General features: G+C 34.9%; 13 protein-coding genes across 24 annotated transcripts; 7 read left to right on the top strand and 6 right to left on the bottom strand.

Moving 5' to 3' along the window:
• Positions 1 to 10534: 10534 nt before the first annotated feature.
• Positions 10535 to 14675, bottom strand: LOC127262235 (FACT complex subunit SPT16-like). Of its 2 annotated transcripts, none has more exons than XM_051290828.1 (2): positions 14522 to 14675; positions 10535 to 14068 (listed from the first exon to the last, which is right to left on the bottom strand). In XM_051290828.1, exon 2 carries the CDS (start codon positions 13972 to 13974, stop codon positions 10762 to 10764), a length of 3213 nt encoding a protein of 1070 aa, XP_051146785.1. In that variant the 5' UTR covers positions 13975 to 14068; positions 14522 to 14675; the 3' UTR covers positions 10535 to 10761. The 2 variants fall into 2 exon arrangements, with proteins under 2 accessions (XP_051146785.1, XP_051146786.1); XM_051290829.1 differs by having other exon boundaries at positions 10535 to 14218.
• A 10153-nt stretch (positions 14676 to 24828) lies between these two features.
• On the top strand, positions 24829 to 48887 carry LOC127262268 (shaggy-related protein kinase alpha). 3 transcript variants are annotated; one of them, XM_051290885.1, is made up of 13 exons: positions 24829 to 24977; positions 44393 to 44552; positions 44678 to 44770; positions 45424 to 45483; positions 45576 to 45848; positions 46080 to 46154; positions 46718 to 46774; positions 46856 to 46996; positions 47121 to 47171; positions 47850 to 47945; positions 48025 to 48108; positions 48254 to 48356; positions 48448 to 48887. In XM_051290885.1, the coding sequence occupies exons 2-13, from the start codon at positions 44439 to 44441 to the stop codon at positions 48528 to 48530; spliced, it is 1230 nt and encodes a 409-aa protein (XP_051146842.1). In that variant the 5' UTR covers positions 24829 to 24977; positions 44393 to 44438; the 3' UTR covers positions 48531 to 48887. The 3 variants fall into 3 exon arrangements, with proteins under 3 accessions (XP_051146842.1, XP_051146841.1, XP_051146843.1); XM_051290884.1 differs by lacking the exon at positions 24829 to 24977 and adding an exon at positions 41717 to 41919; XM_051290886.1 differs by lacking the exon at positions 24829 to 24977 and adding an exon at positions 42130 to 42151.
• On the top strand, positions 24831 to 33893 carry LOC127262267 (putative RNA polymerase II subunit B1 CTD phosphatase RPAP2 homolog). 6 transcript variants are annotated; one of them, XR_007841105.1, is made up of 9 exons: positions 28154 to 28276; positions 28390 to 28548; positions 29505 to 30123; positions 30209 to 30898; positions 30991 to 31184; positions 31284 to 31547; positions 32300 to 32458; positions 33137 to 33260; positions 33544 to 33893. XR_007841105.1 is itself a non-coding variant. In XM_051290882.1 (8 exons), exons 2-8 carry the CDS (start codon positions 28435 to 28437, stop codon positions 33646 to 33648), a joined length of 2145 nt encoding a protein of 714 aa, XP_051146839.1. In that variant the 5' UTR covers positions 24831 to 24977; positions 28390 to 28434; the 3' UTR covers positions 33649 to 33893. The 6 variants fall into 6 exon arrangements, 3 of the variants coding, with proteins under 3 accessions (XP_051146839.1, XP_051146840.1, XP_051146837.1); XR_007841106.1 differs by having other exon boundaries at positions 33137 to 33214; XR_007841107.1 differs by lacking the exon at positions 33544 to 33893 and adding an exon at positions 33323 to 33537 and having other exon boundaries at positions 33137 to 33214.
• A 558-nt stretch (positions 48888 to 49445) lies between the features above and the next one.
• LOC127262269 (ADP-ribosylation factor-like) lies at positions 49446 to 53961 on the bottom strand. Its single transcript, XM_051290887.1, has 7 exons — positions 53827 to 53961; positions 52500 to 52652; positions 51872 to 51942; positions 50648 to 50767; positions 50031 to 50149; positions 49810 to 49891; positions 49446 to 49707 (listed from the first exon to the last, which is right to left on the bottom strand). The coding sequence occupies exons 2-7, from the start codon at positions 52645 to 52647 to the stop codon at positions 49702 to 49704; spliced, it is 546 nt and encodes a 181-aa protein (XP_051146844.1). The 5' UTR covers positions 52648 to 52652; positions 53827 to 53961; the 3' UTR covers positions 49446 to 49701.
• Positions 53962 to 60510: 6549 nt separating this feature from the next.
• LOC127262560 (cell division control protein 48 homolog C-like) lies at positions 60511 to 67044 on the top strand. The gene is made up of 10 exons (XM_051291293.1): positions 60511 to 61389; positions 61790 to 62394; positions 63607 to 63759; positions 64882 to 64998; positions 65084 to 65188; positions 65732 to 65797; positions 65899 to 65963; positions 66062 to 66263; positions 66513 to 66635; positions 66731 to 67044. Exons 1-10 carry the CDS (start codon positions 60549 to 60551, stop codon positions 66782 to 66784), a joined length of 2331 nt encoding a protein of 776 aa, XP_051147250.1. The 5' UTR covers positions 60511 to 60548; the 3' UTR covers positions 66785 to 67044.
• Positions 67045 to 73576: 6532 nt separating this feature from the next.
• Positions 73577 to 74827, top strand: LOC127262371 (cell division control protein 48 homolog C-like). The gene is made up of 2 exons (XM_051291023.1): positions 73577 to 73810; positions 74333 to 74827. The coding sequence occupies exons 1-2, from the start codon at positions 73577 to 73579 to the stop codon at positions 74825 to 74827; spliced, it is 729 nt and encodes a 242-aa protein (XP_051146980.1).
• Positions 74828 to 76786: 1959 nt separating this feature from the next.
• Positions 76787 to 79779, top strand: LOC127262169 (endo-1,3;1,4-beta-D-glucanase-like). The gene is made up of 7 exons (XM_051290711.1): positions 76787 to 77015; positions 77142 to 77163; positions 77445 to 77562; positions 77769 to 77859; positions 77934 to 78023; positions 79150 to 79247; positions 79348 to 79779. The coding sequence occupies exons 1-7, from the start codon at positions 76865 to 76867 to the stop codon at positions 79486 to 79488; spliced, it is 711 nt and encodes a 236-aa protein (XP_051146668.1). The 5' UTR covers positions 76787 to 76864; the 3' UTR covers positions 79489 to 79779.
• A 1809-nt stretch (positions 79780 to 81588) lies between these two features.
• LOC127262167 (AP-3 complex subunit mu) lies at positions 81589 to 85058 on the top strand. The gene is made up of 8 exons (XM_051290708.1): positions 81589 to 81757; positions 82232 to 82331; positions 82467 to 82577; positions 83379 to 83468; positions 83606 to 83853; positions 84115 to 84324; positions 84404 to 84611; positions 84712 to 85058. The coding sequence occupies exons 1-8, from the start codon at positions 81723 to 81725 to the stop codon at positions 84955 to 84957; spliced, it is 1248 nt and encodes a 415-aa protein (XP_051146665.1). The 5' UTR covers positions 81589 to 81722; the 3' UTR covers positions 84958 to 85058.
• Positions 85059 to 85093: 35 nt separating this feature from the next.
• LOC127262168 (psbP domain-containing protein 1, chloroplastic) lies at positions 85094 to 87632 on the bottom strand. Its single transcript, XM_051290710.1, has 3 exons — positions 87370 to 87632; positions 85591 to 86010; positions 85094 to 85490 (listed from the first exon to the last, which is right to left on the bottom strand). Exons 1-3 carry the CDS (start codon positions 87565 to 87567, stop codon positions 85269 to 85271), a joined length of 840 nt encoding a protein of 279 aa, XP_051146667.1. The 5' UTR covers positions 87568 to 87632; the 3' UTR covers positions 85094 to 85268.
• A 405-nt stretch (positions 87633 to 88037) lies between these two features.
• On the top strand, positions 88038 to 91219 carry LOC127262166 (alkaline/neutral invertase A, mitochondrial-like). The gene is made up of 5 exons (XM_051290707.1): positions 88038 to 89195; positions 89645 to 89804; positions 89943 to 90154; positions 90277 to 90770; positions 90844 to 91219. Exons 1-5 carry the CDS (start codon positions 88431 to 88433, stop codon positions 91217 to 91219), a joined length of 2007 nt encoding a protein of 668 aa, XP_051146664.1. The 5' UTR covers positions 88038 to 88430.
• Positions 90334 to 93983, bottom strand: LOC127262164 (pentatricopeptide repeat-containing protein At3g62890-like). 2 transcript variants are annotated; one of them, XM_051290705.1, is made up of 2 exons: positions 90490 to 93983; positions 90334 to 90411 (listed from the first exon to the last, which is right to left on the bottom strand). In XM_051290705.1, exon 1 carries the CDS (start codon positions 93831 to 93833, stop codon positions 91482 to 91484), a length of 2352 nt encoding a protein of 783 aa, XP_051146662.1. In that variant the 5' UTR covers positions 93834 to 93983; the 3' UTR covers positions 90334 to 90411; positions 90490 to 91481. The 2 variants fall into 2 exon arrangements, with proteins under 2 accessions (XP_051146662.1, XP_051146663.1); XM_051290706.1 differs by having other exon boundaries at positions 90334 to 93709; positions 93858 to 93977.
• Positions 93984 to 106680: 12697 nt separating this feature from the next.
• LOC127261982 (uncharacterized) lies at positions 106681 to 107427 on the bottom strand. The gene has a single exon (XM_051290432.1). It carries the CDS (start codon positions 107353 to 107355, stop codon positions 106801 to 106803), a length of 555 nt encoding a protein of 184 aa, XP_051146389.1. The 5' UTR covers positions 107356 to 107427; the 3' UTR covers positions 106681 to 106800.
• A 12539-nt stretch (positions 107428 to 119966) lies between these two features.
• LOC127262566 (uncharacterized) lies at positions 119967 to 122509 on the bottom strand. Of its 3 annotated transcripts, none has more exons than XM_051291303.1 (6): positions 122324 to 122509; positions 121759 to 121834; positions 121359 to 121542; positions 121189 to 121281; positions 120518 to 120744; positions 119967 to 120434 (listed from the first exon to the last, which is right to left on the bottom strand). In XM_051291303.1, the coding sequence occupies exons 1-6, from the start codon at positions 122479 to 122481 to the stop codon at positions 120147 to 120149; spliced, it is 1026 nt and encodes a 341-aa protein (XP_051147260.1). In that variant the 5' UTR covers positions 122482 to 122509; the 3' UTR covers positions 119967 to 120146. The 3 variants fall into 3 exon arrangements, with proteins under 3 accessions (XP_051147260.1, XP_051147259.1, XP_051147261.1); XM_051291302.1 differs by having other exon boundaries at positions 120518 to 120750; XM_051291304.1 differs by having other exon boundaries at positions 120200 to 120424; positions 120518 to 120750.
• Positions 122510 to 124074: the final 1565 nt, after the last annotated feature.

Consider the following 124074-nt stretch of genomic DNA (forward strand, 5'->3'; position numbering starts at 1 on the left):
TTCTTGCCTCCGTTGGATTGTTTCCAAGTTGAGCTGGACCTCCTTGAACGATGGGCTAGACGGGTCAGAAGGTCCGTCTGCTATTTTGGGCCGTATGTTGGGCCGCGAATGTCCTTGGACTACACTTACGATGAGCCGACCCCAATTAATTGTTTGGATGTGTACAAATATCCCCCACAAAATTATCTGGACAAAAGTTAACTTGTAATCTGGATAATTTTGTAAAAGTTACTCGGCTTGTCCATCTGCTTTTTGTCCTTCCGCAAGATCGCATTCGACGACCGGCTGACCATGCCTTCCTTTTAGCTCTTAAAGAGAAGGATAAAATCTTTAAGATGTTTTCCATTAATAAACGTCTTCAACTCCTCTCATTTGGGTTCCATCAACCTATACACGTCATTGGATTATTTGGCCGATACAATAAATGGTCCTTCCCATGTGGGAGACCATCTCCCTAACTTCGCATCTTTAGGGCCTTCCGGGATGACGGCCTTCCAGACCATGTCACATTCCTGAAAAATCTAGGACCTCACACGCTTCTGGAAGGTCGATTTGGCCTTCTTCTTTTGATGTCGAGTGCATTCAAGTGTCTGCAGTCTCTCTTCGGGCAAAGTGTCAAGCTCCTAGAGTAGGGTTTGATCCTGCTATCTCATCGACAGCTGGTTCATCTTCAAGATCCGGAGAGAAGACACTATAATCTCCAATAGAAGCACAACGTCATGGCCATAGGTCAGCCTGTAATGAGCGCTTCTGGTTATGGAGGATTTGGCATTCCGATATATCCATAAAGCCTCTTCCAAAGTATCATTCCAGCCCCTCGGGTTATCCTCCAGCGCTTTCTTGATAATGAAATTCAAGATTTTGTTCGTCGTCTCGGTTGCCCGTTAGCTTGAGGGTAGTACGAAGATAAATGGAGCAACTGAATTTTTTATTGAGCTGTAAAAGCCTTGACCTTCGTGCTCATAAACGCAGTCCCTTGGTCGGTAGTTATCGTCTTTGGAATGCCAAACCTGTTAATGATGTTATTCTTAATAAAGCGTATGACATTATTATGTTGTACCTTGGCCAATGGAACGGCTTCCGCCCACATCGTGAAGTATTCCGTAGCTACGAGAATAAAAGAATGTTCATTGGAAGATGGAGGATGAATCTTGCTGATGATATCCATCGCCCACCCATGGAAAGACCAAGGTTTGATAATCGAATGAAGTTATTCTATGGGGACTTGTCGAAGTGGTCCATGCGCTGACACGCTGGACATCCTCGAGCATAATCCATGCAATCTTATTATATTTGTGGCAAAAAATAGCCGTAACGGAGGATTGTCCACTTCATAGGGGGTCCAGCCCTATGGGCATCTTCAATACCTTCTTGGACCTCAGCAATGACCTTCATAGCATCTTCGTGACCCAAACAACGTGCTAAAGTCCGATAGGATCTCCGTCGATACAGCTCCCCATCGATTTGTGTATATTTTAGAAGCTGATTGTGCACTGCTTTTGAAGCGACCTTCCTGGGGCTTGTTAGACCATCTAGCAGCGGGGTTCGCCAATCTAGGTCCTGGTCAGCCTGAAAACATTCGTAATTTGGTTGTATTCTTTTTCTTTTAAACCCGGAAGCCCATTGCGCCAAGTCATTTGCCATTAAATTCTCTTCCGAGGTATGTCCTCAAATGTTACCTCCGTGAGTTGCTGACGAAGGTCGTGGGTTTCTCTTGAAGTCGTGGTTCATTGCACTTGAATTCTTTGAGGGCCTTTCGGATAACCAGCTGAGAATCCCCTCGAATAATAACCTTCTCGACATCCTTTGCGACCAAGAATCGCAACGCCAACAACGTTTCGTATTCAGCTTAATTATTCGTGGTTCCTTGCGGGAATTGGTGGGCGAAGCATCATAATTCTTCTTCTAGACTGAAGATCACCATGCCTGCTTCGACTGTTCCCGAGGTGCTGGAACCATCGAAAGTTACCAGCCAAGGTTTTCGAAAGTGTACTTTACCGGATTCGTCTTGAGGTCATGTTGTTTCATCCGCATAAAGGTCTTCCGAAGGTCCAGAAGGTGGTGATCGAATGCCCGGAACTTTAAAGACCACGTCATCTATGAATACCTCCATGCAAGCACCGATCAGATCATGAAAAATTGCGTTCATTGGCCTCTGGTAGGTCGCTCCGACGTTCTTGAGGTCGAAGGGCATTACTATACACTCAAAGATTTCAATTGCTCCGGGGCAGCGGAAAGCTATTTTATGGGCGTCTTTCTCGGCCAAATATATTTGATTATAGCTAGAGTAGCCGTCCATAAAAGAAAAGATCTCATATCTAGACATAGAATCCACGAGCATATCGGAAATGGGCATCACGCATTCGTCCTTCAACGGCGCTAAATTAAGATTCTTGAGTCAATGTAGATCCGAGTCTTTTCATTCTTCTTCACCACTGGAACAATGTTGGAAATCCACTCTAGGTCCCTACATGTTTGAATAAAGTTAGCTTTAAAGAGTTTTTCGACCTCCTCTTTCACTTTCGGCAATAATTCCAGGTTGAAAACGCCTAAGGGGCTGTTTGTACGGCTGAAATGATGTTTTAGTAGATAATCGATGCTCGACTAAGTTCCTTGATAACCCCGGTATCTCATGGTAATCCCATGCGAAACAATCTTTGAATTTCCGGATCAAAGCAATCATTCGCTCTTTCCTCTCGACATCTAGCAAGGCGCTGACCCATGTCATCCGAGGGGTTGCCTCATCCCCCAGGTTAATCTCCTCCAATGGGTCCTGCCCTTTGAACGGTGGAGCAGCTATTCGAATAGGTGAATGAACATCCTCTTCGTCTTGATCGTAATTAGGCGGCTGGGAGGATGTCCCTGTCTCCCCGTCAAGAGGTTAAGCGGCATAATTTCCAGCTTATATAAATGTACAGTCGGACCTATCTACTCTCGCCTCCAAATCTTGTAACATCAGGATGTCAAACATAATAAATACTGAGTTATTAGACCATGCGTTGGCCTCGAATTTGATTTTGAACCCCTTCATGGTTAGATTGTATTTTTTCCTCATTCCAGCGTCCTTCAGCATTATGTACAACGGGTATACATCGAGGGAAGAATAAACAGCCTATGCAAAATGCACCTCCATAGCTGGATCAACCTCGGCCTCTACTGTCTCGACTTGGTCTCCGTTCCAAAACATAATTTTTTGGTGCAATTTCGAAGGGACGCACTCGGTAGTTTGTATTCAATCCTTCCCGATAATGGCTGAATAAATTGGCTTTCCTTCGTTGATGAAATAAGCCATTTGGTTCATCGTTGTTTCGACCGTCACTTTCTCCACCAACACATCTGCTTCCGTATGCACATTTCTGGTGAAGTCGGTCGTTCGCATGGTTGTCCAGACGAGATCATTTCTGTTTTTCTTAATTTTTCCCAAAGTGGATAGTGTCATCAGGTTGACAGAAGCTCCCCCATCTATCAGGACCTTGTTGATCGTCCGCTCATCAAGATGCACCGTGAGGAATAAGGGTTTCAAGTGGCGCATATTTTTGTCCGCCAACTTCTGAAAAATTATTGGTTTTGGATCCTCTTTCGGAATGTTGGAATCTTGCTCTACCCAATATAATAGACAACTCCTTCCAACATCACATCCCTCTGAAGATAATCGTGTTGAACTTGAGGAGCTTCGAATTCCCAAGGTAGCATCCCTATTATGTTGACCTTGAGATCTTCTTCACAGTGCGAAGCTCGTTCGAGGTCCTGGTCAAAGGCAATAATGTCCAAGCTAGCCTCTATCGCCTCATCGTAATCGAGGGCATTGATCATTGGCTCACCTTCCGGAATCTGGTCTTCCCCGAGTGTCACATTAAAGTAAGGTTCATTAGGGTGTTCAACCCTTGGAAGAACTCTTTTTGGTTTCCATTGATTTCGGGCCTGAAGCTGGTGACGAAGGTCCTTCTGACCAAGCTTCGTCCTTCCAGCGATAGCTCTTTCTAAGCCCTAGGTCTGCTGCACTCTGGCCTGACCTTCGTGGTCATCAGTCTGATGTCCCCCAATTTGGTTCTCTTGGGAAAAGTGAGCGGCCAAGCGTTGTCGCTGCATCTTCCTTTTTTCAGTCCTAGTAGGAGGTCGCATCACCTGCTCCTTCCGGTTCCTTGTCCAGCTCCCGTCGTCTGGAGCCTTCCCAGGATTGAGGATCTAATGGGGTGTAATTACCACCTGATCTACGGAGGTTACTCGCCAAACCTCGCCTCCCTTTTCAAAGCTTACTTTCGCGATCGTATTCGTGCGGGAAAGTCTGTCCCACACCGAACTTCTTCTCGGAGGTTTGATCGACCTTCCAAGCCTTTCAAACACTGGTTTTTTAGAGCATGTTCTCTTACCATCTACTCCAAACCCCGAATTTGTCTTTTTGGACCTGGTTGGACATACTCTGACAACGTTTATCGGCGTGAGGAGCGGCTCTGTGTCTATTTTCATGTCAGGTTTTTCAGCCAGCTTGAGGCGGCCTTCTTTGATGGCTTTCTGGACCGCATTTCAGAAGGAAATGCAATTCCCTATCTGATGGTCATATACTCCATGCCACATACAAAATAATTTTCCATTCATCTCCTCTTCAGTCGGCATTTTGTGATCTTCTTTAAGGTGGAACTGGTTCTCTTTCAGCAAGTAGTCAAAAATCTATTTCTTCTTCGCGCTGTCGAACGATTAAGATACCTTCAGATTCACCTCATTCCGTCGAGGCGGCTTAAGAGCCAGACATGTATATGCCTTCCCCTGCGAAATTTCAGCCAAGAATGTCTCATTCTTGCTCCTTTTCGACCTCGGAAACCCCTTCTCTGGCAAACACGCAATGATTTTCACTCCGAAACTTCTGATTTCGGGCCGTTTGAGCTTTTTTCAAGGGTTGTTCGGCCTTCACAGCTTTGGACATCGGCTGCCGAAAGTCATGACATTCCTAAAGAGCCAGGCTATCACGCAGCTGGTGCGTCATGTTATTTATTGCCACATCCACCACATGGTCCTCAGGTACACGAACTTGACATCTAGTTCTGCGCTCCTGAATTGTTTCAAGAATTACTCGACCGAATCCTTGCTTTTTCTTTCGCCATATATCCTATGAATTGCATCTTCGATTACATGTGGATTTATGATGGGATGTGGCAGCGGCACCATCTCTCCCTGCCCCCAGGCTGTTCGGAAGCTGCCTGAACGGACGGCGGACTGTGTAACGCCGGCTGCGGGAAAGCTTGATGAGTAGGTCCCTGTTCTGAGAAACTAACTCGGGGGCCTTCCGTAGGTTCTCTAAAGACTGAAACATGTTGCAATGGTGTATATTCGGGGGCTGGTTGGACAGGATATTCGTAGGTTTGTTGCAGCCCGAAACCAGCAGAAAATCGACCTTCTCCAGCAGCTCTCTGCCCCCCAGTGTATCGGAATGGTATTGGGACTAATCCCCCTGGTTCCCAAGTCATTCCAGAAGGCTTTGGGACAAATGAAGGTCCTGAAATCGTTGTCATTCCAGCAGCCGCGGAAGCCTTGTCACGTGGGGCAGCATGTTGCGCCGGGCACGATGACGAATCGCCGATGATTCCTTTGTTTTTAAACATCTCTGCGGTCGTCGGTGACATCAATTTTCTTCCGAAGTTGAATGTAAAAGTCGTGAGACGTCGGTGTCCTACCAGGCGTGCCAATCTGTTGTCGTAAAAAAAATCGCCACCGACGGCTTAATCGAAAAAACCTGTCGGAATTGATTTAATTGTATGGTTCCCCGGCCTCCTCAAGAAATGATCTGGGCTATCTCGCGATAACCGAAAAAAAAATTGACGAAGAAAGAAGAAGGTAAAATAGGAACAAAAGCTAAAAATGAAATTGGAATTAATAGAAGAAAACTGTAAAGATCTAAAAAAAAATACAAAGAAAATAATGCAAAGAAAAATTATGAAAAAAGAAAAGAATCATGATGAATGACGTCCCTTTTTTTCTCTCTTGGATCTTCTTTAAATAGTTATTTTTTTTGAATTTATTTGAATAAGATCTTGTACCACTTTTTTTTTTCCATCAACTCCAACAACTTTCTAACAACTTCTTTGACCCGTTGGACTGTTTTCAAGTCGAGTTGGATCTCCTTGAACGATGGGCTAGAGGGTCAAAAGGTCCGTCTGCTATTTGGGGCCGTATGTTGGGCCCCAAATATCATTGGACTGCACTTACGCTGAGCCGGCCCCAATTAATTGTTTGGGTGTGTACACCTTCGGAATTTGATTTGTTCGTATTTTTATTCAATCCAAATTATTTTTCTAAGAGTACAATTACTAAATTAGGAAATAATACCCTTATTTTAGGACGAAGAAAAATAAAGAATAATAGTCTTATAATGAGACGGATGAAGTAGTATCTTATATTGAATATTACATTTTTACTAAAATCAATAAAATATATATTATATATATTAGAAATTGTATTGATAAAAAAAAAAATTATGGGACTAACAAATATGTGTAACACTACAATTTGTAATCAATCTGACTTATGAGGTTGCCGACACATCCCATGTATTATTATTATTATTATCAATGTAATAAGTCCTTGTTATCGTTAGTGTCCCTCAATCGGACGACAGCTAACTTCATTTCATGTAATTCGCACATGCCAATCTCTTTTAAGCTGTGACTGATTTGAGTTTTTATTATTCTAGTATAATTTTTTAAAATATATATATATATATATATTATTTTAATTTATAAAACATTAATTACTATTAAACAAACTTGAACAATTATTATCATACTCAAACTAATAAGGGCACTCTGTTTATTTCTGATATTTTGACTTGATTTTACTATTTAAAAAACAAAATATTCAAAATAGCTAATCAAATACTTATTACGGCGGATGTTCCTACTATTTGTCAATGTGAGACAATATTAACGATAATATGTAAAAATATAAATAAAAAATTATATTATATTAAAAATTAATACTACTTCCTCCGTTCCATAACTATAATTTGAGTTGTGTTTGACACGTGATTTAAATAATATTGATATTATATTGATAATAGGTAAAAAAAGTACAGGTAGATTGTATTAGTATAAAAAGTAGTGGCAATTGTGTAATAATAATGAAAAATTAATGGTAGTTTTATAGTGATATGATTATTTATGAAATTAGACTATTATTTTGGAACGGACAAAAATGATAAATAGGATTATCGTAGCGACGGAGGGAGTATTATTTTTAAAAGATGATTTTTTAATAAAAAATTGTATTATAAAATAAATATTATAATATGTAGATGTATTATATTATTTTTTAAGTATTATATCGTGTGTTTGTTCGGGGGTTTGAATTTTGAATTGAGATTTGAATAGTAAAAATTTTGAATTTGAATAGTTGTATGATGTGATATAAATAGGTGTTGATGTGATGTTTTGAATGTAAAATTGATTTTTAGTATAATATAAAAAATGAAAAATAAGTGTTTGATTTGATATTTTTGGAGAAAAAAATGGGATGAATAGTGAAAATCCCGGCTCCTACTGTAAGTCGAAATTATTATGTAACCGTAAACTAATTTAAGTTTGTTTCATCGAATTTTTTTAAGATTCTCAAAATATATATATATATATATTACAAAAGTCAAATATTCAATTAAAATATTATTTTTATATTATTGTATAAAATTCAAATCACAACACTGAACAAACAAACTCAATAAATGGAATCTTTTTAACATTTTCTATCTTATAGTACTTTCTTAATACCAAAAATAAAATTTAAAAATGGAATTGCACTTTATTATTGTAAATAATCTTATTGATTCATTTACTTAACAAATTCAAGAATTATACTTCTCCAGTGTCCATTTTTTTTATTTGTCGGTTCTACATATTTTTTTTAAAAAAAATATAATTATATATTTTAAATTTATAATTTATAATTTTCTTAATTTTAATTATACTATTTAATTATTTTAATTTTAATCTATAATTATTTTTATTATATAATAAATATTAATTATTTATTAATTATATTTTACTTAAATTTCCGTGTCTACGTGAGATATTTTTGTGAGACGAAGATATTATAATTATTGTGACAATTTGTTACGCAGCACATGTACTATTTAAATTACATAGCATGGCCCATGCTAATTTGGTCGCAAAAGTTGATGCCATCAAAGTTGTTTGAATATATATATATAATATATCTTGAAAATAAATTTTTTAAATTGATGTCTTTTATATAGAAATATATTTATTTAGAAAGGATCAATAATACACATAGTAAATATATACAATTATATATAATAATTCATTTATATATTTAAAAAGGAATAAATTAGAAAATACAAATAAAACAATTTAAAGGTGTGGTTATATATATATATCTATAAATTTCTAATTGTTCAATATACTACCTTCATTCCACGTAATTATATAATTATACAAATAAAACAATTTTTATTTTCATCCATCCTGCTTAATTTGTCATTTTTTTTAAAAGTATAATTATACCTTTTAATCAAATTTTAAATTTTAGAATTCTTTTAGTTTTAATTAAACTATTTAGTTATATTAATATTAATCTATAATTATTTTTACTAATACATTTTTTAATTATTTATTAATTATATTTTATCTAAATTATCGAATCTACAGCAATATATCCATATTATATAGGACGGAAGGAGTATTATTTTATTCAAAAAAATATAAAATATTCAATACACATTTTATATCCAAGATATAATATTCAAAAGCTATTTTTATCTTGAAAAGTATCTCTCTCTCTCTATATATATATATATATGAATATAAGCACATAAGAGCACATTTTAGGGCTCAATAAATAATAATAATAATTTTTTAAAAAATGTGGATTTTTAATGTTGTACTGTACAAAATATTTATATATTTGGAAGAAAATGGCGTATGGAAAATATATGTGCATCTATCGTCAAAATCATATGATAATCATAATTTTGTCTATCACATATGATTCGAGGGTTTATTCACATTCGAGAAATTACAATTGAATAGATTCTCATATCATATAATAAAATAATACTAAATATAATAAAATAGTACTAAAAAAAAACACTAATAAATTATGTATAAATACAAAAGCATGGATCCCGACGACAATTATTTAGATTAAATAAATTTCTCTCTGTATTATTCTATTATGTTGTATGCATGAATTAATGCATCATTTTCTTCGTGACTATGACTTTATACACATAAATATATTCTCTTTATACATGTATATAATATAACTGTAGCAATAACGGTGCTGATTATGCTAGACAATACCGATCAATTCTTCATAAAGCATCGATCAAAAGTCCAGATAGAATATATGACGAATTCATCGTAGTCTGTTGGAATATGTATATACTTTGTACAAGTATATGATGTGTTTTTTGTTTTTGTGTTATATTAATATAAATAGTATTTTATATGAATTTGTAACCCGTTTTTTTTTTTTTTTTAATTCTTAATAGATATTATTCGAAAAAATTTTAATAGGATAATCAAACATATATGTATATATATATATATATATGTATTATGTGGTTATTAAATGATGGTTGTAAGTAATGACACAAATATTCATATTATTGGAATCCAAACTGATCCCATTGTCACCTACTGTCTATCGTCCACTTATATTATATTATTATACACTGGGTTGCACCCATCACTTCCCACTCACTCAAAAACATTGCTGACAATAATAGTAGCCACATTGAAAAATAAAATAAAATAAAATAAACAACAACAATAGTAATAAAAATAATAATAATAATAATAATAATAATAATAACCAAAATCAAACAATCCCTAAACAGGCAAAGTTCATTATACTTAATTAGATAAAGATTACTACATTAAGACATTGCACAAACCCAAAAAGAAATACACTAATGCACACAACAATATTACATAACAGCAATGAATTCAATTCAATTCCAACTTTATAAACCGATGGAGCTAGTAAAACAAAATAATATCATAAAATAAATAAGGGTATATGTAACAACCAGTATTCAATTCAGTTTTGATTCAAAAGTTACACAAATATATCTGCTGCTGCTACATATAGTACCTTCAGATAGCACAAAGCAAATACTGGTATCAATAATTCAATTTAATTATACAAACAAATTTCCAAATATATCTATATATATATATATATATATATCTACATTAAATTAAGCAAATAGAAGCAAATCTTTTGCATTTTCTTTTATCTAGCTACCAGCTATTATAGTTCTAGTTATTTCGATCTGATCTTAAGAATACTAGTCCTCACATGCTAAAGAATGTCTTGTCGAGTTTATGTCAACCTCAAAAGTGCTATGTCATCGAAGATCAGTCCAACGAGTTCAACTAACTGAGAATGTTAACTTCTTACAACCTATTAGGTAAGTACATGGATATTATCCTCCTCTCCTCTGTTTAGGCTAAAATGTTCTAAAACTGGTTGACCGATCAGAGCTAATTGTAATCTACAAGATTAAAGTACCGGCCGGCGAACAAACTAATAAACAGAGTCGCAAACATGGATGTAGTCAAAATACCAAGATTTCAAAATAAACAGGGATCACATCACCAGTGTCATAACTTAATAAGACAAACTTTCCAAGTAGCTCAAGAACACAGCAGATAATGCATATCATATTTCATACCACAGTGATAGAGAGGCAGAAACAAGAAAGTTACCTTTCGCAGAATGTCCCAACAGTGATTGCCGTTGTTGATTGTTTTACCTAAACCTTGCCTTCTTGGGAAGGCTACCTCCGCCAGGTCTTCTTTCCGGTGGTCGTGATTTTCCAAAAGCCTTCATTTTCCTTCTCTTTCTGTCTTCCTCACTGTCGGATTCGTGGCCCTTTTCTCTATCCGCATTACTAGCTTCCCTTTCCAGCTCTTCCCAGGTTTTGCCTTCGTCTTCCTCAGAATCTTCATCAGAATCATCTTTATCATCATCATCAGACTCCACCAGAGATTCACTGTCGTCATCCTCCTCCTCCGAGACAGAATCTGATTGGACATCTGAAGGTACATATCCTTGATCTGATTCCTGAGAGTTTTCAGAATCTGAATCACTAGCCTCCAAGTTCAAAAACTCCCATCCACCATCCTCTATGAACTGCTCAGGATCATCGGTTATTGTCTTCAGTATCTGGCGCCAGTTAAGATTTAGCCTACTCTCGTAGTACTTGAGATCCGTTGTATCGAGCCACTCCTTAATACCATCAAGTGATGAAGTAGGGATTGAATCTATTCGCATCACATCACGCTTGAAGTCCTTGAATACAATAGTCATGTCAAAATTCTTCTGCCCAAGGCCAACTCTCTCCAAATTAACTATTTCAATCTCACTGAGAGTGATGACCACAAAGGGTGTTTCTATGAGCTCGACAAGGCAAGTAGAAGTCGGGACTATAAATGCAGATGATTTGTGTGGAACCCCATGGAAGCCAAGCTCCCTCAATGGCTGATCAAACTCCAAATCAAGTCCTTTAAATTGAGGTTGGCCCCAAAGATCGTTGACTCGGTTCACAAAGTTCTGAAAATCCATGCTAATTTTGTTCTTTCTATCGCGCTCGCGCTGCTCCTCCTCAATCTCATCAGGGTCATAGGCTGATCTTTTTCCACCTCCAATTGTCTGTACCACATCCATGACTTCAACATAAAATTGGACATCCTTGGTTTTCTTGTTACCCACCATTATGTGGTTGTGGAGGTGGAAGTGCACAAGAGTGATCATTTCCTTCTCTGCAGGCTGGAAGAATGCATGTTTCACATTTCCGAACATAATATCAACTCGCTCATCCGGTCTTGAGGTTGAATAGCGGAAACCATTAGTGTGAGCTTCTAAGGTACCGCTAAGCTTTCTGCCACGACCACCAAAGACTGGACGGATCCACAAGTCTGATAGTCTAATGGGTTTAAATTTTGCTCCAGCAAGTTGGAGTTTCTCTTGTGTAACTAATGTTGCTCTCTCAGCTTTTTCTGATTCCCGGGAAGCAACCTGCCGGCGGAGGGTCTTGATTAACTGAACCACTTCACTAATATGCCTTGGGTCCTTGGAGTGGAATGAAACTTCTTTAACGTATATAGAATCATGAAACTTCTGCAAGTTTGGATCGTTCTGTGAAAAGGGAGCGCCGGGGACATTAAAGATAATCCGGATATAACATGTGCGACTGGTATCCTGCTGGCTAGAGACACTCTTCACGGTAGCTATATGGAATGGTACCATCTTTCCATAAATTGGTAACAGGATGGCCTCGTTCTTCTGGTCAACCTGAATCATGAAATCTCTTGGCGGAGGTAAATCATTGACATTCTTGTAGGCAATCAGCTCTCCGGAAGGTTTTACAGGACCATGATTTGCCCCTTCAGTTCCACGACCAGCAAGTCTCCTTGCAGTTTCTTCATTCTTCCGACGAGCCAGTGCTGCTTGATGCTGTCTCCTTAACTCCTCCTTTGATACCTCATGGTTGACTGATCTGAGTGTTGCCTTAGATGGATATTTCTCAGTAACAGTAGGCATGGATTTGATCTTGGGCGGCTCTTCTTCTTCGTCTTCATTGAATGAATATGCTACATCCTTCACGGCTTTAGAGCAGGTAGAAGTTACCACTTCTGGATCATTTTCACTAATGACAACAGTATCTGCAAGCAAAATAGAGAACTTTTGGGTTTTGGGATTCTTTGTCTCAGTTTGCAAATTCTGAAACCCAAGAGACACATTGAAGATCATGCCAGGTTTCAGGATCCTATCATTTTTACCATTGAGACTGAGACCTGACTCGCGAAATTCAAGGCCTATTCCTGTTCCCGCAGATTTTGTCAAGTAGGGAGCCAATTCAGGCGCTTCCTCTTCAACTACAGAAACTGCTGCTAGATATGCATCACTCGACTTTTTCCCTGACCTCAATGCCTTAATTGCTGCATCATGGGCCTTTAGGAGTACTTCATAAGCCTTGCTCTGCACTGAATTGGCATCAATTAAGAAAGTCCTTGCTACATTGGAGCAATAGCTTCTGTAACGACATCCTATTGCACATATTATCACACTCGTAGAATCGTAAAACAAGTTGTCATCGTTGCTTGATGCACTTGGTTTCAGATCAAATACACCACCACTCTGAAAAATTGGTGGGTAGCATATATCAACATTCTCAGCTTTCAGCCCCACCTTTATTCTTGTCGGCTCGAGTATAACCTTTTCTGTGTCATCCATTAATGAAGAATGAGTAACCCTCTTTTCTTCATCAATAATCTTCTCCAACTTTGGGACCACAAAATATTTCATCACGGAGGAAGTCAGATGGGCGGCTCTCTTCACATTAATAACTTCATTAGTGTCCTTTACAGCAAACAGGTCTGCGAAACCACTAGTCACATCAACTAGCTGAAAATTAGCATCCTTAAGCTTCTCATCCCATAGCTCCAGAAGATTCCCTTCAGGTGCCTCTCTAGCAATGTGTCCAAAAACAGGGATGCCGTGGCCATTCAACCGTGATTCAGCACGAATTGCTTCAAATATATCATCCATTAATGCAGCACCGCCATCGCTTTTTGCCTTTGTGTGCATTATGACGTCCACTTTCACAGCAGCCTTTGCAGATTTTTTCACAGCTTCGAGTAATCTCACCTTCTTCTGGCTACACAAAAAATGGATCTCTTTCTTCGTGAAGACCATAATTGTGTCTGGAAACTCATAACCAAACAACCATATATTCAGCGCCGAGGACTTCAGGTACCTCAGATCCTCTGATGGGGGAGGGGTTGCCACCGCTAGAACCTCAGAACCACCCCACATACCGTTCTTGAACTCACTCCAATGTGAGTACAACATCTTTAACCGTCTGCTAAAGTTTTCAAGATGAATTGTGTAAGAATTGGCGGCGCTTCCTGATGTCTTGCCATTCCCAGTATTTCCTTTCGCAGGACGAGCATCAGCCATTGAAAATACTGAGCCAGCTTAGTCGAATAAATGTCCACAAAATGAACTGTCAGAAACGATGATACAATTTCAACAGCACCCGCTAATCGTTTCCCTGCCAAGGCTTAACCGGATCAGCCGAATCAAGATCTTTTCCATAGAATACAATCTTCATATATATTTAGAATGCAATCATTTCCGTAAAGGAACAACTTCAACAAAGATTCAAGAAAAAATACCATACTCCATTTCTCAGAGGTACTCACTGCAGCAAAAACAAAGTATAAGCATCAAAGTGTACATCCTCGGATCAGTAACCGCACAATAACCTACTAAGACTCCAAATCAAAAAACCTTCCTAAATCATCAATCATAATTCACATCCTGTCTCGACAACAATAATCAAAACAAAAGGGTGAAGCAATTCCACTTTGACTTTTCATCATCAACAACCAATCAATCAATCATTCATTCATTCGTATAAGAAATCAGCCACACAAAAAAAACAAAAACAAAAAAAACGCAAAAACCACAAAACGGAGGAGAAAGAGACGAATCGAAGACTTACATTATTGAAGTCGGAGGAGCAATCAATCAAGTTATAGAGAAGAAGAAGAAGAGAGCACAATCGCGAGGATAATGGTGGCGGAACCTCGATTAGTCAATGTAATAATCATGGATCATTTCTGTCCTCTTTACCCTCTTTCCTTCGCATTTTTCTTCACAAAAAGAAAGGGCAGATATTTCTGGTGCCGTGGCGACTCTTATATATAGTTTTACATAATTACATGGTTGCCCCTGCTGTTTAACTAAATTACCGTTGAACACGTGGCGCAGTTTGTAAGGCCGGTTTGCTCTGTTTTTCTGGACCGGTCTCGTTGTATGTAATACTTACATTAAAATTAAAATTAAAATTAAAAGAATAAAGTATTGTTCAATTTATTTATTTATTTATTTTATTCTTTTTACATAGTAAGATTATTTCTAATTATAATCCTATTTTTGCAGGAGTTAAATTATATATTTTTATTTTACAATATATTACTTTTTATAGTATTTTAAATTTATAAATAACACTAAATAGTAAAATTAAAGGGTGGATTAAGTAACTTACCATGTAAAAATAGCAAAACTATTACTACTTTTGCGAATTGAGTTGGAAATAGTCTAAGTGTTTTTTTTTTTTTTTATCGTTTCAAATCAAAATTAAATTATTCACTTATACAGTATGTTGAAAATAAATTGTATTTGGATTTTTTTTATTTTGGTTGATGTTGTATGCAAATATTCAATCAACGAACGAATATTGATGATAGACGCAACTCAATTTGTCTTGAGCCTAATCAAACAAGAAGATGACCTAAAATCGATTAAGCCAATAAAGACACAAGAAGAAGTCATCGAAATTGATAGAGTTGTTGCTCCCCATGTGATAGAATAACAAAATTCAATTGTAACAAAATTAGTGTAGGTGGGGAAAGATAGTGGAGCAAAAAGATTCATTCTTGATGGAATTTGTTAAATGATTACTTCCTCCATCCAGCTAAAAAGTATATATATTTCTATTTTGGGACATCCAATTACAAAGTAAATATTTGATTAAATAACTCACTTTTTTTCTACAAATACTCCTACTTTACATCACATCATTACTTTTACACCAAAAAGTAAGGGCAAAAATGTCGTTACACTACTTTTAACTACCCACTATAATTAAAATACTATTATTTATTAAACACCGTGCTAAAAGTAATTGTATACTTTATGTATGGACGGAGGGAGTATTTATATGAGTGAGAAAATACAATAATGGTGTTGAACATTATAGTTTGTCGCTGGAGAAAAAAACGAGATTATTGAACATTTTGGGTTGGCGGAAACAAACAAGAAATGAATGTCTTGATTTCTTTATATGTGTAATTCAATTGTATCCAAATATCCTTGTGTTGGATCCTAAAATTCGGAGGTTCCAAAAATGTTCTTCGATTTGCCCGTGTGGGTTCCGGAAGTACTCCAAAGAGCCTGTTCATCATCGAATTTTGGGCGGCTCCTTCGATGGAGGCTGTATGGCTTCGAGCCTAAACGATCGATTTCGATGGATTTAAATTAACATCTAATAAAACTCGGATAAATCTACTGGAAAGCGGATAGAAAACATGTAATTTGAATTAAAATGGCTAAAAACGAAACTAGAACATGAAAAAAAAAATAAAGAAAAATACGAGTTGATCTTCTTGTGCGTGTGTTTAATGTGTTTTTTCCTAGTTTTAATCATAAGCTAGAATAACCACATCTCCCACTAAAAGGGGCAGTTACAATTATTCATCTACCACTCTCAACCGCCTGGTAACCTCCCACTACTACCTCCAACTTTCTTGTAACCTCCTTCCACTACCTCCTAACCATTTGGTAACCTCCTTCCATCAGCTCCCTGGTAACCTTCTTCCATAAGCTCCTAATAACCACCCGGTAACCTCATTCCATCAGCTCCCAATCGCTTCCATTGCCTTTGGACCAGGTTCCACTTGCTCTGAACTTCTTCCATTGCCTCTGGACCAGATCTGCTGCTTACTCCGACTTCTTTCCATCGTACTCCTAGCCAGTCCACGGGGATGTATCCCCAACAGCCTCGGGTTAGATGGAATCTTCGGTTTTCCTCTTGTTGGCTTGTTCCATGGAGCTTTTTTGAATAAAGTATGAGAGTGCATAGGCCCTCCACTAATGTTAAGTATGAAATTATTAATCCAGGGCCAACGGAGGTAATTATCTCATGATCTGTGGAAGCTGTTGTTTTCTATCTTGTGGAGACAACCTTCTTCTGCTTTGTGGAAGCACCGTAGTCCAATGGAGGTAGTTGTTTTCAACCCAATGGAGACAGCACTTTCTGACCTTATGGAAACATTGTCCGGGATGAAGTCGCCATAGTCCAAGAAGTTGCTGCTCTAAGGTCCACGGAGGCTGCTGCTTTCGGCCCTGTGGAAGCACCGCAATCCAATGGAAACTGTTGCATTCGGCTATGTGGAGACAACAGTCTTTGGCTTCGAGGCTTGAAACTCCATTGTTGTTGAGCGGCTCCGTGGCCAATGAGCTCTGGCACCACTTTTGTCTTCGAGCCTCTTTTTCGTTCAGGTGTTTTTGGACCCATATCCAACACCTTGTGTTTCAATGGATTCGATATTGAATTTCGTCTGGTTAGAACCCCCAAATATAGGCTAGTTAGAGCCGAACTGGGTTATCAAAATTGTATTTGTATTTTTCGTTCTTGTCATCACCGGTATATGCACTCGTAGTCCGATCATCAAAGGAACTTGTTCTTGCTGTTGTGTGACTTCAAAGAAATTTGGGGCAAATACGGTATTCAATAAAAATATATTATTGTCTCTCACAAAATATCACGTCAAATACTTTTAAACAAAAATTTAAAATAAACACTTCCTTACAAATCAATTTCAAACCACAACCAAACAAACTATAATGAATAAAATAATATAAATGTGTATTAAATTTAATTGATAAAATTTATATTGTATGATTTAATTATGAATTTATATTATACCAAACATATATATTTAAATTTTTATTTATTCGTATTATACAAATTTTTATTATCTACAAAATGACATATATATTGTATATATTTTTTTACACTATAATTATTATAAATGTTAAATAGATATAATATTTGAAACAAAAAATATATTAAAAAGAAAAAAAGAAAGAAATGCAGCTTTTGCTGTCATTTGCAGCAAATGTCTTCTTCGGAAAACCGACCTAGTTTGGGGGAAAACACTATGCAATATTTGCATATTGTTTTCCCCAAACTGGAGAAACAGACCCTTTATACTTCAAATAAAAATATATTAACTTTTACTAAAATATTATATTAAATGATACTCCTTCCTTACGTCCCTAAAATATAATCTATTAGGTTCGGCATAAAAAATAATTTAAGTGAATAATTGAAACAAATATATCTTTGAGAAACATTTGCGTTTGTTTGGGAGTTTAGATTTTGAGTTGGGATTTGAATAGTAAAAATTTTGAATTTGAATAGTTGTATAATGTGATATAAATAGGTATTGATGTGATGTTTTGAATGTAAAATTGATTTTTAGTATAATATAAAAAAATAAAAAATAGATGTTTGATTTGATATTTTTAGGGGAAACAATTGAATGTAAAAAAATTAGAAAAAATGTAAAAATACTAATCTTTGTTATAACTAAATATTAAATGAATAACAATAGTTATACTCCCTTTGTCCAATAACTAGGTATCTGTTCAATTTTTTGCACCAAATTTTAGAAATATTAATATTATATTAAGATTTAACATGAATAAAGTTGAAATTACTAAAATAACTTTATTAGTATTATGTTATATAAACGTAATGACATTTTTGTAATATATTGTAATTTGTAAAGTTATTTGTAATGTTAGATAGATAATACAATTACTAAAAAAAATGATACTTTGCTATGGGACGAACTAAAATAAAAAAACAGAGAGAGAGAGGGAGTAAGTATTTTTTGAATTTAGTTAGTATATATATATATATAACAGATACGGAAGTTTATTCCTTGTTGTACAAAGCTATACTTTTATTTGCAAATCATGTGTACATGTTGAACTTTTATTTCATGATTTTATTATTCCACAAAATACATATAATTTTATGCAATGATTGAACAATTGATTTTAGTTATAGTTTTGTCTTAATAATATAAATGTCATTTAAATTCCCAGGAAATCAAGATGGAATAATAAAGATAAAAAAACACAAGAATTTGGTAATTCAGTTCGATCACGATGATTTACGTCTATGGGGTGCTGCCAAGCCAGAAATTTTACTATAAAGTACGCAGACACATGTTAAAGTGAGAATACATGAATATTTATAGTCTATGCCTATGATAATAATATCCAACTCATATCTATAAATCTCGGATATTATATCCAAATCATATCTAAATCATATCCCTAAATTTTATGATATAATCAGGCTTCATATCTCAACAATCTCCCAATTGAAGACTGATTTCATCTTCCACTTCAACATTTTACTTCATCGGAAATGACGACGCCAAGTCTCCTTCACTCATCGAGGCCCATTGAGGTTGAATACAACCTCAATTCATCTAAGGTCACCACCTTAGATTGTCTTTTAGGATTGCTCATAAATCGGTTCACTACTCCCACTGCACGTGCTTTCCACCTCGTAAAGGTATCAAAAGCATCATAATTACACTTAAGGAAATATATCTATACCTCCCTTGTAACGTCGTCAATGACCACGGGGTAGTACTGTGAGCCTCCAAGGGTCAATACAAAAGCTGGTTCCCGCAAGTCCGTATGAACCAACTCCAACTTTTCCTTTTCCAGGTCTCTCTCCACCCTTTGAGAACGCCACCTTTCGTTGCTTCCCAAAGATACAGTCCTCGCATACTCCAATATCGAAGGACTTAAGACCTAACAATCTTTCCTTTGACATGAGCTTCCCTATCCCCTTCTCACTCATGTGTCCGAGACGAGAATACCATAAATTTGTGTCATTATTTATGGGCACGGAACTGATTCCGTATTGCATAGTTTTCGTTATGTAAAGAGTTCCATCTCTTCTCCCTTGGGCCACCAGAATGGATCATTGAGTTACCTTCCACGACTTAGTTTAAAGAACTGTCGAGTAACATACCTCATCCAATTGTCTCATGGAAATCAGATTCCGTTTTAGACCCATGACATGTCTTACGTCATTCAGTCTCCACTCCCCACCATTCGGTGTTTTGATTCGAACCATCCCTTTACCTACAACTTTTAGTGTTTCATCATCTGCAAGATAAACAACACCAAAATTACCTGCGGCATAGGATTCCATGATTCCCAAATCACTGCATGAGTGGAATGACGCTACTGAGATCAAAATCCATGACTCCATTGGACTGATGACGCTCAGAATCAGCACTTCGGATATCTCCTCCGTTGCGTTTGCTGAACCCTGATCCTTCTCCGGCACCCTGCACTATTGTTTCAAGTGCCCCTTGCAGTTCCAACGTACCACCTGACTTGCATCTTCTTTGTCCTTGTTCTCTGGCTTCAACTTTGGCCATTCTTGTTCTTCACCCTTTCCCTTTGCCTCAGATCTAAATTCAGTCGAGACATTCTCCCAAAGGGTTAGTCGAACCGCACTCATCATCTTCCTTTCGATCTTCTTTTACTCGACTTCATCCATCTTGACTCCCACAAACAAGCCTAAGGTTCACTTGATATGAGAGGACATTGGATATCTCCTTTGCTGCGTTTGCCGAAACCCTTATCCTTCCCTGCTAACCTTGCACCCCCTATCACAAAGGGATCCGCTGCCTGACCTATCAATCGGGACCGACCCAACACCGCCAGGAGACTTTCGACACAAAGCACCTCCGCAGGTAACAAGGGATTCCCACAACGACCTAATGTCTAATTCCTCTCAATCCATCATACCAACGAATCAGGCTCTGATACCACTTGTTACGGAAATTCCCAGGAAATCAAGATGAGATAACAAAGATAAAAGAACACAAGAATTTGGTAACCCAGTTCGATCACGATGATCTACGTCTGGGGGCGCTGCCAAACCAAAAATTTTACTATAAAGTACGCAGACACATGTTAAAGTTAGAATACATGAATATTTATAGCTTATGCCTATGATAATAATATCAAAATCATATCTCTAAATCTCGGATATTATATCCAAATCATATCTAAATCATATCCCTAAATTTTAGGATATAGTCAGATTTTATATCCCAACGATAAAAAATTATATTTTGTATTTAAAAGTTGATTTTATATATTTGTAGTTAATATGTGTATATGATATTTTTTAATATTTCATTTGTCCATCTTCAAGAGTCACGTATACTTTTTACTTCATTGTATTTAATATTAAAAATATCTTTATATTTGTATATATATATTTTGTACAAAATCTCCTTCTATAAATATTATAAGACCCTAATGGAGTAGTTTTACATTTTTTTTTATTTGTACTATATTTTGATATAATAATTAATATTCAAATATCAATACGCAAAAAATAAATGAGACACTTAGAGAAGGACTTGAGTAGTAATATTTATGGAAATGTACTATCTAAAATATTAAGTGAACAAACCAAATTGTTTATTGTAAATAAATTATATATAAATTTAGTAAAAAAAAATATTTCATTCGTCCCATAAGAAGGATACAATTTTTCATATTTGACCGTCCCAAAATAAAAATATTATTTTCTAATTTAGTAATTGTACTTCATATCTAACATAATTAATACCCTTACAACTTCCAATATATTACACAAATGTCATTACTTTTATATCACACAATCTAATAAGGACATTTTTGTCATTTTCACTATAAACTAATATAATACTAATATTAAAAGATCTACGTGCAATAAACAATTGTTACCGATTTTATGGGACGCGGGTAGTACATAAATTTGGAGGACGAATGAAATATTATTTAACAGTTATTCCTGTACAACACGGACCGACTAGTTATTATAAAAAAGTAATAAAAATATATACTTTAATTAATAATAATAATAATAATAATAAAAACCCGGGTTTTAAATGGTTCAAACCACCTATTACGGTTTGTCAAAGTATAAAATCAAAACTGAACCTTCCGAATAACGATTTCAGTTGCGGTTTATAAATTGTCGATTTCAATTTAATAATTGCCGATTACGATTTGAACTGCCGGTTTATATATATTTATTATTAATATATATTTTTTTTCTATTTTTTCTAAATTTAAATTTAATATACAAATAATTAATTTTAATTTTATTTAAATATATATCTATTTATTGTAATAATTGTTAACTAATAATAAATAATTAAATTAGTACGGTATAAAAAATAATTAAAATAATATATTTAAATTACAAATCAATTATTAAAAATAACATTAGTATATTATATAATAATATAATTTAAATGAATATAATTATTTAATAAAAAAATATAAATTTTAATAAATATTCTCTATGACCCAAGATAATTAACCTTTCTTTTTTTTTTTTTAATTAATGATACGATATTTAAGAAAATAATATATAATTAATTAATAATAGTGAATTATGATATTATTTTTATTATTTTTATGTGATTAATAATATTAATAATTATAAAATAAATTTAATATTTAATTAAAATTTTAAAATTTTAAAAATTAAATCACAATAAAAATATTAAAAAATATATATTTTTATAATATAAGTAAATAGAAAAATACTTTTATTTATTTATAATTAACATAACTAAAGTTGCCGAGGCTATATATACATAAAAATATTTATTTTTTTTAAGAAAAAAAATAAAAATAAAATAATTTTAAAAGTTTTTTACTTAAATAAATTGGTTTATATTTATTAAGTAAAATTTATTCAAATAAAAAATATCAATTATTATAAAAAATAAATAAATTATATCAATTATTATAAACGAATAAAATATTTTTATTGATATTATTAATGAAAAAAAATCAAAACAGATTTCAATATAACTAAAAATAATCAATTTTAATTTCAATATAAAAATTTCATCAATTTAAATTTCATTATAAATAATTTTAATCAAAATTGATCCGATCATTAAAATATCAATAAAAAACGCCGACATGGCAGCTAATTGTGTCGCTGACAAAACAAACACGACCGTGTTCTATATCAACACGGCTGTGTACGGCCATAATTTTCCTGAACGTCGTTCTTCCATTTCTTCTTTTTTCATATCCATCCGTACTCAGCAATTGGAGCTGAGGCAACACTCAAGCCGGAGCCAGAAACTATATCGGAGCCAGCGGTTGAGGAATATAAACTGGAGCTGTGGGTTAAGGATGTAAACTGGAGGCGCCGGATTGGAGAAAAAAACTGATGCGGACCGGCGGGGCCGGGCCGTCCACGAATTGGATGATCTGGCTGAAGGAGATGTCGGTCTTTTTTTACGGCGGTCCACCGGGGGGCCTCGTACTCGACGACGGCATCTTTGGCGACATAGTTGGCTTCGGGTAGTAATCGTCCTTCCACTCAATCAGATACTCCATTGTTTGATGGTGTGACTGTTGATCATCTGAATTGACTTTGCCATAGCTCTAGTCCTAATTGTAAACGTTGTACTCCGGCGGCAGCGGAACTGATGATTGTGAGGGACAGTCGATGGTGGTGCAGGGAAGGGAATAATTGGGGGATTTGTGTTGGAGGAGAGGTGAGATGGAAGACGAATGAGAATTTAGGGTTAGGATTAGAATTGGGGATGAAGAGCTTGTGACAGTGATAGTGATAGTGAGGAGTCTGCAAAGAAGAATACCAAGGAGGAAGAAATAGTAAACAATCATATTAGTCTGTAGAGAAGAATATGAAGGAAATGGTATACGATACCCAGCCAATTGCCATGTAAGCATTTTTCATTGATTTTTTAATATTATCACTAATATTGATTAAAATTATTTATAATAGAATTTAAATTGATAAATTTTTTATTATGAGATCAAAATTGATTATTTTTTCAGTTATATGGAGACATGTTTTGATTTTTTTTCCTATTATTTAATTTTATAAAAATTTAATAATATTAATAACGAATGTTCCTAATCAATTATTAATTCATTAAACCTTTACAGCTATTGCTGCCTGTCGGAAAAATACTTATTTTTATTGATATTACTTAATTTTATAAAATTTTAATAATATTAATAAATGTTTTTACCCTAATTCACGTACGTTGACAATCGTCCGCATCTCTTTTCCCAAAAAAAAAAATAAATTAATATTTATTTATTTTTAATAAAAATAACAAAATCGTCCGTTGGAATCGAAAACTGTCGGTTTGAACAAGCAGTTCGGACGAAAGGGAAATCGAAACTGGACCGTAAGAAAACCGGTTTCGGTTCGATGACGATTCCGGTTTAACGAAACTTCCGATTTGAAACGGTCGAACCGGACGTTCGAAACCGATTGAGCAGGTCGTCCTCTTTCTTCTATTCTCCCCCTCTTTCTTCTCCATCTTTGTTTCCGACGTCGTCCTCACTTTCCTCTCCTCCGATTGCAGTGGGTAAGGTCTGTTTCTCCTTTCCTTCTTCTCACTCTTCTTCGGTAGTGAGTGAAAATGTTGGAATAATTGTATCTATAGTCTTAGAATTTGACGGTGAGGTGGTGAGCGGTGCGGCGGTGTGACGGTGGTAGGCGTTCTTCACTTCTTGTAAACGTGTTCTACTTAGGACTAATTTAATGATTTAATCATTTTTTAATTCTGCATATGTTTGTAAAAAATTGTAGATGCTAAATCAGATCTTTTGAATTTTTAAGAGTAAGAAAATAGTACATTTAAAGCATATTCATATATTTGTATTTAACTGAATCTGATTGATGTTATTTATTCTGTAATTTTATTTTTTTTATTCTAATGATGTTTGGAAATAAAAAATAGGATAGAAATTAAATATAATTAATTATTTTTTATTTTAAAAATATTGTTGAGATATAAAAAAAATAAAAATTGCAAGTGTTTGCGAATAAAAAAATATTAAAATATATAATTATTTTAAATAAACAAATTATACAAAACGAATAAAAATAAAAATTACGGACGAATAATGTAAAACACAACGAGTATTTATTTTTACCAATTGTAAATAAAAAAAAAAAAAGAAAAAAATAGTAAAAATGAAACAGAAACACACTCATTAATTTTTTAAAAGAAAAAAAGAAATAAAAGTTCAGAGTTGAGAGGGTTGATCGTCACGCAGTCAAGCATAAAAGAAATAAACGTACAGACGTCACAAAAAAAGCAGACCACATTTTTCTCTCTCTTTCTCACTCCTCTTTCTCTCTCTTATTTTGGTGTCCTTTTCCTTCCCTCTTTCTTCCTTTCTTTCTTTCTTGTTGTGGTGTCCTCTAGCTCAGCCCTCTAATTTCTGCGTCCAAGTCACTCACCGATGATCATCGCCATCGCCGCTGCCCTGCACTGATTTCATCGGTCAGCTACTGCTCCGCTCCCTCCCTCTTTTTCTTCTTTTCTTTGCCCTTTCTTCACATTTCCGTTTCCATTCCAATTTCCATATTTCTTTTCAAAGCTTGCGTTCAAGCGATTCGCGGATTTCGTGGTTTTTTCATTTTTTATTCGTCTGCTTGGCGTCGAGGGTGGATCGGGGTGGGGGTTTCTGCCCTGGATCCGTCGATTCCCTTGTTTGATTTGTTTGCTGGAATTTGTACGGGATTTTTTCTTCCCTTTTTAGGATTTTTCTTTCTTTGCCCTAGGGATTTCGGTTCTGATTTGGATTGATTTTATCCTGTTACTCTAGCTGTTAAAGATTAGGGTTATAGCAATTTTGTCCCTTGATTGTTTTGCCGTTTTCGGATTTTTTGTTTGGTTCCTTTTTATAGTTTTATTATCGTTTTTGTGTGGTAAATATATGCTGATGATGTTTGTTGTTAGAATGCCTCTTGAAATGGCTGTTTTGTGCTGAGTTCTTTTGTACGATTAATCTTGTGAAGGATAAAATTAAGTATGGAAGTTTGGCTCTTTGGAGGGCTAATTTTTCTGCTAAAACAAGGGGGAATCTGAATTACAAGAGCCTTGGAATGGGAGATTTGTTAGTTTGAGGTGTTGGAGCAAATAGATGAATTATTATAGAACTATCTAGTGCTTGATGAATGCTTTTCGGTGCGGCATAGATTTATTTCTAGAAGAGTTTTGGTGGGCGGGTGCATCTGTGTGGGGAAGGTGTGAACTGTTCCATTAGCAGCTCAGGTTTTTCTCAATAGGAAATTTTGGTGGTATTCGAAGTACGCACGTGTGATAAATTAAGGATCTTCTCGTAATTCACAAAAATACACTTTATTTAGTGTGAAGTCCGATATTGGATTTGGAATATGAAAGCTGAATATCTTGTTGGAGTCTACCTAAATATATTTAATCGAAAAAACAAAAACAAAAAACTATTGAGTTAACAAATGTAGTTTTGGTTTTCATAGCGATTCACATATTTGAAGCAATGAGTTTATGGATGCTTAAGCAATATTATTAATTTATTGTCGAGATATTGAATTTGAATGCAAAAGTTAGCCACCAACAATGGGTAGGATCATTGCAAGATGTAAGGATCTCTATGTATCCTGAAATCAGGGGGAGAAATTTGGTAATATGTGAGATTGCTTAAGTGGGCATGTGAACTAGAGTTTGTGGGCCATGTTGGTGATCATTTTTGTTTTGTGTGTTTCTTCCAAAGGGCATATACAACGAACTTCAATTGTCCCTTTTTGCAGGCGGCCTATATGGTGGAATGTTTAGTGTTACCGTGGGCCGTTTGCTCGCTTGTTATTTAAAACCTCTATTCAGTTGGTGTTTGCACAATACACATAGTTTGCCCTTTAGCATATTGTAAGATGTAATGAAGAGCCAAGATTTAAGTCATACCTACAACGCGCTAAAGCATAACTCTCTCTAGTTAAAAGTTAGATAGTGTAATTAATAAATTTTCAGAGGAAATGGTAGTGGTTAAAAAAGTTGAGCTGTTGTTGTGTTGTGTGCATCTGCTTGAGGAGGGATGAGGAGCGGTAGTTCTTAAAAATACATGCTGGGTCAGACTGTGTGAATGGACCGAGTGAATAGTAAGACCTTTTCAAATAATGAGAATGTGGTGAGGTAAATGAGTCTGTGAGGTTTGGAAAGATAAACTGTGGTAGTTTAATTTGGAATTTGTAATTTATCCTAAGGGATTACATTTTTTGTATTGATTTGTGAAGTCGCTTAAATGTAGTAATTGTAAGCATGGTCTCAATCGTTGATCTTATGATGTTGTATAGCGCCATATACTTATCCTAATTACCTTTATATATATATATATATACACACACACACATTGATTACGTGCTTCCATTTCCAAATAAATTGGTTCAATTTCCTTTTTCTTCAATGTTTCAAAATTGAATTCATAAAGAGCTGCAATTGATGATATGAGAACCTAACCATCTATTGTCTAAAAAAATATATTGTCAATCGGAACTTTCTCATTTCATTACTAACGAATAATTTTTCAGGAGCTTATTTAATATACAAATGAAGTATCTTTATAATTAGGATTGCACATATGCTTGTCTATATTTCCCTTCTCAAACACCCACCTTTTAATTCTCTCATTTAATGTTCTTGAACATGAAGTGCCTACCATGTGGCGTGGCAGGCCTTTTTCCAGCTTAATAAATCTGACTAAAATTTTCACTCTGTGGTTAGCCATTGCTGATAGCGTTAGAAGTGATGCTATGCTCTCCTTTCTTTCAATTGTTATGTGGATTTAGTAAGCTTTCTTGGGATTTTCATAATAAACAATTAAGTGGTACTACATTGTTATTTGTTGTGGAATGCACACACTTGCCCTATCTGAACGGCTGTACTTGGTGCATTTCTACGAGAAAACACATTCACATTTTGTTTCTTTTTCTGCAGGTGAATGATTTTCTAAGGATATAGAATTCAGCTAGATATTTTTAAGATGGCTTCAGTGAGTGTTGCACGGGATTTTTATCTTCCCTTTTTAGGATGTTCTTTTTTTGCCCTAGGGATTTCGGTCTCTGATTTTACCCTGTCAATTTAGCTGTTAAGGATTGGGGTTATTGCAATTTTGTCCTTTGATTGAGGTGTTGGAGCAAGTAGATGACTTGGTTTAGAACTTAGCAGCTCAAAGTTTATAGAGGTATAGATAGAGGAAATTTTGGTGGCATTCGAAGTACACACGAGTGATAAATTAAGGCATCTGCACAAACAAAGGCCCAACTTTGTATGAAGTACGATACTGGATTTGGAATATGAAAGCTGAATGGATCTATTCGTGTCTAACTAAATATATTCAATCGAAAAATAAGAAGTATGAGTTGACAAATGCAATTGATGATATGAGAGCCTTACCATCCAATTTTTTAAAAAATATATTGTCAATCCAAACTTTCTCATTTCATTACTTACGAATATTTTTTAGGGAGCATATGTTATAGACAAATGAAGTATATTTAATGCACATATGCCCGCCTATCACCTTCTCAAACACACCCATCTTTTAATTTCGAGCGCTTAATGTTCTTGGACATAAGGCTGTGCCTATCTTGTGGTATGGCAGGCCTTTTTTCAGCTTAACCATCTGACTAAAATTTCCTTTTTCACTCAGTGGTTAGCCATTTCTGATGTTCTTAGAAGTGATGCTATGCCCTCTTTTCTTTCAATATCTACGTGGATTTAGTAAGATTTCTTGGGATGTTCATAATAAACAAGGGCATTAAATGGTACAACATTTTTATTTGTTGTGGAATATGTGCACTTGATGCATTTTGATGAGAAACCGCATAATACAGATGGACATAGTTGATAGCTCACATTTTGTTTCTCTTTTCTGTAGGTGAATGATTTTCTAAGGATATCAATTCAGCTAGATATTTTCAAGATGGCTTCAGTGGGTGTGGCACCTACTTCTGGCCCAAGGGAGTCGAGTAATAATTCTGTAGGGTTTGATAGTTTGCTTGAGGAAATGAGCGACATGAAAATTCACGATGATAAGGTATGTGGTAATGTGTATTGTAAGATTATATGTTTGGGTAAATAGTTGTGTAGGGCAAGTATTTTACTTTCCTGATTGTGAATGGTGCTGAACCTATTGTGGTTGTATACATCCTGTAGGACATTGAAGCAACAATTGTGGACAGAAATGTGATTAAATTTTAATAAATAAAATTTAAACAAAATTAAACTTTTAGTCTGGAACGATCTAATGATCAGATATCTGGTGAGACTAGGATTTGATATTTGAATTATTTATGAAAAAATACCAATAATGAATACAGCAGGCTTGACAAAGCATGTTTCAGGTCCAAATTAGACAGCTCACACATCTTAATGAAAACATGTCTTAATATAACTGAGAGGGTAATCAGTGAATTATAGGACACAAAGGGTTAAATCTAATAATATTTTCAGAATCATCTGCTATCAGAAGTGGGTTAAATTTGATTGTATGTTTCATGTTACTGAATTTCGGACAAAAGCTCAGTCTGTTAATTCGAGGTATTTAAGAAACCGAATTTAGGTATGAATGTTGGTCGACTCGGATATTCTATCAATGTGTTGGTGCTTGTTCTTTTACTCATTATTAGGTAAATTATTGCCTTAAAGTTGTTGGGATGGTCCCAGTTGATGCATTTATTTGATACTTGGTAAATGTTTTACAACATTGATGCATTTATTTGACACTTGGTTGAAGCTAACTTATAGTTTCCATTTCTTAAAAAACAATAAGCTTTGACCAAAAACTTTCGCTAGGAAGTGAACTCATAGGGTGTGCATCAAGAGAACCTAAGCATAACACGTATCTTGTGTGAATTTCATTTTTTAAACTAAATGAGATGCATGGCTCAAGAAATCTCATTTGTTATTTATTTTTATTGTTTGGAGAAGATATTCAATATTGCTTAATTGTTGAAAAATTCTTGAGCTCATGAACTTAAGTTATCATACCAGGTAACGAAGATGGCAAATAATGAAGTTTTAACTGTAAAGGATGCAGTACATAAGCTTCAACTTTATCTACTCGAAGGAATAGAAAATGAGAAACAACTATTGGCAGCTGGTTCATTGATGTCACGAAGTGACTATCAAGATGCGGTGACTGAGCGCACAATAGCCCATACGTGTGGTTACCCGCTTTGCAGCAATTCTTTACCTTCCGAGCAACCACGGAAGGGCCGCTACCGTATCTCACTGAAGGAGCATAAAGTCTATGACCTTCAAGAAACATATATGTATTGCTCAGCCACCTGTTTGATACATAGTCGAGCCTTTTCTGCTAGTTTGCTAGAGGAGAGATCATCAACTCTGAACACTGCCAAAATAAAAAAAGTTCTAAATCTGTTTGATGGTTTAGGTTTAGAATCTGCTGTGAATATGGGAAAGGATGGAGATTTAGAAATTTCAAATCTGAAGATTCACGAGAAAGCGGACACAAAAACTGCAGAAGTCTCTTTAGATGAATGGATTGGCCCCTCAAATGCTATCGATGGATACGTACCAAAGAGAGATCAGAAATTGGAATCTCAGAAAGAAAATAGTTTCAAAAAAGATGTAAAACAGAAACGAGTTGGTAAGTTTTATGTTAACTCTGTTGTTTAAATGCCATTATTTCTGACACCAAATTGTTGGCTCATGATCTCATTCTACATCAACAGTACCTGAAGATAGGTATAATCTGCCGAATGTAGCAGACTTTCTGGGCAATGACATGGACTTCACTAGTACTATCATAACTCAAGATGAGTATAGCATTTCAAAGGCAGTTGCCCCTACAAAGGCTAAAGAACCAAGGGGAAAAGCTATCTGTAAAGAACCCAATAGTCTTGGAAAAACAGAGCAAAAGCCAGCTGCTTCTTTGGTGAACGCTTGGGATGCCAAAACCAAGAAGTTAAATGAACATAAGAACTTGCCTGCAGCAGATATCAATGTATTAGAAGATGCAGCTTGTCTTAACCAAAGCGATGCTACAAAGGAAGAGAATCTCCAATTGGGGAAGCCATTTGCAGCTGGACCTAGCCAAAATGGTGCTTCGGAGAAAGAACATAAACGATTAGTGGAGAAGCAACCTGCAGCTGGTCCTTCTCTCCTGAAATCTTCTCTAAGGACGAAAGCTTCAAAAAAAGAAACCCGGTCTGTTACCTGGGCTGACAATACAAGTAATGGTGATGGGCAAGGTGTTGGAAAATTGAATGATGATGAGAAAGGAGCTGCAGCCGAATCTTATTCTATGAATGAGGAAGTGAGTGAGGAATCATATCGATTAGCATCTGCTGAAGCCTGTGCAAGAGCTCTAAGTGAGGCTGCGGAAGCTGTCTCATCCGGAAAATCTGATGTATCCGATGCTGGTATGAAGTTCTCCTTGGTATTGATCCCAGTTCCATTTATTATACAATTATGCATCTTACTTCTCATTTGTTTCGTTCTTTCTTGCACCTAGTGTCTGAAGCAGGTGTGACAATATTGCCACCTCCGCTTGGATTGGATGAATCTAAATCTGACAAAAGTGTGGAAATTGTGGACACCGACCCTGTTACACTGAAGTGGCCTCCAAAACCAGGTACTTCAAATGATGATCTATTGGACTCTGAGGATTCATGGTATGATAGTCCCCCAGATGGGTTCAATTTAAATGTAAGTTCTTGTAATTAAAGGCAAATTCAAATTATAAAATTGCAAAAGAATTTATTTTAATAATTATGAAGTTGGTAATCAACTTTGATTTTGTTTCAGCTGTCGCCTTTTTCTACAATGTTTATGGCAATCTTTGCCTGGATATCATCCTCCTCTTTAGCTTATATATACGGAAAGGAGGAAAGTTTTCATGAGGATTACTTATCTGTGAATGGAAGGGAGTATCCACGCAAGATAGTATTGTCCGATGGCCGGTCCTCTGAAATTAAGCAAACTCTAGCTGATTGCCTTTCGAGAGCCTTGCCTGGACTTGTTGCAGAAATCAGGCTTCCTATTCCGATATCTATCCTGGAGCAAGGAATTGTAAGTTTGAGGAGAATTGGATATGCAGAGTAACTATATATTTATATATTTGATCGGAAACGAAGAGTCAATATATTTTTTTATTTTGATCGCATGAAGAGTAAATAATTGATTTTACAGTTAGTGGTTGAAAGTCTTTTGAGAACCTGCCTTAATAAAGAATTTGTTTTCTTCCAACTTTAGTGGCTTCCTAATTTGATTCATGAAAAGCATAGAGTACAGGCAAAAATTCATAATTTTTAGATAAGTCATAAAACTGAAAAAGTGAAAGCAACATCACTTCCATTCATCTGGTTGTGATGAAGGTGTAAGTACTTCAGAATGGCATTCTGTATGATTGAGGGTGTGTTTGTTTGTGGGTTTGGGATTTTGGGTTTGGATTTTTGAATAGTAAAAAGTTGAATTTGAATAGTTTGATGTGATGTTTTGAATGTAAAATAATTTTATAATGTAATATAAAAAAATAAAAGTAATTGTTTGATGTGATATTTTTGGAGAGAGAAAAATCTCAATAGTAAAAACCCATGGTAAAATCCACAAAAGAACACAGCCTGAATGTCTCATTAGGAGTCAGAAACCTATTTTATGTCTTAAATTTGTGAAGTACTTTCATCCAGAAACACTACCTCAACATGAGTGCAGTGAGGTATTCTTGCTTGGAAGGACCTATATTGGCTTAATAAATTTTGTTCGCTCTCTTGTCAGTCATTTTTGTCATCATCAACACCATCATGTTTTTTGGTCTTTTGCAGGCACGCTTATTAGAGACAATGTCTTTCACTGATTCTCTTCCTGGATTCCGGATGAAGCAGTGGCAAGTTCTAATTCTGTTGTTTCTGGATGCTCTTTGTGTCAGCAGAATCCCTACACTTGCCCCATATTTGATGGGCTCAAGGATTCATCTTCCCAGGGTATTAAACTTCTCTGCTTTTCTATATTTTCTGAATTTCTTAATGTACTTGTTGGATGTATGGTCTTTGTGACTTCCATGTTCTTTATACACTTATCTCTAAAATATCTTTAGACTGTATAAAGAGTTGATTTTGTGAATGATCTTACTTGTTTAGCTGTATTTCGTGGTAACATGAACAAACGTAGGAACATCAGCATGTTACCTTGTGAATCGTATGTACTTCTTTAGTATTTTAAGTGCACGGCTATAATTTTTGCAAATCAGCTTTGGCCTGTGCTGGGTTCTAATTATGTATAAGAGGCGAGGAAATCATGGATATGAAAATGGTTTACCTAAAACTTCTTTGACTTTTTTCCAAGGTTAATCCTGGAGGGCATAAACACACACACGCTCGCACACACACATTTAGTTCTCTTAGTTCTATATGATAGTGATTATCTGCATGCGTATGGAATAGCAAAAGATGGAAGAGGAATGAAAATAATCACTTCAAAGTCTAAGCACAAAAAAACCCATCGCACCTATAACTTTTTATGTTTGGTGGTTGAATTTAACAATTCTTTCAATTTATTTGAGTTATATGCATTTTTTACCCTCTTCTTGAAGTTAACATATTAATTCTAATTCAAGCTTAAATAGAAATGGATCCTCATTGTAGTGAATATCTTGACTGCAGTTTATGTTCTGCTGTTGAAATGACGAGGAGAAATGGATTTTGTACCGTTAACCGGAATTAGCTTAAAGCACGGAAAAAGTAAAAATTTCTTTATTGCTTATGGAGAAAGTTGCTTCCATAAATGGTTTGAACAAATTACAATTTTTTCTTCTTCTTTTTTCTTCTAATAATTGGCATGTTTTGTAGTTATGCAGCTTGAGCTTTTTCTGTTTTCCTGAAAGACCTGACTAATCATAGGAAAGGGCATGTGTGTACTATATAGTGTATGAACAACTTGCAAACTAATCTTTTACCATTGTTGCCGCAATAGCACAACTACGTAAACTTCCTTTAAGAAAGAAATAATTCTTTATTGCAATATGGTGCAAGTCCAAAATTATTCTTGCTGCTACTATTTTCTCTCTTAGGTACTCGAGGGAGCACATATCAGTACCGAAGAATATGAGCTAATGAAGGATTTGATCATCCCACTTGGTCGAGTGCCTCAATTCTCAACTCAGAGTGGCGGCTAGGCTAATCATCCGGTGATCTATCCTTATCACAGTTATTATGTTCAATAGATGTTATATCTTTTTTGCCCTCCTGTAGTTCATAATTCGACAAAATTTTAAATATATAGCCCCTAATGTATTCAAACGAAGAAATTTCTTTAGACAAAAGTTATGTGTGAGTTTTGAAGAGATTTTAGGCCACAACATTTCTTCCTATGTCTCTCTATCTCCTTACTTTCCAGTGAAAGAATTTGTTGGGATGAGTATGTGGTGAGTTGCATGTTGGCAGTGCCCTGGATTTTGATGGTTTAATAATTCAACCAAACAACTTCATTAATGTTCATAATAATACTTTAGACATGACAGCTGAGTTTTGGCCCAAGATGTCACATTCATTTTGTATTTAATTTGGCTGTTGTTTGGGTATATAATATTTTTTCTTTGTGGTACACAAAAGTATGCTTCTTTTGTGTTAATGTTGAGCCATTTGTTTTATGTCATGCAAAGCTGTTTAAGTAAATCTGAATCTATCTATGGAATACATATATATATATATATATATGATAAGCTGTAATGTTTTTTATTTTTATTTTTTTCAGTTCGTGTGTTAGTATTTGTATTAATAAAAATTAATACTATGGCAGGTTTTGTTTCCTTTGGCTTTGTGTCGGTATTTTGTGTTTGAATAGTAGTTTAAGTTAATAGTTTATACAATATATACATTGTATATAAATAATAATTGGCAAAGAAATTACTTTTTTTTTTTATCATTAATAATGATAATGAGATTGTATAGTAAAGAAGCAATAAAAATAATATACAAGTAAACGGAATGTGAGGGTGTGTTTAGTTTGAGATTTTGATTTAAATAGAATATAATATATTGTAGTAAAAAGAAATTTTTAGTGAAAAAAGAAATAAAGTAGAATAGAATTTAATTTTGTATTTTAAACTAAGATAAAATGGCTTTGTTTACTTGGGTGGTTTTATCTTTAATTTTACTATTTTAATTTTATTTTATTTTTAAATATTAAATCAAATATTTATTTTATTATATTAAAATTTAATTTTACATTCATATTATATTAATATATATTTACATCTTCAAAATTCAAAACCAAAACTTTACGAATAAACATATGATTTTGACTTTTGACCATTGTGTTGATATTAGAGCAAGTATACTATTTTGGATAGAAAACATATATTAAATATTTTATTAGAAATTATTTTATTAAATTAAAGACTTATTTAAATTTAAATTTTTATTTATTTTAAAAAATCTCCACACAATCCTACATATGTTGAAAAGCTATACATATAATTTTAATGATTTGATTTTTATAATAAACTTACATGCTAATCACTTTTGTATTAATACTCTTAAAATAATAGATTATTTTTTTAGTAACTATTGGTATTTATTAATAAAATTAGGGAAAAAAATTAATTTTGGTCTTAATATAATTAAAATTTATCAATTTTTGTCTAAACATAAAAAAAAAAAAAAAAAAAATCTCATCAATTTTAGTCTTATTATAAATAATTTCAATCAATTTTGATCTCATTATAAATAACTTTAATTAATTTTGGTCGTACCTTAAAAAAACTAATTATAGGTTCTTTATTATCAATTTTGCGCAGTGGGAGGAAAAAGCAAGTGTGTTTTGGGTTAATTGTGACAATGACTCGAAGCCTTTATTATCAAGTACTTTAGGTTCTTTATATTTATTTTTAATAAATTGTTAGGTTAGTCAGGTTGAGACCCATAATAGTTTTGACCTAGTATTTAAGTACTTTTTTCATCTCAAAACAATTGTCTCATATTCATTTTTGGTAACTAACTCTCCATTTTTTTTTTACAAAATTACCCCATATTTTCACAATAATTACATAAAGTATGAGCATTTTGATCTTTTAAAAGTAGTTTTACACCCACTATTAATATAGTACTATTATTCTTTAATTCTCGTACTCATCCCAAATGTCCCTATTATTTTGAGACGGAGGGAGTATTATTTTGAAAAATTATTAGTCATTATGATTTTCTTCAATTTCACGGCTTCAGTATGGTTCGAGAAGAGTAGATCTTCCCTAGTTATCAATAAAATTTAGTCATTTGGTTCTCTTAAGTTTTCGTAATATCAAATTGATCCAACCGGCCAGATCTCAGCGGAGGAGGAATGGTGCTAATAAATATGCAGCGCATTGAAGCTTTGGAGGAAGCCTGAAGGAACTTCGAACAGGCGTGGAAGCACAACAATAGGATTGTCGCGCCTCGAATCGAAGGTGGATAGACAAGTGGATACTCTGAAGACAAAACTTTCAACAGCCACGCGGGATACGATTGTTGGGTTGTTTCTACATGGGCCGCCTGCCACACCTATCAGGGGCTCGATAGCTGCTCAGGGAGATATGGCAGAAGGAGGAGAGGTAGCGGATTTGTCTACAAGGGCTGCCGGCATCAACGGGGCAAAATGTTTGTTTAAGGATGTTGGAGGAACTTGGACTTCTCCTCAAACCGATTTCAAGCTTAAGGATGCACAACTCCCTAGCTTTGATGGCCACGACCCCTTGGGATGGGTTGCTAGGGCCGAACAACACTTTGTATTACACGGAGTCTCCGAGGAGATAAAAGTGACTCTTGTGTGAGTGACGATGGAAGATGTGACGCTCCATTGGTCCCGTTGGCATATGATGAAGCATGCTTCTGCCTGCTGGATCGAATTCTCATAGGCATTGGTTACTAAGTTTGACAATCGATTAATTGGGAATCCGTATAAGAGGATGGTAACGTTAAGGCAAATAGGTTCTTTTGACGAATATATCAATTTATTCACTGAACTTGCTACTTAGGCTCAATCATTGAAAGAAGCACAAGCCTTAGGGTGTTATTTAGGGAGCTTGAAACAAATTATCAGAAATAAACTAAGGGTAGTGGAGCCCCCGGATCTCGAACCCATAATCCGTGTCAGTAGAAGCATTGAATGGGAGTTGAAAAATAGAATAGAATTTTACTTGTAAAAAAAACCACTTTGACATTACGAAGTAACCTAGTTAGGCGGGTTGGAAGCAATATATCTTCAAACATAGTTAGAGAGGTAGAAAACCGTCATTCGACTAGCAGCAGTATTGCAGGGGGGTGGTAGCGATCAGTCACTTCAACCCTTTCCTCGCGTGGAAGCACAAGAAAATTAAGCCGCGATTAGTATCGCGAGTGTCAAAAGAAACGTCTTTGTTATAAGTGCAAACAACCTTATAGTCCACTCCACAAATGCGAAAGTAAATATTTTAATGTCATAGTGAATGATGATTTAGGCAACTGGGTTGCGGAGTTAAGTGAGATAAGGGAGGGTGAATTTACTGAGGAGATGGACCCTACCTTGCACTACAAAAAAAATAATATATTTGTAACGGAATTCCGTCCCTAATGTTCACGTAGCTAACGTAATTTCATTCCTAATTCCGTCTCTAATGTCATTAGTAACAGAAAAATTAAATTTAGAGAAAAAAATTTTGTTACAAAAATAATTTTTTCTTGTAGTGTTGGAAAGTACGAGAGCATGCTCGAAATTGCGTATACAATTCGATGGAGTAGAAGTGTAGGAAGATTGTCACATATTTCCTCTTGGTGGGGTGGATATAATATTGGGTGTTGCATGGCTCTGGATACTAAGAAAAATTCAAATGGATTGAGAAGCTTTGGAGATGCAGTATTACTTAACGGGGCAGCAGGTGCCTTGTGCAGCGATCCAAGGCTGTATCGAGGCCCAGAATCTATTCGGAACTTGTTCGATATTATGGAGGTGGAATTCAATGCCTTACTTTTACATTCAGACATCAAGAGTTGCCACGACAGTCCTGAGAAATAGCTTGTACTATTTCCGAAAGTTGTGCTGATTTTTGAGGAGTTTCCATAACCGAATGAATTGCCATCGACTCGCCATAGCGACCACCACATTCCATTGAAACCCGGAGCAACACCGGTATATGTACGCCCCTACAGGTACTGACTTTGGTACATGATATGCTTATTGCAGAAATCATCCGTCCCAGTACTAGCTCTTTTTCAAGCCCCGTTTTATTGTAAAAAAAAATATAGGAGTTGGAGGTTTTGTGTTGACTATCGGGAGCTCAGTAAATCCACCATTGTCGACAAATACTCAATTCCAGTGATTCAAAAAATGTTAGATGAGCTTTCCGATGCAACAATATTTTCTAAAATTGATCTTCGTTCAGGCTATCACTGAATCCGAGTGGCACCGGAGGATGTGCATAAAACTACTTTTCAGAATCATAGTGGGCACTATAAATTCTTAATCATGTCCTTCGGATTAACCAATGCTCCTGCCATCTTCTAGGAAATAATGAACAATCTCTTTCGACTATATTTGCGTAAATATATTTTGGTATACTTTGACGACATACTAACATATAGCCCAAGTTTATAGAAGCACTTGCAGTACTTAACTAAAACACTTCAGTTACTGCAAGAGAATCATTTTGTGGAAAATCGCAAAAAGTATTAAAGCAGGCCTTTATTACAGCTTATGTGCTTGCAATGCTGGATTTTAACAAATCGTTCATTGTATAGTGTGATGCCTCTGGCTCCGGCATATGTGCGGTTCTCTTGCAAGAACATAGGTGTATCTCTTACTTAGTAAAGCAGTGGGAGATCAAGCTCAGGGGATATCAGCGTATGAACAAGAATTAATGAGTTAGTATTTTTCCATCCAACATTGGCGTCCATATCTAATTGGCCGTCATTTCATGGTGCATATGGATTATCATAGTTTGCGTCATCTGCTCTCTCAGAGGATTGGTATTTATGCTCAGTAGTCTTGGATAGTCAAACTTCTCAGGTATTCCTTCGATGTGGTTTATAAACCAGGTCGTATCAATCCTGCTGCTGATTCCCTCTCCTGTCAGCATGAGCTTTCATTGATGTCTATTGATCATGCACAGAGGCTGGTTCCCACCGAAACAACCAAGTTTTTTTGCGATTTCTTCATTTCAGTGGCTAGCTGGAGACGAGCTCGTGGCCGAGCAAAAATATGACCAGGCATTGTAGATGATTATCTAAGATCTTGTCTCATAAAACATATCGCATTCCTATTATGAATATTGACAAAGAATTCTATTGTATCGGAGGCATCTGGTGTTGTTGGCAACATCCCCATGGATAGAAAAATTATTGGAGGAATTTCATGACACCCCACTTGGTGGTCATGCGGGAGTACACCACACCTACCGATGATTGACAAATTATGTGTATTGGGCAGGAATGTATCGCCGAGTTTGCGAATATGTTGAACAATGCCTCACTTGCCAAAAGGCTTTCTCTTGGAGGCTTCTGCAACCCCTCCCTATCCAAGAGAAAGTTTGAGAATATTTAGCAATGTATTTCATCACCGGTCTTCCTCAATCGTTGGGATTCTCTTGTGTCTTGGTAGTCATTGACCGATTTCAGTAAATATGGGCACTTTATTGCACTACGGCGCCATTACATCGCCACATTCATTGCCGAGATCTTTGTCAATGAAATAGTTCGTCTACATGGAATGTCGTGTACAGATCGTGACCAAGTTTTTATGAGTTGTTTATGGCAAAAGATGTTTCGTTTGCAGTGCACAAAATTACTTTTCGGCTCAGCATACCACTTGAAAACTGATGGCCAAACTGAAGTCTTGAACCGCACACTGGAGACATACCTTCGTTATTTTTGCTCGGAATAGCCCTGAAAATGGGCAGCTTGCCTTTCGTGGGTTGAGTTATGGTACAACACCTCCTTCCATACTGCTGCTGCCACCACCCCCTTCTTGACCGTCTATAGCCGACCGCTCCCCACACTGTATAGATGAATGTCGAGTTGCTGCAGCTTCAGAGTTACTTGGCGATTGCGTGACAGTACTATGACGGTTTAAACACCACTTAGAGCGTGCTCAACAACACATGGTCCTGGCAGCCAACGCCATCATCGTGAGCTCACTTTCCAAGTTGGTGATTTGGTATTCTTGAAGGTTTTAAACACCACTTAGAGCGTGCTCAACAACACATGGTCCTGGCAGCCAACGCCATCCATCACAAGCTCATGCCCAAATTTTATGGACCATTCCGCGTCATTCGCCGCGTGGGAAAGGTCGTATATAAGCCGCATTTGCCGGCTATTAGCCGTATCCATCTTGTGTTTCATATATCTCAACTTTGTCAAGTGTTGGGCGATCACCCAATCGAGCCTTATTTATCCGACAACCTAGAGGTCGAGTAGCTGCATGTTTACGATCCTGAAATTGTTTTGGATAGACTACTAATCAAATGTGCCCTAATGTATAGTTCCTCAAGTCCTGGTTAAGTATAATGCTATATATTTATTAAATATAAAATTATTATTTATTTTAATTTTTTGCTAATATTATTGAACAATTGTGAACAAATTCAAATTAATTTGTGAATCTAATGAACTAAAATTTGTGTTCGTATTTGATTTACTTAATTTTTTTATTTTTCATTTTTTATCCATACATACACATTCTCACGTATTCTATAAAGATCAAATGTTTAACCTCTAAGCATCGGTTAAGTTACACCGTTGATTGATCGGCTTAACTTTGAGAAGAAATATTATAATGATGTTTAAAAAACTAATTTATTAAATACCTTTTAGTTGCAAATAACAATTTAAATATTTAGTAAATTAATTTTTTTAAAAAGCTTATTTATTCTAAAAGCTAATTTCTAAAACACCGTATACATAAGCATGAAGATTCTATTTTTATTTTTATTTTTATTTTTATTCTTATTTTGACTTTATACATTAATATCTTATTTACACACATATATTAATATATTTTTGCTATGTTATTTATTAATTATATTAAAATATCATTTGTTCCATTTCACTAAATAACAAACCTATATTTTCTTAAATATTTATTTTTCTATAAAATAAATATGAAATAGACAATATTAATATTATTAATCTATATATATCACATCATTTTTTTATTAAAAATAAATATATTATAATAAATTTATTTAAAATTATAAGTATATCAAGAAATAAATTAATAAAAACCAACCTAATAAAAATAACTATACTAAATTTTAGTGTGTGTTTGTTTTGTGTTTTTGTTTGAAGAAATTTTTTTTATATAGGTATAAAAAATTATGTAGATAATATAAAAATAATGAATATGTGTAGTATATTATTTTTTTTTGAAAAATATGTTGAAATATTTCAAGAGTTAAATTATGAATAAATAAAATTAAAATGAAAAAATTATTATGAAATATTGGGATGCACATTTTTTTGTGTTTGGTTAACAGATTGGAGTATTGAGTTGAAAGTTGAGTTAGAGTGATTTGTTTGATTAATATTTGATTTATTATGTAATACATATAAGATTAAAAAAATAAAAATATGTATTTAATTATTTTAATAAAATATATAATATAAATATTAGAAAATAAAATTTTATATAATATAAATAAATAAAAATATAAATTTTTATTTATAATTAACAAAATCAATTTGCACATAAATACGAAATTTTGAATGAATATAAAAATTAGGTGATGTGATGGAGAAAAAATATATATTTTAATTTTTTTATTCGAATGATACGAGGAAATAAAGTATATGATAGAGATTAAATATAATTAATTATTTCATATTTTGAAAATATTGCAGTATATTTGAAATATACCCAAAAAAAAAAAATTAAAATATATAATTATTTTAAATAAACAAATTATACAAAACGGATAAAAATAAAAACTACAAACAAATGATGTAAAACACAACGAGTATTTGTTTTTACCGATTGTAAAAAATAAAAAAATAAAAAAAAAATTAGTAAAATATGAAACAGAAACACACTCATTAATTTCTTAAAAGAAAAAAAGAAATAAAAGTTCAGAGTTGAGAGGGTTGACTGTCACGCAGTCCAATTATTGCACCATTCAAAGGAATATATAATAATTATTAATATATTATTACAGTGTAATAATAATAATAATATATTATTACTATAATAATAACATAATCTGAGAGAGAGAGAAAGCATAAAAGAAATAAACGTACAGACATCACAAAAAAAGCAGACCACATTTCTCTCTCTCTCTCTTTCTCACTCCTCTTTCTCTCTCTTATTTTGGTGTCCTTTTCCTTCCCTCTTTCTTCCTTTCTTTCTTTCTTGTTGTGGTGTCCTCTAGCTCAGCCCTCTAATTTCTGCGTCCAAGTCACTCACCGATGATCATCGCCATCGCCGCTGCCCTGCACTGATTTCATCGGTCAGCTACTGCTCCGCTCCCTCCCTCTTTTTCTTCTTTTCTTTGCCCTTTCTTCACATTTCCGTTTCCATTCCAATTTCCATATTTCTTTTCAAAGCTTGCGTTCAAGCGATTCGCGGATTTCGTGGTTTTTTCATTTTTTATTCGTCTGCTTGGCGTCGAGGGTGGATCGGGGTGGGGGTTTCTGCCCTGGATCCGTCGATTCCCTTGTTTGATTTGTTTGCTGGAATTTGTACGGGATTTTTTCTTCCCTTTTTAGGATTTTTCTTTCTTTGCCCTAGGGATTTCGGTTCTGATTTGGATTGATTTTATCCTGTTACTCTAGCTGTTAAAGATTAGGGTTATAGCAATTTTGTCCCTTGATTGTTTTGCCGTTTTCGGATTTTTTGTTTGGTTCCTTTTTATAGTTTTATTATCGTTTTTGTGTGGTAAATATATGCTGATGATGTTTGTTGTTAGAATGCCTCTTGAAATGGCTGTTTTGTGCTGAGTTCTTTTGTACGATTAATCTTGTGAAGGATAAAATTAAGTATGGAAGTTTGGCTCTTTGGAGGGCTAATTTTTCTGCTAAAACAAGGGGGAATCTGAATTACAAGAGCCTTGGAATGGGAGATTTGTTAGTTTGAGGTGTTGGAGCAAATAGATGAATTATTATAGAACTATCTAGTGCTTGATGAATGCTTTTCGGTGCGGCATAGATTTATTTCTAGAAGAGTTTTGGTGGGCGGGTGCATCTGTGTGGGGAAGGTGTGAACTGTTCCATTAGCAGCTCAGGTTTTTCTCAATAGGAAATTTTGGTGGTATTCGAAGTACGCACGTGTGATAAATTAAGGATCTTCTCGTAATTCACAAAAATACACTTTATTTAGTGTGAAGTCCGATATTGGATTTGGAATATGAAAGCTGAATATCTTGTTGGAGTCTACCTAAATATATTTAATCGAAAAAACAAAAACAAAAAACTATTGAGTTAACAAATGTAGTTTTGGTTTTCATAGCGATTCACATATTTGAAGCAATGAGTTTATGGATGCTTAAGCAATATTATTAATTTATTGTCGAGATATTGAATTTGAATGCAAAAGTTAGCCACCAACAATGGGTAGGATCATTGCAAGATGTAAGGATCTCTATGTATCCTGAAATCAGGGGGAGAAATTTGGTAATATGTGAGATTGCTTAAGTGGGCATGTGAACTAGAGTTTGTGGGCCATGTTGGTGATCATTTTTGTTTTGTGTGTTTCTTCCAAAGGGCATATACAACGAACTTCAATTGTCCCTTTTTGCAGGCGGCCTATATGGTGGAATGTTTAGTGTTACCGTGGGCCGTTTGCTCGCTTGTTATTTAAAACCTCTATTCAGTTGGTGTTTGCACAATACACATAGTTTGCCCTTTAGCATATTGTAAGATGTAATGAAGAGCCAAGATTTAAGTCATACCTACAACGCGCTAAAGCATAACTCTCTCTAGTTAAAAGTTAGATAGTGTAATTAATAAATTTTCAGAGGAAATGGTAGTGGTTAAAAAAGTTGAGCTGTTGTTGTGTTGTGTGCATCTGCTTGAGGAGGGATGAGGAGCGGTAGTTCTTAAAAATACATGCTGGGTCAGACTGTGTGAATGGACCGAGTGAATAGTAAGACCTTTTCAAATAATGAGAATGTGGTGAGGTAAATGAGTCTGTGAGGTTTGGAAAGATAAACTGTGGTAGTTTAATTTGGAATTTGTAATTTATCCTAAGGGATTACATTTTTTGTATTGATTTGTGAAGTCGCTTAAATGTAGTAATTGTAAGCATGGTCTCAATCGTTGATCTTATGATGTTGTATAGCGCCATATACTTATCCTAATTACCTTTATATATATATATATATATATACACACACACACATTGATTACGTGCTTCCATTTCCAAATAAATTGGTTCAATCTCCTTTTTCTTCAATGTTTCAAAATTGAATTCATAAAGAGCTGCAATTGATGATATGAGAACCTAACCATATATTGTCTAAAAAAATATATTGTCAATCGGAACTTTCTCATTTCATTACTAACGAATAATTTTTCAGGAGCTTATTTAATATACAAATGAAGTATCTTTATAATTAGGATTGCACATATGCTTGTCTATATTTCCCTTCTCAAACACCCACCTTTTAATTCTCTCATTTAATGTTCTTGAACATGAAGTGCCTACCATGTGGCGTGGCAGGCCTTTTTCCAGCTTAATAAATCTGACTAAAATTTTCACTCTGTGGTTAGCCATTGCTGATAGCGTTAGAAGTGATGCTATGCTCTCCTTTCTTTCAATTGTTATGTGGATTTAGTAAGCTTTCTTGGGATTTTCATAATAAACAATTAAGTGGTACTACATTGTTATTTGTTGTGGAATGCACACACTTGCCCTATCTGAACGGCTGTACTTGGTGCATTTCTACGAGAAAACACATTCACATTTTGTTTCTTTTTCTGCAGGTGAATGATTTTCTAAGGATATAGAATTCAGCTAGATATTTTTAAGATGGCTTCAGTGAGTGTGGCACCTAATTCTGGCCCAAGGGAGTCCAGCAATAATGCTGTAGGGGTTGATAGTTTGCCTGAGGAAATGAACGACATGAAAATTCGGGATGATAAGGTATGCGGTAATGTGTATTGTAAGATTATATGTTTGGGTAAATTGTTGTGTACGCAAGTATTTTTCTTTTCTTGATTGTGAATGGTCTGTGTACTGAACCTAATATGGTTGCATACATCCTGTAGGACATTGAAGCAACAGTTGTGGACGGAAATGGTACGGAGACAGGGCACATAATAGTGACAACGATTGGCGGTCGAAATGGCCATCCTAAGCAGGTAACATGCATATTTAAGTGCTCTTTGTCACTAAAATGGTCTGATATCCTTCACTCTATATGCATGATTGAATGTGATTAAATATTAAATAATAAAAATCTACACAAAATATAACGTTTAGTAAGAATGATCAAATATCAGATATATGGCGAGACTAGGATTTGATCTTTGATTTATTTATGGAATAATATCAATGATGAATATAGCAGGCTTGCAAAAACATGTTTCAGGTCCAAACAAGACAGGTCACACATTTTAATACCAACATGTTTCGTTGTACTTATAATATCTAAGAGTGTAATCAGTGAATTATAAGAGAAAAAAAGGGTTAAGCCTGATTTTATTTTTCAGAATCATGCGCTATCAAAAGTGGATAAGTAAACTTGATTGTATGGTTTGTGCTACTGAACTATGGACAAAAGTTCAGTTTATATAAATTCAAGGTATTTGAGAAACAGAATATAGGTATGAATGTCGGTTGACTCGGGTATTATAAATGTGTTAATGCTCGTTCTTTTACACGCTATTAGACAAATTATTGCCCTAAAGTTGCTGGGATGGTCCCAATCCGATGATATTTTCACATTCTAACCTAGTATCCTGATTTGATTCATAGATATCCTTTATTTAATCACTTTGAAGTATATTTTCAGACTATTAGCTACATGGCTGAACGTGTTGTTGGACATGGATCATTTGGAGTTGTGTTCCAAGTAAGCCTTTTCAAGTGCTCGTCACTTCTGAATGATTATGATTTTAGGAAGTAAATTTGAAATGTAATTATTTATCAACCTTTCCTGGTTAGGCAAAATGCTTAGAGAATGGTGAAACAGTTGCTATTAAAAAGGTTCTCCAGGACAAGAGGTACAAAAATCGGGAGTTGCAAACCATGCGTCTTCTTGACCATCCAAATGTTGTCTCCTTGAAGCATTGCTTCTTCTCAACTACTGAAAAAGAAGAGCTTTATCTCAATTTGGTTCTTGAATATGTACCTGAAACTGTTCATCGCGTTATCAAACATTATAATAAGCTGAACCAGAGGATGCCACTGATATATGTGAAGCTGTATGCCTATCAGGTTTGTTTTCAGTTTTCTACGTGCAATCTTAAGTCTTGACACACTGTAACATTGGGCTATGATCTTGAGATATTGTTTGCTGAGTTGGAATTTAATTTTGAAACCACATTGAGTGATGCTTACAGTATCCGGTATTACCGGACTGCGTGGATTTTCAAGTTATAATTTCAAGACTAGCCCTGTAGACTGGTGTCTTGTGATTATATATCTAAATATGTCGCTGTTTGGCAGATCTTCAGAGCATTGTCCTATATCCATCGAGCTATTGGAGTATGTCACAGGGACATAAAGCCACAAAATTTGTTGGTATGTTTTTTTCCAAAAATTTGGAACTTGTAAGGTACTTGAAGAAGTTTTGTCGACATATCATTCTTGGCTTGTAAATTTTCTTGCACCAGTTGATATTGCACTCAGATGTATTCCATCTCAAGGCGAATTACTTTCTTCATATTCTTTATTCCAGTTATCTAGTTAAGACATTATTCAGCATTTTGCATCTACAGAACGCCTATGTTAACTGCAAGATTCCCTTATATCATCAATACATTGTGTAAAATATTTCTCTCGTGGTATTAGTTAGAGAATTAGTTTTCTGTGGTAGATGAGTTTCATTACTATATGTTCGATGCCATTAGTCTGTAATGATCAATAAGACTATGTTAAAGCTATTTATGAGTATTAGGAACAAGATATAATCGAACTACTTACAGCAACATTGAGCATTCACTTACTCCGATCTGAAAATATAAATGCTTAGATTTGTCGATATTAAGCTTCATGTGTTTGAAAAGATAGTTTTATGAGTGAGCTGTTCTATTTAGATCGATGTCCTTCCTCTTCCGGCCTAATATTTCCATGGTGTTATGCAGGTGAATCCTCACACTCACCAAGTTAAATTATGTGATTTCGGAAGTGCCAAAGTTTTGGTATGCATTACCTTTTCTGACAATGGAAGCTGCATTTAAACAATTTAAGTATTTGATAATTATATTCTGTTTCCCTGGCAGGTCAAAGGGGAGCCCAATATATCTTATATCTGCTCCAGGTATTACAGAGCTCCTGAGCTGATTTTCGGAGCCACAGAATATACTACTAGCATCGACATTTGGTCTGCTGGATGTGTGTTTGCTGAGTTACTTCTTGGACAGGTAGTTAATGTTATCGTTGTTAGGCGTTTTTGCCATTCTCCGAATATTACACCTTGCACAGACAGGTATACAGTCTTTATATTGCTTATATATTTATTCTTGGCCTCCCGTCATCGCTTTGCAGCCTCTGTTTCCCGGTGAGAGTGGAGTAGACCAGCTTGTTGAGATCATCAAGGTCCTCTTCTCTCTCTCCCCCCCACTCTCTCTCTCTACATATTATCAACACGACACCTGTTGACAAATTTTTATGAGTTTTCGGTTTATTTTGGAGCTTCCTCTTTTAACATACGATAGATTTTGCATGACACCAAGGGTTCATAAGTCAAGGGTGTGGTTGTTTGGGGGTTTGGATTTTGAATTTGGGATTTGAATAGTAAAATTTTGAATTTGAACAATAGTATGATGTCTTTTAAGTAGGTGTTGATGTGATGTTTTGAATGTACAATTAATTTTTAGAATGATATAAAAAATAAAAAATAAATATTTGATTTGATGTTTTTAGGGTTAAAAATTTGGTGAATGGTAGTAATTTGGTAAAATTTGATAAAGAAATAGATGAAAAATATGTAAGAAGTTATTACATTTGCCTAAATGAAACCTTTGAAGTAATCATTAGGAAACTTGCTTATAAGATATAAAGCACTTAATGTTTAAAAATATTAATATAAAACCTATTGATTCAAACTTATTTGTAACATTTTTGTGCACTATCTTGTCTACTTTTTTTTTTTACTATCTTGCCTACTTCTGCTGTAAGAGTGGTGTTGCGAAAAAATTCGGCCATTTGGTTATCTGCCATTGTGTGCTCTCGGTGCTTTCTTTATGTTTGTATAAGAAAACTTGCTTATGTCAGGTTTTGGGCACTCCAACCCGGGAGGAAATTAAATGTATGAACCCTAATTACACCGAGTTCAAGTTTCCTCAGATCAAAGCTCATCCCTGGCACAAGGTACCTGGTCATAGCTTTAGTCGACTTCACGGTTACTGTTGCTCGCCCTTTGGGCTTACAATTATTGTTTATTTACCAGATATTCCATAAGCGGATGCCTCCAGAAGCTGTTGATCTTGTTTCTAGGCTCCTACAGTACTCTCCTAACCTACGCTGCTCGGCTGTGAGTAATTAAAATCTTTTCTTTAATCTTTATTTCAAAAAATTCAGCTGTAGAGGGATGAGGCTATCCTTGTTGTGCTATGCTCGATGTTTGTATTACGCTTTTTGGTTACTCATACAATGTCCATATTTATCTCATGGTCCAGTTGGATGCTCTTACACACCCCTTCTTTGATGAGCTTCGCGATCCAAATGCTCGTCTGCCAAATGGCCGTTACCTTCCTCCATTGTTCAACTTCAAGGCTCACGGTAAGGCCTTCTCCACAAATAGGCGGATTCTTTAGCCTTGCCTTTCCTTGAGCACTTCTTCTGTAATTTTTATTCCTTTTTTTTTCTTCAGAGTTGAAGGGTGTCCCGACAGAAACTCTGGCAAAGTTGGTCCCGGAGCATGCTAGGAAGCAGTGCCCCTTCCTCAGTCAATGATTTGTCTGAGGAGCACAGCACAGTAGGCATCAAAGTTTCAGTCTCTTTTTCGCTGCTGCTGCTGCCCTCTCTCGTCGCATCTTGGTGTCTATTGTTATTGCCGTGTTTTGTAATATCTGATGTAGTGAAATGCTTCTGCTGCTGCTGCTACTACTACTGCTGCTGTACTGATTTCCTGTCGAATTGGCCTCTACTACTACTACTTACTACTCTCTCTACTCTCTACTATTTGTGAGCTTATTATGTATGTGTGTAAGAATATCCTGTTGTCTCTCTATCGACTTGTTTCTTCTGTTTTCTTAGTTCTAATTTGCAGCACATAAGCAATTATATATCTCGGTGCATTATTAACATCAACTCTTCTGTTTATCTACATTTGGAGATTGGTTGGTTGTCTTGCTGACTCGGGCAGATGAACATATGTTGTCTGTCAGATTTTATATGCTGAAAATTGTACTGTCATATATTGTTAGTATATAAATTATGTATTGTTTATCATCATATCATGTGATATCTATTACTATAATGAATTATGATAAGAATTCAACTCAGTCCTATCATGTGATGTATATATTATAATGATTATGATTTGAATTCAACACAATAACTGCAGTCCTACCTTTGTGTGATATCATATCATATATAATGATATTAGTTTATACCCATGTTGGAAATATGTCAATTTAAACCTAATCATTTACTACATATCTAATAATTATTTCACTTTAAAATGACAAAAATAAAAACATGTTAAGACAACCTAAATAATACACTACAAGCTACAATAAAGTTTTAACTAATTATTTGAATCCCTTGTTTTGCCGTGTGCGATGGACTCGCTAAAGATTGCGACCAAGCATAAAACAAACAAGTATTTCTTCTATTCATTGCGACCATTTGAAAATACCAAAAATATAACAAATAAACAGATGTAATTATTTTGTAAATTGTGTCAATTGTTTTGTTGCCCTGGAGGAGGAGTGAATTAATAACATCCATCATAACAAACTGACCAAATCCTCAATGCGCCTAACAACCAGAGGTAATTATTTATGACACAAACAAGTAATCAGAGAGTAAGAGGAAGGGTGTCTCTCAACTAATGTCCCAAACTGAAATGTAGATCTTCAATTCAAGGACCGAGATACCAAAGTTATACTGGTTTCTCTTCTTAAGCCTGGTGTCCCAAAAAAAAAAAAATCAAGAACAGCAACTCTATTTGCAGGTACTCAGGCAAATATGATAATGATTCAGTGAAGGCAAAAAGGTGGCTTGTTACCTTGTTAGCAATATTGTTGGAGAGCCAGTCGAGGCCCTCGTACAGGCCCTCACCAGTGGTGGCACAAGTGCTCTGGATATACCTGCAAGAAAAGCCGGAAACAGTAGGTGTTCAATATTTGAGATATATTGCTTTCATCGTATCCCAAAAGTTCTAATTCGCCACTCCATTGAAGTGCACATCTACATCCCCAAACAAAACTTATTTACACAAGAACGTACCAGTGGCGTTGACGAAGAGAGTGAAGTCCAAGCTTGTCAGTAATCTCGGCAGCATTCATAGCATTTGGAAGATCTTGTTTATTTGCGAAAACTAGAAGCACAGCATCTCTCAGTTCATCCTATAGGGAAGGGAGATTATTAGTAGAATTACAGGCTTTGATATCGAAACGACGTGCAAGATGTTGTTTGGATATACCCTGAAATCTTTTTCAATGATTCAAGAGATATATGATATCGAAGGGAGTTTTTTTTAAGTTCATTTGGGTTCACAAGTTCAATCTGAAAACTAATTTAAGGTCACGGAGTTTCTTCAATTAAATCTTTTACTATCTAAAACATACCCAGAACATTTCACACTACTCTAAAACCCTTAACAAGATATGCACAAAAAAACCAATTATGTTTTCAATAACTTGATCAAGTAAAAAATTTCCAGAACCAGCATTAGATTGTATTCAGATCATTTAATAAATACCTTTATTTCTACATCAATTAAAAATATGATTAGAAGAATGAGTTGTGCGTGGCCTTACCCCAGGATCACTTGGCCCTTGAGCTGAGAATCTAATTAGAGTCAACCCCTAATTATGGGACAAAAAGCAGTTTAGGTCAATTACCTCATTTAACATCCGATGAAGTTCATCCCTAGCCTCCACAACACGATCTCGATCATTACTATCAACCACAAAAATCAGCCCTTGAGTGTTCTGGAAGTAGTGCCTCCACAATGGACGGATCTAAAAAACGATTCCAACAGCATCAGACAGCTTATAGACATAAAAGACAGAAGCCTAGACCTCAAACACAACATAATATAAATGCAACAACCTCTAATATCATCTCAACCAACCAAGGAAACAAACACCACGAACAGGCTGAATGAAAGAATCAAAATATTAATGCGGTTCCTATACATAGATTCTTAAAAATGATTTCAGTCTGACTCCACAAGTTGTTCATAAAATCTTAAAGTATCAAATTGGTGGAAAGTGTTCAGATCAAATAGAGGTATCAAGTATTGTGCATGGGTAAATATTTCGAGAAACCAATCGTATAGAAGTACTTTCTGTAACGAGAGAACAATTATATGCTATGTAGTCAGGTATAAAGGATGAGATTTAGCAAAGGTTGTCAATGCCATAAGGGATGTGCAGTTGATAACACAAAGCCTGATTTGTTAACAGATAAGCAAAATAAAAAAAAAAAAAAAAAAACAGAAATATTTTCGAACACTAGAGTAACAGCCTAGCAGAAACTCAGAAGCATGAACCAATTCTCCCAATTACATCCGTAAGGGTTTAAACATCTAAGTCAATCAATTCAAATGTACGGCCATTTTTGTATCTATACAACTCATTTTGTTCTGAATAAAACAAGGGTATAGCATAGAGTTATTTATATGCAGTAGTGGTTCTGTACTTTCTTTTTTGTGAATGAGAATAAAACCTATATGCATTTGTAAGAATTCTTCTATATTTATCTCTGAACTATAAGATGCATAAGTATCTTGAGTTTCATATTCATATTATAATATGTATATATAAACTATTTTCCAAGGACATAATAACGCTTAATTCCAAAAGTAAATAATCAGGACCATAATTGTATCTATTACTTAATTTATCAGAAGATCTCTAACATTTAAACCTTGATTATCTGTGTCACCAATAACATCATTCAAACACCAATAAGGCTTCATTTACTAAAGACTCAAAGAAGCATTGGAGAAATTAGTTGTTGCAGAATTTTTCTTTTTATTTGTTTTTTATTACAAAGATCAATCGTTCAGTATTTAAAATTTTAATGCATAGTCTTCCATCTACTTTCAAAGCAACCCATACCTTATCTTGACCACCAACATCCCAAACGGTGAAGCTAATATTTTTGTATTCAACTGTCTCCACATTGAACCCTGGATGAAAAGAAAATGAATTTCAGGCAGACGGGTGGTGTAATGTCTATGAAATGATCTTAGACAGAAAACTGAAATCACAATCACATAGCTACTATCTATGATTTAATACATCATAACCAAGAAGGAAAGCCAAAACACATTGAAGCCTTGTTCAATAATCTGAGGAATCTTTGTACCAATAAACCAAGTTCTTTGCAACTTCCATCCCAAATGCATAATTAAGTGCAGATACTCCAATGCTAAATGCGTTGTCACAAAATCGAAAAAAAAAAAAAAAAAAAAAAAAGAACTATCATTTTCTGAGAGATGAAAAAGGTTTCCATATTTCATCAAGTTATGGGTTAAACTAACCTATTAATTTTATAAATTCAAAGATAAGATTCACATAACTCCACACCGCCTACACATGCACGTATATGGATATGAGTTTGTAGGAACAGGGACTAACGCAAATGAAACTAATGAGGCATTAAAAAGAGGCAACTACATAAACTGCTCTAAACCGGACACATTCTGTCCACCTGACGAAAATGAAAAATAGCTCAGAAGCATACCAATGGTAGGAATGGTTGTCACTATTTCCCCCAGCTTGAGTTTGTATAATATGGTGGTCTTACCGGCAGCATCAAGACCTACCATAAGAATTCGCATCTCCTTCTTGGCAAACAATCTGCTAAAAAGCTTGGTGAAGGACAACCCCATTTTCTCTGCACGAAACAACCAAAAATAAGATTCAATCTCAGTTTTATCCTCTATAAGATAAAGTGAATATTATAAAATCATTTTAAGTATATCCCTAGTGTCTATATAAAAAGACTGAAAAAACAGGTGAAGAAATAAATCATGCTATCCAATATAATTACAATACTCGCATTCTTTTTACCTTTGTTACACAATTCAAACTTCCAGAACATTTCATTATATTAAAAAAACTAAAATAATTAAAGATATCAATGCAATTTCCAGCCCACCACCCCACAGACAACATAATTGCAGAAAGAACTTGTGACAATTAAGATAGTGAAAATTATACTCCCTCCGTCCACTATCAAAGTATACATATTTCTATTTTGGATTGTCCAATTATGAAGTAACCATTTAAAAAATACCCTACTTTCTTTCTACAATTAAAATAATGTTATATCTTAAACTCAACGCCAAAAGCAAATATATACCTTCAAATTGGACCGAGGGAGCAGTACTTTTTTAGATCAAACAATAAAAATCAACCAAATATTAGAAAAACATCTATAGATTTACAAATTGAATTACTGAGGCAAGACAACAAATTAAGCTAATTCCCTTCAAGATTTGGCTACCTTAGGTCATTAAATATTAGGAAGCTGCACACTTTAATTTGAAAATTCATATATACAGTTTACGTTGCTCTTTATATCAACTTACATACAGAATATTTTCATTTCATTACCTTCAAAGATGAACCTTCATAGTTCATCTCAATCAAATCGTAAAATGCAATACGTTAATAACTAGACTGCGACGATCAGGTAACAAATCCAAAACTTTTGAAAGGAAAAAGAATCGCGAAATTGATTCAATCCATAACAAACTTGCAAAAGAAAAACCCTAGAGCATTAAATCAACGATTTAAACAAAACAATCAAGGTCCAGTATTGCATAGTGTAAGTCATATGATCGACAAATAATCAAACAAACATAAGCGGATCTGATACAAGCGCACGAAGCGCCAATCACAAGGGATCAATTCGCTCAACCAAACAAGCATACGCACACAAACACAAAATTCGGGAAACGGGGTTTTCACCCAAAGCCCAGAATCAGAATCTCGAATCCTAACCGCGAAAAGCTTTGACAGATGCAATAAAGGTGTAGAACAGAAAAAAGAAGGGAGAAACTTACATATGGGACGGAATTCGAACAAAAACGATGATGATCTGAAGAAAATTGGGCAGATCTCAGTGAGTCGGATGTGCTGCCCTGCCCTCGGTGAGACAAGAAATGGATGAAGGTAGCGAACCCAATTCTCAAGCGGTAACGTTCGTTTTCAGAAAAAAAAAAAAAAAAAAAAAAAAAAAAAAAAAAAAAAAAACCCGGTTCGGATCAAAGTTAGATGATGAATAAGAAATTGTGTATGATGGTAAAAATATCAATTGGTTCTTTATTGTGCATAATTTAAGGATTATAATTTACACAATGGTTTGTGTTTGTTTAGGATTTTTTTATTTTTCTTTACACTATTTTTAATATATACTTTAGAATTTTTGGTCTCATTCAATATCATAATTATCAATTTTGATTTCGTTAAAAAAAATTATCAATTTTGGTTCTTCTCAATTGAAAATTTATCAATTTTAGTCGCAAGATGATTGAATGGAACTGAACATGACGGTGTTTGCTTGGACACGGCCACGTTGGATGACTCAAAGGTGACTGGGCGATCAAGTCAACACGGCCAAGTTCTGTCTCAGTCAACCATTTTGGACTAATATTGATAAATTTTAACTTGACTAGAACCAAAATTGATAATTTTTTTGAATTGGACCAAAATTGATAATTATGATATTGAATGGGACCAAAAATAATTTTAACTTTATATTTTATTATTTCACTAGAGTTAATATTAAATGTAAAATATTACTTTCTACATTCTATATCCATGTTTTTATTTTCGTTTGTCCTACTATTCTGTCGCTTCCTTTTTTTATAAAAAAAATTATATATTTTAATATCATTTTAAATTTTTTAATTTTTAATAATTTTACTTTTAATTAAATAAATGAATTATCTTAATGTTAAACTAAAATTATTTTTACTATAAGATAATTATTTTTAATAATATATTCTTAATTATTTACTAAATATGCTCCTTCTAAATTCTTGTGAGAATAAAAAAGACACAACGGAATAAATACTATTTTTTATATTAAAGACACGATTCCTATAATTTACATAAAAAAAAAATTCAAATCAAAATAGTAAACAAATATTTTCATTGTCAATTAAATTATTTTTTAAAAAAAGTTAAAAGAAAAAAAAAACATAAACATTTTGGTGAATTCTAATACATTGTGAACAAATATAATACTCAAAGAATTCCATACCGTGGTAATTCTTTTTTTTTTTTTTTACCCAAAAATAATATTAAAGAAAATTCATATTACGTTATATATCAATTTATTGAACATCATTTTCCATGTAAATACAAAACATTTTTATATTAAGCAATTCAACATACCAAATATTGAAATAGTTTGGGAATATTGAAATAGTCCCTCAATCATTGCTACTTGCAAAATCCATAAAATATCATGATATTTTAAATTTATTCTAGCTAATGAAGAATGGCGTAACTAATAATAATAATAATAATCAATATTATTTTTTAAAAATGTTTTTATAATATATTTTATTTTAAAAAATTGCACAACTATTGTCTTAAAAAATTTAAGTTTTTAATGCTAATACTCCCTCTGTCTCATAACTAAATACAGAACTAAATATTATATTCCCTCCGTCCACTTACGAAGTTTATATTTACTTTTGGCACGGTGTTTAAGAAATAATAGTATTTTAATTATAGTGAATAGTTAAAAGTAATATAATGACATTTTTGCCCGGTATTTAATGAAATGTTAACTTTGTAATTGGACGTCCCAAAATAAAAATATGTAAACATTGTAAGAGCAATTGCAATGGCCAAAGCAAAAAAAAATGCTTCTAAATGTGATGTGTCCAAACTGACATTTTAAATAGAAGCAGGATGACATAAAAAATACACTGTAACTCTCACATCACTTAGTAAAATTTATTTCATTTTCTTGCTTATTGCGGCAGAGATCTTTCACACCACCGCCAACGGATGGCTATGATTCCGTCTAGCATATGATGGCGGCGACAAAGACTTCTTCATCTCCTTCAAAGCGTCGTTAACCAAAACATCAAAAGTTCTGATCTGATCGGCCGTTTGAGCTCACCGGAGCTGCCGAAACCACCACCGGTGGAGCTGACGCCTTCTACTGTGCTGGCAGTGTCAAACTTTTTGAAAATCCAGCAAGAGAACTATTTTGAGAAGAATCGAACACACAAATACAAAATTTAACAAATGAAGTACAAAAATCAAGTTTAAAATGAGAGAGAAATTGTTTGTCCTTCTTGTGTGGTTGAAGAACTCGATGTGATAGAGAGATAAAGAGAGAGAAATCACTTGAACATGGCTTCGCCTGCACCAAGCCTTCTTCCATGTTAATCGACTTTTCGGCTTGAAATTTCAGGTCATTGTGTTTTTAAATTTTAGAAATCTGACTAAAAAGCTTATGTGTCAGAGAAAATGGCCTCTCAAACGCAGCCATTGCGGTTGCTCTAAGTGGACGGAGGGAGTATAAGGCAGTATTTGAACTCACTACCTAATATAATTAACTTAAGCACTTTGCCATAAAAGTATATCTATATTTTTGTTATTATTTTATTAGTTATTATATATATAAATATATTAAATATTAATTTTAAAAAATCGGGTTAGGCCAAGCATGGTCCGAAAAAATTCGAACTTATTTTTTTAGGCCCAAGCACAATTTTTTGTGCCGAATTCGGATCGAATTTTTAGGTAGTACCTATTTTTGTCACCACTAAAATTAACAACACATGTTATAGTTATATGCAACACACAATAATTGATTTCATCACTTCACACACATATAATTATGAACAAACAACGGATATATTTATTACACACAATACGTGAATCAGCACCGTAATCATTTTCCTGAACGAATACATATTTTTCAAATGCTAACGATGCGTACAGATCTTATTGTTAGTTCGCACATAGTTGAAAATTGAATAGATTTGGTTGTTGTTGCCTTGGGCTTCATCGACATCTTAACATCTACATTGTTTCCAAATTTTTTTTGATGAGTTTATATTAAATCATATGCCAATTCGTCAAAGATCATTTTCCATAAAAACATATACTTTCTTCGTCCTAAAACTATAATTTGGATTGTGTTTGGCACGAGATTTAAGAAATATTGCCATAAAAAAGTACAGGTAAAAGACTTTTTTGTCCTTGTGAGTGTATTAGTGTAAAAAGTAGTTGCAATTATGTAATAATAATAAAAAAGTAATGGTAGTTTTATAATGATATAATTATTTATAGAAATGAAACTATTGTTTTGGGACGGACAAAAATAATAAACAAGACTATTGTATTGGAACGGAGGGAATAATATTTTTATATTAACAATTCAATATACCAATGCGGCAATTAAAATTTACTACCGTGCTAACAACACACTATGCGTTAACAGACAACACGGAGTATTACTATCTACAATATATTATATGTGTTAATATAATATAAATACACCATATGAACTAATATCGTATGTTATAGTCTCATACAACACACAACAATTAATTCCAAGAAACGATATACTCTTATACAATATACTTGTAAATTATAAACAAACAACACACGCCTTTATTACACACAATATGTGATTTGTGTAATAAGAACGTGTGTTGTTTATATATATTATGGATGTACATTGATTTTTTAAAATCAACACCGTAATCATTGCCACGTATCAAATATTGAAACAGTTCTTGAATCATTGCACTTGCAAAATTCATATATATATATTGCAATATTTTAAAATTATTCTAGTTAGCATACTGAAGAACGAAACACGGCTATTTAGAAAAAAAAATAATAATTAACATTATTTTCTTGGGATATTTTTATAATATTTTATTTTCAAAAAAATTACATAAGTATTGCCTAAAAAATTTAAGTTCGTAATAATATTTATTTTGTATCATAATCTAAACTAATTTTATTATATATTGTAACAAGAATCAATTGATATCAAATTCGAACGGAGTGAAAGATGTTTAAATTAAAGGTTAAATTAGATTAAATTCTTTTTTAGGTAATATTATTTGATGTAATTTATACCAACACTTGTTTTTGTTAAAGCATGCTAATAAACTCTATACAATTAATATACAAATGGTGAACATCATTCATATTTTTTTATTAATGATAAAATATAATAAATTAATTTTTGTTTAAAAATAAAAATTAAAGATATAGGACTAAACAAACGAATCAATTAAACACAATCTTTATGTAAAAATAATTTACCAAAATCATTCTCCAATGATACGAGGCCAAATAAACACAATTTTATTCGACTAAACGATTATTTAAAAAAAAAAGAAAGAAAAATTTTGAATAATAGTTTTAGATATATATTTCTAATAAATAGGATGAAAATAAATTTAAAATAATAAATAGATAGCATAAATTATTCACACAAATAAATATTTGTGTGATCATTCATCATAATCGATAATTCAAAAGGCAAAAATAAAAATGATATCAAGAACTTGTTCATTTGAACTTTGTTTTGAAAATAATGTGATATTTTATTAGATAACCTTTTTTTTATATATTTTTTATTAAAAAATAGTAAGTATTGAAAAAGATAGATATATAAAAACAACGGACTTTAAGATTTGTTAATTTATCCCTACACCATTATTATTTTTCAACTTTATTATTATTATTATTATATAAAAGTACATAGGACATACGATATAAATATATATATATTATATTATAAAATATCATAGTTATAACATAATATATATTGTAAGAGTTATAATATAATATATATACTCCCTCCGTCCCGAAATTAAATATCCATTTGTTTTTTGCACGTAGTTTTATAAATATTAGTATTATATTAGGATATAGTAGGAATAAAGTAGAAATGACTAAAATAACCTTATTAGTATATGTGATATAAAGGTAATGACATTTGTGTAATATATGGTAAGTTGTAAGGGTATTTGTAATGGTAGGTAGACGGTACAGTTACTAAAAAAAATGGATACTTTGTTATGAGACGGACTAAAATGAAAAAATGGATAGTTTATTATGAAATGGAAAAAATATATTATATCATAAATATATCATAATAGTTCATAATATTATTACCTTTATATTTACAAACCATAAATGGATTCAGAATGAATATATGAAGCAGAATGGACTGCCTTGAGGCATTCATTGGGTAGATGGAAGATCCCGGTAAGGGTGTGTTTGTTCGAAGGATTTTTGTGAATTTTTACTATTCATATAAATTTTTCCCCTAAAAAATATCAAATCAAACACCTAATTTTTCATTTTTTATATTATACTAAAAATCAATTTTACATTGAAAACATCACATCAATACATATTTATATCACATCGTACAACTATTCAAATTCAATTTTTTTACTATTCAAATCCAATCCAAAATCCAAACCCCCAAACAAACACACCCTAAAAAAACAACATAGATCACATTCTAAATCCATAAGAATCAGCAGTGCTGGTAATAATCATAACCGTTAATCTTACTTACTTTTGTATAATTATGATTATAGATGCAAAATTAGTGGCTGAGATTATATTCAGCAACTGAATTGAAATATAATCTCAGCATATGATCCATAATCCTCAACAAATACATACCTTGTTAGAAAACTCTATAAAAAGAGTTCCATTATCCATTTTCGTTTGTCCCAAAACAAAGATATTATTTTCTAATTTAGTAATTGTAGTACCTACCTAACATAATAAATACCATTCTAACTTACAATATATTACACAAATATTACCATTCGTCTTTTTTACTGCAATCCAATATAATACTAATATTAAAAAATCTATGTGCAAAAAACAAACGTTACTCTTTACGAGACCGATGTAGTATTAAAGATTATTATTATCATAATAAATATATATTATTATTATATTTTCTTTTTAATTATCAAGTGCAATATATTGTTATTCCGGTGTCGTATTGTCATTTCGGTGAAAGTTAATACATACTTATATACATTTTTTGTTCAACCATTAATTTATATTTATTTACTTTTTATTATAATATAATTTTTAAAAATATAAATTATATTTTTTATTTTATTTATATACACGTATTTATTATTATATAAAAAATTATTTAAACAATAATAATAATTAATAAAAATATAAAAATAATTTAATATATTAAATGATAATATAATACTAAAAATTATAAATTTAAAAATATTAATATATAAAATAGTAATATTATATATGTTATCATACTTCAACAATATTAATAATTATATATTATTTATTATACTAATTCAATTTTATAAAAGATAATAATATATAATAACTTTAATTATAAATATATTATATTTATAAAAATTGTGTTTGATATAAATTTATATAATTATAGGTAATTTTAAATAAATTATTTTACAATGGTACGAAATCCATATAAATTTTTAAAGAACGATCAAACTCAGCATAAAGTCTTTAAATTTTATAAATTCAAACAAATTTATAAATTTTTTAAATTCCAAACAAATTAATCTCTAAACACATTGAGGAGTATATTTAATTCAAAAAATAATAATACAGAGACTCAATAGGAACAAACCCAAAAGCATTCTTTTTAAAGTCCAATTAATATATTTTTCTAAAGCCCAATTAATCAATAAATCTAAAAGCTCAATTTCATATTTTGATTTTAAGATTTCGTTAGGCTATACCAAACCCTAACTAGAAAAATTCGTTCATGCGATTGGTGGCCATGGGAAGAGGACGACGCATAGGGGGCGGAGCTGGTGGCGGCGGCGGCGAAAACACACGATCGAATTTCGATCGCATTCTCCGCCGTCACATCAAGTCAGCTCCAAAAGAGAATCATTCGACAGTCGAACGGTTAGTGGAATACCTCCGTATCACATACCCACACTACTCCCGCCACAAACTCCAACCCTTCACCAGACGAGTCCATCAAGTAGTTCAGCTTGATGAGGCTCAACACAAGCGGAAGAGGGACGGCGGCGATGTTCACAACAGCAGCGCCGCCGCCGCCTCATCCACGGTGGCATCTACTAGTTCGTCAGGAGGCGATTCCTCCGACGGAGAGGGATCAAATTCAGAGGATGCAATATATGGGGAGAAATTTGAGCCAGAGTTTGATTTGATGAAGTCAATGCTCCGGGAAAATTTGAAGAAAAATTCGAAGGTAAAGGAGGCTGTAGAATTAGATGTGGTGTACAACGACGATGCAAAAAAGGTAGAAATGGTGACAGAAGAAGGCCATTTGGACAGTCATTTGAGTAAGGCTATCAAAACTGGCCATGGCAACAGTGGTGGAGGTGAGAATAAGGGTCCAATGTTTCAGGATTTTGGAGGAATGAAAGATGTGATTGATCAATTGATTGAGAGTGTTCTTGTGCCGCTGTGCCATCCGCAACTTCCCCTTCATCTTGGAGTAAAGCCTGTGGCCGGAGTTTTGTTGCACGGGCCACCAGGTTGTGGGAAAACGATGCTAGCTCGGGCTATTGCCAATGAACTTGAAGCTCCATTTTATGAAATTTCTGCCACTGAATTGGTATCTGGAGTCTCAGGTAGTTCATCTAAATTTGTACTTGTTTAAGGATAATTATAAGTAGTTCTGCTAACCCGCTGCATTGACTAGCATTGACTATTTGGATGTTTATTGAGCAGTAGATTTTTATTCGTTATTGTTACTTTTTGTAGGATTGAGTTATCTAAATTAAACCTTAATATTTATTAAGATCCAAGCTTGATTTCTGATGTTCGTAAGAAAGAATTTTGAATTGGGCCATTTCAATATAATTTGCCCGGTACAGAAGGTGTTCGACAACTTACTTAACTCATTAACATTATGATGTTTATATTGATACGTCATGAAGTTGGAGAATTAATTAATACAAACTTTGGAAGCTTGTATTTTCTGGTAGATGTATTACATCTATGAACTGTTTATTTTGTCAATCTTTTCAGGTGCATCTGAAAAAAACATACGAGAGTTGTTTGCAAAAGCATACAAGACAACTCCATCAATTGTGTTTATTGATGAGATTGATGCAATTGCTTCAAAAAGGGACAATTCGCAGAGAGAAATGGAGAAACGTATTGTAGCACAACTATTGAAATCTATGGACAGATCAAATAGGCCCCATAAACCCGTTGAGGACAATGCAACTTCCGAAGGTTTTGATTGTGGAAGCGGCCATGTTCTAGTAATTGGAGCAACTAATAGACCAGACGCCATTGACCCTGGTTTAAGGAGGCCTGGAAGATTTGACCATGAAATTGCTTTAGGCATTCCAGATGAATGTGCAAGAGTTGAAATACTATCGGTACTCACACGCAATATGAGGCTTGAAGGAGCCTTTGACTTTTTAAAGATAGCAAGAGCCACTTCCGGGTTTGTTGGAGCTGACTTGGCAGAACTTGCCAACCGTGCTGGTAGCCTTGCAATGAATAAAATTATAAAAAAGAGAATGGTTGATCTTTCTGACATGACAATAGACAAGAAATGGTGGAAGCAACCATGGTCAAGAGAAGAAATGGAAGGACTTACCATAACTATGGCTGATTTTGAGGTAACTCCAATTTAGGCATAATATTAACTTTAATAAATAGTCTAATATGTTGATGTTCGATTATATACTCGTATCACTAGAAATATCAATTAGTGTAATGGTTTATTTATTTATTTTTGTGAACATATTATAAAATTTAATATGATCCTTAATATAAACCTTTAATTCTCCGAGGCCCTTTGATCATTAGTCTTTAGTAATATATCATTGTCTTTTGCATAATTGCTTTAGAAGTGTATGGAAGTGTATCTCCTGCAAGCTTTCTTGCTGTGCTAAAAGGAGATTTTTCATTATATATCTATTATGGCCTAGACAATTTTTGGGCATGACATATGTTCATCACATATGGAATAAATATATTTTAAATATTGTAGAAATATTTATGGTGTGTTTGTTTTGTGAAATAGTTTGAAGTGTTATTTTTTTTTACAAGGCATAGGGAATTGTGTAGAGAATATAAAAATAATGAATGTGTGTAATATTTTAATTTTTTTTGAAAAATGTGTTGATTTTTTTTATTTTTTAAACGAAAAGAACACACCATAATCACAAGACATGTTAAATTTTAAGAAATGAAACTTGGTTCTTATTTTTGTTTTTTATTTTTAAGAATAGACAATAATAGCATTATTTGGGATATCCAACAAGTGAATGGGAAATTATGATCTCTGAATATGAGACAGAATACGCAATTAATATGAGTTTTGGCGAATGCTTCTTGTTTATTATAATTATTTTTGAATAAATAGTTAGAATCTTAAGTCAATGAGCAAAATATGTGGAAGGTTAAGGTTAGGAGGCAAAGGATGATAATAAATTTGGTTCTTCCAAATTGTTGCATTGGATTTTTTGGATATTATTGGTGTGTGAGATAGCTTTTGTCGCAGGCGTAAACACTTATGTGCATTAGGTTTTATTTGCTTTTTCTTTTTAACCATTTTTTTTTTAATCTTGTTACTATTTTAGGTGAACAAAGGTTGGATGTAATGTTTTTTGGGTACTCTATATGTTTCTATAATTCATCATGTTTTAAAAATTGAAGGTTGAAAATTTGATATTATTGAGATATGTGTGAGTATATGTTTAGCTAGAAATATGCATTGATACTGGACACGAGCTACACTGCATCCGTTTTAACATTGTTTATCTATCATTTGACTATCTTTGTTGTATGCAGCTCAAATTTCTAACATTAAATTTGACTTATTGCAGGAAGCTGCTAAAATGGTACAACCCTCCTTAAAAAGAGAAGGATTTTCTACTGTACCAAATGTGAAGTGGGAAGATGTTGGAGGCCTACATTTCCTCAGACACGAATTCGAACGTTATATTGTTAAGTGTATCAAGCTTCCCGAAATTAGCAAGGTAGTTTTCTTTATTCCTGCATTTATCTAACATGTTGCTCTTGGGATGACTCCTCTTTGAGTTGTATATTTTCTTGATTAATTTTTTATATGTGACATTGTACTATAATTTTAGTCAATAATTTGTTTCTCTAGTTACCTTTGTTATGAGCTTGTCTTATCATTTGCGCTTCGCTCTCACTTTTGCTCTGAGCTTCTTATATTTATTTGTTGTGCATTTGCATCTCCTGTCAATTCACTCATATTAACCTTTTGTTCCTATCCCACTTGGATTCATTTACCCTACGCCTCTGGGTTTTGAAAGATTTTACAGAGGAAACTAAATTATTAGGGTGAAAAAGGGAAATTGAAAGAAAGACAAATGTACCATGTGTGGGATGATTTAATAGTGAATAGAACACACGGATGGATCAAAATAGCATGTGCTGGGTGCTCTATTAACATGTGCTATTAATTCATACAATGTATCTGTGCTATGTAAGCATGTGGCATGTGTTGAAATGAAAATGTGTCATAATGGTTTGTGAACTATTTCCATGTGATGTCAGTATTTGTGTTATGCTAACGAACAATTTTGTACTGAGATTAATTATACATGTGCTTTTTATACTATTACCATGTGTTGGTTAGGGTTAATCAGAACGATTAACCCTTATTCAGCACCCCTAACCTCTGCCTTACCATGTGATTTGATTGAGGGATTTTTAACATGGAAAAGAGTATGTGGAATAAGAAGAAATGGACTTTAATAAATATTCTAAATTTGAAAGATTATTAAAACATATTAATGAGAGTGTGGATGGAGAAAAAGGTTGAAGGGTTTTGTGAAGTAAAGAAAGTTAAACTAGAGTTTCTCCATCTTTCTCTTGCAAAACTTGCTATCTTTAATCTATTTCAATCAAACTTCTTATACCTAAGAGCTAATCAAATCAATCACCTAAATAGTTTTTATTTATTTATTTTTAATTTTTTTATTTACTTTTCCTCCATAAATCTATAACCAAGCGCCAGATTGTCCTCAACTGATCTACCCGTAAATGTGCAGCTCAATGTTTACTGACAAATTGATTATCAATCTTGAGAAGCTCTGAATTAGGCCTTCTGTATGTTTTCATCTTTGCAGGAACTTGGAGTGGACTTGGATTCTGGAATTTTGTTATATGGTCCTCCAGGTTGTGGTAAGACATTGATTGCCAAAGCTGTTGCCAATGAAGCAGGAGCTAATTTTATATACATCAAGGTTGGATTTAATTTGCTTTAATTCCATAAATCTCAAAGTTTATAATTTCATTTGTTTCTTTACATTGTTGTTGTCCTGAATCAAGGCTGCTGAGCTTATGAACAAATATGTTGGTGAAAGTGAAGCAGCCGTGCGGGCCCTATTTAATCGTGCTAGGGCATGTGCTCCATGTATAGTCTTTTTTGATGAGGTATTTTCAGTTTATCTATTTTGACTAAGAGCCGCATCCAATCATAAGAATTATTTATTCTTTTAGTTGTTCATGTCATGTCTCTGTTGATAATATATAGTTTTTCATTCAACAAAAATTGAACAAAGCGATGAGCTATCCAATAAGCTTGAAATTAAGGGAATTCGGAATACTGCAGCATGACTACAATAGCTTATTCCATTTGAATGAAATATTAAACGGTTCATTCCTCTTCTCTCTTAGTTAGTAGTTTTTGTAACATACAATTATTTGTTACTATAGGCATTTTGCGCTGGAGCCAAAGTTTGCTGATATTCCAAAACTAAACAAATTAGCTCACGACAAATTGCTAACCTGTAATAATCTCTCTTGAAATGTTTCCACTGGCCTTAAGTCATAATTTACCATAGAGTCCTAGTTAGATATTGCTTGACCTATTTGTTTCACTTGCAACAGAAATATAAATCGATTGTGCTTTTGTCTCCCACTTTCAATTGTATACAGTGGATTGATCTTCTTTCGACACATTTTATTTTGTATCAGGTGGATGCATTGATGACACAACGGGGCCATGAAGGGGCATGGGTTGTTGAGAGGGTTGTAAACCAGGTTAGCTTATTATTCCGTTCCCTTGGTTGCATAGCCCCTTATCTTCTTGGGAAACATGTTAATATTTTAGCAAAACTAATCTTTGATGTTGTACAATACAGGTATTGTCGGAGCTCGATGGCGCAGCAGAGAGACATGGTGTCTATGTAATTGGAGCGACAAATAGGTGGGTGCGACATATTCTAGAGGTTGAACCAAATTTCTGAATCAATTGCTTTTGCTTATTTTTTTTTTACCCAACATTTTTCACTCACTTATTGCCAGGCCTGATGTCATGGACGATGCTCTTTTCCGGCCAGGGAGATTCGATAGACGTATATATGTACCTCTACCTAGCCCTGATGATCGAGGATTGATCTTGAAAGCTCTTGCTCGGAAAAAGCCAATAGATGCCAGTGTGGATCTAATCGCTCTTGGAAGAGATGTTGCTTGTGAAAATTTCAGCGGTGCTGATCTAAAAAATCTGGTTCGGTCGTTGATTTCCCTTTTGTTTTTTTTTTTTTTCCCTTGCATTACATTATCTTTATGCTCAAATTTTGCCTTGAATTGCAAAGGATGATTGAATTTGGCTTTAAAAAGTTTTTTGTGAAAGGAATCACAAGCACAAACCTGATAAATTAATCAAGAAAAAAGTAATGCAAATATTTTCTTTTTTTTTTTTTTTTTTTGTCTTTCTTTTAAAGTTTTCTTATAATAACAATTTTGACTATTGTAGATGAAGGAAGCTGCCTTAGCTGCCAGAGACGATGAGTCGGTTTCATCTTCTGAAACTCGCACAATCAAAGAAGTGCATTTGAAAATAGCATTGGGAAGAATATCACGTTCGGTTTCTGACAAGGTATGTATTTTTTGAGTTTATTATTATTTTGAATCTCAATACATTTGCTCCATTCATCCTTGAGCAGTTTGTTTATTTATTGAATTAATTTGCAGCAAGTTAGAAACTATGAGCATATGAAAGAAAGATTCGAGAAAATGTTTGGCTGAAGCTGATTGGAGGATCATATGCTAATTAAAATATTTTTGGAGCATAGCATTGCCAAGGAAACGCCCAGCTGCACAAAACCATGAATGCCTCAAGTCAGTCCATTCAGCTTCAGATATTCATTCAAGAACTACTACTTTGGAAGGATATCTCTATCGATTTAAAAAAGAAGAAATTTATGGTTTTGAACTCGCTAATTTATTTCAAAATCAATTATTGCATTGTTTGTTTGATTTAGGAGTTAATATACAAATTTTGGCTACGATCTCTTCCGGCGACATTATTATTTGAATTTTGAAGTGAAAATTTTGGAGCAGTTTTTCTGCTGATACAAAAATAATTATTTAGTACGTAAGGTTATAATCTATTTAGATGGCTGCGAATTAGGTGGTGATTGATCGAATCAACATATCATATAAAGGTAATTTGCATATCTTCTAAACTATCATATAATATATTTATGATACAATATATAACTTTTTGTCGGTAATTTGCATATATTATGTATACTGCATGATTATGATAAAATATGTTATGTTATAACTCGGGAACAAAAAATCAATTTTGGTCCATAAAAATAATTTTAATCAATTTTGGTTCCACAGTTAAAAATGATCACAGGCCCTGTTTAATTTTCTGTGTGCCTTTCTTTTTTTTTTGTTGGTATATATTTTATAAGAAAATTATTTTGAATTTAAAATAGTTAGATAAAATGGAAGAGAAATCATTAGTAATCTCAATATAATTATTAAAATGTATCAATTTTAATTATCGGGTATATTCTTTTGGAATTTTTTTTCTAAAATTTTACTATTCACCAAAATTTTCAAACTTTTGAACATCCAATTAAACAACTATTTTAAAAATATAAAATTAAATTTTAATATGATAGTATATATATAAAAAAAGAAGTGTTTAATTGAATGTTTATGGAAGGAAAAAAAAATTGATAAATAATAAAATTGTAGACAAAATCTTCCAAAATAACGTACACTTTTTATTTATCAATTTTTATATTGAAACTAAAAGATTTCCATTAGATTTTTAACGGTCGGACAAAATTGATTAAAAATGTTTAAAGTGAGACCAAAATTAATTAAAATTATTTATATTGAAATCAAAATTGATTACTTTTGGTTATTTTGGGACTAAAATTAATTTTTTCATTGTCTTCATGTAATATGCACCTGATCAACGTACGCATCATATTTCTTAACAGAATTGTACAACTTTGTTTAGATTGGAGTTTTTGGAATTTTGGAAAAAATTTCTATTTGATTTAATGTTTTATGAAAAAAAATATATCTTTGCTGCGATGTTTTTTTTAAAATCAAATAGTGTAAAATGAATGAAAATTGGTAAAATAAACAAGCCTTAATTTGTATTTTGAAAAAAATAATTTAATGATACATTAACAAATCCTAGAACTTCAAATCCTAGACCTTCACTTAATTGTTTTTTTTAAGAATTTTGGTATCCTCCTGACGTTGATTAAAATTCAGGAGCATTCTAAATATTTTTAATTCGTTTGATCATTTCTAATGGCAATCCTACGATTGAGTTTGATTAAGGATATTTTGGTAATTCAAAAAATTAGTTAAGATATCTGATTTTAAAAAAATCAATTAGAAAAAAATACGAAAACTACCTCATGTAATTTCAGGATTAAATTTTTCTTAAATACAAAAACATTTGCAAATAATTACTTCCAAAATCATATACATTCAAATTACAATGATGTATAAATTATCAGAAAATGATGTCTGTAGTTGAGACGTATTTGGTCTAATCATTCGTGTTCGGTGTTGTTCCACTCATTGGAGTAGCAACTAGTGAGGTCTACCGGTAGTTTAGGATCATATGCCAAACTCCAAACGTGATCCCGTTTGGGCGCACAAGGAGGAATAGAGTTTTCGGGTTTCCCTTGGGTGATTTCAGGTTGCACGGATTCTACTACATTACACGGGATAGGGCTAGTCAGTGAGGGTCCTATCTTCGCTATCACAGACTATGGGGCGTCTTGTGATTTATGGCGACACCGTTCGTCTATCAATGTATTGATTGTGGGAGTTGTATGGTGGGTATATGGAAGTGACTGGATGACTGTTATATTATTATGTGTTTATCAGGTCCTTCCTTGAGCCGATGATTTTTCGGCTATTTATTGAAGATGGTCTAGTGAGTTTGTTATTATGGGGTCGAGGTTATTCCGGCTGCTCACTTCGATGATGTGTATATATATGTGCATGTACATTGTTGTCGAGTTTGATATCTTTGTTGCATCATTTCACTATTGGTATGACATGACATGACATATATTTTATAATTGACAGAGATTAGACTTTATTTTAAAAGGTATGCATGACATATTTTACGTTAGTTCTTAAAATAGATTTAATTCTAGACTGCTTTTTTAGAAAAAAATTTGGTTCAGGTATGCATGAAACCTCCGGGACAGGGGACGTCTCGGGATATAGAAAGACAGGCTGAGTGAGTGAACTTACATCTATTGTATTATATGTAAATTTTTAACCGAAAAAACCTCTTGTTTAGGAGTGTGTTTTGTAAATATTCATAAATCAGATTTAGTTATATAATAATGCGCTTTTATAGTTAATTTTAGCCTTAGCACTGTATTGTGAGGCCCGAAGTAGGAGGTGACGACTTCATGATGCAGTGTGGCGGTAGCATTTCCAGTACGAGCCAACTGGGGGTGTTACAATAGCCGTTGCCCATTACCTTATATAATAAAATTAGTTTAGATTATGATTTTTTAGAACTACAAAATAAAGATTATTACGAACTTAAACTTTTTACGCAATATTTATGCAACTTTTTTAAAAATTAGTATTGTAAAAACATCCCAAGAAAATAATGTCGACCATTTTTTTATTCCAAATAGCCACGTGCCATTCTTCAATATACTAGCTAGAATAATTTTAAAATATTATTATCTTTTAATCTATTACAAAACCCAAAAGATCTTTTGGAGTGGGACAAAGGGAGTATGTTTCATAGAGGATACCAAAATATTGTCATTCACTATGAATATGATATAATTTAACTTTTGATTTTTTACCTATGTGTCAGAATAATTATTTTATTCTAACTATTGGGTTTGTGGTGGTCTTTATCGATGATATCTTAATATATTCTCTAAATAAAAAGACACATGCAAAACATTTGCGTGTGACACTAAATACACTGCGTGCGATGAGGTTATATGCCAAGTTATCCAAATGTGACTTTTGGTTGAAAAATGTTGCTTTCTTGGGGCATGTAGTTTCTGAAAAGGGTATCTCAGTAGATCTTTCTAAAGTGGCGGCAATCTCGGATTGGCCAAGACCTACCAATCAATCAGAAGTAAGAAGCTTTTTGGGTTTGTCAGGGTATTACCGAAGATTCATTTTTTATTTTTTAACGTTGCGAAGCCATTAACTAATTTGCTGAAGAAGGACACACAGATTAATTGGGATTGTGAGTGTGAGTCCTCCTTTGTAGAATTGCAACATCGATTATCTTCAGCACCAGTCTTGGCTTTACCAGTAGAGGGTGAGAATTTTGAAGTTTATAGTGATGCTTCGAAAAAAAGAATTGGAATGCGTCTTAATGCAGAATCAAAGAGTTATTGCTTATGTGTCACAACAACTAAAACCTCACGAAGAGGAGTATCCTACACATGACTTGGAGATGGTAGCAGTTGTGTTTGCTTTGAAGATTTGGAGGCACTATCTTTATGGTGCCCATTGTAGAATGTTTACTGACCATCAGAGTTTGAAATATATCTTCACCCAAAGAGAATTAAATTTAAGACAAAGAAGATGGTTAGAATTGGTGAAAGATTATGATCTCGAAATTGTATATCATGAAGGCAAAAAAAATGTTGTAGCTGATGCCTTCTAGCCATCAAGGTAAGCGAGGAAGGTCTGCCCTTACATTCTGAAGCGAGCGAAGCGGCACCCAAGGAGTTATGGCCGGTGCAACTGTTTCAACAGATTAACAACCACCAACCGCCTAATTGTCAAAGTAGTTTCAACTGCCGCTCAACTGCTCTGCAACCGCCATCTCCGTAGATCTATAAATAGGGCCAGAATTCTTTTGTAAATATATACATACACACGAATATATGCTTTTGAGTGTTGATTTCTGTAGATTTTCTAGAGTTCCAATTCTGTAAGGGAGTTCTATATTTAGGAAGGGCGAGAGGAGTCGAGACTTTCTCCTCATCTGACTGCTCACTTTATTACTTTTTAGACTAGTTTCACTGTTTTGTTCCTACTTTGATTTACTGCTTTCATAATGTAGAATTTTACTGTTTTCCGTAGTAAGTAATGAAGTATCAAGATTTCTCCGTTATCGTTTCTATCCAAAAGTCATATTTGCATTTAGACGTTAGGACTAAAATCCCATTATACTATAGAAGAACAAAGAAGAATCGACTATTTTAGCCTAGTTTCGCGTTGTATTCATTAACAGATTCTAGGTAGTTCAACATAGCTATGTACGCGGGAGCCTTGTCGACCTGCTTAGTTGTTGTTCTGAATTTGATTATGATTAAAATAGGTAACACAGGCTAAAGCCACTAATGGGACAGAGATTGGGATAATTTACTGAGCATAGGCGTGGATCTATTAGGCCACAGAACTTCTAGTGACAGTAGATTTTCTTGCGTATAATGTTCTGATTCTAGACGTCATTGAAGTCTTGTTGTAAATCCCTTAAGGTCAAGTACCAGGAAGCCGTTTTATGTTTTAACAGTTTTTATGCAATTACATCTACTTCTTCTACCGTTACGTCTTATAAGTATATGCTTCGCTAATTCACATTCCTCATTCGCTCACTTCATCCATGAGAATCTAGCTTCCTTTAACATACAGATCAGATACAACATCACCTTAATGCTCCCACCGTTCACATATTATCATACATTATAATTATAATCCTCGCCTCCGCTCACCTCTGCTCGCAACCGCCCTCGCTGCATTCATCGCCCGTTCACTGCCTCAACTCCAAATAACTTTGTTTTACTTGCTTTATTTTACTTTCTGCCTTAGCTAATCTTCGGCTCGCTTACAAGCGAGCTATTTTACCCTTTTTCCCTGTGCGTCACCAGTATTTCAATTTTTGATTTAAATTTTGCAACTTAAATCTCTGTGTTCGACCTAGAAACTCACCAGTTAAAGAGTATAAATAATTGTGATATAACGATATAGGGTCTACAACTTCATTTTCACCATTTATATATGAACATGTCTATAAATGCACATTCCATCCAAGAAATTCATAAGAAATTCCCTACTTTAGCTTTGAACATCACCAAATTTCAGCGTATCAACTCTCCACCCGAGCCGAAAATAGTTGACTCTCCACCGAAGTCGAAAACAGATAGATCACAAACACCAAATAGATTGTACGCAGACAACAGACAAGTAGCAGACATATGCCAAATCAGACACAAATTTCAGGCAACAGACAAGCAACAAACATATGACAGATTGCAAACAAATTTTAGTCGTATGCAGACAATAGATAGACAACGGAAAGATGACAGATAACAGATAGATTTTAGATTGGTTTGGGAGAAATAGGCTCTGAGTCGGAGTTGAACGCAGACAGGACTTGAATGGAATCAGAGTCAAACGCAGATAGATTGCACACAAAACAGATCGCAGACATCTGAAAAATCAAAAACAACAAACAGATAGCAGACATCGAACAAATTGCAAAACAAATCACAGACACCAGACAAATTGCGTAACAGATCGCAAACATTAGACAGATCACAAAATAGATAGAAGACAACAAACATATCACATCACAAAAATTGGAAAGATCATAAAACATATCGCATACACCAGATAGATCATTAAACATCGAATAAACCAACCAGTAACAGTCGCTAAAACAAAATAACCTCCGATCATAAAACCAACCACACCACAATGTAGCAAATTAAAACAGGAGGCGGCAGCCGGATATAGCCCCACGCACCCACACGCACGGCTGGAAGAGCGGCAGTGGAAAAGCTCTTCCACCGTGATTTGCATCGGTGGCGCATGGAGCCTCCATGCACGGCAGTTGGAGGCAAATTTTTTGTGGCTGGCCGGCAACGATGAGCATTTCCAACGGCAACGGCAGTGTTGACTGGCAAGTAGCGGGTGGCAGCGAACAACGGTTGTGGCAGCTAGGGTTTCTATTTTGGAAAATCAGACTAAAAAATAGATCTCAGAAACATTTCAGAGACATATTTGCAAAGCCATGATCTCAAAATCACAAGACCTCCGGGTGCAATCCAGGTTGAATGTAACCGGTGAAACACGGGTTGATAGACTATATCTACGGCATGAGAAAAATAGGCTCTGATACTATATTAGCAATTTTGGGGAAAAATAATGAGATTGAGTTATTGATCATCAAAATCAATGGGCCTATATATAGGCAATACAAAACAGACTCGATAGACTCAGATCTAAGTCAACTAATCTATGGATAAGACAAAAAATATAAATATAAATCTACTAAATCTGAAACAGAATATCTAAAATATCCAACATTTTTTAAAACCCAATTAATCAATCTTTCTAAAGCTCACTCAATTTCATATCTTGATTTTAAGATTTTGTTACGGTCAAAATTTATACCAAACCTTAATTAGGAAGTTTTGTTCGAATTTTCCATGCGATCGGGCAAAAAAGGTAGAAATGATGTATGAAGAAGGACAATTGGGCAGTGATTTGAGTTAAGGCTACCAAGAATGGCAATGGCAACAATGGTGGGTATAAGAATAAGGGCCAATGTTTCAGGATTTTGGAGGAATGAAAGATGTGATTGATCAATTGATTAGGAGTGCTCTTGTGCCGCTGTGCCATCCGCAACTTCCCCTTCATCTTGGAGTAAAGCCTGTGACTGAAATTTTGTTGCACGGCCTACCAGGTTGTGGGAAAACGACACTAGCTCGGGCTATTACCAATGAACTTGGAGCTACATTTATGAAATTTTTGCCACTGAATTGGTATCCGGCGTCTCAGGTAATTCATCAAAATTTGTGACTTGTTTAAGGATAGTTACAAGTAGTTATGCTAACCTAATGCCTGCCGCATTCACGATTTGGATGTTTTTTGAACGGTAGATTTTTATTCCTTATTGTTATTTTTTGTGGATTGGGTAAACTAAATTAAAACTTAATATTTATTAAAATCAAAGTTTGATTTATGATGTTCGTAGGAAAGTATTTTGAATGATTCCATTTCAATATATAATATGCTCCGGTACAAAACTGTGTTCGACACCTTACCCAACTCATTAATTTCATGATGTTTATATTGATATTGTCATGAAGTTGGAGAATTTAGTAATACAAACTTTGGAAGCTTGTATTGTTTGGTTGACGTATTAAATATATGAATTTTTATTTTGTAAGTCTTTTCAAGTGTATCTAAAAAAAATATATATATATACGAGAGTTGTTTGCAAAATCATACAAGACTACTCCATCAATTGTGTTTATTGATAAGATTGATGCAATTGCTTCAAAATGGGACAATTTTCAGAGAGAAATGGAGAAACGCATTGTAACACAACTATTTACATCCATGGACAAATCAAATAGGCCCTTTAAACCCATTGAGGACAAAGAAACTTCTGAAATCTTTGATTGTGGAAGTGGCCATATTTTAGTAATTGGAGCAACCAATAGACCAAACGCCATTGACCCAGCCTTGAGGAGGCCCGGAAGATTTGACCATGAAATCGCTTTATACATTGTAGATGAATGTGCAAAAGTTGAAATACTATCGGTACTCACATCCAGTATGAGGCTTGAAGGAGCCTTTGACTTTTTAAAGATAGTAAGAGCCACTTCCGAGTTTGTTGGAGCTGACTTTGCAGAACTTGCCAACTGGGCTGGTAATCTTGCAATGAATAGAATTATAAACAAGATAATAGTTGAACTTTCTGATGTGGCAATAGACAAGAAGTGGTGGAAGCAACCATGGTCAAAAGAAAAAACGGAAAGATTTACCATAACTATGGCTGATTTCAGGTGACTCCAATTTAGGCATAATCTTAACTTTAATTAATAGTTAAATATGTTGATATTCGATTATATATTCATATCATTAGAAATATTAATTAGTATAATGGTTATTATTATTTTTTTTTGATAATATATTATAAAACTAATATGATCCTTGATATAAATAATCTTTAATTCTCCTAGGCCCTTTCATCATTAATCTTTAGCAATATATCATTGTCTTTTGCATAATTTCTTCAGAAGTGTATGGAAGCATATCTCCTGCAAACTTTTCTTGCTGTGCTAAAAGAAGATTTTTCATTATATACTTTTATGGCCTAGACAATTTTTGGGTGCGAAGTATGTTCATCACATGTAGAATAAATATATTTTAAATATTATAGAAATATTTATGGTGTGTTTGTTTTGTGAAATAGTTTGAAGTGTTATAATTTCTTATATGAGACATAAGAAATTGTATAGGGAATATAAAAATAATGAATGTGTGTAATATATTATTTTTTTTACAAAAAAAACACACACCATAATCACAAGGACATGTCAAATTTTAAGAAATAACACTTGATTCTTTTTTTTTCCTTTTTTTTTTTTTTTTTTAAAGAATAGACAATAGCAATTTTTGGAATATCGAACAAGTGAATGGAAAATTATGACCTTTGAATATGAGACGGAATACCCACTTAATATGAGTTTTGGGAAATACTTCTTGTAATTATTTTTGAATAAATAGTTAAAATTTGAACTCAGTGAGCAAAATACTTGAAACCATAAGGTTAGGAGGCAAAGGGTGATAATAATGTTGGTTCTTCCAAAATGTTGCATTGGATTTTTTTGGATATTATTGGTGTGTGAGATATCTTTTGTTGCAAACGTAAACAATTATATGTATTAGGGTTTATTTGATTTTTCTTTTTAATCACTTTTATATATATATATATATATATATATATATATAAAACCTTATACATAAAATAAACACATAGATTCAAACCAATTTTAAAATTGAAATAAAAATCACCACTTTTTCCAAAACCCTGTAAAGAAATCCACTCATACTCTTCATTTTTCAAATATAACACTCCTTTCGTCCCAAAAGAGTTGTCTTGTTTTTCCATTTTTGTCCGTTCCAAAATAATTGTCTTGTTTCCTTATTTAGTAACCATGGTCCCCACTTTATAACAAAATTATTCTTACTTTTCAAAACTACCCCTGATTATAATTCTAATCTATTTTTTTAAATTCTTTCGAAAAGCAAGGGCATTATAGTCTTTTACATCCTTCTTTATACACACCTTCAATAAAATACTATTATTCCTTAATTCTCGTGCCAACTCCCAACAAAACATTTCTTCTGGGACGGAGGGAGTAATAATATTACGAAATCAAATAGTATCATAATTATATCCCATTATGTTTTCAATTCAATAAAAGTACCTGTGTTTATTTAACTATCAAATTTTAAATTTTTACTATTTAAATTCTGCATTTTTTAAAAATGAATTTCTCTTATAAAATATCATATCATATATTATTTTAATACCAAAATTTAATTTACCAAACTAAATGAAAAGACACAGACCCTACGGCAACGATGTTGGTCGGATGTCATGCCAAAACCATTATATATTTTATGTTTTTTTTTAAAAACAAAAATTAGATCAATCATTTATTTTATTTTACCATAACAAAATATCTATTTTTTTTATTTTAATCCGTCCCATAATAAAATATTTATATTTTTTTTAAATAACTGTACTATCTACCTAACATTACAAATACCTTTACAATTTATAATATATTACACAAATTCGTTACCTTTATATCCCATATACTAATAAAATTATTTTAATAATTTTTACTTTATTTTTGCTATATGTCAATGTAATCCTAATATTTCTAAAACTACTCTAAAAAAAAACCTTTTTTTATGGGACGGCGGGAGTATATCATTATTGCATATCATGAACAGAGTGCGCGTAACAGGGCGATCATCCGTTCGAAAACGTTGCAGCACTCTCCAGTACTCCACCATTAATTTCCTGCGAAAATGCTCGGCCGACACTGCACTGAGAATCGCCCGCCACTCAGCTCCGACACCAGATCGGGAGATCAGCTGCAACAAATTGGAGCTCTCAATGCATACGTCTCCGGGGAACGCAATTCCAGCCTCGCTGTCCTTCTAATTTCGGACATATACGGTAAAACACAGTTTGTTTCGTCCAATTTCTCAACTCCATTTCAGTCTCCACAATTAGTCACGAGCTTCGGAATTTACAAGTTGTTCGAGCTTAACCTCTTTCACTTGTTTAATTTTTTTGTGTTAGGGTTTGAAGCTCCGAAGTTGAGGTACATCGATTCGATTTTCATACATGCTCTGTTTTCATTTATATTCCGATTCGGCTTCAAATTTCCCTTTCTATAATTCTATCGGTTCTCACCACATTTATCTATGGTTTCTCCTCGATTTACAAGTAATGCCTCGATTTTGAAGTAGTGATTCCATAAATCTCTTGATTCTCGAATGTGTAGCGTATACTTCAACAGAGATTTCTGTCTCCACTTGTATTTCAACAATGAAGAAATCTATCCAAAATAAACGGATCAATTTCTTCTGCCTTGTACTGTAGGAAGCTGGCAGACAAAGTTGCATCCTCGGGGTTCTTAGTAGTTGTTCCTGATTTCTTCAATGGCGATCCATTCAAAGAAGAAAACAATATGCAAGAATGGATTTCTAATCATAAACCGGTTGGTGTTTTTTGCTGAAAAATTAAAATCCTTGAAATCAAGTATTCATTTGAAGGAACAAAATGTGTAGAACCATGTATGTTACAGTGAATAATAGTGGCTGAGCACCCTCGTAAACCTCGGAAAGTATATTCAAAACTATGATAGATCTGCTTCCAAATTCCTACAATTACACACATATATGTTTTTTATATCGAATGTGTTAGGGAAACAGCATTGAGGATGCTAAGAATGTGATTGCTGAATTGAGGAGTGGTGGTGTATTGAAATTAGGAGCTGCTGGTTTTTGCTGGGGAGGTACCCAAGTTTCTTTTAGATTAGTGTACATACACAAACATTATATGTTTTAAGATTCTTGCAATCGATTGTAGGAATACTGGTGGTGAGCCTGGCGAAGTTTGATTGCATACAAGCTGCAGTTTTGTTGCATCCGGGCCCAATTTCCGTGGAAAAAATAAACGGTGAATATTTTCTTGTATTGTGTTTAAATAGAAGTTGGTTGTGATGCTTATATAAAATCGTGAAGATTACATAGCAAATAAACTAAAATAATGATGATAGAGCCTTGCATCTTGAATTTCCAAAACAATGTTCTTGCCAATGTTCAATCTAGAAGTCGAGAGGACACTCTCTTTACATTTTTACTATGTTTGGAATGTTTTTAACTATTTGGATATTTAGGTTTCCGTTCTTTACACTTTTCTTCGGTTGTCAAATTTACTTTGTTTTTATTTTTTTGTCAGTTTGTTAAATTTACTTAAATTATTAATTTTGACAATGTCACATATTCATATTTAATTATTATTCTCCCATTCAACCCTTTGTTTATCATAATTGTCACTACTTTTATTATATTCTTCATTCATTTCTTGTTATTACTAACTAAATTTTTTAAAATATTTAATTATACATTATAGTTTAATTAAAATAAAAAATATATAGATTATTAATTTTAAAATGTGAGTAAAATGTATAATTATATTTTTTAAAAAAATGACAAAATAAGTAGTACGTATATTTTGTTTTAATAACCGTTTTGGCTCCAATGAGGCTAATTCTTACTATGGACGGAGTATAAAATATTTATTTTTGTTATTTTTAGACATTTCATAAAAAAATAATATTATATATTTTTATTAGGAAAAATCATAGATAGAACTACCTTGGGATTTGGGGGCAACTACCTGAAACCCTAATGTTTTACTTTTTTTTTTTTAAGTGTAGAATTAAAAAAAAAAATACTATAAATCTATAATCATATTGAATTTACTTTCCTAAACTTTTAAACTATTATATTTGTCATTGTTTTTTTTTTTTTTTTTTTTTTTTTTTTTTTTTATGGGTAAAAGAGAATTAAGAAAATGCAGTAGCCTCCTTAAGGTTTGGAAGTTGGTTCCGTCACCGAAAGAATACGTGTTTAGAAATTACATTAATTGAATGTAAACACACTGTTAGCGTCACCATCGTTTACAAAAGGAAAACGATGGTCTGTCATATATATATATATATACAGGTGAACAATATTATTAATCTTGAAGTCTTCGAACTATTTTATTAACAAGATGCCGTTTATTGTGGGGATTGTAGAAGTGACGACACCAATGGCCATACTTGGAGCAGAATTCGACGAGTATTCCCCACCCGAGCTTTTGATACAATTAGGAGAGGTTCTATCAGCAAACCAGGTAATAACATTTCATTACGGCTGGCTGTAATTGAGCACAACATGCACAGCACATGGCTCGGCGATTTATGGGAAAAAAGGGGTTGTCATTTTTGGCGCAGATTGACAACTACGTGAAAATATATCCCGGCGTTAAACACGGATGGACTACTAGGTATGACGACAACGACAAATTTGCTGTCCAAAGTGCCGAGGAGGCTCACTCGGATAAGTTGAAGTGGTTCATCAAGTATCTCAAATGATATATGAGAACATTATTATTGCATGAGCTTAGTAGAAAGAAATTAAGGTTTAATAAGGTGTTGTGGATTCATGTTTATTTATGACGTGAGAACTCGTAGCCACTACCAGAAAGTGCGTATTAGGTAAAACTCCGGCCGAATCTAATACTCTGCAAACTAGGTTGGACGGCCGGATTCATGTTCCTTTTATTTGTGTTTAAACTTGGTTCTCCATATGCATGTATTCCAAGTTATCTAAGAAATATTATATTATTATTATTATTAAATTATAAAGTGTAATTGAGTTTCTCATTGGTACATCCACAGCCATTTAACCCGCTCAATTCACCTTTTTTTTTATTTTTTTTATTTTTTTTGTTATGTTATTTGGTATTCTTTATTTTCTTCAATTAATAAACTTTTCATTCAACTCACAATTATATATCCATCATTCATATTATTCTCTCCGTTCCATAAAAAGATTAATACTTATTTTTTATCTAATATTTTTTTAATATTAGTATTATATTGATTTATAATGAAAAAAAAACAAAAATACATTTATTAATATTATATAATATAAAAGAGTTGACATTTGCGTAAAATATATTATAAGTCGTAAGCGTATTTATTATGTTAGATAACTAATACAATTATTAAATTAAAAAATGATTTCCTTATTTTAGAACGAACCAAAAATGAAAAATAATATTTTTCTTATGAAACGGAATTTGTATATATTTATTTTTATTATTTAAAAATTTACATAAATTAAAAAAATTGTTTCGAAGTATACAACTATTACATATATTATTTAGTTTAATTTAATTTTTAAATAAAAAAATTACGGACATTGGATAGCTAAACCATTTGTATAAGTCTTAACGGTAGAGGCATGGAGTGGAGTGTCAGACTCCACGCCACAATTGGAAGTTCCTCAAGCACTTATCCATTGTTGAAATATTTTAGATATAGATTTAATAAATTTATATTTAAATTTGATTTTATATGTTATGTCATTGTTTTGATGATCAATAATATAATTCATTATCTCCCATGAAATTCTAACATCATGATGAGAGCACACACAATGTCCAAAGAACCTGCCTGTGGTTGGATTGCTTTATACTTTTAATCCTAAAACAACGTAACTATCCATCTAGGAGGGTAGTCGCTTGCCCACTTCTCACTTTTGGCTTTCAAAAGCCCTCTTTACTTGGGCCCGACTACTGGAGCTGCAACTCTCGGAGCCCCGTGGTATGTAACCTCCTTAAGTCCTCGTATGGAGATCGAAATCAAGAAAGTGACATAGGATGACTAATCGTTACCATTTATGAAACCAGACTCGACGGAAAAGTCACACTAGACGAACCATATGTGACAGATGACCTAAGACGTCGAGGGTTTGAATCTATGACTTTACGGTCACAAGTCTAATCTCTAGATGACCGGACCATCCCTTGCGAAGACATTGGAAAGTCTCAATTCTCAGATCTACCTAACTCTTGCTTATTGTTGCACAAGGCTATTTGCAACTTTGTAAAATCACAATTTTATGCAAATTTTACAAAAGGTGATTTGCAATTTTATGCAATTTGACTTTTATTTTATTTTTATATTATATTTTTTTACTCCAAACTAATATATCACAATTTTTCGATAAAGATATTAAAATATAATATTATTTGAGTTGGAATTTGAATAATAAAAAATTTGAATTTAATAGTTGTATGATGTGATATAAATAGATGTTGATTTGATATTTTTAATGTAAAATTGATTTTTAGTATAATATAAAAAATAAAAAATAAGTGTTTGATTTGATATTTTTGGGAGAAAAAATTAAATGAATAGTGTAAGTCCAATCCAATCCCCCAAACAAACACACCCTTATAAAAATAAGATATATAAAAAATAAATTAGAAGTATTATAAAAAAAGTTATTAAATAATTAATAATAAAATAATAAAATAAGTAAAAAATAGAAATAATAAAATTATAAATAAATAGAATTATTATTATAAATGAATAAATTTAGGTAAAATAATAATACAAAAAATACGACTATAATTCTATAAATTTCATATGTTAATTATATTGTCTTACATCTTCAATGGAAAATTATGAACAACTAATCGAGGACAGAAAGCAATGAAGGAAGGGGTCACTTAGATACAAATCGTTCTGAGGGATCGATCACTCAGCCTCGAAATCAAGAGCTGCTTCGAGGCAGAAGAAATTGGAGAGGAATCAACATGTTGCAGTGCATATTTCTCCTATCAGATTCTGGGTACGATTTCAAATTTTTCATCGTTTTGGCGACGATCTATCCCCTTCCTTCTCTGTTTTCACTTCTCTTAGAGTTTGCCTCAATAACTTGCCAGTGCAAAATGTTGGAATATAGCTCTGTAATGCTTTTAATAAGTGGTTTAATGTATACGGCAATTGAGAGCAGGAAGAAGGCAATATATTCCATCAGCGGAGATCTTAGGAAGGCTTGTTCTACTCCGAATATAGTTGTACTTATCCATATTTTAGGTTACCTGCAACTAATTGATTGAAAATGTGTTCTAATTTTAGTTTCAGTTAGCAATCGCGTTTTGTAATTTTTAGTTATGCATATTGGGAATGGAATGTGGAACTTTTAGGGTTGTAGATCTGTCTTATCTGCTCATAGTTATTGATGGAAACTCATATATTGGAGTAGTTTTTTAATTTTAAATCAATGGACTAGAAAATTTGAAGATGATTTGTGAAATATCAGGGAAGTAATGCTGGAAAAACAGCTCACTGGCCACCGGGTTGATCGATCCATTTGTGCTTGGTTTTGGGAGCAAATACTTACTCAGGGCGATTCCTTGAAGGTAAGATGGTGACTGTACTTATGATTGTGGCTATTGAGTGCGTAGTTTCGTGTTTCTGTGTTTGCTCGTGTATTTGAAAGCTTAAACCAAATTTCTTGTTGAGCTTTAACGTTGAGACCTTATGTGATGCTACAGCTTGTACCAGTTATAGCTTCACCAACCCATTACCTCTTTCAAGTGGTTCGTGAGGGTATCACGTTTTTGGCATGCACGCAAGTTGAAATGCCGCCTTTGATGGCGATTGAGGTGGGTTGTATGCTACATTTTCAATTTCTTCGTCCATTGGTTGTCCACACTTTGTTTAGTTCTTCTAATTTTAGGTGTTTTTGTTGTGAGGTACTATAGATGATTATGTTTAATTTGCATTTTTGTTGACTCTTATTGTTATGTAGTATTTTTGAATAATAATTTTAAGAAATCATGTATGAGAAAAACACTAACACACTCTCTGTGTCACTGTCTAGCAGTTTGAGTGTTATTTATTTATTTTTTTTTGTGATCGTTTTGTATGGATAAAATAACTAGACTTGTAAATTGATGTGAGGTGATCCATGGGCTATATATAAATTTTAGAATCACCACAACGAATGTCCTCTGTTCCATTAATTTATAATCATAACCTGCGGACCATTGACTTAGTATGAGCTGAAGAATACCTTATAATGATTTGTTTTCTTTTCATCTCTAAAAGGATTCCGTAAATGCTGACGGGTGTTATTGAGGGAAAGATTGGTTCTGTTTTATTAACTATAGGAAATAGTTGCATTGGAAATATTTTGTTTGGCTATTAACCTTATTCCAGACATATGCTGTATTACAGTTGTATATGTAAGCGGATCATTCTCTTGCATTGTTGACGCTATATTTTTCCGATGGCATGGTGGTATAATACCATATGATGTGCATCAATCACTGCTTTATTACATTCTCAATCTCTTATCCTTGTTTTCTGGTCCCCGAGGCTTTTCTACATCATGCTAGGTAGCACAATTCTATATTTTCTGTCAGCAGAAAGACTTGTCGAGCACTTTACAGTTTGAGGTTTAGTTCCTTTGCAGGGTAGCTGATGTTCTTACAGATTATTTGGATGGACTGAATGAAGATTTGATTAAAGATAATTTTGTTATTGTTTATGAGGTAACTAATTTTCTCTTCGCTGTGCACTATGGTGTAGACTATTGGTGAAAAAAGTTCTTAGGGCAGCTTTGATGTATCTTTATTTCTTCTGATATACAAAGAATCTTAAATTGACAGAACTTGAGTAATTGTTTCAGCTGCTGGATGAGATGATAGACAATGGCTTTCCTCTAACTACAGAACCGAATATTCTGAGGGAAATGATAGCTCCTCCGAATCTTGTCAGCAAGGTTTTAAGTGTCGTCACTGGTAACACATCCAATATGAGCAATAGGCTTCCAGGTGCAACATCTTCTTGCATTCCCTGGCGGAAAACTGACCTTAAGCATGCCAGCAATGAGGTTTACGTTGATCTTGTGGAAGAAATGGATGCCACCATAAACAGGTGCTGGGATTTTTCAAGTAGGATATATTCTTATCTCCTCTCTCAGCAGAATTTCTGCTCAATATTTCTAAAATTGAAATATTTAATTTCGCGAACGCGTCTCTCAAGTTCCATAGGTTTCAAATTATTTTTTTGCTGAAGTTTACATTACTGACTCGAGCAAGTGTCATTAGTTTCAACTTGATGCATAGTTCATATGTTTTAGCCTCTATTGTTTCTGTTCTGAACCGTCTTATGTTTTTGTGTATTTCTGCTGTTTAGAGACGGAATTCTGGTGAAATGTGAGATCTATGGTGAAGTTCAAGTAAATTCTCATCTATCAGGTCTTCCGGATCTCACACTGTCATTCGCAAACCCTTCAATTCTAAATGATGTGAGGTTTCATCCTTGTGTTAGACTTCGACCATGGGAATCAAGCCAAATCCTATCCTTTGTACCACCTGATGGACAGTTTAAGCTCATGAGTTACAGGTTTCTTATGTTTTTTCAGGCTGTTTCTCACTCGCACATTGCCATAGTACGTTCCCATAACATTGTCCTTATTTTTCAGGGTAAAGAAGTTGAAGAACACTCCCATTTATGTGAAGCCACAACTGACCTCTGATTCAGGGACCTGCCGTGTAAGTGTTCTAGTTGGAATTCGCAACGATCCTGGAAAGTCAATAGACTCCATAACAGTACAATTCCAACTCCCATCTTGTGTTGTATCTTCTGATCTTTCTTCAAACTGTGGATCAGTAAATGTTCTTGCTGACAAGGTATGTTGAATTCCGATGGTTTTGTTATTTTAAGTGGCGTAACATAGCAGTATTAGCCATCTATGCATCTTGTAATAATGTGTCCATCGACATTCTGCAGACCTGCCTGTGGACAATTGGGCGAATCCCCAAAGACAAAGCTCCTTCGATGTCTGGCACATTGGTGCTCGAGACAGGAGTACGCCGGCTTAATGTTTTTCCCACTTTCCAAGTTGGGTTCAGGACAATGGGAGTCGCTCTCTCCGGCTTAAAAATAGATACTTTAGATCTAAAGAACTTGCCTTCGCGCCCGTACAAAGGTTTCCGAGCTCTTACACGAGCAGGTGAGTTTCAGGTCAGATCATAAAACTCTTTTATTGTCAAGAAAGTGAAAAACAAATGTGATCATAACCTTCATTTCCTTTTCTAATAGCTACTTGAAATGTACTATATTGTTTATGGTGTCAAGACTAATGCAATTTTCTCTGTAATTCTGAATCATGTCATTTTCTTTCATACAAAAGATTTCTATTGCAAGAAAAGCATCCTCCAAAGAGTATTTACGAACAGCTGAGCAACAAAATACAGTGGAGGAGACTATATGAATCTCACATAAAAGTTTAATCGATAGAAAAATGTATGATTAATTATATATTATGACAAAAGAAACAGAGCCTTTTAGACACTAACTTCGTTAACCTGAAAAGAATTCATTACCTCGCGAAGGTCACTTTCCTCTTCTGCAAACGATCTCTCCGGTGTTTGCAACCTTAACTCATATAACCGATTGTTCTCCACTCCAAGAACTGAAAGGTAGCGCCGATCCCATTCTAGACTAACCACTCGGTCCTCTGGCATCACTGCCAATTCGTTGTTGCTTGCGTATGACTTGATGTTCACCTAATCGATTCGAGAAGCATAACTACACCAATATTTGGAGCGCAAAAAACAATTCCAATTTCCCAAAATCAACAAATGCAAAGCACTATAAAGATCTCACCTCAACTTCATAGTATAGCCTTCCATCACTGCCTACTTTCGATGAAGTGGAAAGAATACTTGATTCACGCCTAACGCCAAGCCGAGTAGACATAAACTCGGTTAAATACTGCTTCATTACTTTCATCCCAGCTTCTTCCGGTGTGCCTAAATCTTCCACGCTTTTGTAATTTGAGGATGAGGGTGAAGATATGTCGACTGAAATATTTTCATCGAGAACATAGGGGTCCCTGAAGAATATATCGGCACCAGCACCACGCACTTGAATCCAGTTCTGAGGATACTTAAATGAGTACCCATCGAAGGTGTCTATGTATTCCCTGAACCCAACAGATTGTGCAATTGCTGCATTATGTGAATATACGAAACCTGATAGGATCAACGCCATCATGGTTCTTCTTGGAACTGCAAAATCTGTACTCTGGTTATACGTACATATTAGAGAACTTTTGGTGAGAAGATACACAAAGCACATTTTTCGGGATTAGTCACTTAAACTAGGATCATTACCTTAAAATTCACACATCATATTGAACCTTTTTGATGTCATTGATATGTCTCAACCATATTCTCATTACAGGCTAACAGGAATTTGTTTTTAGGATCACCCCTTTGGTTATATCATCATTCTGACAGCATTTTCTTTCTTACTTAGGGATTCTACAATCAAGTGAAAAAAATCCATGTTCGAATATAAATTCAAATTTTACTTTGTTTTGTTAAGTTTTTTGAACCTAACATTTTCAAAATTGTATTGTTGGATAATATAAAAACAATGTTAAACCACCACATAAGATATTCATTGACCTATACAAGAAACCAGTTGAACGATAAAAAGACATCAGTAGCGTGCTAAACTGTTAGAATAATGGTATAAATTTGTTGAACGATAGTATAAATATGCTTAAGTTTAGCAATGTTGTAAGTATGTTGAACTTTTACACATTTTGTGAATAACATAAAACTATTGAACCACACAAGAAAACCAATAAACCAGATTATAAATGGGTTGAGTCACAAAAGCGTTGAACCATAGCATTCTGTATGTTAAATACTTAAATGTTAGAACAACAAAGAAAGCTGCAAAACAACATATAATAAACACAAAACTTCATTATTCAGCAGTCGGTTTAGCACAGGATCAAGATCATCATCCTAAACTTTAACTTCTATTTTCCAATCCTCTGCCTACATGTTCCATCATTCTTTTAAATACCCTTGTGTGTTCACCAAGAATGCCCTTGTACTTACTTCGGAGTAGGAGGGTGACGGTCTAAAACGAAAGTTCTTTTTTTTTTTTTTTTATTTTATTTTCCTACCCACACATGCACACACTCATGCACCCGACAGGGGATCGAACACTCAACCTCTAGCATGCCAATGGAGAGTGCAACAACTCGAACTACACACCCTCGGCCCAAAGGCCTGAAAGTTAGACATCAACTCTATGTATTTTATGATCACTAACCACAGAAAATGTTATTTTCCTGCCTTGATTACCATGTCTACAAAGAGGTGAACTCTTTGTCATTCCTAGTTCTACACATAGAGCTTCACCTATGGCATCAAGTAATGAAGGAATCCATACATTAGAGATTATGAATAAGAAAGGGAACGAAAAATTGTGTGAAATCTAAGGGCAGCTTACTTTATTCCCAAAGAGAATCACATCAATAAGCAGCAAAGAGCAAGCAATTCGGATAAAATCCCTCTACCAGGAAACGCAATAAGCTTCAAAATTAATGAAATCCTATGAAATCAACACTTCTCTAGGGCTCACCTCATGTAATTTGCAAGAGACCGAAGCAGCGGCGGCGGCGGCGGACTTTCCGGCAACTGAATTAAGAACGGTAATTCCATACGAACAATGACGGTTAAGCTTCCGACAGCGAGACGTCGTCAGTGGCGATTGATATTTCATGGCCATTATCGACTGCGTGGGCTTTGGGGCTACAGCGTAAGACAGTGAAAGCGCCATTGTTGCAATTTGTGCTGCAGCAGCAAAGCGATATGGCGTACGGAAATAGCGTTGAGAAGATAGTTCTGCAGAAACACGATTTTAAGGGTCTATCATAAAATGCGAGATGGTTCTGCATACACACGATTTTTGTGCATACTTTAGCAGAATTGATTCCGATACAAAATAAAAATATTTTACGAAAACTTAAAAATTGCATTATTATTTTATATATATAGGCAAAAATTTGATAAACTTAAATTATAAAATATAATTTATAAATAAGATCCAAATAAAATAAATTAAAATATAAACAAAATATTATTTTTATTCAAAATTGATTTATATTAAAATTTTATTGAAGTCTCCATAATTGGATTAAAATTCTCAATTTAAATTTTTGTCATCTTTACATAACACTATTTTTTTAAGTGTCAGTTATAAAATGCTGACTTTGTCAAAAATGCTTTAAAAATAGGAATAGGAATAACCCGCCAAACATAACTACCAGAGATTTCGAAGCTCCTGCGATGGCGGAATCGATTCATAGGATCCCGCGATGGATGGATTTCCAGAGGGAAACGGCGTCCATCGATTTTGCGATACGACGCTAATTAAGGTAAACTACTCGGTACGTTTTTCCAGTTTTCCAATAATATTGGCTTCTCAATAATGTTATCTGATCTATTCCACAAAATCCTGCTCTCGCTCCGTTTGTTACATTCGTAGAAATATATATGCGCCAAACGATGAATGTGCTGTGAATCTCGTTGTTCTCCCAATCTACGATTGTTTATCGATTCCGTAACCTGTTTGTTTGTTGATACCGTTTGAGATTTGATGTTTGTGTAATGAGTTGAAGCAATTTGGGGAAATTAACGAACATGAAACACTGCTGTAAAATTTTCGTACCGTGCAAGAACATGCATTTTCTAGGATCGTCATTTGCAGAATCTCCGCACATTTTGTCCAGCCCAAAGTGTGTGTCGAGTTTCCCATTAGGTGCTCAAAAGAATGTTTCTCCTCAAGTTTCGGGGATCAGAAGCATTTTTAGCCTATCCAGGAAGTTGAATTCTTCCCTGGGTTTGAAGTCAGGACAATCGAGGCTTTTCTCGAGTCGTAATTTGGCTGAAAGAACCAATTGTTTGGTTGCTTGTGTTCCATCTTACATCAAGAACTTGTCAACATCTAATGGAGGAAACGAAAATGATGAGAATGCAAAGAAAGTATATGTTCGAGATTGCTCTAATTCTAATCCACTTGAGGTCGAGAAAATTGATTTGAATGAGAGGGAAAAGAAAGAGGAAGAGGTAGAGAATGTAGCCAGGGAAGAAAATAATAACCAAGTGGTTAAAGATTCTGGCAACAAGGCAGAAACTGAGAGTTTGAACCAGGCTGAGAATGTAAAGGATGTCGAGAAAAAAGAGACTGAGGCCGAAAAGGAGGCTTGGAAGCTGCTCAGGAATGCAGTGGTGACATATTGTGGGAGTCCTGTTGGTACTGTGGCGGCAAACGATCCCAATGACAGTATGCCACTCAATTACGATCAGGTGTTTATAAGAGACTTCATCTCTTCAGCCCTTGCATTTTTGCTCAAGGGTGAGGGGGAAATAGTGAAGAATTTCTTGCTTCATAACCTGCAGCTTCAGGTACTTTGATTTTCAATCTTGATTATAACGATTCTTCGTGTTGTGTATGTGTCATGTGCTTCATTTGTGTACAGTTCTGTTGCTTTATATGGATTTTAAGTCTCGGTGCTTCAGATTTTAGCGTGCGAAGAAAACTACGACGTGAATAGAAATTATAGCTTGCCTTTTTATACGGCTATAACTTTTTGTGTTCGTTTACCTCATCATTCCTGATTTGATTAAAGGACAGATTTGAGAGTTAATTAATCTAAAGCGAAGGTTCGATTAATATACAGGGATAGACTATAGATTAGATCTTGCTGTGGATCTTTCTTGGTTTTTGTTTGTGGTTGTTGTTTGCTATGATCTCAAAAGTTGTTCTTCTTGATGGCTGTTATTGATGAACTGGTTAACTAATTTACATTCATTTCCGGTTACTAATCCTTTTGTGCCGTGCGACGCGACTGCAGAGTTGGCAGAAAACAGTGGACTGTTACAGTCCGGGGCAAGGATTGATGCCAGCAAGTTTTAAAGTCAGAATAGTGGCTTCAGACGGTGAAAATGTTGAAGAGGCTCTGGATGCCGATTTCGGGGAGTCAGCCATCGGGCGAGTGGCGCCTGTGGATTCTGGTATGTGTGTATTTCCTTTCAGCAGATGCAACCTGAAGGGCTACCTATGTTATGAGAATTTTGATGATCTTGATCGTTTTCTCGAAAATTTATGGCTTCAATTTGATCAATCTCTCAAAAGATTTCACTTTTGCACAGGGCTTTGGTGGATCATCTTATTGAGAGCATACGGTAAGCTTACCGGCGACACAACATTACAGGAAAGAGTAGATGTTCAGACAGGAATAAAGCTCATCTTGAATCTCTGCTTGTCCGATGGCTTCGATATGTTCCCGTCTTTGCTGGTGACTGATGGCTCGTGCATGATTGATCGACGGATGGGTATTCATGGACATCCTTTGGAGATTCAAGTAAGCTCAAGCTCATGTTATTTTTTTTATCCTTGATCAAGAACAATCTAAATAAAACGTGAAGAGATTAAGGAGGAGCCTTTTTTTGGGTTGTTTAAGATCGATGTTTTTCTTGTTTGCAGTCGCTATTCTACTCAGCTCTTAGATGTGGTCGTGAAATGCTCGTAGAAGATGAAGGATCCAAGAATTTGGTAAGTGCCATTAACACGAGGCTAAGCGCGCTGTCGTTTCACATCAGAGAATACTATTGGGTCGACCTGAAAAAGATCAATGAGATATATCGATACAAGACTGAGGAGTATTCGACAGAAGCTACTAACAAGTTCAACATCTACCCTGAACAAATCCCTCACTGGTTGATTCATTGGATCCCCGAGAATGGCGGATATCTCATCGGCAACCTGCAGCCGGCCCATATGGATTTCAGATTCTTCATGCTCGGTAACCTCTGGTCGATTGTATCCTCCCTGGGCACGCCAAAACAGAATGAGTCTATACTGAACCTCATCGATCATAAATGGGAGGATCTCATCGGACAGATGCCTCTTAAGATATGCTACCCTGCTGTCGAATCTGAGGATTGGCGAATAATCACTGGAAGCGATCCAAAGAATACGTGAGCGCCCTTAACTTCCCTTTTCGCCTATAATTTGCTGCTTGAATCACTGATATCCGATGAACTTTTGCAGACCTTGGTCGTATCACAACGGTGGATCTTGGCCGACACTTTTGTGGCAGTTCACGTTGGCATGTGTGAAGATGGGCCGGACTGATCTGGCCAGGAAGGCGATCGATGTTGCCGAGAAGAGGCTTCCTATGGACGGCTGGCCTGAATACTACGACACGGAGAAGGGCAAGTTCATAGGAAAGCAGGCTCGGCTATTCCAGACATGGTCCATCGCCGGTTTCCTGACATCGAAGATGCTGTTGGAGAATCCGGAGAAGGCAGCAAAGCTGTTCTGGGAGGAAGACTATGAACTCCTGGAAATCTGCGTCTGCTCGTTGAACAATTCTAACCGAAAGAAATGCTCCCGCGGCCTCGCCAAGTCTCAGATTCTAGTCTGATGCCGGATCGCTGATTCTGCAGAACAAAAACACCTCGTTTCATTGTACATATATGGTCGCTTTCGCGCTCTTAGCTGCTGTTGTTTTTCGCCGGCTGAGTCGCATGTCAGGATTCTTCTTTAGGAGTAGCTGTAAATACGATGTTTCGCAATTATCGGGGCCCTCGAGTTTTAGTTCGGGCTGCTGGCTCTCTGTTCATATGTAAGTTCAGGCTTGTGTAGTATTGACACAGTAAGTAGAATGTAAGAATGCTGTTTCTGCGCTACCAGTAATCCCAACAAGAACATGAGCCGTGCCGGAAATGGTGAAACCGGTGACGATCCCTTACCACGATCTCGCGGTCGAAAGCATTCGATGCCATTTTTGCCGCTTCATGACAGTCACTGCAGATCCTCAAATTCTTAACGATTCTTATCGGCGCAGGCGAACGCGTCGCCAACAGCCCGAAAGCAATCGCAAGCTTCTCGCTATGTCGAACAAGGTTCGTCTCTTTCTCCTCTTCGTCTATATCGAGTAAAACCTCGCCTGTTCCGGGCGCATACCCCAGCCTCTTCAATCTTCGGACCATTTCCTCCAACATCGTCTCGATTTCCAGAATCCGAGGGTGCGACCTGTCTCCCGAAAGAAACTCATGGACGATGCCATCGGCTTCGATTATACTGCAGCCTGGAGTTTTGACGACGCCGTGCCGTGCCATGACTCCCCTGATCTCCTGGACATCACCCCAGTTACCTTTCGAAGCGTATATATTCGACAGCAAGACGTGGAAACCGTCGTGCTCGGGTTGGAGTTCGACGAGCTTCCTCCCGAGCTTCTCACCCATTTCCTTGTCGCCGTGTTTCTTGCATGCTCCGAGGAGGGCTCCCCATGTCGCGACGTCTGGCGCCATAGGCATGGTGTTTATAAGTTCTTCGGCTTCCCTCAGCAGCCCTGCTCGACCGAGAAGGTCGACCAAGCATCCATAGTGTTTAATACTCGGTTCGATGTTGTATTCTTTCGACATCGAGTCGAAATACCGTCGCCCTTCTTGTACGAGGCCCATATGTCGACAAGCGCCAAGAACTGCGACAAAGGTAACTTCGTTCGGAACTACTTTACGTTTCTTCATCGTTTCAAACATCAAAAGCGATTGTTCTACTCGCCCGTTCATGGCCAAGCCGAGAATTACAGCGTTCCACGAAGAAACCCCCGTCTCCTCCATCCCATAAAATACGTTCATCGCGCTCTCCACGCTTCCACACTTCATGTACATATCGATAAGAGTTGTGCCGAGAATTACGTTCACTTTCATCCCGTTCTTCCGAATATAAGCATCTAGCCATTTTCCTTGTTCGAGCGCCGCAAGATGAGTACACGCTGAAATCACACTGACCAAAGTCGTTTCGTCTGGCCTAACGCCTTCCCGCTGCATATCGTGAAACAATGCTAAAGTCTCCGGAAACTTATCACATTGCGAGTAACCAGATATCATCGAACTCCACGACACAACGTCCTTCTCGGGCATGGCGTCGAACAATTCCCTCGCTTTATCAGTCGATCCACATTTCATGTATCCAGATATCATCGAATTCCAAGATATTAAGTCCAAGAATGAAGCCGCGGCAAACAATTTCTCCGCGGCGAACACATCCCCTCGCAAGGAGTACGCATGAAGCAACGCGTTGTATAAATTCACATACGATTTGAAACCAATTTTCACAGACAAGCCGTGAAGCGATTCCCCCAACCTGAAACTCGACGAATGCGAACAAGCAGAGAGTGCGGACACAACGACCACTTCATCGATGCGAATTCCATTCGTTTGCATAGTCGGTAAAAGCTTCAAAGCCTCTTCATACATCTCATTCTGCTCATAACCTGAAATCAGTGCAGTCCATGACACCAAATCCTTGTCTTCTATTACATTAAAGAGCTCGCGAGCTTCGCGCATCCGGCGGCTCTTTCCCAACAACGCAATCATGGAATTCGACGCAATGACATTCTTTTGAGGCATCCGAGAATAGACTAACTTCGCGTCGTCGACATTTCCTGCTGCAACATACCCAGCCAACAATGAGTTCCAAGAAACAGTGTCCTGTTCAGGACTTTCGTCGAACACCTTCCGGGCATCAAACATAAGCCCGCAAACGCCGTAGAAGTTTATCAAATTGTTCGCCACGTATAAATCTTCGTCGAATCCCATCTTCAACGCGTGATCGTGCACCTGTCTCCCCTCAAACTCGGACAATCCGAGGGAGCAGCCGTGAATCAAGATAGGGTGCGTGTAATGATCGATGGACAAAAGGTCGTCTGCGAGCATTGACCTGTAAAGAAGGATCGATTCGTGCGGTCTGCCGCCGTGTAGTAAGGCTCGGAACATGGTGTTCCAGATGAAGCCATTTTTGGCGTCGATGCCTGTGAAGATCTTTAGCGAATAATCGATTTGAATGAAGGCTGAATCGGTCGAGAACTTGAGGATTCTACTGGCGGCGTACGTGTCTCTGATTAGCCCTGTGCAGAACGTTAGAGATAAAACTTGATCGAAGAGCTTCAGATTCTTGCATTGCGACAAAAAAATGTCTATATTGGAGCAGGTTATGGTCGTTCTGATTCTGCTCAGAGACGATTTAATCATCGATGGAATTGAAAATGCACTCACCCTTGAGAACGTGATAAATATAACCAAAAAACTTTTGGGGCATAAGAATTTGAACTCAAGCTCTCAGCCCTGTAAATTCACTCACACACCACCATATTATATTCTTTTAAATTTACACACATCTAATAAATCTTATTTATAAAACGCTCTTCAATGCAGCTGCATTTTTTTACGGTAAGGCCGTATAAATGGAGCCGTGGCCCTTCAATTCATCGATATTCTTGACACCATTTATGGTGTTTGCTAAGGTGCTTTATGGGCTTGTTCTATTTTTATTATTATTTTATTTCTTTTATTTTTAAAAATTACATATTGATCCCTATTTAATTATACAGGGCCAATCTACAATATTTTATATTTAATTATGTACATTTGTAGTTTTTATTATTTAATAGTGATTTAAATTTATTATAATTTAAATTATGCTTTAAATATATTTAAATTTTACAGTAAATAATTAGAATATTTGTAATAAATTCAAAGTAATTTTTTGACTAAAAGTTTATGTATTTTATGTAAGTATTTGTTGCACAATAATATTTTATATTTGTAGGAGGCACACACTCGTTGTGATATTTACCGGAAAGAAAATACCCGTTAGTGTTACAAATTTATGAACATTTTTATAACAATCAAAATTAAATAGATATTTACTATCTCCAATTCTGATGAACCACTGAGATGCAAATTCTCAACTCTTTATACATGTAAGAAATTGTCTGACCTCTTTATGTAATTTTCCCATTCGAATTTGCACCGATTGAAAACTACGTGTAATCACTCTTCTTCCTTCTTTGCATTGTAGGTATCGGCCACTCATGTTCGAAATACAACATATGTTTCATCAATGGATGTAATTGCAAGCAACTGACGTTCAATGTGGGAAAAATAAGGAGAATGTTTAGAAGATATTTTTTTTAAAAAAAAAAAAATTAGACAAATGTGGTGTATAGGATATGAAACAAAACTCTTTATTTATAGGCGAATAACGATCTACCTACCACATGACACCTACCACAAGCCAACTATCACATCCCATCTAACACGATGGATTAAATGAGAGTTGTTCGATCTACTTAACACGATGGATCAAATGAGAGCCGTTCGATCTACTTAACACGATCGATCAAATGAGAGCCATTGAATCCACCTAATGCGATGGATCAAATGAATGTTGTTCGATCCACCTTACACGTGGATCAAATGATAGTCATTGGATCCACCTAACACGATGGATCCAATGAAAGCCGTTCAATCCACCTAACAAGATGGATCAAGTGAGAGCCATTTGATCTACTTAGCACTATCCTTATACATGTAGGGGCTAAATGAGGTTGCCCTATCCTTTTGTTTTTGTTTTTATTTTTATAAATTTAAGATATAGTAGTATATAATAATATTTATATGTAGTATAAAAAAATAAAATAAAATAAAATTTTATATAGGGTGTGTTTGTTTGAGTTTTGAATGATAAAAACTTTTAGATTTGAATATTTTTTTATGTGATATAAATAAATGTTACGTGATACTTGAATATAAAATTAATTTTTAGTAAAAGTAAAAAAATATTAAAGAAATCCTACCGAAATACGTATGAGAAAAAAACAATCTTCAATAATTTTTTTTAAATGATATTTTTCTAATAAAAAATACTTATGGATTTCAAACAATACCAAAATGAAAATTGTAGTATGTAGTTGATGTTGTTATAACTTATTATTTTGTAAGAATTTTAAAACATGACATCTCGAACAATAAAATCATCTGATAATAAATAGATTGTATTATTTCAAAAATTTTAAAAATCAGCCCCCCTTTCGTCACATCTTGGTTCCGCCACTGACTTCAACCAAATATCAAATTATTTATCTAGTGTAGAAATGAATTTCAATATGGGAGGACCTTCGAATGTAGTTGCTAAAAGTTTTTCTTCATCAACATCTTCTTCGGAAGATGATGGATTCGGTCAACACATCTTGGCAAATACTTAGGAGTGTGTGAAGGTAGTCATCTAAGTGATCGAGCAAAACAATATTTGTTTCGATCATTTTTTCAATACACAACAACCAACTCACCGTGGGTCTGTGTCATATAATAAAGTTATTAATCGTAATATTGAAGAAGCTAGCGTAATTTATTAATGATTATTTTGTACCTAACCCAGTATTGGATGAACGAACCTTTCGCAGACGTTTTTGAATGTCTCAAAGTTTGTTTCTTCATATTGTTAATGCAATTAAACAACATGATTCATATTTTCAACAACAATATGATGTACTTTGTCGTTCCGATTGTTGCCTTATAAAAAAGCAACGGTTGTATTTCGCGTGTTAGCATATGGTAAGCAGCAGATGCAACTGGAGAATATGTTAAAATACACTACAAAAAAGATAGTAATCGATATTTATAAGCATAGTTCCGTAATCGATGAATACCACAAAAAATAGTAAACATAACCGTACATTTGAAATAGTAGAATATGTACAATATTAAAGTTCAAATATTTAGTACCAAAATCAACAAACAAGTGGCACACCAAAATTGTCATCGCGGTCGTGGCAGTTAGGCCGGACGTTTACCCTCTCAACCTACTCAATGATCATCAGGGTAATTATCAAAACGATCAAACCGTTTTTCCAAGCGCACTAGCTGACTGTAAGTCGTTGGAGCACTAGACGTCAACCATACCTAGTGAATAAGTTGCGATTCAATGGCACTGTCGATGCTAGCGACCCAAGTCCAAATATTCTTAGGGGTAGTGAATCAGCTACAATGAAAAGTGAATTTATTTAATTTTTTTTTTATCATTTTCCAATTAATTAAATTAAATGTCAAGGAAAAATTAATTAAAAGAACAAAATACGTACAACTTTATATATCTAGTAAATGGGCTCGATGTTGACTACCTCGCGAATAGTACATGGACCAGCATTCGTGGAAAGAATTAGAGGAGTATCTGGAACCATAGCAGATGTGACGAATACCATGACTATTACGGGATTATCACCTAAATACAAATGACAAATACTTATTCTGTTTATTGAAGTAATTAAGAATATCATACAACAATTAACAAATAAACAATAATAATAATGAGTTTAATCATCAACAATGACTTATACGATTACATGATAATTGAATATTCTCTTTGAAATTCAAAGTGGATGTTAAATATGCACACTAATCGTCAGTGCCTCATGGGTCTCGGTCCCAGTGTCTCTGACACATTGTCGGTGCAGCTAGTTATGTACAATATATACAACATATAAGTATTAACTAAAGTTAGGTGAAACTTCTCACTCAATTTACGTAGATATTTTCACATATTTACAGGAAGTCGTGATGATGCTCCATTGTAAGAGTTCGTCCAAGTAGAGAAATGAACACAAATAATAATAATAATAATAATAATAATAATAATAATAATAATAATAATAATAATAATAATAAGGAATTAGAAGACGTAGTTGTTTCCAGTTCATAATAAAATGTGGCAAAAAGAAAAACCGAGTTCGAAAACAATTGCAGCTGAATTTAAGCATATTGTCTATAGTTGCACTTTCTACCATAATAACAATATTTGAAACACAAAGTGCATGAATATATATATATATATCCTAAAAGTCATTTTCTCTCTGTGGTATAGATATAAAAGAGCTCGATTGTCGATAGCTATTCAATCCTTATTCTAATTTTAATTATATTCAAATTTATGCACTAGATCCTCGTAACAAAAAATCACTAAAAAAAAAAAAAACAAATCAGTTTAATGAGAACTCCAAACAAAGCCTTTCTTTATATACTTCCCATTTATTCTATTACCTACACTCGACTTTTGAAGGCCAAATTTTTGGATAAAAACAACCATAATGAAAAAACCAAAATATAAAATAAAATCTACATCAATCGCAAAGTGATTATGCTATGCAAAATTTCAATGAAAATAAATGCATTGAATTTGGTACTTCAAAGATCAAACCGTATTCATAGGAAAGAAAATAATTGAATAGAAAATTTATATGATAAAAAAAAAAAAAGAAATATGGCAATTGGCGAACAGTCCGAAGCATAAAGATGTAATTGGGCTAGACTGAAATAAGTCTATAAGACCAAGTTCCATAAAGATGACTTGTCACTGAAGACTACCCCGCAACTTGAGAGTGGTTTCACAAAAACTTTCACATGAATGGTAATAATGGAAACGATTCAGATTGTTTTTGTGCTTGTTGCTCTACTTGAACTTCAAGTCTACCAATTAGATGTCAAATTAGTAATTTTAAACGAGGAACTTGAAAAAGAAATATATGTGCAACAACCTTCAAAATTCGAGGTTAAAGGCAAGGAAGATAAAGTGTATTGTCTTAAAAAACAAAGCAAGTGCCACAGGCTTGTGTCACGGTCGGACTTTCAAGCGGACACCCGGCGGTGGTTTTCCTATACTTAACACTTTTCATTATGCCAAAGATTTCACTCAAACTCACTAGCATCTTCTAGAAGGTTCCGGAAGGTGGTAGAACTTTGCATTAATGAGGTAGTTGAGAGTTGATGGTTGATTGTTGGTAGATTGTATTTAATTCGGTAGTTAGGAAGATAGCATTTATTCATTTGGCTTGTATAAATAGGTGCTTGCACCTCACTTGTAAGTATCCAAGTCTTTAGCAATCAAAAGCATTTCTCCCCACACTTTCTCTCTCTAGTTTCTCTCTCTAGAAAGCCTTTGGTTTTTGTGGTGCTTGGCCGAGTCGGGAAGCCTGCCTTAGTAGCCGACGGGAGTGAGTTGCTAAGGGGCGCACGGTTACTTCGAGTGAAGGAAGTTAACCCGTGACACGTGATATCAGAGCAACGATCTTGGCAAGCAGTGGGAATGTCGGGAGAAAACGACGGGAACGTGTCGGATGGAAATGCTGCGGGATTGGACGGACGCAAGGAGAGACGGAGTAGGTCTCGGGAATTCATTGCGGAGTTGGAGACACGGGCGGTCAAGCTGGAGCTTGCCGTTGGGGAGTCCATAGAGCGGTTGGACACCTTGGAGACGAACATGGGCGAAGTCGAGAACAACGCCTTGGCGGGACTCCATGAGTTGAGGAGTTTTGTGTTGGAAACTATCAATGCGTTGAAGGGTACCATGACGACGTCCCTTAACGAATTGAGGGTGGAATTCAAAGCCATGACCGCGGTGGAGTTAGGCGAGTTGCGGGAACACACGGCTTTGAGGTTGGAACGCCTTGAGGAGGAACGAGCCTTGTTCAAGGCGGCCTTGGAGAACGGAGGCGGCACCAAGGTGCGAGAAGGTTCGCGGGTTAGAGCTCTGGAACCTCCGAAATATTCGGGTAAGCGTATTCCTAGGGAAATCGATAATTTCTTTTGGTCCATCGAAAATTATATGGATGCAGAAAGAATACGCGATGATGGGGACAAAATCAAGACGGCGGTCTTGTATTTGTCGGATGACGCGGGTTTGTGGTGGAGGAGGCGCCACAATGATATTGCCCGAGGGGTAGCCCAAATCGATACGTGGGAAGAATTCAAGTCCGACTTGAAGGACCAATTCTACCCGAAGAATGCCGAGGATATGGCCAAAAAGAAGTTGCGGGACCTCAAACATACGAGAAGTATTAGGGAGTACATCAATGAATACACATCGTTGATGCTTGAACTCCCCGAGATGGTTGAGAAGGATCGGTTGTTCAACTTCATGGAGGGGTTGCAATCATGGGCGGCAATCGAGTTGAGACGCCAAAGGGTCCAAACATTACAAGAAGCTATATCGGCGGCCGAGGATCTTTTGGAGATCCGATGGGACTTTGTGCCCAAGAAAGTGATCAAGGACAAAGGTGGGGGAATGAAGCCCTACAAGCCAACGAACAAACCTTTCTTTAAGGGTCGGGAAAGAGCACCCGAGGCCGGTCCGAAAGACCGGAGTTGTTTCACGTGTGGAGGGCCACACTTTGTTAGGGATTGTCCGAAGAGGAAGGCTCTCAATGCTACCACCGTAGTCCAAGTGGAACGGGAGAAGCCCGAAGAGGCGAGATTGGGAGCAATGAGAGTCCTCAATGCCGTGAAGGCAAACGACGAAATGTTCACGGTGCCTACGGAGGAGGGACCCGAGGATGAACTCATATATTGTGAGGCCAAGGTAAACGGGGTACCTACGAAGGTCTTGATGGATTCGGGAGCATCTCGAAACTTCTTGTCCGAAGACAAGGCGACGGAAATGGGTGTAAAGGTGACGAAGGGAATTGGGTGGATGAAACCGGCGGATTCGGCGTCAAAACCAATCACCGGCATGGCCAAACAAGTCCCGGTCCAAATTGGTGGATGGCACGGCAAATTGGACTTCATGGTGCTACCGATGGGCGATTACAAAGTCATATTTGGCGTGAAGTTCATGAGGGAAATGACGGTGATCTTCCACAAGACCAAGTCAATGAGCTTCACGGAAGGTGACGTAAGTGTTCATGTTCCTTTACACGTTGAGAAATTTAAATCGCATGTTTTGTCGGCTATGCAAGTTTCGAAGGGATTCAAGCGAGGGCACGAGACGTATTTCGTGGCTCTCAAGGAGGATGACCCGTCAAAGGGCCAAGATGTCCCGACGGAGATCAAAGGCGTGCTAGACGAGTTCGAGGACGTGATGCCCCCCGAATTACCAAAGAAGTTGCCCCCGAGACGAGAAGTCGATCACGAGATCGAATTAGAGAAAGGGGCGAGACCTCCGGCAATGGGTCCATACCGGATGGCCCCGCCCGAATTGGAGGAACTTCGAAGACAACTAAAGGAGTTGTTGGATGCCGGCTACATCCGACCGTCGAAAGCTCCTTATGGCGCACCGGTGCTTTTCCAAAAGAAGCAAGACGGGAGCCTTCGGATGTGCATTGACTACCGGGCGCTCAACAAAGTGACTATCAAGAACAAGTATCCGATACCGTTGGTGGCGGACTTGTTCGACCGCTTGGGGAGGGCCAAGTGGTTTTCAAAGTTGGACTTGCGGTCGGGATATTGGCAAGTTCGGATTGTGGAAGGCGACGAGCCAAAGACCACTTGCGTAACGAGGTATGGCTCCTACGAGTTTTTAGTTATGCCCTTCGGCTTAACTAACGCCCCCGCTACCTTTTGCACTTTGATGAATACGATATTTCACCCATTTTTGGACAAGTTTGTTGTGGTGTACTTGGATGACATAGTCATCTATAGCGAGTCTCTAGACGAGCACGCGGAGCACTTGCGATTGGTGTTCCGGGCCTTACGGGAGAACAAATTGTATGTGAAATTGGAGAAATGCTCGTTCGCTCAATCGGAGGTGATGTTCCTTGGACACAAAGTGAAGCAAGGCGAGATCTTGATGGACACAAAGAAAGTGCGGGCAATTGTCGAGTGGGAACCGCCTAAGAACGTTTCCGAACTTCGGTCATTCCTTGGGTTGGTGAACTATTACCGGCGATTCATTGCGGGATACTCGGCGAGGGTGACGCCATTGACGAACTTGTTGAAAAAGAAAGTTGCTTGGGAGTGGGGTGATGAGTGCCAAGCATCCTTCGAGAACTTGAAGGCGGCGGTCGTGGAGGACCCGGTACTTAGCCTCCCGGATTATTCGAAGCCGTTCGAGCTTCACACGGATGCCTCAGACTATGCCATTGGAGGAGTGGTGATGCAAGATGGGCATCCCGTGGCGTACGAGTCTCGGAAACTCAACGACACGGAGCGGAGGTACCCGGTCCACGACAAGGAAATGTTGGCAATCGTCCATTGCCTTCGGACGTGGAGGCACTACTTGCTCGGGAGTCACTTTGTGATCAAAACGGATAATGTGGCGACGAGTTACTTTCAAAACCAAAAGAAGATCACCCCGAAGCAAGCACGGTGGCAAGACTTTCTGGCGGAGTTCGACTACACATTGGTGTACAAGCCGGGCAAAGCCAATGTCGTGGCGGATACGCTTAGTCGGAAGGCTTCCTTTGCGGCGATTACTCAAGTGCAAGGGGACCTTGCCGACCGAATCAAGGAGGGATTAACCGAGGATTCCTTAGCCACGAACTTGATAGAAATGGCTAAGAAGGGCACGACAAGGAAGTTTTGGGAAGAGAATGGCCTACTCTTCACGGTCGGGGATCGACTATTTGTGCCGCGGTGGGATAATCTTCGGCGGGATATCCTTAAGGAGTGCCACGACTCCAAATGGGCGGGACACCCAGGTATTCATCGTACAAAGGCGTTGGTCGAGCAATCGTTTTATTGGCCTAACATGCAGGATGATATTAATGCCTACGTGCGGACGTGCTTGGTTTGCCAACAAGACAAGGTTGAGCAAGCCAAACCGGCGGGACTTTTGGAGCCATTGCCGATTGCCGAACGGCCGTGGGATAGTGTGACGATGGATTTCATCTCGGCGCTACCAAAGTCGGACGGATGCGGATCAATCATGGTGGTGGTCGATAGATTTTCCAAGTATGGGACGTTCATACCGGCGACAAAAGATTGCAAAGCCGAGGAAGCCGCCCGACTATTCTTGAAGCATGTGGTCAAGTATTGGGGAGTGCCGAGATATATCATTAGCGACCGTGACCCACGCTTCACCGGGAAGTTTTGGAGGGAGCTTTTCAAGCTCTTGGGGTCGAGTCTCCACTTCTCGACGAGCTTTCACCCGCAAACCGACGGCCAAACCGAGCGGGCGAATCACTTGTTGGAGATATACCTCCGACACTTTGTAAGTGCCAACCAAACCAATTGGGCTCGTTTACTTGATGTTGCACAATTCTCGTATAACTTGCAGCGTAGCGAGTCTACCAATCGGAGTCCTTTCGAGTTGGTGACGGGGCAACAACCGACGACGCCCCACGAGTTGGCACGGGGATACGAGGGAGCGAGTCCGGCGGCGTACAAACTTGCTAAGGGATGGAACGAGGAGCACGACATAGCAAGGGCATACTTGGCAAAGGCTGCGAAACGGATGAAGAAGTGGGCGGACGACAAGCGACGCCCACGGGACTTCGAGGTCGAGGACCAAGTGTTGGTCCGAATATTGGGGATGAATGTAAAGGCGATCCGTCAAGTGCACAAAGGCTTGACACGGAAGTACGAAGGACCGTTCGAGGTGGTGAAGAAGGTCGGAACCCGATCGTACCGACTCAACCTACCCGACAACTTCAAGATCCACCCGGTCTTTCACGTGAGCTTATTGAAGCCGTATCACAAGGATGAGGAGGATCCGTCCCGGAACGAGTCACACCGCGCTCCACCGACGACGACGGTATCCTACGAGAAAGACATTGCGGAGATCATGGCGGATCGTGTGATGGGCAAACGGGGGACACCCCGTTGGACCGAATACTTAGTCCGGTGGAAGGGCGAGCCGGATAGCGAGGCGTCATGGGAAAAAGAACAAGACCTATGGCAATTCAAGAACCATATCGAGGCGTACCGAGCGAGCACTTGACGAGGACGTCAAGGTTTAGGTGGGGGAGAATTGTCACGGTCGGACTTTCAAGCGGACACCCGGCGGTGGTTTTCCTATACTTAACACTTTTCATTATGCCAAAGATTTCACTCAAACTCACTAGCATCTTCTAGAAGGTTCCGGAAGGTGGTAGAACTTTGCATTAATGAGGTAGTTGAGAGTTGATGGTTGATTGTTGGTAGATTGTATTTAATTCGGTAGTTAGGAAGATAGCATTTATTCATTTGGCTTGTATAAATAGGTGCTTGCACCTCACTTGTAAGTATCCAAGTCTTTAGCAATCAAAAGCATTTCTCCCCACACTTTCTCTCTCTAGTTTCTCTCTCTAGAAAGCCTTTGGTTTTTGTGGTGCTTGGCCGAGTCGGGAAGCCTGCCTTAGTAGCCGACGGGAGTGAGTTGCTAAGGGGCGCACGGTTACTTCGAGTGAAGGAAGTTAACCCGTGACACTTGGAACAATAAGATTCACAATTATTTCCCCAAAATCGGTTTGTGATAACTAAAATTTGTTACTATTGCAATTTGCATACAGATTCACACGGAATTTTTATTCGAAAATCAATGAATAGAATTTTATAGGGAAACGATCAGATATAGCAATTTTGTGTGGTTGTAGACCCTGAGTAGTTATCACAATTATTTATACTATTTTTACTGGTAAGTTTCCAGGTCGAACACAAGGATTTTAAGTCATGAATTTCAACAGTGAAAATCTTGGAGAAAGCGACGAAGGATACAAGAAAGGATCCGCTTGTAGCGGGCCCGAATTTTTACTACGGAAAGCGGTAAATAAAGCAATAAGGATGAGGTGAGCGGAGATAAGCGAAGCGAAAGCGAGGGGTGGAGTGCCAGTGGTAACCAGATGATCGAGACATGAGCGAAAGTGGGGACCAGATGATCGGGACATGGATGAATCGCGGTTACCAGAGGATCGGGGTGTGAGTAAGCGGCATATTTTGTATATATATATATATATGTAAATAAGCGAATTAGAGTGAATGAGAGGTGTTGTGTCTTATCTGTGCGTTACTAAATGGATAGATTTCCCTGGATGTAGTGAGCGAATGATGTAAGTGTGTTATCGGAAGAATATATGTATATTATGAGAATGATGAGAGAAAGATATTGTAATTATATAAACTAAATTGTAAAGAACTCATCACGCTGGTATTTTTGGCCTGGGGGGATTTACAACAAGACTTCAATGACACCCAGAATTAAGACATTATAAGAAAGAAACCCTACTGTCACTAGGAATTTCTGCGACCTAATAGACCCCGTCTATGTCCCGTTAATTTTCCCAATTTCTGCCTCATTAGTGGCTTTACCCCCCGATGTTACTACTATTTAATCAGAATCGAATTTAGCACAGCAGTTAAGCAGGTCGACAAGGCCCCCGCGTACTTAACTACATTGAACTACCTGAAAACCGCTTTTGGCGCATAACAAGGCTTAGATAATTAATTCTTCTCTCGCTCTATTCCAGTGATATGAAATTCTCTAAACTTGATTTATATAAGTATAGAAAATTGTGAAAGAATTTAATTCGAAGAAGTGAATGATATTTCTTTATATACTACGAAAGCGTGAAAGATTAGAACTACAAAGCTGTAAATGAAAGCAGTAATCTAATATAAGAAAGCAGTAAAGACGTGACCAAGGGAGAGGGAAGACCACTACTCCTTTGGCCATTCCCGTGGAGAACTCCCTTACAGGGTTGGAGCTCTCGGAAACAGGAAGACGATGAATGCTAAAAATGTATGTAGAAATCACCAAAAATTCGATCCTCCTTTACATAAAGATATCTGGCCCTATTTATAGCAGGTGTGAAGAGACGGTTGCAAGTAGTTGTTAGGCAGTTCCAACCGTTGAGCAGTTAGGCGGTTGCTGGTAGTTATTATGTTGAAACAGTTGCTGGCCATAACTCCCAGGGTGCCTGCTTCGCTTGCGTTGAGGGTTAAGGGCACAGATCTTCCTCGCTTGCTGGGGTGCTGGAGGGCATCAGCGCAGCTCGGCTCGCTTGTGCTGGCTGGAATTGGAATGGCTGTACCGCTGCAGTTGAAGTACTTAGTTGAAATCTGGTGATAGTTTGCAACGGTGGGTATCTAGAGTGTCGCTTGCAAGTGGGAGAGGCTATCGCTTGCGGACTGTGAAGGTGGCCGCTTGCCTCTCATGCCTTAGTATTTTCAAAATATGTTCTGGGCGCTTGTGAACGAAGGTGGTTGTCGCTTGCGGCGTCTGCCTTAGCTTTTCTGGTTCTAGATTACCGCTTACGAGGGCAAAAATTATTAATAATCTCAACAACGAACTCTAGATCATGCCTAGTGATATAAATCAATATTGTATGCCGATTACGAATTATTTTGATGGTTCTTATGCAGAAATTCGAGTAATACACTTTGTCAAGCTAAGAATATGCTCATATTTGGAGTCATCAGTTTGCTTCGGGTTTAAATGATCCATCTCTTTATGTGAAGAAATAAGGCAAGGATTTTATACTTGTGTGCATTTTTGTTGATGATCTTATCTACGTGGGAATTTAATTCAAAATAGTTGAAAATTTCGAGCAAAAAAATGATGAAGGATTTTGAAATGACCAATTTGGATGTGATGAGATACTTCTTACGAATTCAAGTGAAACGATCTAAAGGAGAAATATTTCTCTCTTGATACAAAAATTAATTTTACATTTAAAACATCACATCAATACCCATTTATATCATATCATACAACAACTACAATTCAAATTTTTTACTATTCAAATCCCAACTCAAAATCTAAACTTCGAAACAAACAAACTAGTTGTGTTGGCTCTAGTATAATGTTATTTCTTGGAGTTCAAAAAAGTATAAACTAGTTGCACTATCATCTGCCAAAGCTGAATACTACATCACATCATAAGCTGTTTGGTTAAGAAGAGTAGCTGATGGATGATCCATCTTCAATAACTCCAGGAATTGAGCTTCCATCGTCACTTTATAACAAATTAAATTAAATACTATGATTCACAAGAGACAAGGCAATTCGCACTTTATATTTTCTCACCAAATCAATTTCAATCCAAAGCAATAGTGTTCTTGAAACTTGCTAATTAAGGAATGAAATAATTAGCAATCAATAAATAAATTCAAGAGAATGTTGAAAGACAACCAAAGAATAAATTTAGTACTATAATAGTCCTATACTTGAATTCTTTCATTAATATAGTACTCCTTTAAAAAAAAAAATAGATAGAAATACAAAATTTTATTTTTTTATGAAAAAAGATAAAAAAAATAGTATTTTTTACTTTAAAAAAAAATAAAAATAAATTTGAACGAGAGAGTACTTAATTTCCTGCAAATCCATCTCAGAGGAGGACGACGACCATGATTTAGGATAAAAAGGGAATTGCAAATTGCCCGGAATAGCAGCCAACAAATTAAATACAACAACGATAACAGATATATATATATATATATATATATGATGATGATCCAAATTCCAAATTAATTACACTTCTTTCACCTCCACTTCAGCCGTCGGCGCCGGAATATTCTTCACCTCCTCCTCCTTCTTCTCCTCCTCCTCATCGCGATCCACTTTTTCGACCTCCGGCGGCGGCGGTGGTGGCGCGGGTGGGGCGTCGATCTGGAAGGCGTCGACGGGGAAGGAGCGGAAGAGGCCGGCGGGAGTCTTGAAGGTGATTTTTCCGGTGGGGGGGTCGTCGACGTAAATGTCGCTGAGAGTGACCCAGAGGAGGAGCTCCTTGGTCTTGACGCCGGTGAGCTTCCTGATCCGGTTGGGCTCGACGTAGGCGGTGACCTCGGTGGCGTACTGGACGAGGCGGTCGATCTTCTGGAACTTGTGCTGGCACTTGTTCTTCTGCCGGAGCCACACGAATCCGGTGTCCTTTATGTAGCCGCACTCCTCGATGTCTTGCAGCGGCAGCAGCCCGTTGGGGAGCCCGATCTCCGTCAGCAGGAATTTCGACTTTTCCTGGCACTTGGCGTCGCCCTCGTACAGCTCCGACGCCTGCCGCCGGATTTCGTCGGTGATCACAGACATTATTGTCTTAATTGAGAATGGATGTGTACTGTCTGTCTGTCTATATGTGACTGATGATGGTGGTGGTCTGTAATATAATCTGTATATATAGGCCTCGATCTGATCTGATCTGATCTGATCTGATCTGATCTGCCATTATTGATTGATTTGGATTGAATTTAATTGTGGTATAAGTTTGGTGGTTGGGGTGAGCATTTTCATGGTAATAATTAACTATTGCGTGCGTGCCATTGATAGATCTTTTGTTGTTACAGATCGATCGAGGACTGGACTAGGACTAAAGAGTACTGTCGCAAAAAGGGTTTTCAAAATCTTGCTTGCTAGCTAGCTAATAGATTACGGTGTGTTTGTTTGGGATTTGGATTTTGCTATGTGATTTGAGCTGAAATGTAATATAAATAACTACTATATTGATACGATCTTTTGAATATAAAATTATTTTTATTAATATAATATGAAAATTAAAAAATAGATATACACAGTAAGATTTTAATTACAATATGGTGTGTCAAAATAATTGTTTATGTTTCATTTGGCGGAGTGATGATTTACCCCAATCATTACATGAAAATTAGATATACAATATATACTTTCAATTAATATTATTTTTTAAAATTTTAATTTGAAATTACTATTATTTACTTTGAATGATTCTTCATAAATATATATATTATTTTCTAATTTCTATGTAAGTAAATATTCAAATTTACAATCTATTTCAAATCAATTTTAAAGCATAATTAAACAAGTCAATATAATTAAAATTATGTATTAATACTTCATATTTATAAAGTGTGTGATGAACATAGTTTTTTTATGCCGATTCCAATAATAATTTACGTTGGATGAATAATTATAATATATATATTATAATTATGAATAATTATAATATAATTATATATTGTCTATCATTCATAAATGTACCATCTTGCTAAATTAGAAAATCTAACACAATAACTACAATAAATTAAAAAATTCAATTTATTTATTGGTTATGATTTGCTCACAAATTCAAAAAAGCATGTTGCAGCAGTCAATGTGAAACTCTTTAACCTCTAAATTTCAAGAATAACAAGACATTGACTCTATTAAATAAATATTTAAATAAAAAATAAGGTTTTAAGTTAACTGAGAATATTAATTTGTTGGATTAGTGTTTTTAGGTAGAACGATTCTTTATATATATTATTAAAGAAAATATAATATATACATATTAACACAATATATAATCTTATTCCATTTATAACAGTTCAACATAAAATATTATCTTTTCTATTATCAATATAATTTTTTATATCCAACATAAAAACATATATATTCAACACAAAATGAACAAACCGTATATTTTTCAAAGTAATCAATAATAGTACAAAAAGAAATATATAAATATAAATATATATTATAGCCCAATCAACACAGAAAATAGTCGAAAAACGTGGCCCGAAAGAAAATGTAAGGCTATGAAAGCTCATTAGCATTGAATAAGTCGAAAAATAAATGAATTCAACCAATGCGACAATGGGCTAGTATCTTAATATCATAGTGGATGAAATGACAATGAAGTAAAACAATAAGCTCGTGCTTTATATCATCAAAATAGGAAGTAAAATTTTACATATGAACATGTGTGGGTGATTGTAAAATATAATCCAAAGTGGAAACAATGACACCTGTGCAACGTCCTTTTAATAAGACAGGAACAATATTACACATCTTCACATATTATGGATAAGGACTCTGACTTAGATAATAGTGAACCAAAAGTTTGTCAAATGGGTCAGAAGACAACAAAAATAAAAAAGGAAAGCTAAGAAGAAATATGTAAAATCAAATAGCGTTCTTGTAGATATTCGTGCCGGAATAATGAAAAATGTAGAAATCGGAAATGGTATAGAAGATAAGTTCTAGAAGCTTAACATAATAAGAGCTTGTGAATTTTTGACAAATGACACCGAATTCATAAATGCTACCATTGCATATGCAATGTTGCAAGAAGATCAAAGAAAAACTTTAGTTTTTATTAGTATGTTATTTTTATTGTCGTAAACTTTTATTTTTTGCCAAGACATTATAATCATTTTAATATTTATATTTTCTTAAAAAAATATTATAATTTTTTGTAATATTTAAGTTTCTATATTTCATTTATTAGTAAATTATTATAATTATTCTTTTTTTTTTAACATATTTAAATTTTTTATTTAACATATTAAATAGTTATTATAAACTAACCATTACAGAAAACCTTTATATATTAAGTAGTTGTAATGGTAATATTCTTTCAACTTCATTTCAACATAGATATTCTAAATTCTTCTTCACAAACTCTTTCAAATTTATCTCTATAGCACTCGCTCTAAAATGTCTTAGTACGTTGAAGAATATGCTATTACAAATGATATCGAAAAATAACTGGAAGCAGATAATGGAAGTGACAAACAATTCTCATGTGGTTGGATAAAATTGAGAAAGAGGAAGTTGAAAATTCTAAAAGTTTCCGTCGAACGCATATCAAATGAGATCAAAATGAAGGTGTGTTTGACTTTTCAATGACTATATCTTCGAAAACTCTATCTATTATTCAAACATGTTCAGGAGAAGGTTTCGAGTGATAAGAGAATTATTTGTTCAAATAGTCCAATTCCTTGAAAAAATTCTTAAATAGGCAAATGCCTTTATTTTATTCAGAAAATTACAACGACCATTCAACAATTAACACATGAATCACCGGCTGACCTCTTCGATGAGTACATACAAATTGGTGAGAGCACTACAACAGAATGTTTGAACAATTTTTGCCTGTACATCATAGAAATTTATGAGGCATACTATTAACAAAGACCAAATCATAATGATGTCACACATTTATTTCATATACACTTGGAACATCATAATTTCTCTGGCATGTTAGAAAATATCGAATATATGCACTGAGAATGGAAAAATTATTTAGTTGGATTGAAAGGTCAATTTACTCACAAATGGTCCAATGTGAGCAAGAATTTTAAAGAATATTTGGAACAATCTTGAAGCAGTTATATCAACGGACCTATGGATATGGAATGCTTATTTAAGAGTCGTATAGTCTAATAACAACATCAACATTCTTAATCAATCACCATTATTCAATGAAATTTTGCAAGGACATGCCCCTGTAGTACAATTTATAGTGCATGTTGTATAATATAATCAAGAATATTATTTAGCGGATGATATATCTAGAGTGATCAAAATTTGTAAAAAGTTTTGCAAATTGAATAGATCCAAAACGTAGCAAGTTGAAACAAATGTAAGAGGCCACAAGGGAATATGTAGAGCAAGCGTTTGTAGCGCTTCAATTTTGTTGGGTTATTGTACGTAAGTACATGCTGTAACTCGATTATGAAATAAAGAAATTCTAAAAGATATAATGCATACATGCATTATATTGCATAATATGATTATTGAAAAAAAAATACAGTACAAAACTGGAATGCCGACGACAACAATGCAAATTCCATGGACGGATTGACACGAACTGTCCACCGAAATTTTTAATCTTACCTTCAACAAACTACAAAATTTTACGATCATGATGAACATCACCGAGTGATATTATGGTTACTAAGTTTGATTATTATTGTTTGTATTTGTGATATTAACATATTTTAATTTTTTATATTATCAAAGTAAAGGTTAAAAAATTATTATAATATTTAATTAACTAGTAATATAAAGAAGTAATGAATTGTTAAAATTTGAAATGATAAAAATAAATAATAAATATATATATATAATATAAATGGTGGAGTCTATATTGATGTAATTGTAAGTTGAATGAAGGATTTGGTCCATTTGGAGAGTGAAGAAAAATAGAGGATTGAATAGAAAGGTAATGTGCCATGACACAAAAATAAAAAAAATAAAAAAAATAAAAATAAAAATATAATAATAATAATAATGGATGAAGGAAATTTAATTGTAGATACTATAAAAGCAGGTGCAATACAAAATTCTTACAAAATAAGAACTTCTCGATGCTTATGTAGTATTTCAAATTAAAATTATCGTTATTTATTTTACCGTACTCTTTAATAAAATTGTAGCTTTTTTATATAAAAAATATCACATTAAAATACTATTTAATCAAGAATTGAATATTAGGCACCTCCAAAATGTTCGACACAAGGCAAGGCATATCCGCAGGTCACAAGGGCGAGCCCATCACCACAACCAATGTCCAATGCCACTCAGTCCACTTCACCATCTAACCCGGCTCTGATACCAGAGTTGGACTGAGTCAACTCAACAACACTAGTATGATATTGTCCGCATTCGGCTAAGCCCGCACGGATTTGTTTTTAGATTTCCTCAAAAAGGCCTCATTCTAGTGGAGTTCACTTGGGACTTATAAGGTGTGTAATTTTCTTCACAACTTCCAATGTGAGACTTAGTTTGCACCCCAACATCTTTTTATTTTTCGAAAATATAATTATACATTTTATCACATTTTAAAATTTATAATTTATAATTTTTTTATTTTAATTAAATTATTTAATTATTTTAATTTTAATTTATAATTAATTTTATTATATTATAATTATTTTTACTAGTATATTATTTAATTACTTAATTATATCATAGTTAAAATTTGATGGCCAACTGAAGTAGACAAATTAGCTGGGACGAATTGACTAATTTCCGCGGCATACAAAAGTCAATGACTAAATTAATTGAAAAGGTAGCAACAACAATAAAGTAATAAAATTGTGATGAAGAAAGACAAATATATATATATATATATATATTATGTATGTATCCCCCAACCACAATCCAATATCTGCTCATTCATTAATGGAGAGAGGCAGTGGCAGTTGGGAGAAAACAGGCACCCATTTTAATTTTAATCTTATTTATTTGGAGCCCATACTTTCATAATCATTTTAATTTAATTTAATTAACCAACCACTATTCACTTCCAATTTGTTATACATGAGCTAATATCTCTAATTCATAACTTTATTTTCGCAAGTTATACTCTCCCTGTGCTAAACAAGGTGCAATATTTGCTTACGGGTTTTTAGATGTGTAGTATTAAATAGGATAATTTAAAAATTAAGTGATATGATGGAGAGAGAAATATATATTTTATTTTTTATTTGGATGATGTGAATGAATAAAGTGTAGAGTAGATTAAGTATAATCAATTATTTCCTATTTTAAAAATATTGCAGCGTATTTGGAACATACAAAAAAAAATATTGCAGAATATTTAAGACAGAAGGAGTATTATTTAATATTTTTTAAATTACAAAGAAAACAGACATAAAATTGACAAACATTAAAAAAATAGTATATATATTTTTTTTTGCAAAACTTGTTACAATATTTCATCTTTAATTATATTTTCTATTTTTATAAGATTAAATAATATTCTCTTTAGTCTTTATATTCTATCTTAGGTAGCCTTTTAAATTTCCAAATAAAGTTCAAGCTCACTATTTTATACAGTTAATTTATAATACTAAACTAAAACATGAATATATTTAAATTAATTATTTTATTAATAATATAACAAATTAAAAATATAAAATAAATAATAAACATACAATGTTATAAAAAAAAATAATAAATCAAATTATAATTTTTTTTTAAAAAAAATAAAAATGCACCATCCCACAAGAAAAAGTGCTGCATAAATTAAAGGTGGACTGGAATGATTTTTTATCCATTCACCCTGCAAAAGTGGAAGAAATCTTCCGGCCTTGGGGATGGTCTTAGGACGGTAATATATATATATTGTCGCTGGAAAAATCGATTTCAATGGTCGATTGGATTTGGTCAATCGAAAATTTTTTGTGATAGGTTCTCCAGCCTACTTAAGAAAACTTATAGATTCGATCTCGCATCGATAATTTTGAGATGAACGAAATAAACAAAGTTGCGAGATCAACGTATAATTTGAAAGAAAATTATTGAATTGAAATGTTGAAAATAATACAAAAATAAAAAACAAAAAAATAAAATAAAATAAAATAAATTTGTTGAACATGGTCCAAAAACTTGTCTAGAAGCATAAATAGGAAGAGACTTCAGGATCCTACAGCAAGCCAAAGCCGTCCGAAAGTAAAACCTCTCAGTCTGCCAAGCCGCTTCAAAGCATATCAAAAGCCCTGATGTGGAAGCCTCCTAGTCCGCGGATTTGTCTCTGCCAGGTTTCTCTAGTCACAAATGAAAGTTTTAAAAAGTCAAAAGTGGTTAAGGGGTATAAGACATAGGAGAAACAATTGAAGATTGTGTTCAAAATTATTTGGAGAATATGGTTTGAAGGAATAACTACCCACTTCTCAAAATCTAGAAAGTGGTTACACTTTTAGTTTCTTAGGTTATATTTAGTATAATTCACACAAAGACAAACAACACATAACTGATCCCAACTTACGCGTTATCATTTCAATTTTCTAGTAGTTTATCGATACATTATTAGTTTTATCCAATTATGTCTTAGTTTCCATGGTCTTTGGTTAATTTAAGCATAATTTATGTTAATTTACATTTACATACTTATTCTTTCCGAATTCCAGTATATTTTAGTCAAATTCATTAAATTTAGCCGTTAAGGCTCGAAGCCGTGCAACGACTCCACTGCTGGAGCCGCTTCCCAATCTGACGATGGACAGGCTCTTTGAAATGCTTTCTTAAATCATACCGCTTGATTCATGGCGCATCATATTTTAGAAAAGGCTCAGAGCCTCTTTCCGAAAAATCTACATTGAAGCCACACGAAAATTCATTTTTCAGAACCAACAAAAATAAAAATAATGCAGCTTTTTGGGATAAATGACAGTCCATCTACTCTTGCGACTGCCCATATTTATTTTGGCAAAAAAGGTGAACTAACGATCATATCCTATCGATACAAAATCTCTCCATTTTTGCTCAACCAATCAATCTTACCAGTCATGATTTATCCAAATAATCTTTGGATAAAATTGTGAAGTAATCCCACACTTCTTTCCAACAATCTTGATTCCTCTTTGACATAATCTTTTGTTTCTCAAATTCATGGGCTTGGTGGATATCAGTTTTGAGTTCGCCACTGGGCCATAATCCTTAACTTGTGGGCCGCGACGTATTAGGTCTTTTTTTGACTTGTTGGGCTGTCGTTGACGTCGTTAGACTTCTACTTAACACATGTGGGCTTCGCTCGACGCTGTCGGACCTCACTCGATGTTGTTGAACCTCGGTCGACACGGATGGACCTCCCTCGATGCGGCTTTTTCTCTGTCAACGTTGTTTGACCTCGTTTGACACGGTTGGACCTCACTTGGGCTTTGTTATATAAAGCCTCAACGATCTGAAGCATTTTAAGGCGAGGGTAACAGATGCCCCCTAAAAATATTAGATGAACTGAATTCCTCAGAAACATCCGATATTTTATGAAGAATGGTGTGGCTCGATCTTTTCTAGGGTTGCACGTCACTTCGAAACAGTCATACTTTCTGTGGCAGATTGGCCTTAGTTCGCACCTTAAATGTTCAAATTGGTACATCACCTCCAAAGAAATTTCAACCTTTTGTAGCATTATCGGAAATGGAAAATATTCAGGAGGTCGTAATGGTGACTTACAGAAGTTGCGAATAGTCGCGAGAGATTAGGGATTTGATAATAACCGATCATAATGACCGTAAAATCCTTTAAAAATATTTCAAGGTTCGCACCAAATCTTGATTGCACGCAATGATGTTGAGGCTAACTTCGGACAGCTCATCATCTTTGAGTGCACGCTCTTCATTCTCTGTAAGCGAGCTACTCTTCGTGTATGAGCTAATCCCTGTGTTTGTGCTGCTCCACATGGACAAGCTGCTCACTGCATGCAGGATAGCTTCTTTTTGTAAGCGATTTGCTCTTTGCGGTCGAACTGTTTTCTGTTGGCGAGCAACTTGCTGCGGTCAAGCCATTCTCTACTAGCAAGCTACTCGCTATGGTCGAGCCACTCTATACGGGCAAGCTTTCCCTTGAGTAAGAGTTGCTCCATGAGTGCAATATGCTTACTTCCAGGTCCTTCTTTGGTCGCCACTCGTTTTGGTTGTTTCTTCGGTGTCGAAAATTATTTGGTGATGCCTTGAGATGTGTTGAAGACTTTGATTAAGCTTTGGATGTTGTTCCTCCCCTTCGATCGCTCACCTTTTCTTGCTTTCGAGCTTGTCATCAAGTTTAGGACATTTATTTTGTGATCAAGATGGTAGATTTGACTTCTCGAGAGCTTGATTTGCTGCCCAATTGTCATCATTTGGCACATTCTAAGGCCGGAGAGTCAAATAAGGTCTAATAACAACTTGGTCAACGATTATGACTTTCCACACCTTACTGTTCTTTTCTAAAATGACTCGGCTACGGTATTGAAAAGTGCGAGTCTATTTGCAACCGAAAGGTATCTCGAAAGCCGATATGTTTGCCCTAGTTGTTCAAATATAAGCATCCGAGGGGCAGAAGGCTTTTGAATTTTCTTTTCTGGTGGAGACAACAGTGTTGCAACCGATAGATGATAATTGCCGGTTTCCACTGTTAAAAGCTACTCTGCACCCTCTTGAGAAAATTGATGAGGGTTTTCTTCCTTCAAATGGTCTTTAGTTGAATGGGTTGATGACACCGCGCAAAAGCCGATTGAAGGTGGATTTAAAAATTTGCAACAAGCTCGAGCCTTCTTCATGACTCAATAGTCCCACAAGAGTATGCGATATGTCTTCCCCTCAACTATGTAATGGTGTTGTGAAATTTGTTGTACAATATATGGTACGAGGGATTTCCGGCGGGGTGCCATGGCGTAGGCCGGCAACGCACAAATACTGTTGATTGCGGCCAAATTGCAATTTGGATTAAATTGTGGCTGTAGAAATATTGGGACAATAATCTTGATGGGTTGTGGAGTTTCTGGTCCCTCGAAAGAGGTTTATTTCCCACAATATCGTCAGAAAAGAGCCGTCAATGGTGCGTCTGTATGGGCAAGCGAAATGTTTTTCTGCGAGTGTGATGGAGATTAACAGGCTTTTCTACTAGTTTACAGCCCTGAGGAAGTTGTGGAGGGCCACTGGAAATCCAAAAGCCAACGTTTGATGGCTCTGCAATCAAATAAGCGGGTGCCTATGTCAGTTATAGAAATATCGGCTACTGGAAAGCCCCTCAATGCGTGTCGTAAAGATGACTTTCCTCGAGCACATCTCTTGATGACGGGATCAGCAACGCCGCACAAAATCTCATTGAAATAACACAGGTTATTGCACTGAAGCTAGATCCATCACCATGCCTGTAAAGCCTACACAATTTTGTCCTTTGTGAGAATGCACTCATCGGGCTATAAATCTACCCCCCAATCCCATATTTGGATATCGGGACGGCTGGAAGCTATGTAGGTGCCACTTTGGGCATCAAGAAGAACGTCGGGTATGACTACGGTGTCCAACTGCTCCAAACGGCAACCAAGCTTTGTTCGAGGATAAATTGAGGCTGTAACACCGTAAATACTGCTGCAATCGATTGTGGCTACTAGTTGGCTGCCACAACTGGTGGATAAAATGCATGTGGGGCTGTGTCCATGTAGAGGTCCTGTTGGGGTGTACAACGGATTTTGTCGCCACTATACGGGTTGCTCTGTGCCCCCGGCATCTTAGATGTCTCTGTAGTAAGTCGTTGAGCCTCGTTCTATTTTGAAGTAAATTGTTGGCTATCAAAGACATCCTGGTCCCATTGGCGGATCGTAACTTGGCCGAAGCACAATGTTTCAGAACCTGTTGGTTTGGCCACCGCCAATGGTTGTTTGATACGCACAGGTTCCATTTCAAAGGCAATGTCAGGAGACTTCATTTTTCTTCTCTCTTCCTCTTGAAACAGAGCCATCTCGTTGCGTATCGTTGGATCAAGAATATCCGAAAGTACTTTGTCAACAATAATGCTAGATCTGTGAAAAATTGACTGCACTCCTATTCAAATATTATCCCGAATATTTGGAACCGGAATGAGAAGATCATGCTCATTGTTCATCATTTCTTTGTCGGATCGTCTACTACTGCGGAATAGCGAGATCTTTAGTGTCCCACTGAGCGTGCCACTGCTGTTGCTTGAAAAATCAACTTCAACGGCCGATTGGATTTGGTTGGTCAGAAAGTCTTTGTGATGGATTCATCGATCTACTCAAGAAAGTATATGGACTCAATCTTGCGCCGATAATTTGAGGATGAACGAAAGGAATAAAATTGTAGGAATTTAAGGGAAGATCAATTCATAAATCAAACAAAAACTATTGAACTCGAATGAATGAAGTGGTGGAATAATACATGAATTCTTCTTTTTTTTAAAAAAAAACAAGAAAAACAAGAAAATAAAAATAATGCAGGTTTTTTGGGGAATGAATGACCGTCCTTTCAGTCTTGCGAGAGCTCATATTTATTTTGGACCAAAATTGTGAACTAACAACCATATCTTATCAATACAAAATCTCTCTATTTTTGCTCAATTGATCAATCTTATCCCAATCATGATTTATCCAAATAACTTTTGGATAAAATTGTGTGGAAACTATTCCACAATCCCCTCCAACAATCTTGTTTTCCCTTTTATGTAATTTATTGGGTTCAATTCCGGTGGGCTCGATGGATATCATTTTTTGGTTTGCCGTTGAGGCTACACCCCCTAACTTGTGGGTTACGACGTATTAGGCCTTTCTTCGATGTGTTGGACTGTCGTCGACGTTTCTAGATTTCTACTTAACATGTATGGACTTTTCTCGACACTCTTGGACCTCGTTCGAAGCTGTTGAACCTCGCTCGATGCAGCTAGACCTCTCTCGATGTTATTGGTCCTCACTTGACCGAGCTGGACTTCGCTCAACACAGTTGGGTCTAGATGCGGTTGACTTCACCCGGATTTTGTCATATAAGGCCTCAACGATCCGAGGCGGAGGTTACAAAATATATTATTGCATAAATAGATACGCATACTTAATTGAGAATGCATACATGTGTAAATGAGTCTAGTTATTTATCTTCACAAAATAATACTACATTCGTTCGGCTCTAAAAGTTTCATTTACTTTTTGCGTGTTGATCTTTATTTTATGTTAAATTTTGAAAATTTTAAAGTAAATATAAATATGCGTATCAAATATTGAAAGTAATGTTTTAAGAAATAAATACATCATAGTAGGTAGTAATAATAAATGAAAAAATAAAATAAACTCACCAAAATTTAATATGATATGCTGATGAGCAAACTTATTTCGATTATAAATATGTTTCCGAGAGCTTTGATACAATTTATGAAGGATATTTTATTTTTTAAAATATATATATATATCAAATTAAATAGTTTTTTTACAAAATATTAAATCAAATACTTCATTCGTTCCTTAATTATATATCTATTTTTCTATTTTGGTCCGTCTCATTCTATTTATTTATTTTATTTTTTTTAATAACCTTACTATTTACCTAACGTTACAAATATCTTTCAAATTTACAATATATTATACAAATGTCATTATTTTTATATCATATAATACTAATAAAATTAATTTAATTTTTTACCCGCATCTTAATATAATACTAATATTTTAAAAACTTCGTACAAATAATAAACGAATATATAAGATAGATATGAGTAAAATAGAGTATTTATTATTATTTTTCATTTTTAAAATCTGTAAACGTTTCAAAAAATTTCAAATATTCGAAATTTAGAAAAGCTCTTTGTCAACGTATTGAAACCCTATACATAGGCTGTTACTGTCAAAGACAAAGGTGTGACATCAGGTAATTTATTAGTATGGCCACAAATAAATAAATGTAGATTCATTAGTTCAGTTGGCCCCATCCCACCAATTAAAAAGACATACACCTTAATAAATGTATGCACATGCATATGCAAACCTATAATTCATTATCATTATCATTATTAAATATTACTGTTAGATAGAGAAATATGAGTCCTGTAGGCTGTAACCAAAACCTACTCCCATTCAATACACACTCTTGTGTAATATGAAATATATATATATTTTTTTAAGGCTACGTTACACCAAATTTACAAAATTCACTAATGATTTTACGAAATTGCGTCAAATTTTTTATATTTTTAAAATTATGTCAAATTTTTTTATGGTTTTATAAACTCTACGTTTATTTAACAGTATTTGACCTAAATGCGCCCAAACTGTGAATAAATTTTAGAATCTTAGTTTCTAAATCCCTAAAATTATAAATATATATTTTTTTTATATTTAGCATCAAAAAATAGTAAAAATAAACTTTTAAAACCTGATAAAAATAACTATTTTTTAAGTATATTTTAGAGGTTTAGAAATTGAGATTTTAAAATTTATTTGCAATTTAGGCGCATTTAAGTCAAATACCGTTAAATAAGGACCGCCGAGAGAATTAGACGCAGAGACTTTGATGCAGTTTTAGAAGTATAGAGAATTTGGCACAATTTCGTGAAATCAGATTTTGTACAATTTAGTCTTCTTTTGAATTAAAATATCAAATCAAATATTTTTATTTTTATTATTTTTTTAAAATTTCAAAACTTTTATCTTCTCAGAGCCAAAGTAGACAACGTGCATACATAATTAAGCACAGATCATTAAGCATTTTATACGACAATTCATAACATACATCGGCCGTTGTCTGATTCTACTATGACTACGGGACAAAATGGCCAAACTAGACAATGTGTTTTTTCCATAAGGTTCAAAAAACAAGCTTTAATGGGAGAACTTAAACTTACCTCCGGCCGGCGGCGAGAATACGTCGAAAAAGTCAGATCAAGGAGCCGTAGTCCCAGTCGATTTCAAACATCGAGTCATTCGATTCATTGTTCTTCATGATATCGACCGCCAGTTCAACAATCGACTCATCAGGCGACAACATATTATCGGAATCTGGTTCTAAGGCGACGTGATAGACGTCATCAGTTTCTCCCGGCGTCGAGAAGCTTATCATCCTCGGAATCGATTCACTACCGTAACTTTGGCTTTGTCGCTGTTCGTATACAGCCATTTCCTTTTTGTAACGCTCCCGGTCCATCTTGCTCGCCTCTATATACGGCTGCAAAAGAATCCGAAATATCGAACTCCGAAAATAAAAAAATTATATAGTCTTCGATCGTTTTTGTTCCAAATAATCGTTACCTGTTTGTCGTTCACACTAAGAGACCTCCAAGATTGTATCGCCATTTCGCGAAGATTGTGGCTGCTGGAAGTCTCGCCATGGATTGTTTTTAATCTTTTCGTTTCAAGCTTAAGAAAGATTTGGTATCCGGACCTCGGCTTCACTGGGGCATCGGCCTCTATGAATTCTTCAATGCTGGAGCTCGACGACACTATAGTCGTCGGATTTTTCTGCATTATGTTGTGTCCTGCATCTTCAAACAGAGCAAAAAACAGGGGATTGTAGTTTTTTAAGTGATGAATTCATCTAAATTTTAAAAAAAATGAGGCTAAATTGCACAAAATTAGGTTTCCTGAAGTTGCCAAATCTCGTACTTTAAAACCGAGTCAAACTCCCTCATGGTTTCATAAACTTTGCGTCTAATACCCTCGACGGTCCTTATTTAACGGTATTTGACCTAAATATATTTTAGAATAGAGATTCTAGAAATTGAGATTCTAAAATTTATTCGCAATTTGGCGCATTTAGGTCAAATACCGTTAAATAAGGACCACCGAGAGGTTATATGCAGAGATTATGAAACAACGATGAGTTTGACACAGTTTTAGAAGTAAGTACGGAGGATTTGACTCAATTTCATGAGACCACAGCTGAATTTTGTGCAATTTAACCTACAAATAAATATTAAAACCTGAAATTGGCTCGGGATTTCCATCGTCAGATTGAACTTCGCAATACTTGCGCTTACCACTTGAGTTGCCGGGGCTGATGCTCGACCGAAAACCTGCTAAATACCGTCTTATTTTACAAGATAGGAATAATTTTTGCTAGCAAAAAAAGAAAGGTTCGAATGTCGCAAACCTAGAGAGCTTTTTTCGGGCCATATGTTTGCTTCTTTACGAATCTCGCGACGACAATACATTAGTTCGTATTGGAGAAGGAGTGTTTCGTAAATGCTCTGAAGTTGAGCTGCTCGTATATTTCCCGGGCTTTTTTTCAAGTGTTTAGCCGATGCAACGTCATCCCATTTCCGAAATTTAGTAACCTAAGAGAATGGATTAGCTTCAGAGGAGCTGTGTTTCGATACTACATTCTAAAATATGCTCGAAGATTAGTGTTTAGAGAGAAACTTCCATTACAGGGCATGTAAGAACCAACAGAAGTATGTTCTTCAAGACTCTAAACCCACATTTTCGACATTGCAAATGTAATCTATTCACACATTAAAATCCTTTTGCTCTATATTGAATAGAAGAGTTACCTGATAAAATCCCCCTCTCTGGATTACTTCTCGATACAGATTGTGCAAATCCAACGTTGTTTCGCGGAAATTAAAGCTGTGAGCACGAGAATCGAATGATCAATCAAGCATGGATATACGAATATCAAATCAAAGTTCTTATGCAAAGTGCCTCCTAAACAAAGGTAATGCCTATCATTTTGTTTTCTTATTACAATTCTTCTCAACGTATTGTTGTAATAGTACAGTGCAATCCCCAATTCCACTTTCTCATAAAATTAGGGTTCATCTTCGAGTTCCAACAACATCAAAATTAGGGTTACAGTTATACAATCACACAGGGGAAAATAACTTCGATATTCTACGGCGTTAACGATAACGAAACTTCCATCGATTTTTACTCCGAAACAACATTGATTCTTCCGAAATCCATATGCATGCATGGATTGGCGCCGGCGCCGGCGCCGTTCAGTTCTCACATAGATCAATGCCTATTTAGGAGTTTGTTGCATTTGACCATGTAGCTTTAGAATGGAAAGTTAAAATGCAGAAAAGAAATTGGGAAGACGAAGGTTGGGTCACGTACACGAAGCTGAGCCCTGAAAGCTCGTTTAATTTGCCAAGCTTCTCGTAGAAATGATCCCTTGCGGATTTTTCAGCACAGGCAGAAACCGCAACGGATTCCGGCATTTTTTCACTGGAGAATATTCCGCCTACACCGTCGCCGGTTGTCGTCTTCTCCATTTTCACCGGAATTTGGGCTTCTTCGTGGTTTGTGGAATTCGTACAGTTTCCACCTCTCCACTGTACTTACACAGCCTTTTATTTAAATTTTTAAGTGGTTGCTTTTTGCTAATGCTGCGTTGATTATGTTTTTTTATCCCAATTTTTTCAAATTTTATTATTTGGAGTCTGAATTTATTATTATTATTATTTTTTTATTTTATTTTGTAAAAAATACCCCATTCACCCCACGTAATATGGGTGTATTACTGTATACATGAGAATTAGATAAAATATAATTAATAAGTAATTAAGAAGTGTATTACTAAAAATAATTACTCCATCTCCCAAGGTGCAATATTTGTTTTGGGCACAAGTTTTTAGGTGGGTAGTACTAAGTATAATTTAGAAATTAGGTGATGTGATGGAGAGAGAAATATATATTTTTTTATTTTTTTTATTTGTGTGATGGGATGAGATAAAATGTGGGGTAGAGATTAAGTATAATTAATTATTTTTTATTTTGGAAATATTGTAGGGTGTTTGGGACGTACCAAAAAGGAAAATGTTGCATGGTGTTTGGGACGGAGGGAGTATTATTTAGTAAAAATAATTATATATTAAGATTAAGATAAATAAATAGTTTAATTAAAATTAAGAAAATTATTAAAATTTAAAATGCTATTAAAATGCATAATTATATTTCCAAAATAGAAATAACAAGTTATATGGGACGAACGAAAATAGAAAATAGGAATAAATTATGTGGGACGGAGGGAGTATATTTTTTTTCTCTTACAAAAATATCTCATCAAACATTATTTTAATATCAAATTCAAACCAAAATTTTTCAAACTTAACCAAAAAAAACACACCCCAATTTTTTAAATTGTGATTTTTCAGAAATAATATAATAAATAATACTATTTTTTTTTTTATGAAAATTAAAAAATCAAAATAAATTTCAAATACTCAATACAATAAATAGTAAAATATTCAATTTAAAATAATACTCCTCCGTCCCAATAAAAATAGTCTTATTTACCATTTTTATCCGTTTCAAAACAATACTCTTATTTTTATAAATAATCATATCACTATAAAACTACCCTTACTTTTTTATTTTTATTACAAAATTGTCACTACTTTTTACACTAATACACTCACAAGAACAAAAAAATCTTTTATCAACTACTAATATAATATCAATATTTCTTAAATTTCGTGTCTAAACTAATTAAGATTATAGTTACGGAACGGAGGGAGAATATTTTATACTTTCATTTAAAAACATGAATGAAGCCATTAGGGGTATTTTATTTTTGTTATTTTCTCCATTTTATGAGAAAAAAAAAATATATTATACATATTTATTATTTATATAATTTTTTTATATTTAACATGCCTTTGTATTATTTTTCAAAACAAGCACACTTTAATATTTCTTTTGTTTTATATAAAATAAAATATTCAATTTTTTTTTTTTTAATTTCGATCCGTATCATATAATTTATTTTTTATTTTAAAATAAAATTATACATTTTAATCATATTTTAAATTTATAATTTTTTAATTTTAATTAAATTATTTAGTTATTTTAATCTTATTTTATAA

This window comes from Andrographis paniculata, unplaced genomic scaffold, assembly GCF_009805555.1.
Source record: "Andrographis paniculata isolate CXL003 unplaced genomic scaffold, ASM980555v1 Contig65END, whole genome shotgun sequence".
In the NCBI taxonomy this organism is placed as follows: domain Eukaryota; kingdom Viridiplantae; phylum Streptophyta; class Magnoliopsida; order Lamiales; family Acanthaceae; genus Andrographis; species Andrographis paniculata.

Coding starts and splice junctions, on each gene's coding strand:
- LOC127262267 (XM_051290880.1), top strand. Junction 30,124..30,208: donor TGTAAAACAGAAACGAGTTG/GTAAGTTTTATG, acceptor CTACATCAACAG/TACCTGAAGATAGGTATAAT. Junction 32,459..33,543: donor CAAGGATTCATCTTCCCAGG/GTATTAAACTTC, acceptor TTTCTCTCTTAG/GTACTCGAGGGAGCACATAT.
- LOC127262566 (XM_051291302.1), bottom strand. CDS start 122,481: ATGGAGAAGACGACAACCGGCGACGGTGTAGGCGGAATATTCTCCAGT. Junction 121,543..121,758: donor AGAGAGGGGGATTTTATCAG/GTAACTCTTCTA, acceptor CCATTCTCTTAG/GTTACTAAATTTCGGAAATG. Junction 120,435..120,517: donor TTAGTGTGAACGACAAACAG/GTAACGATTATT, acceptor ATTCTTTTGCAG/CCGTATATAGAGGCGAGCAA.
- LOC127262560 (XM_051291293.1), top strand. CDS start 60,549: ATGCGATTGGTGGCCATGGGAAGAGGACGACGCATAGGGGGCGGAGCT. Junction 64,999..65,083: donor CTAATTTTATATACATCAAG/GTTGGATTTAAT, acceptor TCCTGAATCAAG/GCTGCTGAGCTTATGAACAA. Junction 65,189..65,731: donor GTATAGTCTTTTTTGATGAG/GTATTTTCAGTT, acceptor ATTTTGTATCAG/GTGGATGCATTGATGACACA.
- LOC127262164 (XM_051290705.1), bottom strand. CDS start 93,833: ATGATTAAATCGTCTCTGAGCAGAATCAGAACGACCATAACCTGCTCC.
- LOC127262166 (XM_051290707.1), top strand. CDS start 88,431: ATGAAACACTGCTGTAAAATTTTCGTACCGTGCAAGAACATGCATTTT. Junction 89,196..89,644: donor TTCATAACCTGCAGCTTCAG/GTACTTTGATTT, acceptor ACGCGACTGCAG/AGTTGGCAGAAAACAGTGGA. Junction 89,805..89,942: donor AGTGGCGCCTGTGGATTCTG/GTATGTGTGTAT, acceptor ACTTTTGCACAG/GGCTTTGGTGGATCATCTTA.
- LOC127262371 (XM_051291023.1), top strand. CDS start 73,577: ATGTTTCAGGATTTTGGAGGAATGAAAGATGTGATTGATCAATTGATT. Junction 73,811..74,332: donor ATTGGTATCCGGCGTCTCAG/GTAATTCATCAA, acceptor GACAATTTTCAG/AGAGAAATGGAGAAACGCAT.
- LOC127262168 (XM_051290710.1), bottom strand. CDS start 87,567: ATGGCGCTTTCACTGTCTTACGCTGTAGCCCCAAAGCCCACGCAGTCG. Junction 86,011..87,369: donor TCTCTTGCAAATTACATGAG/GTGAGCCCTAGA, acceptor ACGTATAACCAG/AGTACAGATTTTGCAGTTCC. Junction 85,491..85,590: donor GGCTATACTATGAAGTTGAG/GTGAGATCTTTA, acceptor CGAATCGATTAG/GTGAACATCAAGTCATACGC.
- LOC127262268 (XM_051290885.1), top strand. CDS start 44,439: ATGGCTTCAGTGAGTGTGGCACCTAATTCTGGCCCAAGGGAGTCCAGC. Junction 45,484..45,575: donor CATTTGGAGTTGTGTTCCAA/GTAAGCCTTTTC, acceptor TTTCCTGGTTAG/GCAAAATGCTTAGAGAATGG. Junction 45,849..46,079: donor TGAAGCTGTATGCCTATCAG/GTTTGTTTTCAG, acceptor GCTGTTTGGCAG/ATCTTCAGAGCATTGTCCTA.
- LOC127261982 (XM_051290432.1), bottom strand. CDS start 107,355: ATGTCTGTGATCACCGACGAAATCCGGCGGCAGGCGTCGGAGCTGTAC.
- LOC127262169 (XM_051290711.1), top strand. CDS start 76,865: ATGCTCGGCCGACACTGCACTGAGAATCGCCCGCCACTCAGCTCCGAC. Junction 77,016..77,141: donor TCTAATTTCGGACATATACG/GTAAAACACAGT, acceptor TTTTTGTGTTAG/GGTTTGAAGCTCCGAAGTTG. Junction 77,563..77,768: donor GGATTTCTAATCATAAACCG/GTTGGTGTTTTT, acceptor CGAATGTGTTAG/GGAAACAGCATTGAGGATGC.
- LOC127262269 (XM_051290887.1), bottom strand. CDS start 52,647: ATGGGGTTGTCCTTCACCAAGCTTTTTAGCAGATTGTTTGCCAAGAAG. Junction 51,943..52,499: donor GACAACCATTCCTACCATTG/GTATGCTTCTGA, acceptor CTTTTCATCCAG/GGTTCAATGTGGAGACAGTT. Junction 50,150..50,647: donor TTCATCGGATGTTAAATGAG/GTAATTGACCTA, acceptor CCTTCCCTATAG/GATGAACTGAGAGATGCTGT.
- LOC127262235 (XM_051290828.1), bottom strand. CDS start 13,974: ATGGCTGATGCTCGTCCTGCGAAAGGAAATACTGGGAATGGCAAGACA.
- LOC127262167 (XM_051290708.1), top strand. CDS start 81,723: ATGTTGCAGTGCATATTTCTCCTATCAGATTCTGG. Junction 82,332..82,466: donor CTCAGGGCGATTCCTTGAAG/GTAAGATGGTGA, acceptor GTGATGCTACAG/CTTGTACCAGTTATAGCTTC. Junction 82,578..83,378: donor CGCCTTTGATGGCGATTGAG/GTGGGTTGTATG, acceptor TTTGAGGTTTAG/TTCCTTTGCAGGGTAGCTGA.